Raw genomic sequence first — 121,896 nt, forward strand, 5'->3', positions numbered from 1 at the left:
TTTACAAATTTGTTGCACAGAACAGGTTCGAAAACATGATGAAGCGACTTCCGAAAATTACTGGAAATGTTTGACTTGTTTAAATCAAATCTATACCGTTCAGAATGAGGATCTGGATGTTTTAAATCTTCAGTTCAAATTTCCGATCAATTCAACGGTTAGATTGAAAGATATAATTTTTCCACAAAATCCGCTCAGTGCTGGGAAAAAGAAGGCAGCGGCGCCGAACACTTTTTGTCTCTCCTTGACTTCTTAACACACGCTCCAAGCACTCAAATCAGATTCAAATCTTTGCCAACTATAAATAGAGGCCATCCAAGTTCATTTGGAGACATCCCAACTCATCTCTTCTCTCCTTTGCAAGCAATTTCTCACTATCAAAGTGTTTGTGTGATATATTTGAGAGTGTTTGTAAAAATAGTTTGTGAGTTGGTTGTGCTATTGTTGTAAACACTTGAGTGTGAAGCCAAGTGTGTTGTGCTATCGGTTTTGTAAACACTTGTGTGTGAAGCCAAGTGTATTTTACGAGTGTTGAGGCTATCCTTGGAGCCCTTAAGGCCAAGAGTGTTGAGTTATATCGGCGCGATGATCGTGTCAAGTTGTAAGGCTATCCTTGGAGCCATCAAGGCCAAGACGTTCGAAGTGATAGTGGATCCTTGGTTAATCAACTTAACCAAGAAGGGGAGACGTAGACGATTTATCGTCGAACTTCCATAAACATCTCTTATCCCTTTTACTGCTTTATTTACATTACGCATTTATTTACCGCACTTATTATTTGATTGATTAAGTCTTCCGCTTGCGTACTTGCATAATCGCTTTAAATTGCTAAAGTTGCCAATAGAACCTAATCCCCCCCCCCCCATTAGGTTCTAACAGCAGACGTAAATCTCGGATCTCTGTCTGATACTATCGATACTGGTATGCCATGCAGTCTAACAATCTCCTTGATGTAAAGCTCTGCATACTGTGTCAACGAGTAAGTAGTCCTCACCGGCAAGAAATGAGCTGACTTGGTGAGTCTATCCACGATCACCCAGATAGCTGTGCACCCTCTGATACTCCTCGGAAGGCCAACTACGAAATCCATCGTGATGTTCTCCCACTTCCATACCGAAATGGGTAGAGGATTAAGCAGCCCTGCTGGACGCTGATGCTCTTCCTTGACCTGCTGACAAGTCAAGCACTCAGATACGAATCGTGCGATAACACTCTTCATGCCGGGCCACCAATAAAAAGTCTGCAAATCCTTATACATCTTCGTACTTCTTGGATGAATGGAATACGGAGATGTGTGAGCCTCTGTCAGGATCTCAGTCCTCAGTTGATCAAGGTTCGGGACACACAAACGACCACTGTACTGAATAATGCCATCACTGACAGTAAAAAGAAGATTGCCCTTAGCCTCATCCCTCTGCACCAACCGCTGTAACTCCTCATCTGTAGGTTGTCCATCCCTGATCCGATCTCGTAGAACTGGCTGCACCGTCAACACTGACAAGCTCGGCGCATGACCACTCGAGTAAAACTCCAAATCAAACCTCTGAATCTCGCTCTGCAGTGGTAACTGCACTGTCAAACACGATACCACTGTCGACTTCCGACTCAAAGCATCGGCCAATACATTAGCCTTACCTGGATGGTAGCTAATGTCGCAGTCGTAATCCTTCACTAACTCCAACCATCTCCCTTGCCTCATGTTTAACTCCTCTGAGTGAAGAAGTACTTGAGGGTCTTATGATCCGTGAAAATCTTGCACTTCTCGCCATACAGATAGTGCCTACAGATTTTCAAAGCGAAGACCACTGCTGCTAACTCCAAATCATGTGTCGGGTAGTTCTGCTCGTGAATCTTCAACTGCCTCGACGCAAAAGCAATAACCTTACCACACTGCATAAGTACTGCGCCTAAACCTAGCTTAGATGCGTCGGTGTACACCACTAACTCCTCGTGTGGTATTGCCATCGCCCAAACCGGTGCGGTAGTGAGTGCTTCCTTCAGCTGATCGAAGCTCCTCTGACAGTCTGGACTCCAAATAAACTTCGCATTATTCTTGGTTAAGAAAGTCAAGGGTACTGCAATAGAGGAAAAACCCTTGATGAACTTCCTATAATATCCTGCCAAACCCAAGAAACTGCGAATCTTCGAAGCATTCCTCGGAATACCCTATTTCTGCACTGCCTCAACCTTCGATTGATCCACTGCAATCCCATCTCTCGAAATAATGTGGCCTAGAAATGCCACCTGCTCGAGCCAAAACTCGCATTTGCTGAACTTGGCATACAAACGATGCTCCCTCAAAGTCTGCAAGGCGGTCTGTAGATGCTGCCTATGCTCCTCAATGCTCCTAGAGTAGATCAAGATATCATCAATGAAGACTATGATGAACTGATCAAGATACGGCTGAAATACCCGGTTCATGAGATCCATGAAAACCGCTGGAGCATTGGTCATCCCAAATGGCATCACTAAGAACTCGTAATGCCCATAACGTGTCCGGAAAGTAGTCTTGGACACGTCTGCATCTCTAACTCGCAGCTGATGATAACCAGATCGCAGATCGATCTTGGAGAACACTGAAGCTCCCTGCAACTGATCAAATAAGTCCTCTATCCTCGGCAGTGGGTACTTATTCTTCACCGTGACTCTGTTGAGCTCTCGATAATCGATGCACAGTCTCATACTGTCATCCTTCTTCTTCACAAATAACACTGGAGCTCCCCATGGAGAAAAGCTAGGACGAACAAAGTCTTTCTCTAATAACTCCTGAATCTGCTCCTTCAACTCTTTCATCTCGGTAGGAGAAAGTCTGTATGGTGCCTTTGAGATAGGCACGGTGTCTGGCACTAAGTCGATACTGAACTCCACATCTCTCACTGGTGGAATTCCTGCAACATCCTCCGGAAAGACGTCTGGAAAATCACGAACCACTTCTATCTCTGATAATGATCTGCTAGATGGTTCTGAGGCTGTGACAATACTCGCTAGAAAACCTCGGCAACCCCGTCTCAACAGCTTCCTCGTCTGAATATAAGATATCACCTGATGAATATCACTGCTCTGAGATGCATGGAAAGTAAACGGGTCGCCTTCCGACGGTTTCACTGACACTGTTCTCCGACGAAAATCAATCGAAGCTCCATTGACTGTCAACCAGTCCATACCCAATATCAAATCAAATCCGCTCAACGGCAAAACCACAACATCTGCACGAATGGAGTGCCCCTGCAGCTCCAAATCCAGCTCTCGGATAACACTAGAGGTAGTAATAATCTGTCCTGACGGCATAGTGACATCATAACCATTGTCGGCAATCTCATGGGTAATGCATATCCGTCTGATAAACTTCAGGGAGATAAACGAATGCGTAGCCCCTGAATCTAGCAACGCAAACGTGAAGTTGCCTCCAACAAGAATTCTCCCGGTGATCAAGAAGGTATCTGGGTCTGCCTCCTCAGCCTGCATCACGAACAGTCTCCCTGTAGTGTTCTTCTTTCTCGGGCAATTGGCCATCTGGTGCCCTGGCTCTTTACAATGAAAACAGACGCCTGCTCCTAGAAGACAGCTGCTCCCTCTGGATCTCTCTCCTACCCTCCTCAGAACGCAATGCTCTACTTACTACAGCCTCATAAGTAGGGACGTCCGCCATGCAAACGTCATGCTTGATTTCTGCCCTGAGCCCCTCAATAAACTGTCTCATCTTCTCAGGTGCACTGTCAGCAATCAATGGAACCAGGTGACAGCCCCTCTCGAACTGTCGGATGTACTACACAACGGTCTTGTCCCCCTGTCGGAGACTCATAAACTCTCGGATCATGCGGCTGCGCACGTCCTCAGTGAAATACTTGGAGTAAAACATCCTCCGAAAGTCTGCCCAAAGCATAGTAGTCAGATTCACTCCTCGTGATGCACTCTCCCACCATAAGTCTGCATCACCCTTCAGCATGTACACTGCGCACCTCACCTTGTCCGCATCAGTCAACCCCATATAAGCAAAGATACTCTCCAAAGAACGGATCCACCCCTCAGCAACGAGTGGATCTGTGGAACCTGTGAACTCCTTCGGTCCCTTCTTCTGGAACCTCTCAGCCACGTCCTCATCATGGGAAAGTCTCGGACGCTCCGCCTGCTGCTCCAACAGAGCATTAATCCCAGCCATCATGTTTGCATTGGCTTGCTCCAATGCTGAAAGAGGGTTCTGCGGTGGTGGGGATCCCTCACGCCTGTTAACTGGTCTCGGAGGCATTCTGCACCACCACATATTTCTTTACGTAAATCGACATGCATAACTAAGTACTTAAAGATTTTCTGCTAACATAAATACTTAGGTTTTAAACATGCTACTACTAAATCATACTAAAAGCAATTAAAACTTATAGACCGGTAGCGTGGATTTCTGAGCTCGCATAGCAGTGATAACCCCACCAAGAACGCGTCTCTGATACCAATTGAAACGACCAAATTTTTTAAAATAACATATGCGGAAATTTTTTTTTTTTTTTTAATATCTTAAGTGAAATAAATATACATACATTCCCATAAATATATGCACAACAATAAACATATTTAAAAATAAATAAAATGCAACATTTTATACTTAAATATCTGAGTCAAACTTAAATAAAATACTGTCAAAACAATTAACTTAAAAGTTTGCATGCAATAAATTACTTAATAAAAATAGTGTTAAAATATGCCACTGAAAAGACTTAAAAGAAATTAATAAATAACAGAGTTTAAAATTCTTAAAAATATTCATAATGACTCAAACGACGGCTGCGGGGGATCACTGCCTGTCCGCTCATACGTCCTCGCCGCCGGTAGGTACTACATCTTCCTCTACGTACTCACCTGCAGCATATAAATGTAGTGAGCCTAGAGGCCCAACATGCTAACATAACAAGGATTAAAAATAACTTAAATCACTGAAGTACTAATACATAACATATACATGAATGAGCATGCTTAAAAATTGTGAATCATAACTTAAAATCTTTCTTAAACTTGATCTTAAATATAATCATATAATACATACATAAACATTGTTGAGCATACCGTTTTTCTAACATCGCATGGTCATATCCATAGTGTAACCTTAAACTTAAATGGTTCGACTGATCAGTCTCTTAAAACCAACGTACGCGATGGTGACGAATCACCTCTTGCTGGTAGTAAACTATCCTTAAATTGACAGTAAACTGCCCTTAACATGTGGGGGCTTGCCCCCTTTAAATTGTCACACTACTTCAACTTCCAACATAAAATTATTTTTTAGCTCAACCTTAAACGATAAATCATGCCATAAAATTATTTCATGAATGCATGCACTGAAAATATGTCCGTAATATATATTTAATTAATTTTTCATAATATAATATACTTATACTTAAAATAGACTTTATGCATAAAAATAATTAAATATATATCCCGGACTTATTTATTTTTCATGGGTTGGTCCAGACTGCTGGTCACTCATCTAGGCCCAATAATCTTAAATAAAAGCCCAATCATTTTATTCAACTTAAATGGGCCTAAAGAAAATATTTAAGCCCATTAACTTAAACAAGCCCAATAAGACTCTAGACAGACCCAAAAATATTCTGACTGGCCCAAAAATTCCTATGGGCCCACGAGCCCATAAAAATTATTGAGTTAGCTTAAAAATAATTTAAACCCAAATAAAATTATTTGGAGGCCCAAATAATTTTCTAACTAATTTTAAAAGCCCAAAATACACTTGAACTATTAAATACTTAAAAATTAAAATACCCGAGTCCGGCCCACCTAATGTAGTGACCCTGCATGGTATCACCTACTAACTGGCAACTAATAGCATGCATTAAACTTAATACATCAAAATAACTTAACAGAGTAAAACATGCGGAAACAAAACCATAAGTTACATATCAGCTTAGTAACATAATTCAGGCTTAAATCTGTAGTGATACAACCAAATCGAAATCTTAAACAGTAAACATTATACAGCTATATCGAATCCTGCTGTATAGTAAAATCCTCAAGGCTCCTGCTCCCTAGTCCTGCCTTGAACTACCAGCTCCATCCATCCTGCGACCTGCCCCATGGAATAAGGTGTCCAAGATAACAACTAGGACGTGAGCGCTAACACCCAGTACATAGACATGAGTAAACATATGTATATAATGCATGCAACATGATGACTGGTACAGGGTCATCTGAAAAGTCATGCTCAGAACCGGCGCCACATGAGTGCTGCCACCGCACGGATCAACCTCTGGGTGCAACCACACTCGTCCAGTACACCAGAGTAGACAGACATAAATGCCCCCGCCGTCGCAGTACTCTCAGTGACAGACTATCGAGTATAGATCTGGGCGGCTCTATAGTCAGGTATAACAAGGTATAGGCTCAACGTGTATATGCACATGACATATGAGTATAGAAGACAAGCATACATCATGCCATATAATAATACCAAATAAATGCAACATATAAACATGTATACTCGCTGGCAATCTCAGTCAATGTGTACGTACCTCTAGGCTAGTTCAAGTAAAGTAGGATCCTAGTTTCCAAGCCAATATTCAAAAGTTCACCGTATCACTACATAAATTCTATAAGCCTTAACTAAGCTAATAAGTACTCCCAAAACTTAAATAGATTCCCGAACCATACCTTCGTCCGTAGTTAGCCCTTTGGAGTCGCTAGTCCCGGATGACTATAACCACACCTTGGTTATTCCAGAACATCTATTATAACCGATAGGACCCTCAAGTGTATATCTCACACTATATAACTGTAGAAGGAAACTCGGGAATTCGTATTCCAAAATGAAATCGAACGAGCCCTATTTATAGGCAAAATTCCCGGCCAGGATCGAAACTTCCGATTTCAGGATCGGAGCTTTCGATCCAGCTCATTGCATGCATGCAGGACACGCCAGGATCGAAACTTCCGATCCGACGATCGGAGCTTCCGATCTCACCCCCGATCAACACCTGTCAAAACTTGCGGCTGAGTCATCGAGCAATGCTGGCAGCTGGAGATCGGAACGTCCGTTCCAGGATCGGAGCTTCCGATCTATGTGCTTTCGATGAGCTTCCGAAGTGGCTAGGATCGGAACTTCCGATCTGGGTTCGGAGCTTCCGATCCGGCCCAAACTCAAAAGCCCATATTCTCTTCCGAAGTTCAATAACACTCCAAAATTACTAACCCTTAATCATGTTTAACATATTATTATCTTAAAATAGAATCTGGGTTACTACATTCTCCCCACCTTTAGATATTTCGTCCGTGAAATAACATCTAAAGACAAAATCAAGATAACAATATGAAACATTAAACCATGTTTTATTACAACAACTGTAATTACATCTTACATGGTAAATCAAAAATACAAAGCAAATAACTCAGGATATTTCGCTTGCATACGACTTTCAGTTTTCCAAGTTGCTTCTTCAACGCCTCGGCGTTGCCACTGTACCATCACAAGTGGTATAGTCTTGATCCGAAGAACTTTCTCCTTCCTGTCTAGGATACGGATTGGTCGTTCAACAAAAGACAGATCTGGCTCTAGCTGAATATCAGTAGATTGAATCACATGAGATTCATCAGCTATATACTGTCGAAGCAACGACACATGAAAAACATTATGTATACTGGAAAGATTTGGCGGTAAAGCCAAACGATATGCAACATCTCCGATCTTCTCCAGTATCTGGAAAGGCCCAATGAAACGAGGAGACAACTTGCCTTTCACGCCGAATCTCATCACCTTTCTGAAAGGTGATACTCGGAGAAATACATATTCACCAGGCTCAAACTGAAGTGGCCTGCGGCGAATATTAGCATAACTGGCTTGTCTATCTTGAGCAACTTTGATCCTATGCTTGATCAAATCTACCTTGTCTACAATCTGCTGCACCAATTCAGGACCCTCGACTTGTCGTTCCCCGACTTCATCCCAGAATAACGGAGTACGACACCGTCGACCGTACAATGCCTCGAAAGGTGTCATATCAATACTACGATGATAACTGTTATTGTAGGCAAATTCGATCAAGGATAACTGGTCCTGCTAAGATAAGCCAAAATTCATGACAAAAGAACGTAGCATATCCTCCAGCGTACGAATCGTTCGCTCTGACTGCCCATCAGTCTTCGGATGATATGCAGTGCTCAAACTCAGAGTGGTACCCAACGCCTCCTGAAAACTACCCCAAAATCGTGAGGTAAATCGCGGGTCTCTATCACTGACTATGCTCATTGGAATCCCACGTAATCGCACTATTTCCTGGATATATAAACGTGTCATGCAATCATAAGAATATTCTCGGTTATAAGGAATAAAGTGTGCTGATTTTGTCAAATGGTCAACGACAACCCAGATAGCATCACACTGACGTGACGTCATAGGCAAGTGGATAACAAAGTCCATAGTCACGTGCTCCCACTTCCATTCGGGAATCTCAAGATTCTGCAGTAACCCACCTGGTCTTCGATGTTCAGCCTTGACCTGTTGACAAACCAAACATCTCGAAACAAATTGATACACACTCCTCTTCATCCCTTTCCACCAGAATCTAGTTCGCAAATCCTTATACATTTTCATGCTTCCAGGATGGACTGATAATCGACTCCTGTGAGCTTGAGAAAGAATATCGTTCCTGAGCTCCGCATCATTAGGTACAACCACTCGATTAGATAGGCACAATAAACCATCTGCCTGAAAATGGAATCCAGATGTATTAACTCCATTGGCTAGACGTGCCAAACGCTGAGTCTTAACATCAGATATCTGAGCATCTCTGATCCGAGAATACAATGCTGGCTCAGATAGAATAGTATACAAACGAATCTCATTCCTCCCTTTCTTGTGCTTGAGCGTAAAACTTAATGAACAACACTCTTGAATCATATGAGATATTTCACTAGTCTGAAGTGCAGAAAGTCTCACCTGCCGACTCAAGGCATCAGCAGTCAGATTAACAGAACCTGGATGATATTTGATTTCACAATCATAATCCTTTAGAAGATCCATCCAACGTCTCTGTCTCATATTCAACTCCTCCTGAGTGAATAAATACTTCAAACTCTTATGATCCGTGAATATCTCAAATTTCTCGCCATAAAGATAATGCCTCCAAATCTTGAGCGCAAATACAATGGCAGCTAACTCGAGATCATGCACTGGATAATTACTCTCATGCGTCTTCAACTGTCGAGAAGCATAGGCAATAACATGTCCATGTTGTGTCAAAACACATCCTAACCCCTGACCAGAGGCATCAGTATAGACAACATAACCTCCTGATCCAGAAGGTAGAGCTAGCACAGGTGCAGTAGTAAGACGTCTACGCAGCTCGTGAAATGACTCCTCACAATCCGAGGACCAAATGAAGGCAACATCTTTCCGTGTAAGCTGAGTCAAAGGCCTTGCCAATTGTGCAAAATTCTCGATGAACCGACGGTAATATCCAGCTAGACCCAAGAAACTATGAATCTCAGCAACCGTCGTCGGTCGAGACCAGTTCAGCACTGCCTCTATCTTACTAGGATCAACACATATCCCTTCATTAGAAATCACATGACCAAGAAACACTACTCGATCAAGCCAAAATTCACACTTGCTCAATTTCGCATACAGCTGCTTATCTCGTAACGTCTGTAAAATAATCCTTAGATGTTGTGCATGCTCATCCTTGTCATGAGAATAGACAAGAATATCATCAATGAAGACAATGACAAATCTATCCAGATACTCTCGAAATATCTGATTCATCAGATTCATAAAGACTGCCAGTGCATTCGTCAAACCGAATGGCATCACCAGAAATTCATAATGCTCGTATCTGGTCCTAAAAGCAGTCGTAGATATATCTGAGTCTCGTACCCGCATTTGATGGTATCCAGATCTCAGATCTATCTTTGAATAAACAGAAGTACCCTGTAGTTGATCGAACAGATCATAAATCCGCGGCAAAGGATACTTATTCTTGATGGTGACACGATTCAATTGCCTGTAATCAATACACAATCGCATTGATTCATCCCTCTTCTTGACAAATAAAACAGGTGCTCCCCACGGAGAAACACTCGGACGAATATATCCCTTATCAAGCAGATCCTGTAACTGCTGTTTCAATTCCCTCATCTCGGACGGTGCCAGACGATAAGGTGCTCAGGATATAGGCATAGTTCCTGGTACTAAATCAATACCAAATTCAACCTCTCGTACCGGAGGAAAACCAGGAATCTCATCAGGAAATACATCAGGAAACTCGCTGACAACCGGTAACTGATCAATACCTGTACTACTCGTGGACATATCAACTGCATAGATGAGGTAGCCCTCCCCACCTGAATCCAAGACATGACATGCCTTCAGAGCCGAAACAAGTGGCATCGGAGGTCGCGCACCCTCACCATAAAAATACCAGCTATCACCCTCATCCGGATGAAACTGTACCAGACACTGATAACAATCCACAGTAGCGTGATACAAAGTCAGCATATCTATTCCCAAGATACAGTCAAAATCTGCCATCGCTAATATCATCAAATTAGCCGATAACGTATTACCCTCAAACTCCAGAAGGCAACCCATCACTAGACGCTTAGTTACTATCTCTTGCTCCAACGGAGTAGATACAACTAAATCCATATCTAATGATACATAAGGTAATCTATGTCTCTTAACAAATAGACTAGAAATAAAAGAATGCGATGCTCCAGTATCAATTAATACAAGTGCAGGAATACCACATAACAAAAAGGTACCTGCCAACATGCGATCGCTTCCCTCTGTAGCCTGCTCCTGAGACAGAGCAAACACCTGCCCTTGAGTCTGTGGACGATAACCAGAAGAACTCTGTGGTGCTGGCTGCTGACATGGAACAAGAAGCCTGAGATCCAACCTGTGATCCCGATCCACTAGCAAAACCCATGCGCTGAGGACAATCTCTCCGCAGGTGTCCCTGCTGACCGCAAATATAACAAGCACCAGCAGCTCTCCGACATGAAGCTGCAGGATGCTTCCCTCCACAATGGCTACAAAACTCCTTCTTCTTCTTTTTCTTTCCAAAACGGAACATACCTCGTGAACCACGAGATCCAGATGAAGTAGTAGGAGTAGAAGAAGACGTAGGTCCAGATTGCACAACAGATTGAGCTCGAGGCTCAAAAGATCCACTAGGCTGTGCTGGCATCATCAACTGTGCTCGTCTGTTGCTGGTCTCCACAAGACGGCAACGGTTCACTAAAGTCTCAAAAGATACCGGGTCATCACAGACGACAACCTCAGAGTAGATATCTTGGTTCAAACCTTGTAGAAAGATATCATATTTCGACGCATCACTCTCATTGATATGGGGACTGAAAGGTAGCAGATCAAGAAATCGTTGCTGATATTGATCAATAGTCATTGATCCTTGTCTCAGAGTAAGCAACTCCATCGATCGTGCTTGGCGAACAGCCGGAGAAAAATACAATTTCTGAAACTCCCGACAGAAATCCCCCCAAGTCACCTGTCCTCTCTCAGTACGTGCCTGAGCAGCTTTGGCATCCCACCAAAAACGTGCTCGATCCTCTAGAACGAATTCTAGAACTTCCAATTTCTGATCCTCAGTACAATCGAAAGCACGAAAAGTACTCTCGAGTTTAGACATCCAACTCCTCGCCTGTTCAGGATTCTCGCCTCCCACCAAAGGTTTCGGTCCTACTTGCATGAACTTATTGATAGAGTAGCGACGTCTACCCTTATTATGATGATGTTGATCATCATGATGGCGATGATGACGATGATGATGACCACCTCCCTGGCCAACACTACCATGACTCTCGTCAGCCATATCCTGAAAAGAATTGCACATTAAAATCCCAAATGCGCAAGAATTACTCAAGACTAAACTAAATTCCAAGTACTAATCCCAAAATCTAAGCATGCTCTAATACCAAAAATTTAGTGACCCTGCATGGTATCACCTACTAACTGGCAATTAATAGCATGCATTAAACTTAATACAGCAAAATAACTTAACAGAGTAAAACATGCGGAAACAAAACCATAAGTTACATATCAGCTTAGTAACATAATTCAGGCTTAAATCTGTAGTGATACAACCAAATCGAAATCTTAAACAGTAAACATTATACAGCTATATCGAATCCTGCTGTATAGTAAAATCCTCAAGGCTCCTGCTCCCTAGTCCTGCCTTGAACAACCAGCTCCGTCCATCCTGCGACCTGCCCCATGGAATAGGGTGTCCAAGATAACAACTAGGACGTGAGCGCTAACGCGCCAGTACATAGACATGAGTAAACATATGTATATAATGCATGCAACATGATGACTGGTACAGGGTCATCTGAAAAGTCATGCTCAGAACCGGCACCACATGAGTGCTTCCACCGCACGGATCAACCTCTGGGTGCAACCACACTCGTCCAGTACACCAGAGTAGACAGACATAAATGCCCCCGCCGTCACGGTACTCTCAGTGACAGAATATCGAGTATAGAGCTGAGTGGCTCTATAGTCAGGTATAACAAGGTATAGGCTCAACGTGTATATGCACATGACATATGAGTATAGAAGACGATAAAGCATACATCATGCCATATAATAATACCAAATAAATGCAACATATAAACATGTATACTCGCTGGCAATCTCAGTCAATGTGTACGTACCTCTAGGCTAGTTCAAGTAAAGTAGGATCCTAGGTTCCAAGCCTATATTCAAAAGTTTACCGTATCACTACATAAATTCTATAAGCCTTAACTAAGCTAATAAGTACTCCCAAAACTTAAATAGATTCCCGAACCATACCTTCATCCGTAGTTAGCCCTTTGGAATCGCTAGTTCCGGATGACTATAACCACACATTGGTTATTCCAGAACCTCTATTATAACCGATAGGGCCCTCAAGTGTATATCTCACACTATATAACTATAGAAGGAAACTCGGGAATTCGTATTTCAAAATAAAATCGAACGAGCCCTATTTATAGGCAAAATTCCCGGCCAGGATCGGAACTTCCGATTTCAGGATCGGAGCTTCCGATCCAGCTCATTGCGTGCATGCAGGACACGCCAGGATCGGAACTTCCGATCCGACGATCGGAGCTTCCGATCTCACCCCCGATCAACACTTGTCAAAACTTGCGGCTGAGTCATCGAGCATTGCTGGCAGCTGGAGATCGGAACGTTCGTTCCAGGATCGGAGCTTCCGATCTCTGTGCTTCCGATGAGCTTCCGAAGTGGCTAGGATCGGAACTTCCGATCTGGGTTTGGAGCTTCCGATTCGGGTTTGGAGCTTCCGATCCGGCCCAAACTCAAAAGCCCATATTTTCTTCCGAAGTCCAATAACACTCCGAAATTACTAACCCTTAATCATGTTTAACATATTATTATCTTAAAATGGAATCTGGGTTACTACACCTAACCCGGACCCGAACCCTACTGACCCGACCCATGACCTACCATACCCGACCCGGACCCCAAGACCCGGCCCAAACCCAGCCCCAGCCCAAAACCCGATCCCCTCCTTTCCCAGCCCTCCTCGGCCGCGAGCAGCAGGCCTTCTAGAGAAGGGCTGCTGCCACCCTGCTCCGGCCGTCCCTGGCCGGAGCTCCGCTGCCCAGACGTGGCCCACGTCTAGGTGGTCCTAACCTGCACCAGCCCCCATCCCCATGCAGCCTGAACCACCATAACCGAAGCCCCTTCCACTAGCCCTAAACCTGCGCCGATCCGCACCAAAGTTGGTGCAGTCAAGTCCAGCCCTTTCCTAGCCCTCTCCAGCCTTAACCACCAAGACATACCTAGCCTAGGGACCCTGAAGAACCTTGACCAGCATTCATACAAGCCATGGCTAGGAAAAAACGTGAATATGATCAACAAAATACAAGAACCATGCGCAAACATCCAGAAACCGATTTGATCTTCTGAAAATTTCAATGAAAAGTCTGATGCCTACACACACACACGCATAATAACTGATATGGCACGAAAAATAGAGAAAGAATCATGCCTTGCACCGTTGAATGGAAAGAAAGAGATGTAGATGATGATTCCGGGACAACGGGGCGATGATCAACCACCTTGGAGCTTGAAAAATCGATCAACAATGGAGTCCTTGAGGCTTTTTGGTCGTTGAATGGGGAAGGAGAAGAGTGGAGAAGGCGGCTAGGTTGAAGAGAAAGGGATTGAGCGTGAGTTTTGGGGTAGACTTAAGATTTAATTTGGGTAGATAGGATTTTTATAACTAATATAGGGAGATAATAACATAAATAAGATAATCCTAACTTTTAAAAATTCTAACTAACATAACAATTAATTAAAATCCCGAAATATTTATTTTAGGAAATTTTAAAAGTAATTAAAAGTCAATATTTTGGCTAAATTTGGATAAAACGGACTCCTAAAAATATATATAATTAATTACTGATAATTTTGAGGAGATAAAACTCAAAATAATATTTTTGGGCTCTTAAAAAGACTCATAAAAATAATTTGGGTAGAATGCTTAAAATAATTAAATTTCCATAAATCGTGAAAATCACTAATTATGGGTTAAATGCTTAAAAATAACTTAAAACATGCACAAATAATTTCACATAATTATTTAACCCATAATCTAAAATTCTAAATAAATAAAATCCCTAATTATGCATGCGAATTTACGTGCTAAAAATATTGGGTGTTACAATATAACAATATGAAAAAAGATAAAGAAAATGCCATTAATGAATATAAATTATATTAAACAAAGATTGTTTATACATAGAGTCATAAAAGCCCTTTAGCCACAAGTTGGCTAACCAGGCACCCACTCTTTCAATCTCCCACTTGCCCTAAAGCCAACTAGTCATACTACGTAATCACATTGCTTCGCGATGTTTGTCAAACAATGGTCCTGGCAAGGGCTTAGTAAGTGGATCAGCGATATTGTCTGTAGAGGCCACTCTTTCGACAGTGATGTCTCCTCTTTCCACGATCTCCCGGATGATGTGGTATTTTCTCAGTACGTGTTTGGACTTCTGATGAGACCTTGGTTCCTTTGCCTGAGCAACGGCACCCGTGTTGTCACAGTACACCGGGACTGGACCAACAGCTTCAGGAATTACACCCAACTCTTGGATGAATTTCCTTATCCAAACCGCCTCTTTAGCCGCAGCTGATGCTGCAATGTATTCTGCCTCAGTGGTGAAATCCGCTGTGGTGTCCTGCTTGGAACTTTTCCAAGAGACAGCACCGTCATTGAGCACGAATACAAATCCAGAGGTTGACTTCGAGTCATCCACGTCACATTGGAAGCTAGAGTCAGTATAGCCTTCCAACTTCAATTCTCTCCCTCCATAAACCATGAATAAATTCTTAGTCCTTCGCAAGTACTTAAGAATATCCTTCACGGCTTTCCAATGCATTTGACCGGGATTGGCTTGATATCTGCTCGTGACGCTCAGAGCATAGGCCACATCCGGTCTTGTAGATATCATCCCATACATGATACTACCTATGGCTGACGCATATGGTATGTGTGTCATCTTCTCTATCTCTTCATCAGTCTTGGGACACATAGACTTGGATAGAGAAACTCCATGACACATAGGTAGATGTCCTCTCTTGGACCCATCCATTGAAAACCTTTTCAATATGGTGTCGATGTAGGTTGATTGAGTGAGTCCTATTATTCTTTTAGATCTATCTCTATAGATCTGTATTCCTAGAATATAGGATGCCTCACCTAAGTCCTTCATCGAGAATCTACCTGATAACCATATCTTTGTTGACTGCAACATCCCTACATCATTTCCAATTAGTAGGATGTCATCAACATAAAGTACTAAGAATGTTACCGCATCCTTAACTACTTTCTTGTACACGCATGGTTCCTCCGGGTTCTTGATGAAACCAAAATTCTTTATTGTTTCATCAAATTTCTGGTTCCAACTTCTTGATGCTTGTTTGAGACCATAGATTGATCTCTGAAGCTTGCATACCTTATGCTCGCTTCCTATGGATGTGTATCACTCAGGCTGCATCATATAAATCTCTTCCTTAATATTTCTATTAAGAAATGCAGTCTTTACATCCATTTGCCATATCTCATAGTCATACCAAGCTGCTATGGCAATAAGGATTCTTATGGACTTGAACATTGCGACTGGTGAAAAGGTTTCATCATAGTCAACTCCTTGTCTTTGAGTATAACCTTTTGCCACCAATCGTGCCTTGTAGGTCAATACCTTATCGTCAGGCCCAAGTTTTCTCTTGTAGATCCATTTACACCCAATTGGAACAATTCCATCGGGAGGATCTACTAAAGACCAAACTTGGTTCGAATGCATCGAATCTATTTCCGACTGCATAGCTTCAAGCCATAAATTAGAATCCGCATCAGAAATTGCTTCCTTGAAGTTTCTTGGATCACATCCAATGTCGGGTTCACTTTGATCCCCTTCAAGAAGAAGACCATATCGAATAGGAGGTCTAGAAGTCCTCTCGGATCTCCTAGATATAGGCGTGTCAATCAATGGTTCCTGAGGTGTAGGATCGTTATTTTGTATCTCGGGTTCTTCTCGAATTTATTCGAGTTCCATCATCTTGCCTTTCTTATCTAATATGAACTCCTTCTCCATGAAGGTGGCATTCCTTGAAACAAACACTTTTGTTTCAGTAGGATGATAGAAATAATATCCGATTGAATTCTTCGGATATCCTACAAAATAACATAAGGTGGATCGACTATCCAACTTATCTCCCACTGTCTTCTTCACGTAAGCAGGACATCCCCAAATCCTTAAGTACGAATACTTAGGAGCTTTGCCATTCCATAACTCGTATGGAGTTTTATGTACTGCTTTAGTGTGGACATTGTTCAACAACAATACCGCCGTTTCAAGCGCATAGCCCCAAAACGAAGGTGGGAGCTCAGTGAAGCTCATCATAGATCGAACCATGTCCAACAAAGTTCGATTACGACGCTCCGAGACACCATTCAGCTGAGGTGTCATAGGAGGAGTCCACTGAGAGAGAATCTCATTCTCTTTTAGATAGCTCAAAAACTCGGTACTTAAGTATTCTCCACCTCGATCCGATCGAAGTGCTTTAATACTTCTACCTTGTTTGTTTTCTACTTCAGCCTTGAATTCTTTGAACTTTTCAAATGATTCAGACTTATATTTCATTAAATATAAATACCCATACCTCGAATAATCATCAGTAAAGGTAATGAAGTAGGTGTGACCAAATTTAGTACCGATACTAAATGGTCCGCAAACATCTGTATGGATCAAATCCAACAGATTTTGACTACGTTCAGGCTTCCCTTTGAAAGGAGATTTAATCATTTTTCCTTTTAGGTAGGACTCACAAGTAGGTAGAGAGTTAATATCAGACATATCAAACATGCCCTCTCCCACTAGCTTGTTCATCCTCCTTGAGGAAATAAGACCTAGCCTAGCATGCCAAAGGTTTGCCGGATTTTGACTATCGTTTTTCCCTTTATTTGTTGTTACCGGTTTATCAACATAATTAATTGGAACGTCTTTTAATTTTAAGTTATATAGATCGTTTTCAAGTTGTCCATTTCCAATCAAACATTCATTCTTGCAAATATTGCAAATCCCATTCACAAAATTACAAGAAAAACCATCTCTATCAAGCATAGAAACAGAAATAATGTTTTTAACTAAATCTGGCACAAATAAAACATCTCTCAAAAATAACTTAAAATTGTTCTGCAAAACTAAATAAACGTCTCCCACTGCTTTGGCTTCAACTCTGGAACCATTTCCGAGCCTCAGCTGGGTCTCAACCATCCTAAGCTTACGACTTCTTGTCATCACCTGCAAATCATTGCAAATGTGAGATCCAAATCCGGTATCCAATACCCAAGAAGTAGTATTAAGTGAAACATTTATTTCAATGTAAAACATACCCTTTGCAGTTCGCAACTGCTCGAGGTATTCCTTGCAGTTACGTTTCCAATGACCGGATTTCTTGCAGTGATGGCAAACATCTCCGGATATGTTCACGTTTGAAGCTTTTGTCTTGGCCTTCTTTTGTGGTACAATTTTCTTGGGTGGGGCAGAATGTTTCTTACCCTTTCCACTTGGCCCCTTCTTGGAGTAAGAAGAGGAGCCAACCAAGAGTACCGGTTTATCCTTCTTTAATGTGGCCTCATAAGACACAAGCATATTGACCATCTCTTCAAGGGTGGCCTCTATCTTGTTCATATTGAAGTTCACCACAAATCCGTCAAACGACGAAGGAAGTGAAAGAAGTAACAAGTCCGCGTTTAGCTCATGCTCCAATGTCAAATCGAGTGTTACCAACTTTTCAATGAGCCCAATCATGTGTACCCCATGCTCACGGACCGAAGTCCCATCTCGCATGTGGCATGTCATGAGCTCTTTGACGGTGGCATACCTCTCCGACCTTGACTGAGCTCCAAAAAGTTCCTTGAGGTGCATGTGTATGTCAGCAGCATTCACGGCATCCTCAAATCACCTCTGGAGTTCATCAGACATTGAAGCTTGCATATAGCATTTAGCCTTGATATCATGATCCCACCATTGATCAAGTTTTGCCAATTCTTCTGGACTTATATTAGTCGGTGCTTCCTTTGGAGGATTCTTTTCTAACACATAGAAAATTTTCTCCGAGTTTAGAACAATCTTTAATTTACGGAACCATTCCGTATAGTTTGCGCCAGTAAATTTATTTTGTTCAAGAATTGAGTATAGTGGATTTCGCGAATTCATTGTAATGAAATACTGAAAAGAAACAGACAATAATCAGTGATTGTTTAATTAATTTACTAAGACATAAAATATGGCAAAATTTAATTTTATGAATTTCACTCCCACTATTTTAACGATTTCACTACCCTCTAGTGAAAATGGGAATCTCCTTTCCTTAGTGGGAACATGGAGTCCAATTGACAAATCATAGTCCCGAATAATATCATCCAACCATAATTTTCAAAAGGTAGAGCCCAATTACTTCCAAAGTAACCCCCATGTTTTTACCTCATGTCCAATAAGGGCCCAATAATATGACGCTGTTTATTGTGACATGTCAAGATAACCCATCAATATTAAGTTGTGATGGACGGTCGCCATGTGGATCCCAAATAATATGAGCCAATCTCATGGGAGTTCCACCCAACTTACAACATGTGTCGATCCAATGTACAACTTTTCGACGAACGGGCCCCCCCAATAATATGAGCCGGACCGTATCCGTGGGTAGCATCTCATACATTGATCGTTGATGGAAGGTAGGAATATTTAAACAATATTTAAATTCCCTTTTTATTAATCTTGATATCAATTTTAAATCATATTTAAAATGAGGGATTTTAATTTTGAAAATTTGTCTCATCATGCAATTTATGTATGCTTGCGGGATTCATACAATTTAGTCTAAACATGCATACATCAATACTATCATATATTATTTAAGTATGATCGATCTCATTAACTAATCGACATGTGGTTGCCAATCACAAGTCTAAGTCCAATCCTAGGTGATATGCAAGTATGCAATGCAATCCTATTACATTGAGCTTCCAATTTACATTTCTTCGGTCTTCATTGTCTGCTAGGCCCACCTTGTCTTCTAATCTTTGTCTCCCACTAAGTCTCATAAATTTACAATAAATTTCGATGACAAATATGGGATACATTTTTAGGGGTGGGAATGGGCCATAAACCAGACCCACTTTTTATTACAAATGACAATCATATTGGGCTATAAACCAAGCCCATTAATAAAATCCAACAACAATAAGACAAATGTAAATTACCTAACATACACCTAAAACATTGGTCATGGCAATCGATCATCCTTTATCCAAAAATTAATTCAATAATTAAATAATTGGATAAGCATGCAAAGGCATCATAATTTAAAAGATAAAATCATATTTTATCTTATCCATCCATAAGATCATATCTTATCATCAATTGTACCAAAATAATTAATTTTATAAAATTTAATTTAACGGATAAAATTTATAAATTTTCCAAAAATTTAAATTTATCCAAAAATCAATTTTAAAATTTTCGGACTCGAACAATTCGATCCGATGCCTCGTGAACCAATCTAAAAAAATTTTCGATCGAATCAAAAACTAGAATTTCAAAATATTAAAATTTTAATTAAAAAATTAAAAGTTAATTTTTTCGGGCTGCCCGGGACAATCCCAGGCAGCCCGCGCCCCAAAAGGGGGCCCGGGCAGGGCAGCCCGTCGCTGCCCCTCGCTGCCCTGGGCAGCGCCCAACGCTGCCCCGGGCAGCGACGATCGCTGTCCGATTTGCCCATTAAATTTTAATTTTAAAAATTTGTTTTGTTTCAAAAACCGAGGCTTAAAAATTTTGTACAATCGATCAATTTAATCGTTTGATCTGAGCAACCTGGCTATGATACCACTATTGGAAAACGTGTTCAGATCAATCAAGAATTGATACCCGGTGCAGCGGAAGTTTAAAAATTTTATTTTATTATATGGAACGATTCCATATCAAGGGTATCAAAACTTTTACGATTAAATATGTGTAAGTAAAAAAAATAATCGCAATTAAATATTTTACCTTAAAATCTCGAAGCGAGATTATGGACACCAACAGAACTTAATCTGCTCTTCTTGTAAATCCCGGGAACCGATGGCGTCACGATCAATCACCGGAATTAGGTCTACGAACGAAAAACAGAAACCCTCTGATTGACTGCACTAGAAATCAATCAGAAGTTTTACGTAGAGAATAAACAAATTTGATCTGTTAATTCGGATTGCAATTTTTCACAAAAATCACAGTCCGAATTTTCTCAAAAGGGACAGAGGAATTTTTCGAAAATCCTCTTGAATAATTTGATGCAGTATTTTCGAAAATTCAAGAATGAACTGTATGAAATTTTCGAACACTGCTGCCTATTTATAGATAATTTCTAGACTAGATTAAGTTATAATTGTATTAGGACTCTAACTCCTTAAAGCCCACAATCCATAACTTAAGCCCAACAAGGCAATCCCGTTGTTCTAGAAATTAATATAAAATTCATCGTGACTCCGATTGATAAATTGATTTCACCAATGTGCACATAAACCATTTCTGCATCTTTTAGAGTCAAGATAATTTTTCTGAATCCAAATTCAGTGATTTCCAAAAATGTCCATCCCTATGTCATTTTAGGAAATCTCACTCCCTTTAGTTAAGAAGTCCAACTTCTTTTTCATTAAATTTAACTCTTTAAATTTAACTATCTCTACGGGGTTTTAGTAATCCATTACTTGTGTAACCCTCAATGGTTCAGGGATACATCTAGCCGTGGGCTCACAACTCCTTGTGACTCGAAACAACAATTTCCGACTTATCCGTCGAATCATGGTAAGAGCATCTAGCAACATCGCCCCATGATTTCCTAGGTATCACTGATAGTGCTTGCAAGAACCAGTAGATTTTGGTTAGCATACAGTACAGTCCCTTCATCCAAATATCCCGATCGAATCAACAACCATTGGTACATCGAGAGTTGTTCGAGATTCGATAACTATGCAATGCATCTTGAAGATCAAATAGTGACATCGCATGTGCTACTAGGAAACCAAGTAACCTAAATCACATCGAGTACTCTGGCCAGAGATTTGTCACACTAATATCTCCTCAGATCGCATAGGATACCCACACTCGCAAGTATGTGGTGAATCCTTGACAACAAAGCATCGACTCCTTTATGTGTCGTAACTGTACCCAGTCCCGACACCTGATGACCCCAATAGAGTCGGTAAATGAGTCAAAGTACAGTACTAGCATATAAAGTCTCAATGATATTTCAAGTAATAAGGACTAATGGTGTACAACCAAAACCGCGGACTTTATCCACTCGATAAGTGATAACCACTTGGAAAGTTCGAATAGGGTAGTTCGATCATTCATCATATGAATATCCATTTGCATGCTTTGAACATCTCCATGTTCATTACCAATGAAACGTGGTACTTGGCATCACAAATGCTAGTCTCAATCTCGAGCGATCCTTATCCTTATTTGCGGACGGCTCAATTGACTAGGAACTGTTTAGAATATACAATGACTATAAGATGTGTTTCATAATAGTGATCTCTCTTTATTCACTATCTCATCTTACTTACACTATATTATATTCAAGGTCTTTATCAAAACAGCAATAGTATATCACAATATAACAATATGAAGAAAGATAAAGAAAATGTCATTAATGAATATAAATTATATTAAACAAAGATTGTTTATACATAGAGTCATAAAAGCCCTTTAGCCACAAGTTGACTAACCGGGCACCCACTCTTTCACATCGCCTGTCTGAGGCTCAAGATATCGAATGATTGATGGATTATCATAACCGATATAAATACCGATTTTTCTTTGAGGACCCATTTTTTATCGTTGAGGTGGTGCAATAGGCACATACACCATACAACCAAAAATTCTTAGATGAGAAATATTTGGTTCTTTACCAAATGCAAGCTGCAATGGGGAGAATTTATGATATGCACTTGGTCTGATGCGAATTAATGCCGCAGCATGTAAAATTGCATGTTCCCATATAGAAATAGGGAGTTTTGTTCTCATAATCATTGGTCTAGCAATCAGTTGTAGACGTTTAATCAATGATTCAGTTAATCCATTCTGTGTATGAACATGATCAACAGGATGTTCAACAGTAATTCACATTGACATACAATAGTCATTGAAAGTTTAGGAAGTAAATTCTCCAGCATTATCAAGTCTTATTTTCTTGATTGTATAATCGGAAAATTGATTCCGCAATTTTATTATTTGAGTCATTAATCTTGCAAATACCACATTCCGAGTTGACAATAAGCATACATGTGACCATCTGCTAGAAGCATCGATCAATACCATAAAATATCGAAATGGTCCACATGGTGGATGAATTGGCCCACAAATATCACCCTGAATGCGTTCAAGAAATATGGGTTATTATGTTTGAATTTTAGCTGGCGATGGTCTTATAATAAGTTTTCCAAGAGAACATGCTTTACATTGAAATTTATTATTCTGAAAGATCTACTGGTCTTTCAATGGATGACCATGCGTATTTTTAATAATTCTTCGCATCATTATTGAACCAAGATGTTCCAATCGATCATGCCAATTGGTTAATATTGAAGAACTATTAACCACCATATTTGATTCGATTGACCTTATATGTGTATAATGCAATTCAGTAGGGAGCATTGATAATTTTTCAACCACATATTTTTTTCCTGATTTATATGTGGTAAGATACATATATTTCTGATTTCCATCAGTTATCGTCTCAGTATCATACCCATGAGAATATATGTCATTAAAACTCAACAAATTTCTTTTTGATCCTGGTGAATATAAAGCATCATTTATAAAAAAAAAATTGTACCATTAGGTAACAAAAAATGTGTTTTTCCACAACCTTCAATCAAGTCTACAGGACCTGATATTGTATTCACCATTGTATTTGTTGGTTTTAATTCCAAGAAATATCTTTTATCTCGGAGAATGGTGTGCGTTGTACCACTATCGGGTATGCAAACTTCCATGGGTTTATTTTTGCTCATAGCATTTTCCATACTTAAAAAATGCAATAAATAAAATCAATGATAATATATATATGCAAAATATAGCATGTTTCATAAGAATGCATGAAAAATATAGCATGTTACATTTCAGTCTCATCAATATATTAATCAATGTTCTCGAAATCATTTGAAAAAATCGGCAGCATTGAAATAAGTTGAACCATTTAAATGGTTACTGTTTTCAACAAAATTGGTCTCTTTTTCTTTTCCCTTTATCGATACTTTAAAGAGCTTACATAAATGCTCAGGGGTACATGACCAATGTCTTGGAGTGCCACATTTATAACAAACACTCTCATATCTTTTTGAGTGATTTTTATTTTCACTCATATTTTCATGCTGCCTTTTTGGGTGGTTCGTGACGTTCTTTTGAGATTAGTTATTGAAGTAACTATCTCGATTATTTTCATATTCACGGCCATAACCACGACCACGATCATTTTTACGTCCACGTTCATGACCACATCCTCGACCTCAACCAAAATCTAGTTTATGCCTTTGATTTTGATTTTCATTTTTACTTACGATATTTGCTTCTGGAAATGCCGTAGATACATTGAGTCGGGATTGATGATTTCTCATTAACATTTCTTTGCTCTTTTCTAGTGATATCGAGAGCAACGAATTTAAACTTTGCCAAATTTGACATAGTGGTACTAGAAAAATAACAATGCATTTTATAAGTTAATTTCCATTAATATGACAATACAAAATAATGGATAAACGATGAGTACAAGTACGTGTACAAATAAAGAAAAAGTATGTGGTGGAAAATCGTTGGTGAGTACAAGACTCGTGAGCATGATGATCATAGTCGTTATGAAAAATATCCTTATAAATGTCATCATCTTCATCTTCGAAAAAAACCGAGGAGAAAATTTTTTTTTGAGAGAAAGAGTGAATTTGGTGTGATTGAAAATGAGTTTGAGTGAACATATTTATAGACCAAAAACTAGTCGTTTGTTACCGTTTGTGACCGTTGGGGGTAAGGAATAAAATCGAGTATGTGTTGAATAAAAAATCGTGATAATCATGTGATGCATATAATGATAATCATAATTAAATAATTATGTATATCATATCACTTTATTATAAGGTCGGTGCCGTAGACATTCTTTTATATAATATTGTGAAATTATACCAATATAGTTAGTATAAAGTCAGGTATAGTATATCATATCACATTATTATAAGATCGGTGTAGTAGACAGCCTTTTATATAATATTGTGAAATTATACCAATATATTTAGTATAAAGTCAGGTATAGTATATCATATCACATTATTATAAGATCGGTGTCGTAGACAACCTTTTATATAATAACATGAAATTATACAAATATGATTATATTGTTTAAGAACCTTAGAGGCTTTTATACTTGTCGTATCCCTTACCGGAAGTGTGGGATGTCGTCTTAACATCCTCCCAGGATTTATAACAAGTTTTGAAAAAAAACTTATTTTTTTTTCATAACATGATATCATATATTAATATATACATAATAAAAATATATAAACAGTAAAATAAAAATTCTTACTTGTTGAATATTTTTGACTTCTTCTTGTATTTTGGAGCGTCGAAAATTATAGAGAACCTTCGAGCGATTGTGCTGATAACGTGTTGTGAAAAAGTAAAAATTTACGGTAAAAAGTAAATACTACAAAACTCAAAATATATCAAACTCTACACTTTATAATATTTTTCTCTCAACTCAATTGTATTTTTCATCACAAATGAAGACCTATTTATAGATCCACATTTGAGATTAGTCCAAAAATAAATGCATCATTATCTACATCATCACACACTAATTTTTCACATTTTGTAACTCAATATTCAACATTCAACATTCAGTATTCAACATAATATTAATAATAATAATATTTTTCAACAAATTCAACATTTAGATATAATAAGTTATTGATTTTTAGTTACATATATTATATTATCAAATGTATAAACTACTAGCGATGGGGTCTGATGTAAAACAATGATTTAGTTTGTTTTTTTCCTAAATTGTCGTGGAATGAAACTTTAGAGTACCTTTTAATTAGGTAGATGGATGTGATCCAGGGATTGGAGACAATAATAGTTGTGTAGTGGTGTCACTGTTGCAAGCCTAAGTCTCAGATTTTTCTTATGAGTAGAATTATATTGATTTTGTGATCGAAATATTTGCATGCAGTAAGTGTTTACAATAGCTTATTTTAAGTGTTTTTATGTTTTTAGTCAATTGAAAATTATATGTTAAATTGAGAAATATTTAAAATAAGTTTTTACAAATAACTTACACCTGAACGACTATATTTATAATTTTGATAATACCATGACAATCAAAGATTAATAAATATCCTTATTACCTTTCTGATGACAATAATTATGAGAATAGATTATCATATTATGACAATCAACATAATAATACATAGTTAATATAGCAATATTCTAGTCTTCAACTTTTAAAAAAATAATTATTATAATATATCAGTTATCACACCAGTCTCGAATGAATCCACCGAGAAAAACAAAGCCACTGAGGATCCAAATTGTCTTTATATTACATAATATATTTCTGTAAGATGTTTTCTGAACAGTACCTAAATCATATGTCATACCATTTGTACTGGTAGAGAATTTAGGACTGCTTCGGACGTGGTCCTTTTTTCATATACTATATATTTTTTTCTTTAAAAAAATCGTACAATTTTTTATTATTTATTAAAAAAAAAAATTAGCATATACAAACTACAAAGATCACCTACCAACTGTTTTTTTTAAAAAAAAATTATTACTTAGCATTTTGTACTAAAAATTTAACTGAGAGTTTATAATATCTTTAATTTGATTGATAGATTAAATATTGCTACTAATTAAGTACTAAATATTAATAAGTGAGGAAATACGTTGTACGGCATGGTATTAAAATTTAAAGCTGTTGTTTATATTTGCTAGCAAACATAATCTATAATTTTTTGATTCGTCATTTTATTTTATTTTTTTCTAATAACGATGTAATATTTTAAACTATATTAAATTAAATTTATTTAAAACGTAATACGCTAGAAAATATTTTTAAAATGATGCGGGAATTTTAGAGGGTGCAACCGATAATGGAATATTTATATTTTCTACTTCTTGTTTTTGCTTTTTGTTTCGTCGTATCATAGAAACAACACTGGTAATTTTCAGCTCCTTTAAAAATGCTGAATAATAATGTTTAAGATTAATTTTGGTTTCACTCTAGTACTTTTCTTTAATTGCCTAATTTTATTACCAAATTACTCGTGCTACGAGAAATGCCGACCAAAGAATGAGGAAGATAACTATTTCAGAAAAAAAGATGAATTAATTACTTTGTCTATTTATTTATTTATTTAAGTGTGGACAAGGTAGTTCAATTATATTTTTTCTTTTTTTAAAAAAAAAATAGTTCGATACCGATTCCAAAAATATTCCAAAAATACGAAGAACTTGAATCCGGACTCAAAATATTTTCGAAATTAACCCTAACTCACTCATCCCAAATTTTCCATATTGTCATCATCAATGTGTGCCTCTTGTGTATTTAAGTAACGAGTAATCTGCATTCACCTTTCTCGTTTTTTTATTTTTGACATTCGCCTCTCTTGCGTGTTATAATTTTTATTATAATTTTTACATTTGATAAAATAAGTCAGTGTCAAATACCTAAAAATTATAGAAAGGTGAATGCAAATCATGACTTTAAAATAAAATGTTTAAAGATCGACGTTTAGCTATAAAACAATGAATGTTTCTGAATTTTAAATTATAAACTAGAGGCACATAATGTATTATATATTTTAATCGTTTGTTATTCTTATTATTCTTATTATTATCATTATTATTATAGTGTTGTGTGTGTATCTACCGGCGTGCAAGATGATTGCCTCATTCCCAGAAAACATGCCGGCCGTTAAATTAAATTAAACTTTCGTGTTGTTTCAACCACTTTGACGGCGCCAACATTTCTTTTTACCTCCACGTATATGTAATAAATTCGAACTCCAAGCTTTTATATATATTATATTATATATATTTGACCCGACAAAATTATTACAAGGATGCGTTTATACTGCACTATATTTTTGTGAGCAAAATACATTATGTTATAAAGATATAAATACATGTGAATTTTATTTTGTGTGAGGTTTTTATAGTTTTTGATTGTGAGTTACATATTCCATGCCTTAATAATTGATTTCAAGTTGGGGAGATATGGTTTGAAAAGATAACTATAGAGCTGCGGGCATTTTTCATCATTTTTTACACTTTCACATCATTCATTTCCTAATAAATAAAGTATAGAGCTGCGGGCGTTGTACTGCGATAGGATGAAAATTATGGTTGAAAGTGTATGAATGATCTTGTAGTTTTATTTAATTCACTCAGTCAAAACATATGCAGTCAAATGCATATTAACGATATTATTATTATTATTATTATTATTATTATTATTTGAGTCGAGGAGGCCGGAGGGATTCACATCCGTTACATATGAGCATGAGATTTTGGTGTGGATGAGTTAAACGATTTTGACGGAATTTTAAACATAAAATATAAACGAGGTTGTCACCCAATTTAATCTATTTATACATCCTTGTTTTCTCTATTAAAATTTCAACAAAAAACCATTCCTCGAAACATAATAGTGAATGCATTAGATTTTGCAAATCGAGCGTGTTAATTGAAGAACGAAGGCAAAAATTAATGGGGGAAGCTTGATCTTGAATCTTTCTATATAATTTTGACTTGTGAGATTTCCCTGTCAAATTAAACTAATAGCAAATATTAATTAAACTAAGAAAGATTCCCATCACAAAAATAAATTAATTTTGGGAAGATGATTCCTTTAATGGGGCCATTGATGTGATTGAACGCTCCATAGATGGTGCACTCTGTTATTTATTTATTTTTTTAACATGAGCACTCTGTTAATTTGAAATTGGTGAAATTTGTATTTTTTTTTTTCGAACCCATCATCTTCATTATAGACGTCACCCCTTTATTTCCAACAAAAGGCCTTTTCTTCCCCCCACTTTAATGGCATATATTATACACACATTGGCTAATGTACATCAAAATTTAAAATAGTTGGTGCTGCTCTAGATAAGATCCATCGATTTTTCTAAACCACCCAATCAAAATATTAGAACAACTCTGCATTTTAATAATAATAATAATAATAATAATAATTGTGAAATTTCGGATGAAATGTTGTAGTTTGAATGGTTTAATTGTTATTGGGAATGAAATAAAATAAATCACTCGTCTAAAATTAAATAAAAAAACAAATGGTGACAAAGGTGGCAATTATGAATTTATATATAAATATATAGTTACATCATAATTATGGTTAAAAAAAATAAATAGAAAATTATCTCATATGGAGCGGACGGTGGAGACGGGTTAAGCCGGACGAGCCGGCAAAGATGATGTTACATGGCTCGTGACAGGGTCATATAAAATTTAACAACTATTATTAATTAATTCAACATTTAGACTAGTCAACACCTATATATGATTTATTATAACCATTAAGCCATATCATGGCATACCTATGAATTAATAAAAATATGTATATAGTGGTTCCTTTAAGAAAAAAGTATTTAATTATGATATCATGTATCTTCGAATTAGTGGAGTATGTGAATTTTATTAATTTTTTTTATCGTAGCTCACTTTGTTTAGAAATTATCAAAATCGCTAGTTTCTAGGAACTATTAAAAAATTATAAAAATAATTGTCTAAGGTATACTCTCATTTTTCTTATTCGAGTTCTCCTATTGGTGGATTGTTTTTTGACCTTAGCATCGGAGTATTTACATCGAAAATCTCCAATGCTATTAACGTGCGCTGCTTGTGATGTAGGTGACGATCCATTACCTTTTACTTATCGTTGAGTTACATCTACGTATCTAGATACAATATCTCATATCTCTTGAATTTGTTGGTTTATTTGGCTACGTTCAACTTTCTAAAATGAGCTTGTTGTATATAGTGTGTCTAATGCGATTTACTTGATTAACATGAGAATTAACATAATGTTTATTGAAAGATAGATGTTCCAGGTTGCATAAATTATTTTGCATAATTTTTTCAAACTTATCAACTTAAAACACCACCACTAAATTACTCCAAATCAATCGAAATCCTCCAATCTACCAACTTGTTCTATAATGAGAAAACTCGTTCGTAACAGACATTAGTATAAATACTTAATTATACCTTTTTTCATTTAACAATGGAGTTTTCACTTAGATGATTTCAAAGCAAATACGATGCCGCTAGTTCTCAGATATTTAGCCTTTATAATTTGAAATTTTTGGACTTTGCATGATTGCATGTATGTTGGATTAATTATTGATGTGTTTTATGCAAGCTGGTCGGAATGTAAAGGACTAAATTTTTTTTATTTGGGCACGCAAGTTAATGAAGACATCCAAAAGGAATAATATAAGACGGCGAAATTTCTAATCAATTAATATAATTAACCATATTTTAAAGTATAGCCTACAAGCACTATCGATTTCTTTAAAATATGTCGGGAAATGAGAATAATACCCAACTCCTATGTCACCCATTTTTTTATTTTTTTTCCCCATTAATTGCTCCACTAATTATAATCAAAATTATAAACTATAATAAATTAAAGACTAGAAATTATATTTTATCACAATCCAAATATATAATTTCATTTCACACTATTGATATCATGTTTTTGTACTCTATACTGCGAATGTGCATCAATAATTTGTTACATTTATTTATTACGATTTTAAATATTGAATGCCACTTTTAATTGAAAATGACCCTTCATACACTCTTGTATATATATAATTAATGCACCAATGTTAAATCATTTCCAACATACACTGTCTCTAGCATCATCTCTTTCCTCTATTCATTCCCTTTTTATACATAACAACGTTGCCTTAAACCAAGCTCTCAGATTATATATTGTAAAATTTTCTCCATTCGAGAAGCTCTGAATTTTCATATTCACTAAGTAAAATTTTAATTTCTTAGACATGGCTATGCTTATGGATTTCGATTTCACAAATTTTGGTTATAGTGCCACGACCACGACTACAACCACCAGCACCACCGCCACGGCCTCTGCCTCGACGGATGATGGGTGCAATTGGAATGCATGGTCGCCGGTTGTTGATTGGGAGGCGCTATCCGGCGGCCAGGAAGATTTCCACAACCTCGTTGATTCTATGATGGATGAAAGTGACTTGCAACAAAATTTGAATGTTAGGCCTAACATAGACGAGGAGTGCCACGATATATACTCCCCCGAGTACTATGCCACGACGACTGATGACGAATCCAATAGCACCGAGGATTTCAAGGGGATGAGGCTCATCCACCTTCTCATGGCCGCGGCTGAGGCGCTGGATGGGACGAATAAGTGTCGCGAATTGGCTCGGGTGATATTGGTTCGGCTCAAGGAGTTGGTGTCTCCGAAAGAAGGCACCAACATGGAGCGACTAGCCGCGTATTTCACCGAGGCCTTGCAAGGTTTGCTAGACGGGGTGGCTAACGGCGGTGTGAACGGGAAGTGCGGCGGCAATAACCACTACAAGCCGGAGCACCACCCGACGGATGTCCTTGCGGCGTTTCAATTGTTACAAGATGTGTCACCTTATGTCAAATTTGGGCATTTTACGGCCAACCAGGCGATTTTAGATGCTGTGACACATGACAAGCGGGTCCACATTGTGGACTATGATATAATGGAGGGGATCCAATGGGCCTCGTTGATGCAGGCCTTGGTTTCGAGAAAAGATGGGCCCCCAACTCCACACCTAAGAATTACAGCCTTGACGAGGGGCGGCGGAGGGCGTCGATCGTTCGGCACCGTCCATGAAACCGGCCGACGATTAACGGCTTTCGCAGCTTCGATAGGCCAACCATTTTCTTTCCACCAGTGTAGGTTGGATCCGGACGAAACATTTAAACCGTCCAATGTAAAACTAGTTAGAGGAGAAGCCCTTATCCTAAATTGTATGTTACACTTGCCACATTTTAGTTATCGGGCCCCCAATTCCATAGCTTCGTTTATGGCTGGGGCCAAAACCCTATCCCCCCGGCTTATAACCCTAGTAGAGGAAGAAATGGGCCCGACAGAAGACGAAGGGTTCGTGGGCCGGTTCATGGACACACTACACCATTACTCAGCCATGTATGACTCACTGGAAGCCGGGTTTCCAATGCAAGGCCGGGCACGAGCATTGGTGGAGCGGGTCTTCTTGGGTCCACGAATATCCGGGTCATTGGCCCGCATATATCGTGGTCGTGGCGAGGACGATTCTTGGGAACGACGGCTAGTCGCAGACGGATTTTTTTGTCCTATAGATATAAGTTTTGCAAATCATTGTCAAGCTAAATTGTTAATAGGATTATATAATGATGGTTATAGGGTGGAGGAATTGAGTACGAATAAACTTGTACTAGGATGGAAAACGAGAAGACTACTCTCGGTTTCAATTTGGAGTTCAAAAGATAATGATTTGTGCTGATTTGCAAGTGCATCTAGTCTCCTCAATATTCTATTCGTACTTGTCAATTACAATCCACAAAAATTTATGGGCGAAATATCTCCTATTCAACTACTCATTAAAAAAATATTGATTTTTATGTTAAAAATATTATTTTTTATTATAAATATGGACCGATTCAATCCGTTTCAAAAATATAAATATCCAAACTTATTCAATACAATAACCCTTATTTGTATTTGTTCCAATTCTAAATTTTGCCTAGAGAGATGGCAATAATGCCTTCAAAACAGGCCAAACAATGTACCTCTACATACTTTCAAAGTGTACAAAATTTAACTAAGCTTCTTTGTCATAATCAAATATAAGTTCAAAAGTAAGAGTTACGAAATAATATTGTATCTTTATCCTTTGACTAGCCTCATTTTTCCTTCGAGTTGTTGAAACATCCCTCTCCATCTGGCAATATTTTTTCTCTTTTCAAGAGCGTATTCATGGGAAGATTCATTGAATGTGCTCTCGTACAACATAATCGAACGCCATGTTGATGATATCACAACTTTTCAAACAAATTAAATATGCACATAATACAACTAAGGATTAAAGAGGCTAAAAATATATTTACTTTTTAAACCAAAATTATTCATAAATCCAAACATTTTTCGAAATAAAATTTTTAAATCGAATAAACCGCGACAAATAACCAAATCCACATGGTTTGACGCACACCCTTTTTGTAAAACTTTTTATTTGAGAGGAGCTAGTTTTCCGTTGCCTCTAGAATTCGATATAATAATGAGAAAGGATTATGACGTTGTGTCCTACGATGCATGACATAGAAAAAAAATAAATATTGAAATAGTTCAACCCGTGCATCGACCTTTTTGTTCTTACGTCACTCGCGACATCTTGTCCCATTATTTGTTAGTTTAGTGCATACCCAACTGTTCAAACTCATTACTTACATGCCTAATTTTTGTTGTACATGCGTCATACTGTTCCTCAAATTCATTCTTAATAGTTTCGATACAATATAATTAAGGCTAAGCATGTAACTAAATAGTAGGCTTTGGATTATTCAAAAAATAAAAAAAATATACATATAGAAAAAAACAGGCTTTGACATTTTAATTCCCACTTTTAAAGTCCTTTGTCTTATTTTATTTTTTGTCATGTCGTAATCTAAGAAGAATTGAACTACGGATATACCACAGTCCCCAACCCCACCTTGCTAGTTGCTTCTATTCATTATTTTAAAGATTTTTGTACATTAATTAGACATGATGATTCGAATATGTGTGTGGAAGATTAGCGATTCATCTTTCAGCGACTTTTTTATTTTTATTTTTAGTGGTTGATTATATTATCAACAAAAATAAAGCATACAATTTATTAGTTGATATTATATATTTGATAGGACAATGCATTTTGATGGGTTTGTACTTTGTTCGATTTGAAATTTATCTAATATAATATAAATTCATTAAATCAATCGAACCGATTTGATCTCAATGTAGCCTCAACCTCATGATTTTGTACGGTTTTATGAAATTATATGTTAATTCAATTCCAATTACATTTATAGTTTAAAATAAATTTAGACAATGAAGTTTTGAAAATATACAAATAGATGTGCATCTCTAAATAGGCTATGAATGCATCATTTGCACAGTAGTGGTAACATCTCAAGGAAGCAGCTTGCCAAGTGATCTTCCTCTTATACAGCGGGAGCCTTATACATTTGAGAGGCTCTTTGTTAGATCAAAGAGTTTCGTCCCTCAAATATCATAATCGAATCCGACGCACTTTTGGTTGGAAATGCTTTGAACAATCAAGTTAATGTCTCATCTAGTTTAGGTTTTATTTTTTATGATTATAAAAACATGCTTTGTGTATTCCGTCATTTTTTTTTTGTTTTTTTACTCGATCAGCGAATCAAATTGCTCATACGCCAACACTTGGATCGGACTGTTGAAACCTAAGGGGTAAATTTTGGGCTCAATCTAGTGTATGATAAACACTCCATCAATCCACGACTAACCATGTTAACCATTAATACTGGGCCTTCTTTAATTTGGGTTCAGTCTAATAACCAGTGAAGCTCTAACCTGACGGTTGGAATTTTCTTATCCGGAGGCCCTTATCAAAAGAAAAGGCCTTTTCATCAGTTACAGGCTTACAGCCCACCTCTACAATATTTTTGTAGTAGCACAAAGTGAATTACTTGTGAAAGGGCCCTTATCGAAAGAATAAGGCTTTTCAAGAGTTACAGCCCACGTATAAAATGTTTTCCTATTAGCCCATTTTGAATCGGGCTTCTGATACGAAATAATCGAAACGTTTGAGCTTGGAAATAAAGGTTTACCGTTGATGTGACAGTAGAGATATACGTTCGGATGGGAGAGCCCTCCAAAGTCCAAACACCACCACATTTTCAATTATTTTTTAGAAAATTATTTCGATGGATAAGTGTCATAGAGAATGTTTAATAAGGGCAAAAAATATAAAATTTAAAAATATTATTCTCAGGATTCTGTTTTACTATTTATAACTTTTAGAAATTGATTGATATAATATCTTAACATAATAACTGAATTTCTTTTTTAAAAAATATACATATGCACAGAAACTTATATAACGACGTATCACTGATAAATTTTGTGAGGCGAATTTTTTAATTGAATCAATTATAAAAAAAATTATTTTTTTTATTGTAAGTGTTGAAAATCTCATGGATAACTATAAACTAGTATTTCACCCGTGCGATGCACGGACTATATATCATGTATAATATGGTTAAATTGGATAATATAAAAATTTTGAATATGAAATTAAAATATAAAAAAATTTAATTCTACAATAAGTAATAATAATAATGTTAAAAAATACTTTTAAAAACTTTAAAAAAAATCTTTAAAAAATGTGTCGTGCGATGCACATGATGTTATTTTATACAATTAATGATAAAAAAATAGTAAGATTAAACATTTGAACGAACATAGATATAACATAAAAATAAATCAAAAAAATTTATGTATACATCAACATCTTAAAATATGGTTTTATCGTCTGAGATCTAGTAGATCTTAACAACATACTAACTGTGTTTCAACGATCAATGCTAGTCTGAAGAGTATAGTTCACGAATAACATTAAGCAAATGTGTTATTTGGTTTGCAATTGATTGGTGACTGTTTTATTGAAGTAGTTGATCATGTTAAATAATATTTTTTGCACATAAATATATTTATACATTAAGTTTATTCAAACCAATATTGGAAATGCTCGGTCAGTTTTGTTAAATTTTAAAATTTTTAATTGTGTGCAGAAAAATCTAGGGATGCGATATCGAACCAAAATATCGACTTTTCGAGATACCGTACCAAAATTTTTTCGATATATAAACATTTTTTTAATATATCAAATTTTTTTCGTTATCTCTACGGTATTAGTATGGATTTTTTTCATACCAAAATTTTAGAATTTCGATATCTGTACCGGTATGAATTTTTTTATACAAATATTTTTATACGATATACCGAAACTGCACCCCTAGAAAAATCATGATTGTTTTTTTAAAAAAAAAATAGAGGTGGAATTTTCAATTTTTTGGAAAGAAAATATTGTATGTGCATATAAATATATGAATGTATTAAATGTGATTTTTTTTGAATCTTAAACTATGATTTTAATTTTTTTAAAAAAGAAATCAATTATCGTATACGGAATGCTGAAATCTTGGTTAAGATGTATACATATATGATAAATAAACAACATTGTGTAATCTATATATACATGTATATTTAATATTTATCGGGTATTTTAAATGTTTTATTGATATTATGATATATATTTTATATATAAATATATTTATACATATATGATAAATATGAAACATTCTGTATTTCTTAGTATTGTTTTTTCACATTAGAATCATTATCTAATCCATATATTCATGTATATTTAACATTTATCTGGTATTTTAAATGTTTATTGATATTATGATACATATGTTTATAAATATATTCACACATACATGGTAAATTAGCAATATTATGTAATATATATTTTAAAAGTGCACTTTAATTGTAATTATAAGTGTTTTCAAATTGAAATATTATATATTTATTAGAAATGTGGAATTGTAATTGTTTGTAAATATTTTTCGTATTTAAAATGAATATATATGTATATAAATAAATGTCAATATTACAAATTTTTAATTTTATACATGAATATTGTGATTAGATGAAGAATTGTTGATGTTTTAGAAAGCAAATATTACGGGATGATATTTATGTATATTAATTTATGCAAATATTAAGAAATTACATTTATATTTAATAATAACATTTATAGATCTTAAAGGTATATGTATATAAATTATATTACCGAATTCTGTGTGTGTATATATATATATATATATCTATATATATGTCTATGTATAAATTTATATTAAATATTTTTCGAATCTTATGTTGGATTTTTAAAAAAATTTAATTGATGAATTTTATATATTTTGGAAAGTAAATATTATGAATGAAATGTTGAAATAATGAAATATTTTAAATATTTCTGTGTAATTTAAATGAATATATATGTATATAAATATATGTAAATATTATAAAATTTTTAATTACATGAATAATACGATTCAATTTAGAAAAATAATAGTTTGTAAATATTTTTCCGTAATCCAAATATGCCAAATATGAAGAATTATAATTTGAAAATATATAATTTTTTAAAATAATTTATTTTCCGATTTTCACAAAATTTTTGTTTAGAAACCAAGTTTTGGCGGGATTTTACTAAAAATGACAAAAAGAAAATTAAATAAATATTAGAAAGGGAATGCTGAAATCAAAGAATAATGAAAATAATCATGTGTAATTTTACATGTATATATATATATGTATATAAATAGTTGCAAATGTTATGGAATTTTTAATTACATGAATATTGCAATTTAATTATGAAATTTTTTATTTTCGTTTTTAGCAACACATTTTTGTCAGAATTTTGCCAAAATGACAAAAATTCTACTTATATTTATGTATGTTTAATTATATGAATATTTTGATTTAATTTCGTAATCAAGATATGAAATGCTTTATATTTTTGTTAAACCTAAGTTATTCTATATTTTTCTTAATTTTTAGATTTTGTTGTATTTAAGAATGATCGAAAAGTTAGTAGTGATTTTTTATAGTTTTAATTAAGGTAATGATTTTGTATGCTTCTAATTCGCAATTATAGATAGTGATTTTTTATAGTTTTAATTATAGTTATGATTTTGTATAGTTTTTTTATACAAAATTAAAAATTAAAATATTATGCAATTTTTCATTACGTAATATTTTGATTAAGCTTGAAATTTAAATTTTTGAAAATCCTCCATAATCAAAATATGCCAAATATAGAATAATTGATTTAATATAATTTTAAAAAGTATGATTTTTTAAAACTATTTTTTCCTATTTTTGTTCTGAAAATTTTTATTTCCGAATCTTATGTTGGATTTTATTTTAAATATTTATTTTTTATTTTTAAATTTTTTTAAAAGAAAATATTATAAAAAAGAATGCTGAAATTAGGGAATAATGTAAATAATGTTGTGTAATTTTAATTGGATATATATATAGATGCAAATATTATGGAATGTTTAGTTATATTAATATTGTGATTTAATTTAGTAATTAAAATCTGAAATTTTTTCTATTTTTTACGGGTTTAGAAATAATTAGTGATTTTTTTATAGTTTTTATTTTATTTACAAATTATATATATAGACAAAGATTATGTAAATATACATAAATATTGTTTGGAAAAAAAATATTGTAAATATATGTATATGTATATAAAAGATGCAAAGATTATGGAAGTTTTAATTTATATATATGTATATATAAATATGCAAAGATTATGAAATTTTTAATTAACTTAATATTGCAATTTAAGTATGAAATTTTTTATTTCCGTTTTTGGCAATATAGTTTTGGCGGAAATTTGCTAAAAATGACAAAAACTCAGTTATTATATATATATAGATTAAGGAGAAAAAAAGAAAAAAAGAAAGAAAGAAAAGCCACATCATCAATTTGTTTTAAAATAGCAATAACGCGTATAATAAAATTGTTGGCATATTAAATTTAAGTGGAAATGTGGAATCCAATAAATTTGATCCAAAATGGGAAATGCAGACAATGCAGTGGAAGAATTGGAGTATGAATGCCACTAAATTAAAACTTGCCTAATAATATACAAAGTTTGAACTTTGGATGTGCCACCCCTCCTTATAGCAACTCTTTTTTTGACTCCATTTAATAACACGAAAATTCCACTCATTTTCATACAATCATATTATAAAAATAAAAGAACTTCGATTTAGTCACTAAATTTCATATTTAGTAAAATATAGGTCCCATACGTGCCAATATTCTGAACGATTTTTTTTTTTTAGAGTTATTCTGAACGATTTTATCTATGAAAAAATGGAATTTATTTGCATTCAAATTCTTTGGTACTTTTTTTTCCCATAAATTTTTATTGTTTTAAATTTATGAACTAAATCGAAATGAAAGGACGATCGGACGACCATATATTCCCGCCAACACGGTGATCTCTGGATCCAACGGACAAGAAAGCGCACAAAATATCAACCGTAGATGTTTCTGCACGGGTCTACATCAAGGACAGGTGGGGCCCAATCAATCTCCAGATATAAATTATTCACCCTTCCATGCTCAACTATTCCAAAACGACTCCTTCTCCTCTAAACTGTATCCTGCGGGCTGCGCCCTTGCGTCGCTGCTTATCCTGCGCACCACCGGAGATGAAACCTGCGTCCGAGTACTTGATAAGAATATCTAGGTACAGGGTCCGCGGCTGATATTGGATTAGGGGACATTAGATTTCACATGGACGGTCAGATGAGCCTGGCGAATCTTACTAGGACCAATTCTTCACTCCTCCGGTCCTCCCCCACCGTCAGATCTTCGATTCAGAGTTTATCTTCGGTTAACGAGATAATATCTGATCAGGAAGAAGATACGGTAGACCTCGAGGAGCAGAAGCCGCACAAGAGAAGCGGTGCGATGGTTCGATCCGGTTTTCCGCGTTCGGGGCCGGTTCTCTCGATTCTTTTGCTCTCTGTTTGCACCCTTTTCGCCTTTTTCCATAGGGGTGACGTACCCACTTCGGAGAATTTACTTTTTGCCTTGATTTTCGTGGCCGTTTTACTGTTCTTTGTCTCCAGAAACAGAGCATTAGTTAACAAAAAACTCAACTTTTGCAAGCAGTTGTGCGACGAATGTGCTCAAAGATACGGATTTTCCTGCTTTTCCTTCAAGAATCAGGCAAAACCGGTGCAATGGTTCATCGGGGACTCGAACATTAGCCAATTTAACAGGAAGAAGCTTAGCAAAAACAAAAATCAGGGTAGTATTGGAAAGATTGTGAGAGAAGGGGTGGAGTTTTACAGTAATGGAGATTTTTACGAAGGGGAGTTTCACAAGGGCAGGTGCAATGGGAGTGGAGTGTATAATTACTTTGTGAATGGTCGGTATGAAGGGGATTGGATTGATGGAAAGTATGATGGTTACGGGATAGAGAGTTGGGCAAGAGGGAGTAGATTTAGAGGGCAGTACAGGCAAGGATTAAGGAATGGGTATGGGGCTTACAAATTCTACACTGGGGATACATATTCTGGAGAGTGGTGTAATGGGCAGAGTCATGGGGTAGGAGTGCAGACTTGTGCTGATGGGAGCTGTTTTATTGGGGAATTTAAGTGCGGAGTTAAACATGGCCTTGGTTGTTACCATTTCAGGTGATTATTAGATTTTTCTTGGATTCATTAATGTCTTTGTGTCTCTGTGTGTGGTGGGGTTTGGATATCAGGATTTGATCTATTGTGTTTCTTGAATTTGGGTACTATGAGATCAAGATGGAATCTTTTATTAATTTGAAAATTGTTCTTCATTAAGATCCTAGAAGTTATGATCAAATTTTTTTGTATCTATTCATGTTAAGGATCGTATGATGGTTCGGAATTGTCGTTGGATGGCTTTCTTTTTTGTGTTACAAAGTTCACCTTTGTAGGAATGTTGTATCATAGCTTAGGATCAACGATCTTCGATGCATCGATTAAGGAATTGCATCTCTTGTCCGGTCGCTAGATGAGTTGGGCAAATATCATCTCACAACAATTTGATTGTGCTGTAGGAATGAAGATAGATATGCTGGTGAGTATTTTGGAGACAAAGTTCATGGTTTTGGCGTATATAACTTTGCAAATGGTCACTGTTACGAGGGATCTTGGCACGAGGGGCGTAAGCAAGGTTATGGCATGTATACTTTTCGAAATGGAGACACCAAGTGCGGTGAATGGGACAATGGCAATCTTACAAGGCCTCTTCCCCATATAAACCACTCAGTTCTTCGAGCCGTTGAGGTAACATCATCGACATATATACCTTGAAAAATCGAACTCACTGTCATCAACCCTTTAAAAGAACACTCCAAATCTTGGTAGTCCTCTCATTTCTGCTGGTGCATATTTTGCAGGCTGCAAGAAAAACAGCAAGAAATGCGATTCACATACATCGAGTAGACGAACAAGTAAACAAGGCCGTGATAGCTGCGAACCGTGCTGCCACAGCCGCGAGGGTTGCTGCCGTGAAAGCCGTCCAGAATAGGATCCATGGAAAATTTTGCGATACTAGCTAGCTAACACTTAAAACTGGAATTGTAGGCAACTGTAAATGTACTAATTCCCAGAAACAAATGAAGCAAACTGATGCTTGAGCCCAGCTTAACCATGCTGTAACCTGTACATAGATCTATGTATACATTAATGGAAGATCATAAACTTTCAGCAGGCAAACATCTTTTTGTTCCAGTACATTTCTTTAACATGCATGTTTTTTTAAAAAAAAAAAATCCTGGGGGCATTGAATCGATGGATTCAATTATTATGTTATGTACTTTACTATATAATCAGCATCTTCTTATCTTGATTTTAGTGCTATGATCTGGTCAATATCATACGCTTCGAGAAGCAGCAAACATTTTATAATGGGCATTAGGTGATGGCGTGACTCAAAATTAACAAATTTAGAAAAACATACATGTTCTTCATAAATTTAATTCTTTTGATGAAATAAAGATAAGTATGGTGCTCGTTTTTTTCGGCGTAATCGTGTCTACAACTTCTAAAAAAATACTGATTATAGATTTTTTCTTCGCGTATCAATAACAATATCAATTTAAATTGCTACAATCTCCTGCCTATTCGTTTTCCTTGGAAAACAAATAAATATGTTGTGGTTGTGTGTTCCCTCATACACGATGTTGTGTTAGATAGATTTGTCATACGTGCAACTTGGGAGATCCTCACTATACAACTTGCTCCATACCCACCCCACTATATACATATGTAACAAATTTGAGTAAAAATAAGTTATTTTTTTGAGATAATATTATAGTAATAGTCATAAATATATAATTAACTAGCAAATTCGTATGCATTTCAATTGGGGTCTATTTAATTCAAAAGCCTTAAATGAACGAAACTCATCCCATGATTGACGAGTACAAATGTACGTGACCAGTCGAAATGAATTTTCAAGCAATATAGTACAGTCATGTGGCATTTAATCTTAAATTTGGATGATAAATAATTAACCATGCATTTTTTTTCTTTTTTTTTTGTGGAGGCACAAGTTGTGTTGGTGGTGGGGTTTCTTGGTGAAATATCTGCAACATGCATGCTATTTTTTTATCCACCATTAATATTCACGAAAACACGTAATGCATATGTAAAACATATTTAATTACATCATATATTCATATCTATGCTTCAATTTTAATAACGCCTCTTTCTTTCCACGTTTTACTACTTAATTTAATAAGTAAATATATTTTTAAAAAAACAATTCAAACTTGAGGGGAAGATTTTTGAAGGGGGGAAAGTAATTAGTCGCGAAAAAAGGCAAAAACTTTTGCTTCTTTCAAATTTTATAATCAAAGCCTGTAGAGATTCTTGTTCCTTTCTTTCGTTTTGCTTTTCATGTACATCCAACTACTCCCACATGACATCCATCTTCATTCCTAGCTAGCCATTATTAAAGCCTTGGTTAATGAGATTTTATTGATATTTTTTTATTTACAGAATTAATTATGTTCTTTTGTTTGATTACTAATGGATCTATTTGGCTAAAAAGCTTGTTTAGTCAAAAGCATGAAAGTGTTATTTGTATCGATTATCGCAAAAGGTCAAGGATTTCAAAATGCATATATGTCACGCTTTCGAATAGAATAGAATGAATGTAAAAATAATATACCAAATTCACTCTAAATTTCATATAATTTGGTTACTTGTCACATGATTAACGTATAACAGTGGGATGTGGTAGCACGATCATAATTAATGATGAAACAATTAAAAATTCACTCAAAATAATTAATTTTTTTATACTTATTTGAGTCCCCTACTTACCTAATAAGTAAACCGATAAAGTTAAACACTCAGATCCAGCAAAGGATCACAGTGTAGCATGTAAATTATACAGATTGCAGTGGCAAAAATTAGTTCATTATATAACTTTCGAATGTCTTGTAGCTAGCATGTTTTTATTTATTTTTTGTTCTGGTGAATAGGGGTGCTTTAATTTCTATTTTATATTTCTGGGATTCTGTAAAAATTTTTGATTCTCTAATCTAGTCTATATATCTAAAGATAGCTCTTGATGTCTCTCTTTATTTCTTGATTAATATATTTACACACATAATTATACGACTCAAGTTCTCAAGAAAACTATATGTGGTGAGAATTATTGGACGTAAATGGCGTTTAATTCAAAAAAAATTAAAAAAAATTAGTAACATTTTCCTGCAGTGGCGAGAAGGTTATAGAAACTCCTATCATTAATTAATTCATAAATAAATAAAATCAATGTCAAAGATAATATTGCATGGATCCGTTCTTCAAATCTTTTACATTAAATTGTGTGTATGATTGTGGGGGAAGACATAATCAATGCGATATGGATTGAATATTTGTTATGGAATATGAAATTGGCGGTTCCACCCTTCACCACCAGTCATTTATCGGCGAAATCAAGATTCAAGAAACATATATTGTTCAAAGAATATTATTTACAACTACTTATTTATTATTTCATGGCAGTCTCATATTGCAATTTGAAAATGTTATACTAAATTTTTGAATAAGTCAGCAATGATGTCATTTTCTTTTCTTTTTTTAAAATTTTTTTTTTTGGCTCAAATGGGTTATATATATCTTGTCATTTTATTTATTGGAACAAAATTTTAAATAAAACTAAAAGCGAGAATGCGTGTATTTTTCTTTTATTCCCAAAACAACAGTACCTATTGGTTATATATATCTTGTCATTTTATTTATTGGAACAAAATTTTAAATAAAACTAAAAGCGAGAATGCGTGTATTTTTCTTTTATTCCCAAAACAACAGTACCTATTAACAACAATAACAATAAAAAACGAAAAAATATAATATTTGAATTGTTGTATGATTTAAATAATTTGAATTATACAATTATACGGGATTATATATAACGTGTGATAAAACGAAAAGTTAAGGTGTTGAATTATGAACGTGGTAAGTCACCTAATTCAGTCTAATTCGTTGACTTTGGTTGCCAGTGTCGTTCTAATGGAGAGTTATTAATATAAAGAAATGGTCGCACAATCGCCTTCCTAAGTTCTTCCCACCTTCCTACATAAATCACAAAATCATTTTAGTCTATACAATCATGTTCTTTTGAATATCTGCTTTGACTTTCTACATAGCTTTTGTGGTCACCTATTTGATGGATCTCGTGAAGAAAATTTATACACAATTTTGTTTAAGATATGGGTTTGATTCCATCAAATTACACTCAATCATTTACATATAATTTTAAATTAATTTGCGTTTGAATTTGAGATAATATTCGAAATAATGACTTGAAATGACTCAATGTTGGAATGAATTTGAAACTCACTAGAATGACTGGAAAACAAATCATTATGTTAAAATACATTTAGAACCAAATACAACTTTAAGTTTAATATCTTGTTATCAAATTGAGAAATCATCCAAGGAAGTTATGTATTTGGAATTCAATCTATGTTAATGTAGTGTTTGAAAGAGCTTTTGAGAAGCACTTCTCAGATTTTATTTTCTCACAAAATTTCACGAAATTTTAACATTTTATGAAGGAAAAGCCGATAAATGCTTTCTAAAAGCTCTCTTAAACACTACATAAATCAATTTGAAATTGAAACCACACCTCCAATCCGAAATTTTGAAATAGGTGCTTATTAATTAAAACCAGCCACCCTAGCTAGTTGTTACAATGTAAATGGCCTAAAAATTGAATGGGATTTAGGGCAGTTGAGTAGAGTTTCAAAATGTGATAAAATTTTCAAACCATTTGGTGAAAATTATTAAAGGGCTATAACATACATCTTCTAACTGCACAACCATATGAATGTCATGGTCCTATGGATCCATATAATAATTGACTTTGAATATCATCCATTTAACTTCCTATGTTGCGATGCCATAATATACATCATTGACCAAATCTTTTTTTCATTATGTTATTCTACTTTTTATGTCTGTTTGGATCTATGGATTCGTGTTCAAACTTGAAAGGGATGAATTTCGAATGATCTATTTCGAGTGTATCCAAAATCCATTATAATACTAGATATTCATACATATAATAGTTGTAGAAAATTTAGGAATTCAACTTACAGTTCAATCCAAACTTCATCATAGTTAGAACTCTTTTTTTTGGAAATAAATAAAAAAATGAAAGCTCTCACACAAAAATTATCGTATTCATAGTTATTTAGGTAATTTTCTGTAAAGAAAGCCCAACACAATATCTTAACTGGGCCATGAAACCAAGAAATTTTTTTGTTTTCGAATGAAGCCCATAAACATGAAACCATTTAAATTATCGGTGTCAGCGGAGCTACAACTTAAAAAGTAATTGAATATTAGTTGATATTTATATCAATTATTACTACGTGCTATTATACATGTTAATTACATTAATGGGAGTTGGTTTAAACATACGTAGGAAAAATATGTGCACGTAAAAAGATGTCAAGTGTTTCAAAATAAATAAAAGGAAATAAATATTGATGAGGGTGGCATTCAGTCTAATTTTAGTGGATTTTTTTTTAAGGAAAAATGATTTTTCTGGTCCACTAAATTTTTAAAATTTGGTATTGATATGTTAATTTTTTTATTTTTGATTATTTTGATCAAATTTCTTATTTAACATCCGTAAATACAGATATGGCATCGAAAATTATTGCTTGTTAATAACGTTAGCAATTACACAAAAAAACTAACCGAAAATTGAAAGTTAGTGTATCAACACCAAATTTCGACAACTTAATGAACCAATACCAAAATTTGAACAAGTTGATGAACCAAAACATTTATTTTTTTAATATGAAAGTAATTATACATGATATAATTTATATATATATTAAAAAAAAGTGTGTAAAAATTTGAAATTAATATACCGGTGCAAAACGCCATGTTCACTGAATTGATGGGCCAAAATCTTGTGTAGGTCCAGTAATAAATTGGGTGCAGCCCGGTATTTTTCTTGTATTGTTTGGACAAAATTCGACTAGCATTTAATAAGGAAATAATTTAATATCCGCAACTCGTGGGCATGCCCCACAGTTTTTGTTTTGAAAAGACCATGTACAATGTAGCAAAAGCTCTTTATATTTAGTTCAAAGTTTTCGACAATTCTAGAAAAAAAAAATATTATCATATAATAGTTTAATCTATTATATTGTAAAATTTTCAAAATATCTTAAACATCTAACATTCATATTTATCAAATAAAAATTTGCATCATCCGACACACGATAAAATAAAATAATATTAATGATGCAATTTTATCTCCCAGAATCGTTTTCTTTTAAAAAAATTTCAAAATGTTATTTTTTTTCCATAGAAGAAAAATGAAACCGAGCATCGTCTTTTTTTTAAAAAAATGACTACTAAATAAAGCTTGATTTAATGAAGCCACCTCTCGAATTGCTAAGTAATCAAACACGAGTATGGCGTAATACTTAATTGGAAGATATTTCAAAAATACGATAAGCAAGCCCAAATAAGATAAGAAAGCCTATAATCGCTAATAGTTTTGTGGAAAATTAGCTTATTTATAGCTGAATATTTTAAAATGTAGTCTATTTCACTAAAAAATGATCGTACGTAATTAATACTTTCTAATTTTTTCTCCATCTGCTAGATGGATTTTACAGATTAATGAGTTGATAAGAATGATTTGATAGGATGGATATTTAACGATATTCAATCAATGTTTTATTACAATATTCCGCATTAAAATTATTCATAAAGTACACCCTGAATACGTGTGAGGTGAAAAAAACCATAAAACCAAAAACAAAAAATTTTGAGTATGAAAAGGGAAAGTAATAAAGTTTCGGATAATTCATTACAAATATACTTATTCTTTTTTTTTTCTTATATATTTTTTTTTATCATTAGAGAAATACAAAACAAATATACTCGCGTTCATATATAGTTACGTTTTTTAGTTCGATCGAAGTAGAAGATTGTTGCAATTGGGCCTGAAACTCAAACCTTGTCTCATGATTGAGACCTTGGCAAGTACTAATAAACTACATGTCATCCACGAGTGTTCATTGATGTTCAACTATTGTTAAAAAACAAAAACTAATAAGTATAGAATAAATATTTTTCCCCGTACTAAATGATACGCGTACATAATAATGGGAATAATTCACATGGTAGGGAGGCAAAAATATTATGTTTCCCTCAAGTGAAACCCTACGAATTATACTACAAAACAACTTGCTCAAAAAAAAAAACACATAAAATTGTTATTATCAATGACTCAATATTGTCAGTTGTGTCTTCAAGAAATAAATCGAAGACCACCAAAAAAAATAAATAATATTATCACGATATATATAATATTTATAAATATAAATAAAATGGAAATGAAGAATTAGCTTGAAATGTGATCACATATAGCTCCACAAACGGATATCGCTATCCTCGTAAGTATCTTCCGCCATCATGAAAGGATCAAAGAAGACCCCATTTATCATGTCATTGTACTTTGGAGAATCAAAGTTATACCACGACGCCATATTATAATCACCAACATGGGAATCATCCATTGAAATATGATCATCTTCGTCCATAATCTGAAGCTCGCAATAATTAGGAGAATGTGAAAGAGATGGCGATGAATTCGAAGCAAACGACCACGAATTACTACTAGTAGTAGTAGCAGCAGTAACAGTAGTATCAGACGAAAAGCTTAGATTTCTCGGGTTTTCTAGGAACATGGTGTCGTGTGATGCTTTTGGTGGTTTAGGGACGGCGTCGTTCGCGGCGGCGGCGGCGGCGGCGACTCGTTGGATGGATTTGGGAGACATGATTACGTTATCGGGGTTGAGATTTTGTTGGTATAAATGTTTTGAGAGTGGGAAATTGAGATTGGCTGAGGAGCCCTTGAGGCATAAAAGTGCAGCATCATAAGCTCTGGCGGCGGCCTCCGGCGTCGAATAAGAGCCTAACCAGATTCTTGTCTTTTGATTCGGAGCCCTTATCTCCGAGACAAATGATCCCCAACTCCTCATTCTCACTCCTTTGTACCTCTTCTTGCATTGGGATTTCGGGGCAGCATGATTTGTTGATGGGATCTTGTTTTCTGTCTTCACCATTCTTGGGATATATGTGTCGAAAAACCTTAGTTTTTGCGAAGGGGATTGCAAAATGCCAATGGGGAGTGAGTTTACATGGGAAGGGTTATCTGATATTTATAGGGTCGATGTTAATTCGGAGTACGAATTTTTTTTTCTTCAGCTAATAATTAATTTATTATTTGAGTGAAACTTTTTTAATAATACTATATTATTTATTCGGTATTGTATAAAAAGTAGAGTGTTTGAAATATGTATTCGAAGATAGGAATATCCTTTTGTCAAAATATGGAAATAACATGCAATGTTGGTTGACAGACAGATATTTTCCAGTAATTTGTACGTGATGAGAATCAGATGTCTCTTACTTCACACGACAATGACTTTTCTACCCTCCATTGGTAATTTATTCCATTTTTTGGGTTGTTTTGAATTGACTGTAATTCACCCGTTTTTAATGTTATTATTTTTTTTTTTCCAAAAAAAATAATAACATTACAAACGGGTGAATTACAGTCAATTCAAAACAACAATAATACAAAATATTTTATTTAGCAATAATTCAAAACATTTTAACAATGATATAAAAATTAAAGAAACTTAAAAGGGTCCTTCCAAGAAGGGGAAATTTATTAATCAACTTGATCAGAGATGAAAATATAGAATAACATTAATATATATATATATATATATATATATTAATTATTGCTTCTCCGTTCAGATTCATTATAATGTTGTAAATACATAATTAATAGGAAAAATGATTCCACATTTTTTAACACAAACAAAACATTAATTAAGATGTACTTTACTTTATATATATATATATATAAAGAAAACTATACATACTAATTACTTGTACTTGACTTTGTGACATATTAATTTAACATGTAATATAAATACTTGAAAAAATTAATATCAAGTATTGAAAATATTGATCATTATAATTAAGTGTGAGGTCATTAATTAATTAATTAATGTGATCTGTTACCCACACAGTATTCAATTCTCGGAAATAATTTATCTATATAGGTAATGTTTGAGAATGCTTTTAGAAAGCACTTCTTAGCTTTTCGTCAACAAAATTTCATAAAATTTTAAAATTTGTTAAAAAATCTGAAAAATGCTTCTTAGAAGATCTCTCAAACACTACCATAATCGATTTAATTTACTAGGTTAAATTCAACGACAACTATTGTTTATTAAAAAAAACGAGTTGTGTGAGGTCAAACATAACCTTATAACATATTCGGGCTAAACTAATTCTTATTCGTTACTATTTAGCTAGCAGTCGAAAATCTTTGGGTAAATCGAATAAAATACTTTTTTTTTTTGAATCAATAAATACCATTTTTCAATACATCGTTTCTCTTATTCGACGCTAGCTAGCTAGCAGTCGAAAGTCTATGGGAAGACTCGTTCAAACATGCTTGTGATTATTAGCCTTCATGTGGCAACGGGCAGTAGTTGTTAAGTTTAGGGGTGGGTCGGTACGGTATATCGTACCGAAAATCGGATATTGTATACTGTATCGAAAAAATCGGTATAAAATTGTTTCATACATATACTGTACCGTATATCGAATATACCGAATTTTCGGTATACCAAACTTTCGATATGGCGAAAATCTATACCGTGTACCGATACCGAATTAAAAAAAAATGGGTATATCGAAAAATTATCGGTATACCGAAAATTTTCATATATATATTTTTTAAAAAAAATTATTTTTCGGTATTTCGGTATATACCGATATACCGAAAAAAAAAATTACCATATCGATACCGATACCGAAATGATACCGTACCTAAATTTTCGGTATACCGATTTTTTCGGTAATTTTGGTAATTTTTTCGGTACAGTTTTCCGATATTTCGGTATTTCGGTATTTTTTTTTCCACCCCTAGTTAAGTTAGTATGCTTAGAAAAAGGCAATGTAAGTAAATATGGTTAATTAGAGATAGACTTAGAAGCATCATAAGAACATTTAAATATAAATCCTATAATTAGTAATAATTACATAAGAATATTATCAAATTAATTGGTCGTCCTTGTAGAAATGAAAAATATAATATATATATTTTTTGACTAATGAAAAGAGAAAACCACGTATTTAATATTGCACGATTATTGTATGAGTAACATGCTGGGTGCAGAGGAGAGATTTCCAATTTTTCAAAGGAGGCATTAATCAAAATTTTGCGCATTAATTTTTCAAGACTGAACTTGACTCAAACCCTAGAAATAACTTGGGAATAAGAATTTTAAAACAAAAATTATAATAATAATATGTTCGCACAGTAAAATTTTGAAATTGCAACTAAGTCATTTTAGTCACATGGGGTAGCTTAGAATTAATTATAGAATTAACCTACCGTATCTTAGACTAATTAATTATAATAATCATTTACCACTATAATTCATGAGTTGCATAAAGTCCTACGAGTCCGTACTCGCAAATTAAAAATTAACTCCTAATCCTATACGCTATGTACTCTTTTGTAAGATATAACATTCGAATAGTAAAGTTTTTGTTATTTAATATATGCAAACTCAAAATGCGAATATTACAGAAACAATATACTAAGAACGAAGTAAGATCGTATAACAATTCAATAGTATATTGAGCATGTAAATACTGTAAAGTATAAACAGAATGAGTAAGGAAACAGATCAGCAAACCGAGGCCTGTAACTAGTACAGTTTTCTTAAAACAGATTCGGCCCCTCCTGAGTGTGCTTTGAGGATTACACGGACGTCTGTCTCCCAGGATACAACGGAGAAACCATGTAGAAACCTAGCACGAAGGCACTACACCAGCGAACTGAGAATGTACCTGAACAGTATCACGACAGAGGAGGAATGCAAGAGCAGCAGCGTAGCAGAGTGCAGGAATTGCAGAGAATATGAGGGCTCGAAATTCTGCGTGTTCTGAAGGACTACATACTGCCTCTATTTATAGGGGCACACTGTCTAGGCGGACAGTCACAGGCTGGGCAGATGGAAGGCCAAAGGTTGGCAGATGAAACACCAAAAGTCTGGCATCTGAAGCATCAACAGACATCCAGCTGAAGGGTCTCATCCAGAATCTTCTCAGGGCATGTGGAAGGTTAAAAATCGAAAATAAAATAGCAAAAAGTGGCCAACACTGGGTAGGCGATTTTTCCTTGATCAGTCCGACATTCGACGCACCCAGGTCGCGCTCGTACGCTTGCACACAAGTCAAGTCTTTTCCAGTGCAAATCGGGCCCTTGATTTGCACCCCCTCCCCACCTGCGCAGGCGCGTGTGAGAGAGAGCCTCTTGACCAATCATTCTTACACCTTCATAAAATGTAACACCATATAAACACACCTATGCCAAGTTATTTTTCCAATGTGGGATACTCATATTCCACTCTTAACCATCCACTTTAACAAGCCCAAAGTTTAACCAATTTTTCATTCACATAATGAAAGTCCATTTAGGCATAAAGCCTAATCTAGTCCAACAATCCCCCACATGAATGAAAATTGAAAGATAAACGAAGATAGTCGTGATAAAGGTCAACAGTTGAATCCTGCATAGGATAGGTAAGCATTAACTTTTGAACCTTCCCTTGTGAAAGTATAATAATTCACTGGTTGACAGTAGACGCGATGTCTTTGAACTGTACATCCGTTCGTGTAAATTGAGCTATACTTCACACAGGACTCTCCCTGATACAATTCAGTTCTCATGATTGTGTTCGTTTTGGCCATGAACACACGCCTGGTTCTGTAAGAGGGTCTAGAATTGAGCCTTGCAATTTCTTCAAAGCGGCCCCACTTCTCTCTCACATAGGTGATTCTATGTTGAATTTCATCAGAATAATTAAAAGCAATAAGCTTATCCTCAATATTCACTGTTTGCAATAGGAATAGACTAGGGATAACCCCCACAGTGATCTACCAAACCAGTGCGATTAGGTTGTCCCATTGAACCTAGTTCTTGGGATCTCCAGTCAGCATAGGTTGGGTTTTCCTTCGCACCGATTTATTCCATTGGCTTCAGTCCCATTCCTTTTGAAGATTTTTCAACTAACTCTTTGTTTAACCCTTTGGTTAACGGATCCGCTATATTATCATTTGACTTTACATAGTCAATAGAGATAACTCCAGTTGAGAGTAGTTGTCTAATGGTGTTGTGTCTACGACGTATATGTCTAGACTTTCCATTATACATCTTGCTTTGTGCCCTTCCGATCGCAAATTGACTATCACAATGAATGCAAATAGCCGGTACAGGTTTCACCCATCCTGGAATATCTTCTAAAAATAGACGCAACCATTCAGCTTCCTCAGTACACTTATCAAGTGCAATAAACTCAGATTCCATCGTGGATCTGGCTATTACAGTTTGTTTAGAAGATTTCCAAGCTATTGCTGCACCTTCTAAAGTAAATACAAATCCACTTGTAGATTTTGAGTCTTTCATATCAAATATCCAGTTTGCATCACTGTATCCTTCAATAACAGCAGGATATCTAGTATAGTGCAGCCCATGATCACGAGTGTATCTTAAATACCTTAGCAATCTGATAATTGCTTTCCAGTGTTCAGTTCTTGGATTACTCGTGAATCTACTCAATTTGCTTATTGCATAGGCTATGTCTGGTCATGTATAACTCATTAAGTACATTAGACTACCAATGACTCGAGCGTATTCTAGTTGGGAGATACTCTCACCCCGATTCTTCGATAGATGTTGACTTAGATTTATCGGGGTTCTAGCCAATGCAGAGTCATCCTTATTGAATTTCTCAAGTATTTTTTCCACATAATGTGATTGACTTAGAACCATCTATTCTGATGTTCTATGGATTTTAATTCCAAGGATGACATCGGCTAATCCCAAATCCTTCATGTCGAATTTTGAGTTCAGCAGTTTCTTAGTGGATTTGATCATTTTATCATTGCTTCCGATGATAAGCATGTCATCTACGTAAAGACACAAAATGACGTAGCCACTTTCAGTGTTCTTTACGTATACACATTTGTCACACTCATTGACTTTAAATCCACTTTCTAGCATGGCTTTGTCAAATTTTTCGTGCCATTGTTTTGGTGCTTGGTTTAAACCATACAAAGACTTCACCAATTTACAAACCTTATTTTCTTGCCCAGGTGCAGAAAATCTCTCAGGTTGTTCCATGTAAATTTCTTCTTCTAAATATCCATTTAGAAAATCAGTCTTTACATCCATTTGGTGTACTTCAAGATTCCGCGAAGCGGCAATTGCAAGTATCACTCGAATTGAAGTTATTCTCGTTACTGAAGAATAAGTGTCAAAGTAATCAAGCCCTTCACGTTGACGGTAACCCTTGATTACCAATCTGGCTTTATACTTATCTATTGTTTCATCTGATTTTATTTTTCGTTTAATAATCCATTTATAACCTAGTGGTTTGCTTCCCGGAGGAAGGTCCACTAGTTTCCACGTATGATTTTGCCAAATGGATTCTATTTCGGAATTTATAGCCTCTTTCCATTGAGGTCATTCAGATGAATTCACAGCTTCCTTGAAGCTTTGAGGTTCACTTTCCATCATGAAAGTGATGAAATCCGGACCAAATGATTTCTCAGTTCTAGCTCTTTTGCTACATCTAGGTTCAACCTCGTAGTTAACCTCTTGTTCTTTTTCCATTGTCTCATGTAATCTTTTGGATGAACTTGGTTCTTCCGTAGATTTGCAAGGGAACACATGTTCAAAGAACGAAACATTTCTTGATTCCATTATTGTATTCTTATGAATGGTAGGAATTTGAGATTCATACACAAGGAATCGATAGGCGCTACTATTGTGTGCATATCCTATGAAAATGCAATCAACGGTTTTTGGTCCAATTTTTACCTTTTTCGGATTAGGTACGGCTATCTTGGCAAGACACCCCCACACTCGCAAGTATTGGTAGGAAGGTGTTCTTCCTTTCCATAATTCATATGGACTTTTATCTTGTTTCTTCTGGGGTATCTTATTTAAAAGGTAATTAGCTGTCAGAATAGCTTCCCCCCACATGTTCTGTGATAAACCAGAACTCAGTAACAGTGCATTCATCATTTCTTTCAAAAGTGCGATTCTTTCGCTCTGCGACACCATTTTGCTGAGGAGAATAAGGTGCAGTTCTTTCGTGTCTGATACCATGTTGAGCACAAAACTCAGCAAATGGTGATTCATACTCACCTCCACGATCGCTTCTTAGCACCTTAATTTTCTTGCTAACTTGGTTTTCAACTTCACTTTTGTAATGGACAAACTTTTCAATAGCTTCATCTTTACTTTTAAGAAGATACACATAACAATATTTTGTGCTATCGTCAATAAAAGTAATGAAGTATTTGTTTCCACCACGTGTTTGTACTCCTTTTAAATCGCATAGATCAGAGTGTATCAAATCAAGGGGTTCACTTTTCCTTTCAACTGTTTGAAAAGATGATTTTGTTAGTTTTGCCTCAACACAAGTTTCACATTTGTGTTGTGTATCAATTTTGAATGTAGGAATATTTTTCAAGTTAATTAATCTACGAATCGTATCATAATTAACATGTCCTATTCTATCATGCCACAAATTGGAAGACTCAAGTAAGTAAGCAGAAGATTTCATCTTATTGATCACAGGCTTAATAGCCATTACATTGAGTTTGAACAACTCATTGCTTACATAGCCTTTCCCAACAAACATTCCATTCTTAGACAAAACAACTTTATCTGACTCAAACACAATGCAAAACCCATGCTTGTTAAGCAGCGATCCAGACACCAAGTTCTTACGGATGTCTGGCACATACAACACATGGTTCAAAGTCAGCTCTTTTCCAGAGGTCATCTTCAAAATCACTTTTCCTTGTCCCTTGATTTCAGAAGTTGCAGAATTCCCCATGAACAGCATTTCCCCGTTCTCGGATTCCTCAAGATTTGCAAACATCTCTTTGTCAGAGCAAACATGGCGAGTGGAACCAGTGTCAATCCACCACTCCCTTGGGTTTGAACCAACCAAATTTACTTCAGAAATGACAGCACAGAGGTTCGTGTTTGAAATCTCATGGGATATGTTCTCCACCATATTCACCTCTCGGTTTTTCTTTGGCTTCTTGCACTCAGAGGCCTTGTGACCAATACCATCACAGTTGAAGCATTTTTCGGAGAAATTCTTCTTCGTAATGCCTCCTTTTGGTCCCATCTTAATCATTTTGTTCGAAGGATTAAAGTTCTTCTTTTTCGAGCTTTGTCCATGCTCGACAACATTTGCTTTAGCAGCAACCGGAGAAAACAGTCGTCTTTCAGAACTCTTGTTGTCTTCCTCGATACGAAGTCGAACAATGAGTTCTTCAACATTCATCTCCTTTCGCTTGTGTTTCAAGTAGTTCTTGAAATCCTTCCATGCCGGTGGTAGCTTCTCAACAATGGCCGCCACTTGGAAGGATTTGCTCAACGTCATCCCCTCAGAGTGAATCTCATGAAGAATCACTTGGATCTCTTGAACTTGGCTGATAACTGGCTTGGAATCCACCATCTTAAAATCCAGAAAGCGGCCTACAAGAAACTCTTGGCCCCCGCATCCTCGGTTTTGTACTTTCTGTCAAGGGATTCCCACAGCTCTTTGGCCGTTTTCTTTTCGCAATACACATTGTAGAGCGAATCTGCCAATCCGTTCAGTACGTAATTTCGGCATAGGAAATCAGAATGATTCCATGCCTCCAAAGCACTGACGGATTCAACATCTCCCTCACCCTCCTTGAGCTTAGGAGCATCCTCCGAGAGGAATCTGGCCAGGTTCAACGTCATCAAGTAGAAGAGCATTTTCTGCTGCCACCTCTTGAAGTCCGCACCAGTGAACTTCTCAGGCTTTTCTCCGTGACTGTTAGGAACAGGAACGACAGCACCACGTGGGGAAACAGGAGGAACGACACGATTTGGAACCGTGACAATAGGGGCAACCGGAGTAGTCTCACTTGAAGCAGAAGCCATTTCTGAAATAAATCACGTAATGGGTACTAGAATCTATTTTAAGATTGTTATTCAAGATATGTAAACTCAAAATGCGAATATTACAGAAACAATATACTAAGAACGAATTAAGATCGTATAACAATTCAGTAGTATATTGAGCATGTAAATACTGTAAAGTATGAACAGAATGAGTAAGAAAACAGATAAGCAAACCGAGGCCTGTAACAAGTACAGTTTCCTTAAAATAGATTCGGCCCCTCCTGAGTGTGCTTTGAGGATTACACGGACGTCTGTCTCCTAGGATACAACGAAGAAACCTTGTAGAAACCTAGAAATTCTGTGTGTTCTGAAGGAACACTGGGTGGGTAGGCGACATCCAGGTCGCGCTCGTAACGCTTGCACACTAGTCAAGCCTTTTCTAGTGCAAATCGGGCCCTTGATTTGCACCCCCCTGCGCAAGCGTGCGTGAGAGAGAGCCTCTTGACCAATCATTCTTACACCTTCATAAAATGTAACACCATATAAGCACACCTATGCCAAGTTATTTTTTCAATGTGGGATACTCATATTCCAATCTTAACCATCCACTTTAACAAGCCCAAAGCTTAACCAATTTTTCATTCACATAATGAAAGCCCATTTAGGCATAAAGCCTAATCTAGTCCAACAGCTTCAATTGTGCCGATCAATATTTTGTTTTTTTTTAAAAAAATAAATTTTATGAATAATGATGCGTATATTATGTAAAATATCCTAATTAATTAATGTAATCATGCGTTGGTAGATACTGAAACAATAGCTAGGATTCTGTCATATGCAGGTTCCTGGATTTTGCGAGAAGCTTGTGGGAGTGTGCTTGCTTTCATTATATCAAGAAAATTTCCATGGCATCTTCTCATTTAATTTTATGAAACGAATATTTAATCCGATCCGATTAATGAAAAAAATATTATTTTTATGTCAAAAATATCGATTTTTATCGTAGATGTGGATAAGGTGATTTGTCCATATGTGTGGGTATATATATATATAATTATATACATATATATATATATATAAAATCATACATTATTAAATTTTAGAGAAGAAAAAAATATGAAATAATTAATTAATGTACATTTAAAGAAGAAAACAGCTAGCTGGTGCTGCTCTGTCATGCATGGAGACTAAAAACGCGTTATCTCACCACTTCATGTTTCTCGTTGTTTTCTTGGGTCTTTCAGAAATCAAGGCAAACAGAAACGTCATTAATAAACTAAAACCAATTTTAATCATATGCTCCATTGAATAATTAATCTCATTGAAAAATAATAAAGGAATACATTTTTAGATTATATATATAGGTGTTTTATTTCAAGGGTAACGGGCTTAAAGCATGCCTGAATCGGCTAGTTTCATATTTACTTTAATTTTTTTTGGGTATTATTTGACTTTATTTATATATATATATGTATCAATGTGATTAATCGATTATCTAGGATTTTGGAAAAGCAAGTTTCAAATTACATGATAATGGGCTTTTTCCATGTGGGGTCAGGTTTCACACTTGGGAAAATGGTATGACAAAGAAAACAAGACTAATTATGTTAAAAGGTCACATGTGACGAGATTTGACAATAAGTACTTTTATAATACCAAAAAAAAACATTAAAAAAGTTTATTTATCAAAAAAGGGTGATAAATTTAATAATATAATAACAAAATATTATGATAAATTTAATACAAAATATAATAATATAAGGATAAATGATTTAAAAATTCCTACCAACCCTTCAAACTTTATCTTAACTCCCTAACCACAATTTTCTTTATTTCAACTACCTATTGGTCCCCATTTTTGAATTAAATATTATTTAGCAACTAATCCTTTGTACGTGGCATTGTTAATCTATCGAACCAGTCCCGGCCATGCAAGACTATCAGTTACGCAAGGTTTTCAGTCGATATACTCTGAATTAGGGTCCAACATGCTTCCATAAGATGAAATAAATTTAAATACCTCTTTGACCAAAATGTCGTCGGGTCATACCTGCCGAGTTTTACGAAGTGCTCCTCACACTCCAACCACGCAGTCGCAACAGATGGTTTCTGCACAAGCTCCTTCAACGACACCCAGCACAGCTTTAATTCGTTTTCTACCTTAAGGCGTATGGTATGTAAATTTAATTATAAAATATGAGCATGAAAGAACAAGAGGCTTTAAAGAAATTATTCAGACATGATATTATTACATAAATCAACTACTTTGAAGATGAGAAGACAACTTGTTTAGCTACTCATAGTAGCCTTGTTCTTGTAATACATAAAAAAAACTTAATACAATAGAGAGAGAAATATTACAACAATTTATTTGTAAGAAAACTGAAGGGAATGATCGATATCTTCAGCTTCCTTGAACGCTTGTATTTATAGCTGAGGTTCCACTCGTTTTACCGAGAAACTTCAGGAAATCTTACAGCTATCTTTTATTTCTTTATGTCATTATTGATGACATCTTTTACTAGTGGAGGAGGCAGCTGTCTTGTATTTTTTATGCCATTATTGATGACATCTTTTACTAGTGGAGGAATCACATGCCTGCCACTTTCTTTTGGCTTTATTCTCCTCACATGCCTGCTTTATTATTGTCGGGACATCTTTTGCTTTTGAAGTAGGCCCCTGTGAAAACGCATCTTTGGTGGTCCTTGTCCACCTTTGCTTGTCTCGAAAAAATCTTTTCGATCCGTTCGGGGTCTGAAGTTTTTTTCGAATTCTGGCTCCTTCTGGTTGGGACACTCTGGGCAGATGTTCTCTGACCATCTTTCGATATGAGCCATGTTACAAAATTTTCGGCGAGTCTCTTTACTCCCCGGCAGCTTGTTGTTTCATAAAAAGTTTCTCTTCTTTTCGAAGAGTTCTTCCGCAAAAGCCGTAGTTTTTCCTGTCATTGTGTTTAACATAAATGATCCGTTCACAGAATTCTGATAGAATTTGAACAAAAACTTGACCTTGTCCATCTCGGTGAGACAAACCCAAATACCTCATGCCCTTCTGGTTGAGATTTCATTTTCTTCAAAAGTGGACACTAATGATATTTCCTCAGGAATAGGGTCCTTAATGAATCTTTGATTATTCATGTCAGGTCTCCTTAGCTTGATGAAATGAAAGAGTTCGTATGATCCTTTTCCTGTTGGTTCTGGAGCTGCACTAAAGAAATATAATTCAAGCACATCTCCTCTGGACAAATGGTCGTTATTTGCCCATGTTTCTTGGACTGCTTCCTGAATCCATTTGGGTAACTGTGATATCTCCGGAAAGATTGGTGACGTTGTATAAACTGAGGCCAAGGCTCCAAATTCATACCAAAGCTTTACATCCTTAGGATTGACATTATTTTTTAGCCATACCTTGGATATATCCCTGCAACATCAACGCTGCAAGTGTTAGAGTTAATTTCACTTCTTGTACTTAATTTCTCCCACCTCTGTTGATAAACCTGAAATGGAGAAATAATAGCTGGATTAGTATCGATCTTAGATTTGCCCTTGTCAGTGTTGGGCCTAAGATTGATCTCTTCCTCTTTTACCCCAGAGGCGGAGGGTTGACTTGATGAGGAATCCTCATCAATTGTTGCTTCATCTAGATCATCAAAAGTTGATGATAGATTAGCACTTGTTTCTTGAGTTTTAGCTTCCTCAACATCTTGTTTTCCAACCGGTGGATGTATTTCTTATTTTTGTAAAACCAATGGTTTTAGCATATCTTTTTTACGAGAAACCAATGGTTTCTCTATGGCTTTCACAATTGGCCCTTGAATAGCTTCCCATAGTTGTGTTTGAGCTTGCATACACCCTGTAATTCTATTAGATACTTTGATCCGATCAGCTTGTTGTAACCTGCCGGCCATTTCAGCATTAATGGCTAACTGGTTGAACTCGGTTTGAAACAACCCAAGGTGTTCCCTGAGATGCCTCTGCATTTTCATGATGGAATCCACGTCACTGCCTTCCATCTCTTGTTAAGAAATCTGCAAGAATATTTTCATGAGATTTAATAATAACAATATCAAAAATATAATTTTGACATAATGCTTGCCATCTTAATAACCTAGCTTTCTCAGGTTTAGATTCAATCTTATTTTCTAAGAAAGCTTTTACCTGGGTGTTATCAACCTTTAGCGTGAATTTTTTAGCAAGTAAAAATAATGGCCATTTTTCGAAAGCCCTTTTAACTGCATAAAATTCCTTTTCGTTGATATGCCATCTGATGGCATCTGATTCTGAAAAAAGACCGCTACAGTATCTGCATGGTATTTCTCCATCCGGAGAGATCTTGGTAAGGACTGCTGCCCACCAATCGTCACTAGCATCCGTAAATAAAACCAGATCATCTTCATCTTCGGGTATAGCCATTTTTGGGAGATTCTTACATATCTCTTTTAATTGGTTTACCCCTTGAGTATGGTCTTCGGTCCATATAAACCTAGCATCCTTTTTTAACAAAGGACTGAACACCTTTCTGTACATTGCTAGGTTGTTAATGAACATCCCTGTGAAATTAACTACTCCAAGAAAACTCTGGAGTTGTTTTATGTCTTTGAGTTTATCTGGAAAATTCTTTACCTTTTCCACAATATGGGGTTGTAGAATTATTCCAGTTTCATCAATCTCAATATCAAGGAATTCAATTTTTCTTGTTGCTATGACTGTTTCTTTTCAGATAAGACCAGTCTTTCTTGTTTACAAATTTTAGAGAAAATCTCTAAGTGTTTAACGTGTTCGTCTATATTTTTTGATGCTATAAGAATATCATCAATATAAACAAACATAAAGTTGAAATAATCTTTAAAAAGGTTATCCATCTTTCTTTGAAATATCTGGGGTGCATTAGCCAATCTCATAGGCATAACTTTCCAAATATAGTGTCCTTGTGGAGTAGAGAAGGCTATGAATTTCTTACTGCCTTCTTCCATTCGAATCTGGTAAAATCCAGACTTACAATCAAATTTTGAGAACACTCTAGCATTTCGTACACAGCTAATTAGGTGTTCTCTACTCGATATGAAGTACCCATCAAACTCCAGGATTTTATTAATACCTTTGTAGTTAATAACTAACCTAGGTTTTCCTCTTTTTTACTTCTGCTTTTAATTTCTGTAATTTCTCTCGAATTTCTTCAAAGGGAATCAACTGCATCTCAATTTGATTACTGGTTAATTCCATAGGAATCGCCATTTCCCTTCTGGATACCTTATAAATCAAATTATGTCTTCTTTGTCTTAGCCCTAGGTTTCCTAAAACTCTTTCAACTTGTCCTGCCGAAAATCCTTGGTACTTCTGTAGTGTTGGATTTTCTCTCATAATCTTTTGAACCATATTATGAGATATCGTGGTTTGACTAAAGAATCCAGCCAAACTTTCATGTGTTTCATGTCGAAACACCTCCTCTTTACTCTGATTCTGATTCTGATTCATCCTCAGAAACTTCTTGACAAAATAATATCTCTTCTTCGTATATGCTTTCATCTGAGGGGATATCCTCAAATTGATATACTTAGACTAGATCTTGAAAGAAAACCGCATCATCCATATCTGGTGTTGCTTCAAAGAGTTTGACTCCTTTTTTCTCGTTTTCTGGACAATTTGTAGATATATGTCCTTTTGCTCCACATGTCTAGCAGTTGCAATTCTTAAAACTTTCACTTGCCCTTGTATGAGTTCTTCTGAAAGTTCTTCTTGATGGTGTTCTTCCCCTGCTTTGTGATGAGCCTGTTGATGGGGACGTTCTTGTAGGTCCACTTCTTCTACCTGATCTATAGGATCTGTTTTTTGTTTGGACCAAAATGTTCTTGGTTTTCAAGAATTCTTCATTCTTTTATTATAGGGATTATTTCTGAATTTTTTCCTTTTAAATCCCTGTGTTATGTTTCCAATGATCGTTGGAAGATAATTTTCTCTACAACACAAAGGTGTACGCTTATCTATATTCCTTATTTTCTTGTAGTTCTTTTGTAATGCTGCCATATGGCACCATTCTGCCAATTTTCCTTTCAAAAAGGACGCGCGTCTTGCCAATGTATCAAGATTACCTGGAACGTATTCTTTAATCAGCATTTCTCTCCAGGGACTTGGCATTTTTGCAAAAAATAGCTGAATAGCTACATTTTACTCGACTTGCGAATTCCATCTGTATTTAGTGAATAACATAATGTATTCATCAACTAAACAGATATCATGTAACTCGAGGCTATACAGAGCTTGAGTATATCTTCTCTTTTTCTCTGTATCTTGATTATTGAAATAGTCTACCCCTATGAATTGTGCTTTAAATAGGGTGGCCATTCTTTCTCCAATCTCACTGAGGGATTCTCCTGCTAAGATTGATTCCTTCGTATCTGACATAGTCATCTCCCATGCGATCTTGACAGATCCCATTAGACTCATTTCTAAAAGTTTAATGAATACTTCTTTATTGAGATCTAATGTCCCTGCTGCAATTCTCATAACTGACGTCCAATCATCTATAAAATCTTCTCTGTTTTTAAAGTCCAAAACATCAAGGTTTAACATAACCCCATAAGGATGTATCGGGTCTAAAATAGTTTTTCCATAAGGAGTTTGATGTAGTGGTATTTTACTCCTTCTTGATCTGGTTTCTGCTGGATGTGAATTTTCTCCCACATGGAACTCACTATGTGGTTCTTCTGTTTTTACCACATATCTTGGGGGATTTCCCATGGGTTGTTCACCCTCATAGAAATTCATTTTTAGATCTACAACTTTGAGATTTGCAAAAGAATCCGCAAGATCTTGTAAATCCTCGAGATTTAATCTTTCTAAAGTAGTCATCAGATAGTGTTTTTCTCTGATACTGCTTTTATAAGATTAATCATCATTTCATCATTAGTTAAAGATTTTTGAACCATTTTGGTTTTACCTTTCTGATGTAACAAAGGTTCGGTACCAAACGAAAGTGGTAACCTTCCTCCTGTATTTCCTTTTCTAGAACCAGAAGTATGTTCTAGGTTTAGGATTTTATTTTGAAGATCCTTTAGAGTTTCAAGAATTTCTTCTTGTTTCTTAAGGATTTTTTCAATTTGCCGAGGTATTTCATGCAACTGATTGCTGTAATATTGTACCGTCTTTTGAATTTTTCTAAGATCTCCGGAGAGTCTAGAGGAATCTGGGGTAATCTCTAAAAATTTAGAGTTAGAAATCATTTTTCTTTATCTCTTCAAATTTGAAAGCATTAGTTGCAACCTGTTGTAAGTAATCTATTGTTAATAGATTAACTTGTTTATAGGATTTCGTATGAATAAAATCCTCTTGATTCAAACCTTCGTTTGAAGTCATCTTTTTGTAAAATCTTTTCCTCAACAAAGAAAAATATGAATTAACGAATAATATTATGTCTGAATAATTAACCTAAAGCTCTGATACCATTTTTCCGCATAATTCTTTATATTGCAAATGAGCACAAAATCTCCAGATTCAAGCATAAAACTTTTACAAGTTAAGCATATGACCTATAGATTTTAAGCATAAATTAGCATAAATCCAACACAAAAATTAAATATTAAAATATTCAAGTTTGGTGGTCGTAGGGAGTTATAGTAAAGAATCTTTTGCCTAGGGAGTTCTAATAAAGTTAGGAAGGGTATTAGGGATTTTAGGACAATTCACTCATAATATAATAAGAAATCTCACCATATAATTATTTGTACATAACTATGTATACTATATATATTTATTGTATCTTTTCTTTTGGCATAAGAAATTATTCTTATGTTAATATTCTGGACTCAATTATCGGTACTTGGTTGGTATATAATCACTTTCCGCTGCTGTGACTATGTAAGAAAATATATCTTCTATCCAGTTAAGTTATTGTAATATATCCAAACGAATTCAAAATTTTCTTAAAAAACATTACGTTGGTAAGTATTTTTAAAAAATATATATTTTACCATTTTTACATTTTTTTGGGTTTTTCTTTATAAAAAACAGACTATGCTTACACTCAATGTGTACTGATAATGGATGTCTCGGTGATATAGTGCGATTTTGCGGTTTTTTTTAAACAAATTCAAACCGAATTGTCATATGCGGTCGGTTAATTTTAGAAAACAATCGCGTACATATAAAATTAGTTTTACGATTATGAGCGGTTTCGGACTGTTTGTGGTTTTTTAAATGCAAAATATTAAAAAAATATATTCAAATTGATTTTTTTTTAAAAAAACAACATAGTGTATTTCAAATATAAAATATGGCTTAAATCGCAACAAAAATGATATTTACACTATATTATATTTTTTAACTTTTAAACTTCAAACAAAATATTAGTAGTAAAAGAATAGATACTTTAAGACTAATTTGAAGAATATTTAAGAAGAGAATGAGTTGTTTTTGTAGGATGAGTAATTTTGAAGAGAGTTGAGATATAGTGACGACTTCTTTAAATGAATGTGTTGATTTCAATTATTATAACTTTATGTCAAATACTATAACAAGTGGTTTGGAGCAATTTTTGAAAAAAAAAGAATATAACCACACTATGTGCGGTTTACGATAAATAATTTTAATTCCTATTTTTGAAAAAAATTGGAAAAACGGTGCAGTACAATTCAGTTCGAGTGGTTAGAGCCGTTTATAAAAAAAATTGATCACCCCCTAATTCAGTAAAAGTGTTTCTAGTTTTTATTCAAGGTTTAAAATTAGTGGTATATCTATGATTCGGTTAATAAATTCAATCATGGCCACGAATTAAGAACATGATTTTGTGTCCTTTTTTAAAGTTTTTCGTTCACACTCAATTAAATTTGTTTATCTGTACATAATTTTGGTTCTGTTGAAGAATTTTTTTTTTATTATTATTAGAGTATTAAATTACGTTACAAGTTTTAAATGGAAACATATTGTATATGTTATTTTAGCATATCATCCTAGTCGTGAAGCAAATGCATCAGCCACTAGTTTTCATCCAAATGTTAGCTATTTTAATTTAGATCGTTAAAAAAATAAAAATAAAATATTTGTGCAATATTGTTTTCTTATTGATTATAATCTTTTATCGGTCACCTAAAACAATATTTAATGGTAAAAAAATATTATTCATAAGACAGCGACAGCAGGATGGAGAGTTTTCGCGTCGTTTGAATCGATCGAGTGGGAGTGAAATATTTATTGCAGTAGTCTGCATTTCAAAAATTATAAGGTTACGTTCAATGAATGTACAAAGTTAAACATGTCTTCTTTATCCAGTCCAAATGAAATAAATTCACTTTTTATTAAATAATTTTTTTTTACATTTTCATTCAAGTAATTCATATTTTATGTAAATAATCACGTAAGTATCTAATAAGTTCTTTATATTTTCTACTTCGAAATATTCACCTCACCTGTGCAGGAAGCTAGCCAAAATTTCGGACTTCAATTTTAAACCAGTGAAATTCTTATGATTGGTGCATATGCATGATTTGTATTTTTTTTTATTATTTTTTTTATTTGTGTGGAAAAAAATTAAACCAAATAAACATATATATTTGAGACGGATAAGGAAATGAAATTAAATATATCGATACTGAATATTTTTAGCACCAGTCGATATACTTCTTGCATCGAGTATATTGATATGATCTGATATATATATATATATATATATATATATATATATATATATATATATATTCTTTAAGACATGCATTTGGTTGAACTTGGAATGATCGATGGGATGAACAATCAAATGTTGCTCATCTAGGGGTAATTGACCAGTTATTTCGGTATGAATAAATTTTACTGGCAAGCGAACCAGGTCAATTTATAATAAAGTGGACAAAGGTCCAGATGTCGAACCCACAGGGACTGTAAAAATATGATTACCAAAATCTATTTATTTCTACTTAATCTAGCTAGACTAATGAAAAGGGATGATTTCAGATTTTAAACTAATGAATAAAATTGCAAATAAAATTAAATTAAATAAAAACGCAGCAGAAAACTTTGGATTACTTAAAATTTGGAAAAAGTTCGATCAAAGACACACGTAGGTACCAGACAATTCATGCAACAAGCAATCGATCTAAGATATTAGACTTAATCTTAATTTACGGGAATTTTCCTAATTTATTCGAAGGTCTATTTCTAGAACAATCAAACCTATTCAAATATCGATGAACTAATCTTTCGTAATTCTAATCAAATTTGAATGCATAAATTGCTGTGAAAATTCAGTAAAAACCTAAACCGCATAATGAAACCAAATTCTATTTCTAGTCAGTTTTACACTATGTTGATTATCGAAGTGATCAAAATCGAGACCTCCTCTGTCGACTTGGAATCGATTAACAAGCAAACAAATAACTGGCCAAAAAATTTGTAAGACAAATATAAATTCGATAATTAATAAAATCAAATCAAGTCTAAAAATCTCAAATAAACAAACGAGTTTTCTACATAAATTGTCTGGCCCAATCACGTGGCCTTGATCGAAAAAAAAAACTACTCAATAAATAAAATCATGATTAAACAAGGTTTTTAATCATCAAAAGTAAAAATAAAATAAAAGAAAAGAAGAAGAAATCTTCTCCCAAGCCTGGTAGCAGTAGCCGCCTCCTCTTCTCCGTTGAAATTCTGGAACCCTTAAAATTAATTAAGATTTTCTATTTATAGTGCCCGAATCCCGTAATAATTAAATTCCTTGCAAAATAATATTTTTTCTCGGAAATTTTGCTCTTTGCGACACGTGCGCGCGCCTGAAAAAGACCTCGCGCGCGCGCAGCTTTAGAAACCAGTGGCCTCACGTCTCTCGCGCTCGCGCACGGTGTCATCGCGCTCGCGCGCGTCTTCATCAAATTTTCTGAAATTTTGTACTGCGCTCACGCGCGCGTCTTCTAATTCCTGAATCTGCGCGATAGCGCAACATACTTGCGCTAATTTCTTCCCAGCTTGCGCGATTGCGCCTTGTCAAGCTTTGAACTCATCTCTTTAGCGCCAAACACAATCCTTGATGCGCGATTGCGCCTTCTCCATGTTTGTTTGCGCCTATTGTTGTGCAAACGCGCAACAACTCTCACCATCAGTGCAACCTTCAACCTGCTCCGAGCGACGATTTTGAAAAATTCATATCTTGAGTTCTAGCCGTCGGATTGACCTGAAATTTGGACTAAAGCTTCAAATCACCTTGAAATTCATTCTGAATGGTGGTGATCGGATTTGGATGTATCTAAAATTAAATATGATTTTTAGATCAAGGCTACTCTGTAATTAACTCTTCAAAAATCCATTTTCCTACAAAATTAAGCGGAGGAGTGAAATACACACACATGAACTAAAACACATAAAAACACATAAAAACAATATGAATGCACACAAAATTATATATAAAAATATCATAAACTAATGCATACAAAATGCACTTATCAACACCCCCATACTTAACTCTTGCTCGCCCTCGAGCAAGACATGCAAAAACAAAATGCAAACAAAAACATAAGTAAGGATGATTCATGAGAGTGCACAGCCTCCGAGAAGTTCTATCACAAAACAAAAAACACAGACATGCTCCCAACTTTTCATAATACACTTTCGGTTTAACGTGAACGTGTGTGTGAAAAATGTCATTCCAGTTTCATGCAACTTAGACCGAATTCGTCTCAAATTTGCTTAGCGACCTATGACAAATCAGTGCAAGTTTCACTCTTCAAGTGCCCATTCCTTCCAACGACCTCTAGAAATACCCACCTCCCTTGAGATAATAAATTACACACCTCCGGATTTTGCATCCGGTATTGCTTTAGCCCCAATAATTACCCGTTGACTTAGCTATAACTGGCTAGGATACGAAAAATCATTCTATTTTTTTCTTTCTAATCCCCTCGTCTATAGCCCGGATGGAGCATCAATCCCATTTAACCCGCATACTTAGCCTTAAATTTATTCTTTTATAGGATTTTAATCCTTTCAAGGCCCGGATGGAATTGTAAATTTTTTTTTTTCTAGGTGCGCCCAAGATCATAAGTGTAAACTAGAGCCTCATCAAAATTTATAGAACAAAATCAAGATCCACAAACCACATATTGTCGTGCAATGGTCAAACAAACAGAAACTTCATCAAATCTTTCGCTACAATTCACTGGTCTAACATTAGTGCTTAAAAATATTCACGGTTCAACCTACAGTTTCTTATGTCCAGTAAAGAGCAAAAATTTTCAAAAAACCTTTTTTTTTTTTTCAAAAAAAAACTTCATCATCATTAGCTATTATGACTCATCCAACTCATGCAAGACAACAAAAACAAACAATATGAAAACAAACACGAAACATGACAGAAGAAACACAAACACATAGATAATGCAATACTAGTCTACCCCCCCATACTTATCCAAAGCATTGCCCTCAATGCTTCAGAACAATGAACAAAATGCAAACAAACACACAATGCAATGAAAAACAAAAACACAAAGAAAACAAAAATAACACTCCCCTAGTTTTCGATTCATTCTCTTCCTTCTTGACAGAATCCTTCGGGACGGTATCATCATTCTAGAGTACGGCAGGCACGACCAACTGGCATGGGAAAGAAACAAAAATCAAATAAAAACAAAACAAAAACCGTAAACAAAATAAAAAGCAAAAGCAAAAACACTGGGTTGCCTCCCAGTCAGCGCTAAATTTATAGTCTATAGCCCGACTATATTCTTCTCTTGAGTGGCGAAATTCAAGGTGGTTTATCCACCGTCTGTGAAAAACTCAAATCAGTCCGGCACTTGCATGCTACACCATTAAAGAATTTGTGCACTTGACCAATTCCTGCAGACAACTGCACCTGCTGACATGCATCACCAACAACATCAATCATATCAATAAAACGAATAGCAGAACAAGCTTTCATAATTGGGCTCTCAGTAGCCGACTTAGACATAGTAAAAACTACTTGTTCATCAGTCAGTCTCAACACCAACTCTCCTCTCTCAACATCAATCAATGCCCTACTAGCAGCAAGAAAATGACGTCCTAAAATCAGAGGCACCTCTAAATCCTCCTCCATGTCAAGAATAACAAAATCTACAGGATAAATAAATTGATCTATCTTGACTAAGACATTCTCCACTATCCCCCTCGGGTATTTAATAGATCCATCAGCAAATTTAAGGGAGATAGAAGCAGGTTCTATATTTTCAACACCTAGTTTTCGAGCAATAAAATATGGTATTAAATTTATACTCGATCCTAGATCACACAACACATTATCAAAAGACAGACTTCCAATATGACAGGGTATAGAAAAACTCCCTGGATCATGAAATTTTGTTGGAAGCTTCTTTTTCAACACCGCCGAGCACTCCTCCTTCATTGTGACTTGCGTAAGATCAGTTAATTTCTTCTTATTTTTCAGCAAGTCCTTCAAAAATTTAGCATATCTCGGCATCTGAACTAAAGCGTCTACAAAAGGAATGTTAATATGCAGTTTTTTGAAAATTTCAAGAAACTTTTTAAATTGAGAATCAAATAACAGTTGCTTAGCTCTAAGGGGGAAAGGTAAAGCAGATATATCAACATTTTCATTAACTTCAAATTTCGAAGTCTTACCTTTCTTACCTGCCTTGGAGGACTTTTCAACACGCACATCCTCCATAACTTCTGCATTTTTCGGCCCCTCCATGGTCTCTTCTTCGTCCATATGCTTTTCTGACTGTTCAGATTGTGATCTCGTCACTACCATAATTGCATTCACGCTTTTGGGATTGAGCTCAGTGTTGCTCGGTAGAGATCCAGTAGGACAATTTGACAATTGGGAAGCAATTTGACCCATCTGACTTTCCAACCTCTGCATCATAGCTTCTTGATTTTGTAAGCGAGCCTCAGTACCCGCCACATATTTCATCATTATTTCCTCGAAGCTCGGCTTTTTCTCCTCTTGCTTGGGCTGCCAGTTCTGATTATAATTGTTGTTGTAGGAGTTGTACGGCTGTCGTCCTTGATTTCCCATAAAATTTACAGCATCAACTTCAAACAACTGCTGATCTTCTTTCAGATTCCCTTGTGATGACGCTGTTTTCATGAGTGCCACTTGATGTGTTAGAGCGTCGATCTTAGCATTCAGGGCCATCAAAGCATCGACCTCTAGAACTCCGGCCTTCTTTTCCTTCTTTACATCCGGCCATCCAATGTTACTCTCCGCCATATTTCCAATGATCTCCCAGGCTTCAGCTGGCGTCTTCCTGAATAAGCATCCATTAGCAGCAGCATCCAGCATAGATCGAACCGACTGATCGGTTCCGTTGTAGAATGTCTGGGTCTGCTGGCTTTGAGTAAGATTATGCTGAGGACATGTCCTCAACATCTTTTTGAACCTGGTCCATGCCGCATGTAGATATTCTCCCTCCTTTTGCTTGAAAGATATAATATCAGAGAATAACTTAGCCATATTCGTAAGAGGGAAGTATTTCTTTAGGAATTCTTGGACAAGACCCGTCCAAGTAGTAATACAACCAGTCGGCAGATCATCGAGCCACTCCAAGGCTTCGCACTGTAGAGAGAATGGGAATAACCGCAGTCTCACTGCATCAGAGGTTACCCCATTGAACTTTAATGTGTCGCAGATCGACAAGAATCGCTCCAGATGAGCGTAAGGATCCTCAGTAAAAGTGCCTCCAAACTGTGCTTGAAGTTGGATCATCTGAATAGTGGAGGGTTTAAGCTCAAAGCTGTTCGCCTCAACAGCGGGGCGAACGATGCTGGATCCATAACCTTCAACCGGAGGCCTAATAAGATCTCAAACAGTGCGGTTGTCAACTTTTTCTGTCATCTCTTCCTCAAACTCAGAACTAAGTTCCAGATTAAGATCTCTCTTAGCACAACGAATTTTTCTGAGTGTGCGTTCTATCTCCAAGTCGAGTGGTAGGAGATTTTTAAAAAATCTAGATCGACGCATGCACTAGCAGACGAGTACCTGACAAACAAAAAGAAAATAAAAAAATTCAAAATTTTATTAAATAAAAAAAACAGTCTAATCTCAAGAGAAATAAAAATTCTGATATCATAAACAGTCCCAGGCAACGGCGCCAAAAACTTGACCGGTTATTTCGGTATGAATAAATTCTACTGGCAAGCGAACCAGATCAAATTATAATAAAGTGGACAAAGGTCCAGTTGTCGAACCCACAGGGACTGTAAAAATATGATTACCAAAATCTATTTATTTCTACTTAATCTAGCTGACTAATGAAAAAGGATGATTTCAGATTTTAAACTAATGAATAAAATTGCAAATAAAATTAAATTAAATAAAAACGCAGCAGAAAACTTTGGATTACTTAAAATTTGGGAAAAGTTCGATCAAAAACACACGTAGGTACCAGATAATTCATGCAACAAGCAATCGATCTAAGATATCAGACTTAATCTTAATTTACGGGAATTTTTCTAATTTATTCGAAGGTTTATTTCTAGAACAATCAAACCTATTCGAATATTGATGAACTAATCTTTCGTAATTCTAATCAAATTTGAATGCATAAATTGCTGTGAAAATTCAGTAAAAACCTAAACCGCATAATGAAACCAAATTCTATTTTTAGTCAGTTTTACACTATGTTGATTATCGAAGTGATCAAAATCGAGACCCCTCTGTCGACTTGGAATCGATTAACAAGCAAACAAATAACTGGCCAAGAAATTTGTAAGACAAATATAAATTCGATAATTAATAAAATCAAATCAAGTCTAAAAATCTCAAATAAACAAACGAATTTTCTACATAAATTGTCTGGCCCAATCACGTGGCCTTGATCGAAAAAAAAAACTACTCAATAAATAAAATCATGATTAAACAAGGTTTTTAATCATTAAAAGTAAAAATAAAATAAAAGAAAAGAAGAAGAAATCTTCTCCCAAGCCTGGTAGCAGTAGCCGCCTCCTCTTCTCCGTTGAAATTCTGGAACCCTTAAAATTAATTAAGATTTTCTATTTATAGTGCCCGAATCCCGTAATAATTAAATTCCTTGCAAAATAATATTTTTTCCCGGAAATTTTGCTCTTTGTGACACGCGCGCGAGCCTGAAAAAGACCTCGCGCGCGCGCAGCTTTAGAAACCAGTGGCCTCACGTCTCTCGCGCTCGCGCACGGTGTCATCGCGCTCGCGTGCGTCTTCATCAAATTTTCTGAAATTTTGTACTGCGCTCGCGCGCGCGCGTCTTCTAATTCCTGAATCTGCGCGATAGCGCAACATACTTGCGCTAATTTATTCCCAGCTTGCGCGATTGCGCCTTGTCAAGCGCTGAACTCATCTCTTTAGCGCCAAACACAATCCTTGATGCGCGATTGCGCCTTCTCCATGTTTGTTTGCGCCTATTGTTGTGCAAACGCGCAACAACTCTCACCATCAGCGCAACCTTCAACCTGCTCCGAGCGACGATTTGGAAAAATTCATATCTTAAGTTCTAGCCGTCGGATTGACCTGAAATTTGGACTTCAGCTTCAAAACACCTTGAACTTCATTCTGAACGGTGGAGATCGGATTTGATCTCTCTAAAATTAAATATGATTTTTAGATCAAGGCTGCTCCGTAATTAACTCTTCAAAAATCCATTTTCCTACAAAATTAAGCGGAGGATTGAAATACACACACATGAACTAAAACACATAAAAACACATAAAAATAATATGAATGCACACAAAATTATATATAAAAATGTCACAAACTAATGCATACAAAATGCACTTATCAGTAATCCTTACTGTATTTGAATTGCATAATAGTGTGATGACTTAATTAAATAACAATAATTTGTATTAATTTAATGTTGCATAAATAAGCTTATAAATACAATAATATGGTATAATCATATTTTTATGGACTTTAATTACTTTTATTATTGTTGTTGTTATTATCGTACGTACTGTCGTCCACTCCCGATCTGTACTAATCTCCTTCCTGGTAGGATCCTATTTATATATTTAAACCTAAGCATAGTTTGGTTTGAGTGATAGGATAAGTAATTCATAGATAAGCAATATAATGTAAATTAAAAATAAATAAGAAAAAATAGTTAATACATTATTTGATTTGATGGATAGATTATAATTTATTTGATTTAATTGATGTAAAATTATTAATTAATAAATAGATAAATAATATGATAAAAATAAAGCAAAATTGATTGAAATAAGTTATACATAAATTAATAATATATCAAACCAAACGTCGGTTAAATTAGTACTAATTATAACCCAGCATCCCAATCGTGAGACCAGCAGCTGTCGCCGCCTCCTTCCACCTTTCAAATGTTTTGTACTAGTATTTTAAATTAAATTTTCAAAACGTAGTGATATCAATGCAATTTGTTGTCATATAATCAAGTTAATGCTATTATTATTTCACTTTCTATATATTAATTATCTCATTTATATATGTTTTTCCGGGATTATTTTATATATGATATATTTAGAGAATTTCTTCCTATATGATGTACTCAAATATTAGTACTTAGATCATAACATATATGTCAACTTTCATAAAAATATGAGAGACTCGACTCACATGATCTAATAGTATTGAAATAAGCGAAGAAATATTCTCTGTGTATCCTACACCAACCCTTCACCATGTTTACATTTCACAAAAAATGTCATGAGATCCTGTGAGTCAAATTTATGAAGCATATTTTATCCGATCTAACACATGAAAAATTGTACTGTATATGTCAAACATATTATTATTCACTTTAGATATGAATAAGATCAACATGTCTCGCAGATGAAAGATACAACTTCTGATATCATCTCTTAGAGACTTACTCTTTACGTTTATAATTTATACAAATGATCAAGTAAAAATCCAATGAAATGCACGATCTAAAGTTGGATTTGTATTAGGTTAAAGAATATATATTTTTATAATATTTACGTGTGAACTCGTGGGGAGGACCTTCCGTACGTACCCCAGCTAGCTAGCATCGATTTGCGCAAAGGACATTGTACTGTCATTAGTAGGGCAATCCAGCTAATGGTGCGTGGACTATGCTTGTTAGGTAAAAAAGGGCAAATAAGTGTACATGGTTTCATAAATGTTCCATTTGTTTTAGGATAAAAATTAAGATGAGGTTGGGAAGGAAGAAAGAAACATTGAATCTTGGAGGTTGTTGGACCATGAAAACTCATTCAGGAAACCATACGTGCAGGAGGCCCGAATTCCATGTTTACGACAAAATTAACTCCGTGAACGAGATGAATTTAACACACTTTAGTCTAGTTAATTATGAGACGAGAATCTGAAAATGTTATTTTTTAGGTATCTTTTGGTTCAAAACACATGTATATATATCAAATTTGTGTGTGCGTGGATGACATAATGTTTTGTCACTTAAAATTCGACCTAAAATTAAGTCTTACTAGTTTAAAGTCAAATCAGATGGGATCTACTTTTAAAGAACCTTTCATGTGCTTCTCTCTCAATTAAGAAAACAAAAGCATCTTTTGCATTTTTGTCTAATACATTCTAATTGATACGGGCCACCACAAAATTCAAAGAGTAGTGGAGAGAATTTTGGACCCAAATTGCATAATTTGAAACGAGCCAATTCATAATCTGGGCTTCTGGGGGAAGAGCCCAAAAGAAGTTGCAAGCTGTCGCTTGGCCTTGTCCGAATTGGGATCTCCAGCCAATGACATGGCGACTTTTGATTGGTTCAAAGGAACTGCAAAACTCGTCGCGCCAAGAATCCTCACTTGTAAAACCCCACGCGCCTCCCCACCACTTTGGTCAAACCTGACATCTAGCTACAAAGCGCGTGCATTCCACTCTCGCGAACCCGTCGAATCCATCAAACATCCAACCAAGAACAGTGGCATTTTACGTGTAATTTCAGCATATGTATTTAAATAAGTACAAAATGAAGTTGGTGGAGGCGGCGATATTGCTGGTGGTGATGATCCCGGCGGCGCGTGGGTTATGGCTGAACTTGCCGAGCTCGGGGACTAAGTGCGTGTCGGAGGAATTGCACAACAACGTTGTCGTTCTGGGTGATTACAGTTCTTTCTTCGGCGAACAAGATGATTTGAATAATACTGCCGCAGCACCCACCGTATCGGTTAAGGTTAGGCTTCAAATTTCGATTTAGTTGATTGATAAACTTGCTCCGACCCAGCAAAAGCTTTCGATCCAGAAAATCAAGTTGTTTATTTGATACTTTTGGGCAAATTCGAGCAACTAACTGATATAAGTACGAATCATCTGTCTCTTGTCCTAGTTGATGGGATCAGCACAAATCCGAGGTTGTATGAATATAAAGTTGACTTCTTTTGTCTACATTTAACCATTGGTTTGCTGAATCATATACGCATCTTGGATTCTTGGTAAATGTGTTATTGTCTCAGTTTTTCATCAGAAGCTGCGTTGATTTAGACCCTCGATCGCATGAGCTATAACTAGTTTGAAGATGTTCTCATAACGTTGCCATCTGTTCTAAAGTCGTGTATATTCACGAACTTAATCACAGGAGCCAGCAGCTGAGCTAGCTTATAAAATTTGCATTCATATATCATCAAGTTCTTTTTTTTTTTTCTAAAATGTATGTTAATGATGCTAAAAAATGGGACCAAGTCCCCAAAATTCATGATCCACCACTGCTTGATCATGTACGAGAATGTGTGTTACAAGCACCTGCCCAATTCATGGTCTTGGCTATATTGTCCCAATTTGTTTGTTTTGTTGGTTTATCTTTCTCTTCTCAATGAGCTAATTGGCAGCGTTGAATTTATAATTCTGAATTTCTAATTCTTGTTCAATTCAATTCGAAGTCTAACAATAATGTTAGAAAAGCGACTCCTTTCCTTGTATGTAGGAGGTGAAATACCCTTTATGACAAGCACAAATCTTAGTAATATTCTCATACAAATGTTTATGGCGATCTTGAAATCAGAATTTATCACAATCACGACCAAGTATCGAATCTGATTGTCTTTTACTGAACATATGAAACCAACAAAATGCTTATCATTTCAAGAGTTCTGGATTCTTCAACTCTGTTTTTTGCTCTTTTGATTGTTATGCTTTCACCACTTTATAGATTTAAAAATGGAAGCTCATTTAGACGTATTATCTTTATTAGGTTACTTCGCCATATGGATCCGAGCTTTATCACCAGGAAAAAGTTTCCAATGGACAGTTCGCATTTACAGCGTCTGAAACTGGTAGCTACATGGCCTGCTTCACTGTGGATGGTGATCACCATGGAGGCAAAATTGTGACGGTTGGTATCGACTGGAAAACTGGGATTGCTGCAAAAGATTGGGATTCAGTAGCAAGGAAAGAAAAAATCGAGGCAAGTGCATGCACTTTTCATCTGATGATAATCGACTCTCTCTCTTCGTTCCCTCTGTTGCTTAAAATTTTGTAGTTATCTTGTTGTTTAATCATGGGATGTCAATTCAATTTGCTTGTAGGGTCTCGAGCTTGAGTTGACAAAGCTTGAAGGAATTGTGCAAGCAATTCATGAGAATTTAAATTACCTGATTTCTAGGTAAATTCCAAGGTCACACCCCATTTTACCTTCCCTGCTATGCAGCCAAGTTTGTGCGTCTTTTTCTTGCAAGTTTTTTGTTTCGAAACTACCTTATTTTTCTTCTTCTCATAATGAAGGTATTTACTAACTTTCTAGTCTATCTCTTCTCCGATGGTTCGGTATTTTTTTCGTGGCAACGATGAATTTCATTACAATGATAAAGATGCTGCTTATTTAAAAATCAAAGCTAATTTCAATGGATTGATTATTTTCTGCGACCTAGGGGCAACGGTTTATTTGTTAATAACTATTTTGATGGAATGAAACTATGGTCTACATGTAAGAAGTATTATTTGACAGATTTATGACTTGTTCTAGATTAAAAAAATATATATATATATTGTTCTCGTGTTATGTTAGACCAATTTATTTATTTATATTTATTTTTTGCAGGGAAGTAGCTATGAGGGAAGTGAGCGAGAAAACAAATGCTAGAGTTGTGTGGTATAGCATTGTGGCATTTGGTGTGTGCATTGTTGCTGCCATATTCCAATTGTGGTATCTGAGGCGCTACTTCCAGAAGAAAAAGCTTATTTAGAGACAACAAAATTAGTCTCTTTTTCCTTTTTCTTTTTTTCTTTTTTTTTTGCCTCCTTATAGAGATGTACTCTGAATCGCTTAACAATTTTTGGAGAATAATTTTTTTGGCCTATGGGATTAACTTGTGGTCCGAATGTGGTAAAAAAAATGTACAATCTGAAATTTTTTATGGAAAGAATTGTAATTTCACCAGCAAAACATATTTGATGATTTCAGCAACGGAGATATTCCAAAATAAGATTTGATGTCTAAATAGTAAATAATATACGTTTTGGTGATCAAGTGTGCACACAAGGTAACTGCCCATCTTGAATCATCTATGAACTAAATGCAGCGGCTATCTTTTTTTGAACAAGTTCGACTCCAAGGCGAGGCGATAATCTTGGAAGCACCTCCTGCAATAGATGTCGGAGTCTGAGATTTTCAAATTTGGAAAACAATCTTATAAACAAGATTCATTAAACAAAACGAATACAACTAATTCTCACAACTTGTGCGAAAATATCTAACATTTCATCTCCGAGATTGGGCGGAAACAGCGGAGGAACTAGATTTTTATAAAATCTAAAATGTTATTATCGACTTCGAGGAATCTAACTCGAGGAAAATTCATGCATATATTCACAAATTCCGAAATTCGAAAACACAGATTTCGTCTAATTGATTCATATACGAGGATTCATATTAAGTGTAAAGCAGTGTGTCTATCAATGTTTGGGCTAAGCACCTTGGGCTTAGTATTTGATTGGGCCTCTGTCATGCTATTGGACTTGAAAACTCAATGCACAAAGTCCAGCTCGGTAGTCAGTTGCCAGTTGGTTAAAACGGTTGAGGAGAAACAAATAACAGCTTACGGGATCAGTTGGAGGTCGACACAACTGAAACTGAGAGATTCCAGATAGCAGAGAGAAGTGAGCTCAAAATCTGAAGCTCGAAGAACACTGGGAAGAGAAGTGATCTGGTGAAATAAAGAAGATAGAAGAAGTTCTAGAGTTGCATGAGATTGGATATAACTCAAGGATAGAAACTTGAGCTGTAATCTGTAATTCTTCTTTCTTGGCTTTGATTGTAATCGGATCATCATTGAAGCTTTGTTAATAAAGTGGTGGCTGGTTTCCCGTGGATGTAGTCTGATCTCTCTAAGGGATCGAACCACGTAATTGTATTGTGTTCTTGATTGAAGTTTGTGCTGTGTTGTTGGCTTATTGATTGTTGCTGTTGCTACTCGTGTGATCAAAGTCAGATTGGTAGATTGTAATTGATTTGTTTTCTTGTTTATTACTCAACATTAAGCTACCACTCCACTCCATCAAGGTTACCTCTCAGACCATATGAATAGTATGTACTGATGTCTATTCCTACTTTACGCTCATTCTTGCTAGCTATGGTGTTTGTATATGTCTAACATTTAACAAGTGGGGATATTTATTCAACGTATGAACATGTAAAATCGCATCACTTCAATAAAAAGATGCGAAGAAAGCTATGCACCATTTCTCCAAGAATCAATTGACATTGATAAATTAAAATCGCAAACCTCGGTGCCATCTTCTCGGACCCTGGCCAACACAGGTATCTCATACTGGTAAAGTTTCTCCCACTCGGGATTACTCGTGATATCCCTTATCTGCAAAGCACAAATCCGTTTTTCGTATGAATGGACTTTGAACTTGAAAATCTTTTCAAAAGCAATACATTTTAAATGCTAACTATATAGAGGCAGAGGCGGACATATCAGCCTAGTTGAACGGGAGCAATTTTGTGTTCTAAAGTTGCAACCGAAATAAATTTAGAATCTTTTAATGGGGCGATTGCATGAAAATGTTTCCCCTGCTCATCATCCTTTATATTTTCATCTATTCAATTTCCAAGAAACTGCCTTTTGTTTCAAAATAAGGATTCAAAATCCTTCAATTTAGAATTAAATGCATCCACGGACTTAAAACAGAGTGAAAAGAGATTATTAGGATATGAATTTCGAACCTGCAGCTGGACATTATTGATAGAATGTGGCCCAGAAAGACAGAATGCAGCATCGAGTTTTTCTTTGAGGCCATCGCACAAACAGCATCCGGGCTTCGAGTAAAGTATGAGCTTTCTAGGCTCCGAAGCAGACAAACCTGATGCAGTGAATAACGCCTTCTGGGCATTAAGGATGGTGGGACTAAATCCAAATCTCGAATTCTTGCAGAGTAATGGTCTGGCAGCCACATTTCCAATCGGAATCCAACTCGCCATTTTCGTTTCAGGTCCCCTCTGCTTGATGCTTCCTGTTCCAAAATCGGGTCAAGAAACCGATAGAAAGACTGAAAATGCGACTTTATCTTAGAGGGAAGAGTCGTTAAGTCTTATTCAAGGCCATGGCTAAACAACATTGGTTTTTCTTCCCCCTTGTCCTAACGCCCGCTAACGGAACCGAAGATGAATCGAACTCGTTATTTCGTTTCAAATTTATGGTTTATATTTTAGACGAGATGTAAGTATCGGTTAATCGACCTGTTGAGCAGATAAAAAAATATAACTTACTCTTTAAATTTTGGAATGTTGTACATTAATTTGGAGTGAGTATTCGATCATATAAAGAATAAATAATTGGTGTCAGTTTTTTTTTTTTAAATAAGAATGGCATCCGTGTTATTAATCTATAGAAATATAAATGATTAATTCAATTTTTTAAAATAATAAATCAAACTCACGTATGCGCATGTGTATTATAAACTATCTCAAAAAGTATAAATAATGTATATGAGTGGAAATCACGTATTGTATTTTTTTAAAAAAATATTTATTAAAAAAGGGACAAGTAATGTAAGTATTTGATTTGACATAGAGAAAGTAAGCTGAGGTATGCGAAAGATATTTTGATCTATTACTAAAATGGATGATGAATGTAAATATTCTCTATAATTTCACTTTAAAGTTGAAAAAAAGTAAGGTTTGTGTTGGATAATATTGAGTCCGAGTGGGTTTCCATTCATATGGAACACGATTCTAATTCCACATGCATAATTTTACTTGAGGACACTGATTGTGAGAACAAAAGGGTTGTGACGTATTATACACAACTTTGAGTGTGTTTGATTACCGATGTCAATCAAAGAAAATCACTTATTTTTTTAAAAAAATATTTTCTTAAATACTTAGGTGTTTGGTTACAACAACGGTGTTTGATTACAACAACAGTTTTTTAAAAAAACACTTATTTAAGTCAAACTAAGTGTTTTTTTTTACTTCTGTTTCTGTTTTAATTTAAAAAAATAATTTTTTCAAAATTTATCCAAACGTTAAAACCGTTTTTTTAATAATAAAAACACTTTAAAAATTTAAACTTATTAAATTGATTTTTTAAGACAATGGTTTTTGTATCCAACTGACCCAAATTGTCTCATTAAAATATCTATAATTGTTTCACGTCAAGTGAATCATGCATGTTTTATGAATACAAAAAAACTCTAGTACCAACCTGACGTCGTTAATTTTGTAAGATATATTTCTTTTTCGATCCGACTTATGGGAAAATATACTTTTATTTGAAATTTACTTAAAATAATAACGTATCAAAAAGAATATTATCGTGGATGTCGTGTTGGTTTATGATTTGCATGACTATAGAAATATGAGCAAAAAGTATAAATAAAAAATACGGGTAAGAGGTTATATTAAACGATAAAATTGAAATATTGGATAGAAATGTTTAGTACTAGCTAGCTGATTTCTTGTGTTTTGATATTATTCAATTATGTTCGTATATAATTGTATCCATTTATTTTCATATATGGGATTCATTGAAAAATCATAATATCCACATATAAATAAATATGAATTATTGGAGAGAAATAATATATATGATATAATATACTCAGGTGAGTAGGCAGAATTCAATCTTAAAATTGTGTGATAGACACTAAACATTGTTGTCTTGTTAAATGTTAATATGCACTAGATTCCATGGTAGGTGCCTAATTTGAAAACTTGCAGTTTGTCCGTAACTATCATATCATAACATCTGCAAAAAAAAATAAAAATAAATAAATAATAATAATAATAATAATAATAATAATAATAATAATAATAATAATAATAATAATAATAATAATAAAATCATATCTAATTTTATAAATCTTTAAAACTATTCAAATATTTATTTATCTTTATTTACGTTTTTGAATTTTTGCATAAAAATTTCCTATAAAAATAATAAATTTGAAAATAATGAAAATTTATCTAACAATTTTTTTTGCAATTTCATTCATTTTTCATAAAGAGTACTAACGTCATGTTTGTACAATTATAGTACCACATGCTACTACATCAACGTCACGTCAAAAATTTATAAATGTGCAAAAAATAATTAAAAAAAAATGGATGGCTAAATTTGAAAGGGTAAATTTACTTTAAATATTTCCTAAACTTAAAATTAAATTTGTTTTAGTCCCTGTCAGAAAAAATATAAGTCCCTAATTTACACAAAAATATTTATGCACTCTCTGGGCCCACATGTATTTTGCGGGTGAAATTTGGTACAAAACATCAAAAATATTGTACTACTATATGATATTCGAGCACTGAGTGGTTTAGATCTGGTACAAAATCAAAGATTTTGAGTATAAAATCTGGACATCTTTATTAACATCAATACTTGGAACATATGTTTAAGTACTCAAAAAACATATATTTGTATCAGATGTAACACATTTGATATTCAAATATTATATACCAATATCATATTTTCAATGTTTTGTACCAATTTTCATCCAAAGAAGACAAACGTGTCATTAATATCAATACTTGATTAATTGCATGTTTGAGTACTCAAAAAGCATACATTAATACCAAATTTGAAACAATTGATACTCAAATATCATGTAATTATAACATATTTTCAATGTTTTGTATCAACTTTTATTCGAGGAAAACAAGTCCAAATAGTGCAAAAAAAATTTGTGTGGATCGGGGATTATAAACACTTTTCTTTTCTGACAAAGACTGTTCACAAACTTGAATTTGAGTCTAGGGATTTAAAGTACATTTCCTTAAAAATTTATAATATAATGAATTAAAATTGCAAAAAGTCATGATATGAAAAAAAAAGTACATAATAATATGCTTCTTCCCCATGTGTGAAGTGGGAATCCCACCAAAATTCGGCATTGGAATCTTATTACGAAAAGCACCCATTTCCTTTTCCATTTGATTGCGTATATCTCATGTGCATGATTTCTAGCCGTGTTTGTATTTTTTGATAGAGTTATTTGCACCAAACATCCCTGTGAAATATTGAAAATACACACTTTTTCCCTGTGAAATTTTAATAGGCATCTTCAACCCTAGCCTTTTAAAAAATTAGCACACTCGCCCCTTCAGATGAGTGATTGTTGCGCACGCGCCCCTCATGCGACTGGGCAAAGATTTTGATATTTTTTTTTGCACCAAATACCCCTGTGAAATATAAAAAAATGCATATTTGACCCTTGTGAAAATAATTTTTAAATCTATTCAACCCATAATACACAATTTTTATTAAAATCTAATTATAAAAAATTTAGCAAACACTTTTTGTTTTATTAATTTTATTTTTAATTTTAATTTTATTATGATTATATAATTATTTTTTAAAAAATATTATTATTTTATCTTCTTATCATTATTTTATTAAACTTTCCTCTTGTTATCAACTTTTTCATTAAACATGCATTCATAAACAATTATTTAAATAATTTCAAGTACCAAAATATTGAACTAAACCGATAAGTTTAAACATATTGCTTTTTCGATTTAGAACTATATATTATTGAACCAAAATTTAAATTTTTCGAGAATATGCATTGCACAATTTGTAATAAATAATAAAAAAATAACATGCTTATATAATTATAAATCGAAAAGGTAACATTCATGAACTTATCATTTGGTTCAATATTTGTATTTTTAGATATTTAAATCCTTATTTATGAATCATGTTTAATGAAAAAATTGAAAACACGAAGTGATTTGATAAAATAATGATAACGAGATAAAATAATAATTTTTTTAGAAATAAATTATTTAAAAATTATAAATTTAAATTAAAAATTAAAAATAAATAAAATTAAAAATGTTTTAAAAAATTTTTATAATTAGATCTTAATAAATATTGTGTATTATTATTTAATGCAAATTCTGCAATGCATTTTAAAAAATTTAGATTTTGATTCAAAAATCTATAATCCTAAATTGAAAAGTAATATGCATGAAATTATCATTTTGATTTAATATTTTGATACTTTTAGGTATTTAAATCTCGTTTATGAATGCATTTTTAATTGAAAAGTTGGAAACAAGAAGAAATTTTAATAAAATATTGATAAAAAAATAAAATAATAATATTATTTAAAAAATAAATATATAATCATAATAAATTTAAAATTAAAATTAAAATTAAAAATAAAATTAATAAAACGAAAAGTGTTTGCTAAATATTTTATAATTAGATTTTAATAAAAATTGTGTATTATGAGTTGAATAGATTTAAAAATTATTTTCACAGGGGTCAAATATGCATTTTTAATATTTCACAGGGGTATTTGGTGCAAAAAAAATATCAAAATCTTTGTCCAGTCGCATGAGGGGCGCGTGCGCAACAATCACTCATCTGAAGGGCGAGTGTGCTAATTTTTTAAAAGGTTAGGGTTGAAGATGCCTATTAAAATTTCACAGGGATAAAGTGTGATTTTTCAATATTTCACAGGGGTGTTTGGTGCAAATAACTTTTTTTTTATATCACATCAGAATTTTAGTAAAATGAAATCATCAATAAAATACAAAATTATATAACTAAAACACAACTTTGAAAAATTAGACAATAAAAAAACAAGGATAACAATCTAGTTTATTTTTCCTCCTAATTAATTATTACGACGGACAATGGTCAAGGGAATTTAAACTTCAATAAAAATTCACATGATTCAGTGACCAGAGTAATCGATCAGACGCAAAATTAAAATATTTTATATTAATACTATAAGATGTTCCCTTCGATAGTTCGATGCACCTTATGAAGTTGAATGTGCTGAAATTCTTCATTGTCCTAGATCTGCTAACACCGTGGCTCATGGGTTGGCACATATATGTTTATCAACCGCTTGTGATTTTGGTTTTATGGATGATGTTCCTTTGTGTTTAAGGAAGTTTGTAACTCATGATATGTTGACAACTTGACATGTTGAATGAAATCTTATTTTTATGCTAAAAAAAAAAAGTTTGTCAATCAACGAGACCGGCAATTCATGTTTCATTTTTTTTTTCAATCTTTATTCTCAATACACTTAACAAGAAAATTAAAATTTCGTTATATTTGGATAGTATATATAACTATATAGGATCTAAATTATCCTTTTTTGAATGTGGATCATCAATATTGACTCCCAACAACTATCCATGCACGTGTCAAGAAAAGGATAATTTCGATCCTATATAGTTATATATACTATCCAAATATAACGAAATTGATCATCAATATTGACTCTTAACAACTATCCACGTGTCACAAACTCGCAATTATATATATATATATATATATATATATATATATATATATAGATATTTATATATATATATATATAGATATTAAAAAACCACACGACCGTGTGTTTGAATCTCTAAAAAATAAAATTTAGAATTGAAACTGGAATTATATTTTAAATCCATGAAATTAAAATTCTATTTTAGTGTTTGAAAAAAAGTTAAAATATATTTTAGAATTTGATTTATAAATTTTGGATAAATGATATTTTGTAAAAAATTATAAGAAAAACTTAAAATTTATAATCAAAGCATATAAATTTATTATTAAAAATATTTTTATTGTTTTATAAACTCAAATCCGGTGAAATTCGATCGATTTTGTCAAGATTTCACTTAACTGAGTGAAATCTTATAAAATCCCATCAAATACCAATGTTGAAAGCTAATCTTGCCAAACACTAAAACAGTATTTTCAATTCCAAATCCCTCTAAATCTTGTTTAATTCTACTGATCCAAAAACATAATTAAGGTTTATCATTAGGGTTAGAAATGGATGTTTGTAATTACGTATCAAATGTTACAATAAATTAATGATAGTAATGCAATTGAAATATTTTGTATCGAGATAAGATAGTAGATAAACACCATATTTCAAGAATGTACAATTATGGATAATTGCTGCCCAAATCACCATATTTACATCATTAATGATATGAATTGTGAGACGAATATCTGTGAGATAGATCAATCTATCTAATTTTTGCATTAGAAACATATAAAATAATACTTTTGACATAAAAAATAATATTTTTTAATGGTTTATCCAAATAAGATATTTATCTCATAAAATTGATCCGTGAAACAGATTAATCCAAATAGGAAACATGTCTCAAAGAATTGATTCGTGAAACCGTCTAACAGAAATTTTTTTTTGTGTAATGATATAGTGGCCATCTTAATTTCAAGCACTAATTAATTCAAAGTCGAGATTCTAAGAACAAAACTTGAATATTATGTATGCCATTTTGAGAAAAGTGTCCACTCATCATCCACGATGTAGAAACAATGAGCCCTACGTTACAATCACTTAACCACTAAACCCTAACAAGATTTGTTGGTCAATCAACTTCCAAATAATACAACATAAAATATCATCCGAGCCAAGTTTCCGGGAATCAAATCTCTACCATAATTAACAAAAGGAGCTATCAAATTGATTAAAAATATAATAAATGATATTGGAATGGAGACCCTTGTTTTGGACGTCGTATAATCATGGAGATCCATGTTCTTTAATGGTTTTTTTTAAAGAGTATTTAATTAGCGGTATTTTTGGTTGATGAAGAATATTTTAAATTGATTCTCTATTACTTCTTGGCATTTAATGCATCAATATATGTATATAAAATTTTGATATGAAGAAAACCTCTTGTTGGTATCTCATAAGCATCCGGGAGATTTTTTCGTAAAAATAAAATTTAAATCTAAAGTGAAGTTTCAGAAGATATTCATTCACACAAATATCTTACGACGTCCATGCACGATTGTTTACCTAGCTAGTACTAGTAGTACCCAAGATAATATTAGTTATTTGGAGGTACCCGATCCTAAATTTAGCAACACGTACGGTATTGATAATATGGGTGGGCTATATAGTATATATGGCTCTACCAATTATTTTGTTTTATACTTCATATAAAAATCAAAATTTCAGTATCTATATTATGTTATTAGGTTTGAGACACCTAAATAACTAAATTTAATGTCAAATATAATCCAAAAATACTTTTTTTCTCAAATTAAAAAAAATTTATTTTATAAAAAATGTCAATAAGATGCATATATATATATTTTAGTAAATTATATTCTAACAAAATCTTTCTATCTTTACCTGTATTCTGAATTTTTAAGTTAAATAATCATACAACTCATAACATAAAAAATGTTTTTGATGTTTAAAATTTTAATATAATCTCTCACAGTTTTGCTATGCTGCCCACCTCCCGTGCCCACCTTCATGCCCACCTATGAGGTGGCAATCATCCAATGGATGAGATGAATCATATACAAATATTGGTTCATCCAATGGATGATTGCCACCTCATAGGTGGGCATGGAGGTGGGCAGCATAGCAAAACTCAATCTCTCAGATTTTTGCTATGTTGCTCACCTCCATGCCCACCTATGAGGTGGCAATCATCCAATGGATGAGATGAATCATATACTAATGGTTCATCCAATGGATGATTGCCACCTCATAGGTGGGCATGGAGGTGAGCACGGGAGATGGACAACATAGCAAAACTCTAATCTCTCAAATTCCAAAAATATTATTTAACACACTTTTTTTTTTTACAATATATGCATGCATCACGTGCGAAGAGACACTAGTTATTTATTAAGTTCGAATGATAATAGTCATATTTAAAATATTCTGTAATTAAGTAAATAATTAAAACGTGGTTCTTTTAATAAACTGGAATAGTGGACAATATCAAAGGGCCAGAAGAAATCTTCAAAAATGTCATCGCTTAATAAATGGTACAAGTATTTAAAAGATTAATTAGTGCGGGTACGTAAAAAATGTTTATACTATATATCTAGCTATCTATGGATAATATATATACTTTAACAAACAAACAAGTTTAATTAAACTGTTGCGGGTACGTAAAAAATGTTTAGTTTTAGATCACATCGCTACCAAATTTAATTCCTAATCTATAGATCAATATACAGAAGCTTACCGCAAACCAATTGAGTAAATTAAACAACTTCTTTAATATTTAGAGGCCACGGGGGCATAGATTTAAAAACTTGGAGTTAATTTAAACAAAGTGCGCATGAAATTTATCCTTTTTTTCCCAAAAAAGAAAAGAAAAATGAATCTAATTAAGAATATATAGAGTTGATGATATTCACGCCCACAGTGATGGGTTCCAGGTTCACAAATGACGTTATATTTTGGGATAAATAAAGTTGAGTTTAAAGTTGTATTTTATGCTTTAATTTGCTTTTGTGGGTATAAAAGGGCAACACATTTATGCAACCATGGAATTCCATGCATTAGGATTGTTGTTCAAGAGTAATTTAATAACAAAGAGAGAAATTAATAATGGGTTGCCTAAATTCGCCTTTTGTCAACAAGTTGAAGCCTTATCTGGCCATGGTTTCGCTGCAATTCGGCTACTCCGGAATGTACATAATCGCCCTCGTTGCGTTGAAGGGTGGATTCAGTCACTGGATCTTGGTCGTCTATCGTCATGCAATTGCCACCCTAGTTTTTGCCCCATTCGCATGTTTTTTTGAAAGGTATGTATGTGCATATATTACTTCGAATGTTATATAATGATATTATATATATTTTATTAGTTGGGTTTAATTTTAAGCAAGTATTTGTTTTTAGAGTCTCTGAGATTATGATATTTAGTGTGCTGTTATTTTTATTTTTATTTTTTGCAGAAAAACAAGGCCAAGAATGACAAAATCAATATTCTTGAAGATAGCTGTGCTTGCTTTCCTAGAGTAATGTCCTCCGACTTCTCATATGTTTTATCTAATAGTAGCTTGCGACAACAGTACACCTTTATATATTCTTTAATTTATTAAACAAGCATGATGACTTGCATAGACAATATTAAATTTTGCCTATAATATTTGTTTTAAGGAAAATAAATATTTTTACACTCTAATATGTCTCATTTTAAGTTTTTCAATTGTTAACGTGATATCGAATATGTCGGTATATATTTTTCGATATTATGTCAATAATTTTTCTACACCAACATTTCGAACACTACATTAGTATTTTTCAGTGTAACATTACCACATTAACAATCCCAAAAATAGGATTAAAAGCTTTAAAAAAAATCAAATATATATTTAAGTTATTTGATATAATACAAACAAACTTTGAACACGTAATAGACCAAAATAAAATGTACCACAAGGTGGTGGAAACAATTATTTTCCACTATTAAATAATTTATTAATCATATATACGCGCAGATTAATGACACTTTCAATTTAATAATTTATTGACAGATAGTACTGTTTAACGTCGTTTGATGAGTGCCATTAAATTAAAGTAATTTTTTTGTAACTTGGCTGAACTGGGTTCATCGACTAAACGAAAAAAGGAAGAAAAAACACATACTTTTTCATTTATAATTTATTCTAAAAAATACATAGAGAAAAACAAATTAGACTCGTTGTTTAATTTGTCTTCCGGTTCCATGTAATTTAATTCAAATATATTCCTTAGTTCGATGTATCATTCATTAATTTTCCGTTTATCGTTCTTACACTATATATTATATACTTGCAATATTATAATAATTAAATTAATTATTTTACTAAGCCTTGTGAATAATTAATTAATAGGCCCGTGCTGGACCAAAACTTGTATTATATGGGAATGCAGTATACGTCTGCTACATTTGCATCTGCCATTGTTAATGTTCTTCCTGCCTTCACTTTCATTCTGGCAGTAATCTTCAGGTACATATATCTCACCATTAACTTTAATGTAAACTGATATATCAATCTTGGTTACATAATGCTCAAATGATCATCAGATCATAAGCATTTAATGTTAATTTCTTTAATTATATGTTGTTTTTCAAATAATTGATTAATCTTGGTCACATAAGGCAAAGTTTTTGGTACTTTTCCTCAGGTTGGAGAAAATCAGCCTCAAGAAAACATACAGCTTAGCTAAAGTGATTGGTACATTGGCGACAGTCGCGGGAGCAATGATAATGACACTCTACAAAGGCCCCATCGTCGACATTTTGTGGTACTCTCACGGCGGGAGCCACCATAAAGCCGCCGCCGCCGCCGTCTCTTCCGATCAGCATTGGATCACTGGCACTATTATGGTGCTCTCGTGCATAATTGGCTGGTCTATATTCTTTATTTTGCAAGTGAGTTTTTTTTTTAATTATTTGTATGTTACTCTATATTTTATGATTTTTTTTCTTGAAATTTAATGTAAATTTTATTTTTTCTAACAGAATAAAACATTGAAAGAATACCCAGCAGAACTATCTCTCGCATCTTTGATATGTTTAATGGGGACAGTGGAAGGTGGAATAGTTGGTGCAATAATGGAACCACACAGGAGTGCTTGGGTTATTGGATTTGATTTAAGGCTTCTGGCGGCTACATATGCGGTGAGTTTCTTTTTATTTTACTTCGAGGTAGTGTTTGAGAGAACTTTTGGAAAACACTTCTCAGTTTTTTCTTAACAAAACTTCAAGTGCTTCCTAAAAGTTCTCCCAAACACTATCTGAATATCATTAATTTCCATAATATTTCTTATAACATTATTGCATTGGGACTTATTTTTGGACAAGAATTGAAGTCTCTGGATTGAGTGATAACACTATTGCATTGGGGCTTATTTAGTATTTATTTTGTTGACAAAAGGGCATAGTTTGCTCTGGAATCGCATACTACCTGCAAAGTGTAGTGAACAAAGCAAGGGGTCCGGTGTTCGTGACTGCATTTAGCCCTTTGAGCATGATCATCACCGCTGTCTTGGGAGCCATTATTTTGTCCGAGCAAGTTCACCTTGGAAGGTAAATGTAAACGATATTAAGATAGTATTTGCAACTTTTAAAAATAAATGATTACTAATTTTTTTCTTAACAAATAGTGTAAGAAAAAATCCATAATCAATGCGAGTTTTTTGACAATTAAGGCTAGTGAAGTGATTGATTAAATTTGGGTTTCATTCGTTTGAAAATGTAGCTTAATTGGAGCAGTTGTTATAGTATTTGGGCTTTACTCCGTGATATGGGGCAAAAGCAAAGAGAATGCAGCTTCCAAGGGATTAACGAGTGATATGGCCAAAGACCATGAACTGCCTGCGGGTGTTGACAACAAAAATCCAGTGATTCTGGATAAAGATATTGAAACTGGTGCAAATTCAAAGATTTTCTCGCTCCAAGATCCATGAAAAAAAATAAAGATAATTTTGACATATTTTGTAACATATTACAATTTTTATTCAATAATCACGTCACTTTCTCAAGTTGTACCATACCACTTTTGAGATGTTTATGTATATTATAATGTAGAAGAATCAAGTTATTATTGTTTTTTGAATGATAAGAACAATTAGACATCGGCATATGCATACCTCATATTAATCATAGAAAATAAATAAACTAATTAATTTAATTAAAAATATGTATCACATACTAAATAATTTTCAATTAATTTAGTAACACTTGTAACATAAAAATTAATCAACATGAAAAAAGTTATGTATATGCAAGCATTAGTTCCAACGAGCATTAGTTGTTATAATATGGGCCATTGTGACTGAAATGGATCCAATCCAAATATTACAAATTGGGCCTGGCCGCCATATCCAAACGCTAGATAACCCGCTAACGCTTCCATCGGTCGGTTACAGGATCCTCCCATTCTGGCTAATTGCTTTTGACTCCCTGTGTCAGGGGTGAAAATGTAATTCAGTTTTTAAGTACTCGTGGCTCACCATTTCTCTGTGGAATCGGAATTCCCCTTCTCCGCCGACATAATCGAGCGAGAGGTCAGTCCCATCCAACCCAACTTGTGCTATGGAGGGCATGGGATTCAGACGGCGAATGGTTCAATCCACGCTCTTTCCTCACAAAGAGAGCTCAGTCAAGGAAGCTGAGAATTGCGGTTTGATCCAATTCGAGGTTGGAAACGGGAATAAAGAAGAGGAGGTGAAGGAAGAGGCGGAGAAGGAGGAGCGTGGCCGCAGAGATAAACCGTGGAAAACTAAGAAGAAGCCTAATCCTGAAACAAAAATGACGCCGCCGGGTTCTTCCATAAAGGTTTGTGGTGTACCTCGTACTTCAGTAATCGTTCGACTTGATCGGCACTTTTTTCTTGTTTTGATTTTTATGAAGAGCTTCTTGTTGTTACCCCGACGCGTTTAGGACGAAAGAATAATTCACTGTGAAGATCAGGGAAGACAGTGGATCGAACCTTTCTTTTCCCTTTCAAAAAAGTCAATATCTTGGACTTGCGGATTAATAAGAAATAGGTTGCTGTAATCTTCTCATTAGGTTTTAAAGTGTTGAACCTGTGGCTGACGAAGCAAGAACTAAATGCGAATAACTAAGTAAAATGTTATAGGATCCGTTTATTTTCGCAGCATCAAGAATGTGGGTACTTGATGGTTTCGACCTCTATCTTTTCAAAAAATTATGATTTTTTTGTGCTGCTGCTCCTGGTAAATAATTTTTTGCTCAGCACGTGTACCAGGCTTGGTATTTTTGAGTTTGTGAACTTAGTAGACACTGTATCGAGTTAATTGTTGCTTGGAGTGCTTGTTTAGTCTTCTTAGTACTGCCGTTACTGGAATTCTGTCTCTGGCACTCACTGAATTGATGTTTTGCTAACAGTATTTGTGTTTGAACAAGTTATATTAAAATGCTGATTCAGTAATTAAAGAATCCAGAAATGATTGTAAATACAGCCAACTATAGAATTAGCATAAGCAAGTATTTGGCATCTGTTTTGCAAAATTTTTACCTGAATATATGGTGATAAATAAAATTAGTTGAAAAATTACACATAACTCAAGCAGTCTTGTTTCATCTTGCTCCCCTGTGCTTTGTGTTCAGGTTAAAAATATTAGTCAGGAGTCTTCAAGCAAACAGGTGGACTTTGATGATTCACCAATTACTATTAGTAAGTGAACACTTGTCAATCACATCTTACCATTTGTTTGATGATTGATCCTTGTCAAGCAATGGCCGGAATTATGTTACTTTTTTTGCTTCTCAATTTTTAATGTTACGGGATATTTAATTGGTGAAGAAACATGGATTAACTGGTATATGACACAATTGCCTTCTAAATTTCTTGTAGGGTCAAGTTTTTTTGTGAAGGCATCTGAACAGGGGCAGAACAGGAAGCAACGAAACCAGCTGGTCCATGTTGATTCACCTGACCAAAAGGATGAATTATATCCGCGTTCAAGCTCATTTGCCAGTATGTTTTCTTAGCTCAGATTTTAACTTTGCAATGACATGTCAAAATGTGGTCTTGAAGAGGAATTGTCAAAGAAAATCTTCTGAGAGGTTGCTCGATCAAGTAATGGTGATGATTATCCATTCTACTATGAGTAGCCATTGATGATATTAAGTTTTTGAATACAATGGATTAGAGGGTCTGTCTAATTGAATTGCTCTATGCTTTTCACTTCCTCTGTGTAAGGGACTGATTGCGGGCTGCACAGTTTTATGTGGGCCCTAAAATATGATATTATCATATTGTTTTTGGTCAAATGAATAAATTTAGGAATGATCTAGCTTATATGATTTCTAGAAGATCCAAGACAAAATATTTGCTTTCTGGTAATTTGATTTTTCCCTTTTGAATGGGTTTTTGGATAAGTAGATCTTTTTTGAAAATTTCTTCTGCTTCGGTTGTAATGGTCCTTTCAAAATATTAGTTTACTGGGATTTGATCTCGAGCTTTTTCGAATTTGAAACTAGTGTTTTTCGATATGAGATTTCTTGAATTATGGGGAGTTAAATGATTCGAGTCAATCTAATTGGAGACACGGCTATTGTTTCTTGCCATTGATCACTTGCTACTGTTCTTACTTCGGATTAGGAAGTTAATATTCAAAAAATGCACCTGGTTCCGTATTTACACAGAACAGAGTTCTCCTTGTATCTGGACACGTGGTACATTTTCTCCCTCAATCACTTAGTTAGCTCTGATGGTTTCTATTACTTGTGGATTTTGATGCAGCTTGTAGTTCTGCAAGTGAGATATTAGTTGACGAGTCAACTTTACCGGGAGGCATCTCATCTAATCAGCAGGCTTCATCCAGGAATCAAGTACTGCTGGCTGATGATAACTTTGTTGGCAGCTCAATTCCCACATTGCATTTGAATGAAGAAACTGCAAATGGGAATATTCAGAATCAGCCCTTGATTTCACATGATTTAAACAAATCCATAATTTCAAAATCCGTCCCCGAGGGTTCTGTAAACGAGGAGACCGATGGACTTGTTTTGATACCCCGTCGTGTCAATTCTCATGCTCAGCCAAAGTATTTTCCTCCATATTTGTCTGCAGAAGCTGTTAGTAAAGCGATGGAGGCAAGTGTAAATCCAGGACATGTAGATATTTTATTATATTTGATTTGATTTGGTTGCAATATTCTCATTTTCTGTCATAATATTATTGCTTTTTCGATATGCAGAAAGGTGAATTATTGAAAGCTTTATTTCGTGTCAATGCTCATAACAAACTTGAGGTGGGATCTCATAGCTTTTTTCTTTTCTTTTCACCCCCCCTTTTTTTTGTGCTTCTATGTATTTGATTGTTAGTGGTAAGTACTAAACTCATTTTCTTTTAGGCCTACTGCAAGGTTGATGGAGTACCAACTGATGTTCTCATCAGTGGAGTGGTGGCTCAGAATAGAGCTGTAGGTGTTCTCTTGTTTGTTAACTGATTTTTCTGGATGCTTACTACATGCTTGCATTTATTTTCTTCCATAAGTTTTGCACTTTTAATCATCCATTTGATTTGGTGAATTTTGATTCTTGTAGTTTGAAGGCGACATTGTAGCTATTGTCATTGATCCTCCTTCCTTGTGGCAAAAAATGAAAGGTTCAAATGAAACTCTCAATGAGAATGTTTGTCGAGCAAGTTGTTTGGAGCAAAGTGAAGCCCTCATGCTTTGTCGAGGTAGTTCGAAAGGAAAAAACAAATTAGAACAGGATTTTGAACACGTGTGTTCTAGTGATTACTTAGGTTTTTCCGAAGATGGTACTCGTTACGAGACTGGTTCTTCTTCTACAACAATGGCTGATAGTTGGTATGCGAATGGAGTGTTGGATAATGGCTATCAGCCATCTATGCATGATTCTACCAAACCATACTACTTTGATGATGACAGCCTTGTGAATATTTGTGAGAAGTTGTGCTACTTGGTGAGTTTATTTCCGTCAAGGCGGCCCACTGGTAGAGTTGTTGCCATCGTTGCAGGGTCTTCTCGACGGGATAGGATTGTTGGTTTTTTGAGTGTAAAGCAGTGGCTCTACAGCCGAGACATGAAAAGAAGGGACTCTAAGAAGTCCAGACATCAGTTTAATCTGAATCAAGGATATATTCTTCTGACACCAAACGATCCCAAATTTACCAAAATGACCGTCCCTGTTGTAAATTTGCCTGTAAGCATCAAGAAACGATTGGAAGTGGGTGATTTGACAGTGGAGAATGACATAGTTGCAGCCAAAGTTGTTGATTGGGCTGAAGACCGTTATATTCCAGAAGCCTGTGTGATACAAAACTTTGGAAGGGGTAGTGATGTAGAAGCATTGATTGACGCAATTTTATTTGAAAATGCAGTCATTGCTTCTGAATTTTCCCCCAAAACACTTAAATGTCTTCCACATCTTCCTTTGGAGCTGCCCCCCAAAGAATTACAAAATAGAAGAGACTTGAGAAATTTGTGTATTTTCACCATAGACCCAGATATGGCAAGTGATCTTGATGATGCACTATCCGTTGAAAGTTTGTCAAACGGTGATTTTAGGGTCGGGGTCCACATAGCCGATGTTTCGAATTTTGTTCTACCCGATACATCTTTAGACATTGATGCTCAAATCCAATCTACTAGTGTTTACTTGTTGCAACATAAAATACCAATGCTTCCCCCAGTGCTTTCAGATAATTTAGCATCCCTGAAACCTGGAGTGGATAGGTATGCATTCTCTATTTTTTGGCGCATTAATTCAATGGGTGAAGTTCTGGACCACTGGATCGATCGCACAATTATACGGTCTTGTTGCAAGCTCTCTTACGAGCATGCTCAGGAAATCATTGACGACACCTTTGATGTTCAGGATTATAGTCACCACAGAAATCATTGGCCTGAATTGTACGGTCAATTCGAATGGTGTGATGTAAATAAATCTGTAAAAATCCTTAATGACCTTGCAAATACGTTGAAATTTAATAGGTTTAAGGGCGGGGCTCTGTCATTGGAAAGCCCAAAAATAATTTTCTTGTTCGATGGAGAAGGCATGCCATATGATACTGTGCTCTCAGGGAGAAAGGACTCAAATTTTCTGGTGGAAGAGTTCATGTTGTTGGCCAATTCAACAGCTGCGGAAGTGATAACTAGAGCTTATCCATCTCATGCTTTACTTAGAAGGCATCCAGAACCTAACACGCGGAAACTTCAAGATTTTGAATCCTTTTGTTACAAACATGGTTTCACGTTGAATATTTCATCCTCTGTGGACCTTCATAGGTCGTTAGAGCATATAAGGCTGGAACTTAAGAATGACCGTGACTTGTTTAATATTTTGATTTCTTATGCCGCAAGGCCAATGCAGTTAGCTGAGTACTTTTGTACTGGAGATCCGAGATACTCTGTAACTCAATGGGGTCACTATGCGCTGGCTGTTCCGCGCTACACTCATTTCACTTCGCCATTGCGTCGATATCCTGATATTGTGGTACATCGTATGCTGGCTGCAATTGTAGAGGCTGAAAGTATCTATTTGGAGGGTAAAAGAACGTTTGAAGACCCAGTTAGAAATGAAGTGTTAAGTCGATGCTTTACTGGTTTGTGCTTCAACGAACATGAAATTAGATCGGTTAAAGCTCAGGAAGCTCTATCCATTTCAGCCTCGAAGTTAAAACTTCCTTGTGCTGAAGCCCTTGCTGATGTGGCTGCTCATTGCAATGAGAGGAAGCTGGCTGCTAGACACGTGAAAGATGCAATGAATAAGCTCTATATGTGGTTATTTCTGAAAAAGAAAGAGGTCCGTACTTTTACTTTTTGGTTTTGGTTTATTAATTTTGTACTTGGTTCGGGCCGAGTAGTTTAGCACTTTTCTTTCTTTCTTTCTTGAAAAGATGCTTGGTGAACTCTACGATTAAGTGTTTAAATTTTCAAAATTGACCTTTTAGATTTACCAACACTTTTTTACAATCTCTTTTGATGATCTTATGATGTTATGTTCTACTAAATTTCTGATCTGCTCACTAACCAGTCATAAAATCCTCTTGTGGAGGCTTATTCAGTTAATTGGTTTGTAGTGTACTAGTGTATGCCTTAGATGATCTATTTATCTAGCCTTTGTCCCAAAACTTGGAGCATTTTTAGCATAATTTGGATATTCCCTTTCTGCAGATATTATATTCGGAGGCTAGAGTTTTGGGTCTTGGACCAAGGTTTATGTCTATATATATTTCCAAACTAGCAGTAAGTGTTTATTCTTGACTTGTTCCCCTTCTGAAATTATCAAATTTCTACGTTAAATAAAATATAAATTATCAAATTTCTACAACATGAGCATACAATTTTTGCTGACTGTCTGTTTTGATGCAGATTGAACGCCGCATATATTATGATGAAACCGAAGGTCTGACAGTAGAGTGGCTGGAATCAACCTCAACCTTGATACTCAGTCATTCCTTGCATAAACGTTCAAACAGAAAAACTAGTCCAGGCAAGTGCAAGGTGCTTGAAGAAGTTGCTTTGCTGATAAATCCAACTGATTTGAAGCTGGAGTTGGATTTTCTGGGACATCGGGGGGAAGAGCACGAAGACTCACAGGAAAATGAGTTAATTGGTCGCAATGTCCGACACGAGCCTGCTGTTTTTCCACTCACAGTGAATCTCCTTTCAAAAGTCCCCGTTGCTCTGCATGGTGTAGGTGGGGACGCTGGGCCCATCAATATCGTTGCTAGGCTGTATATAAGCTCATACTTCCATTTGTAGTTGCATGACTTTAAATATGTCTTGGACAGTAGAAGATGGTACTACTACTGCATCCACGGTTACAAAGGAGCTCAAGTAGAAGCTTTAGGACGTTAAGAAATGAGATATTGCCGATATTGGAGGCAATTTCATGAATGAGGGATGGTGTAAATGTGGGGGTTGTGTTTTGTTATAGCCGCATTGGTCACGGGGATGATGGGTTTATTTTTATTGGCCGCTTCATCCAGTTTAACTTCTGTCTGCATCTCATTTCTGATCACAGCTTCTAGGTTCTAATCAGGTTTGATTACCCTGGCTGTAATAATTTGACATTAACAACTTTTTTTGTCTCTCTTTGAAGTGTACAGTCAATCACTTTCTTGATCATCTTATCTTTTTACTGCCTTGGTTGGAGCATACGAACGCCAACTTTGAGCAAGTATGGTTAACCACTGGATATTATGGCGTTCTTCGTTTAGGTTGTGTTGGATTGGATGAATTTGACTTGTTTGGATTGTCAAATTCAAGTGAACTTTATTATTATTATTTTTTAATTTTGTAACAGTTATCGCAAGTTCTATGATAATTGTGGTAGATTTCTAATACACAGAAGATGGACGCTGTTTGAAATCTGGAACGTGTTTGTTATTGCATATGATTTGATCATCATGATGTTGCTTGATTTACATTTGTTTGATAATATTATATATATATATATATATATATATATATATATATATAATTATTATTATTATTATTATTAAATGTATAGTCTTAGTAGTGTTTGGTAGACCTGGCCAAGGGCCTGGTTGGGCCCAGACCCGGCCCGTGGTCCCGGTTTTCCCTTTGAAAAACCGCCGACCCGCCGGGTTGAACGGTTCAACCCGGCGGGTCCGACCCTCCGGGTTCGTCGGGTTGACCCATCGGGTTTATCTTTTTAAAATATTATTTTAATTTTAAAGAATAATTTAAATAATATATATTTGATACCCATACATGGGTGAGATTTGAACCCAAAACCAAATGAGTTTGGGATCTCATTCTTGCCACTAGGCCAAGTGTTGATTTGTTAATTGAATATATTTAAATAATATATATTTGATACCCACACATGGTTGAGATTTGAACCAAAAATCAAATGAGTTTGGGATCTAATTCTTGCCACTAAGCCAAGTGTTGATTAGTTAATTGAATGTGATTGAATATAAATAAATGTAATAACATTTTTTATACAAGATATTTAAATTTGAAATGTAATATATTTTTTATTGAGATAAATAGAGTTTTTAATTGAGATAGATAGAGTTTTTAATATAAGATGTTGAAATATAATATATATTTTTATTGAATAAATATAATAATTTTTTTATTGATATATATATAATTTTTAATGTAAGATGTGAAAAGTTGAAATGTAATATATTTTTTATTTAATAAATATAATATTTTTTTTTATTGAACTAGATAGAGTTTGTAATATACAACATTGAAAGTTGAAATGTCATATATTTTTTATTATAAATGTAATATTATAAGATGTTAAAAGTTGAAATATAATATATTTTTATTTAATACATATAATAGTTTTTTTATTGAGATAATTAAATATTTGATAGACTTTTTAAAGTTCAATTGTACAAATTTTTTTTTTTTTTTAAATAAAGGTCGACCCGAAACCGGAACCGCCGGTTAACCGGACCCGGACCCGGACCGGCGGTTCCGAGACCCGAACCGAAACCGGCCACGGGCGGGCCGGTTAAGGGTCGGCCTATTGCCGACCCGGACCGGACCCGGCCCGTGGCCAGGTCTAGTGTTTGGTTCAATTGATAGGATTATTAAATGATTATTAAATGAATAATAAAAGAAATGATAAATAAATATTAGTAATTTGTGATGAAAATAGTATTGTGTTTGGTTTGATTTTTAGGAATAAGATTTTGAACTAGATTTTTAGGAATAAGATTAAATGATGGTTTATTTATTTTATTTTTTTTTTGCTAAAAATATTATTTATATTTTATTGGATGTGTGATTTTTTAGGTTGGAGGAAAAGGGTAATTATGAAATTTATGCGTAGGATAAAAACAAGGATAAATAATATTAGGGTGGGGACCTACTATAACACAACTTTATCTTTTTCTAGGTTAGATTAGTTTGTTTTAATAAAAAAAACCTACCATACAATGGATTACATAAAAAATCACACACAAACCTATTTTATCCATTGTACCAAACACTGCCTTAGAGATAGAATATGATCTAAAACACTGGTTTTGTTTTTGTTTTCCTCCTGAATTGTCATCGAATGAAACATTTAGACATTTTAATTAAGTAGATGTGGTCTCATTGATAGTAGCTAGGCATTGGAGAATAATAGTTCTGCACTGCTGTCACTACCATAAGCTTAATCGCAAAATCTACTTCCGTTTAGAATTACATTAATTTCGTGATTGCCGAATTTGCACTAAACAGTGTTCGGACGGTGGTCCTTTCTTCGCATAATTGTTTTTCTTTTTAATTAGGTACAATTTTTTGTTTTTTAAAACGTAGTCATCATCATCAGTATCATTTGAAGTCATTTACAGTGTGTTTGGATGTCTAAAAAATAGAATTTTGAATTGGATTTGGATTTGGAATTGGATTTGGATTTGGATTTTAAAATCCATGGAATTGAAATTCCATTTTGTGTTTGACAAAAAGTTAAAATTTATAAGTAAAGTATATGAATTTATTATTAAAAATAATTTTATTGCTTTATAAACTCAAATCCCGTGAAATCCCGTGAAATCCGACCAATTTTGTCAAGATTTCACTTAACTAATTGAAATCCTATGAAATTTCATCAAATACCAATCCCGTTTTAAAATTCCAAGTTTCCAAACACTAAAACGGTATTTTCAATTCCAAATCCTATAAAATCCCGTCCAATTCCCGTGATCCAAACACAGTGTTAAGATCTTGATGTGGATGAACTATATAGTAATTTCGTAGGAGGATTTTGACATAATTTGAAACATAAAAATACAAAATCTACATTTTTTATTATTTTAAAAGGAATGAGATTGTCACTCGGTTAATGTAACATCCTTATTTTCTCTATTAAAGTGCAAAAGTAAATCATTCCTTGAAACATAATAGTGAATGTATTGGAAATAGCAAATTGAAATAATAATAATAATAATAATAATAATAATAATAATAATAATAATAATAATAATAATAATAATTCCATAAAGATGCCGATTAACGAGTGATATGGCCAAAGGCCCAAAGCCCATGAGGCCATGAACTGCCTCCTAGCGTCGACAACAAAAATCCAGTGATTCTTAAATCATAAGGGTGCAAATTCAAAGAGACTCTCACTCCAACACCCATGAAAAAAAATCAAAATAACCTATAGTTTTTATATATTTTGCAACATATTACCATTTTATGCAATAACGCACAATTTTATCAAGATTTTGAGATATTTATATATGTATATTATATGTGTTGAACTTAAAATATAATGTAGAAGAATAAATAAATATTGTACAAAAGCTTGCCATTCATTCGAGCTGTAAAGGTTAAATATGTCTTTCAGAATCCTATTGGATTAGGTATCGAGTTCTGGACCAATGGTGGTACCTAATAATTATAATATTGCCCATTGTTAAATAGATCCAGTCCAAATTAAAAATTGGGCCGGGCCCATGATAGACGAGAACTTGCTCCAGTAATACAAGCGCGGGAAATATAAAACAGCGCCAGAACAGCGCGGGAAATCCAAACGATAGATAACCCGCCAACGCTTCCACCGGTTGCAGGATCCTCCTATTTTCTTTATTTACATTCAACTCCCTGTTTCAGGGGTGAAATTGCAATTCCGTTTCCTAGCACCTCTGGCTCACCAATTCTCTCTGGAATCGCAAGTCCCCTTCTCCCCCGACATAATCGAGCGAGAGATCAGCCAAATCCAACCTAAACTGCTATGGAGGGGATGGGATTCAGGCGGCGAATGGTTCAATCCACGCTCTTTCCTCACAAAGAGAGCTCAGTCAAGGAAACTGAGAATTGCGGTCTGATCCAAATCGAGGTAGGAAACGGGAATAAAGAAGAGGAGGTGAAGGAAGAGGCGGAGGAGGAGGAGCGTGGCCGCGGAGAGAAACGGAGGAAAACTAAGAGGAAGCCTAATTCTGAAACAAAAACGACACCGCCAGGTTCTTCTACAAAGGTTTGTGGTGTACCTCGTTCTTTAATAATTGCTCGTCTTGATCGGCACCTTTTTCTTGTTTTGAATCAAGTGCTTGTTGTCCTTACCTCAATGCGTTAAGGACACAAGAACAATTCACTGGGAAGATTGGGGAAAACAGTGGATCGAACCTTTCTTTTCCCTTTAAAAAAAAGTCAATATTTTGGACTTGCGGATTAATTAAAAATAGGTTGCTGTAATTTTTCGTTAGGTTTTAAATTATTGAACCTGTGGCTGACGAAGCAAGAACTAAGTAAAATGTTACAGGATCCATTTATTTTCGCAGCATTAAGAATGCGGGTACTAGATGGTTTTAACCTCAAATATTTTCCAAAAGTTTATGATTTTTTTGTGCTGCTGCCTTCTGGTAATTAATTTTTTTCCCAGCACGTATACCAGGCTTGGTATTTCTGAGTTTGTGAACTTAGTAGTATCAAGTTAACTGTTGCCTGGAGTGCTTGTTTAGTCTTCTTGATGGTCTTGAGACTGCTGTTACTGTAATTCTGTCTCTGGCACTCACTGTATTGATGTTTTTCTAACAGTAATTGTGTTTAGTCTGAACAAGTTATGTTGAAATTCTGATTCAGTAATTAAAGAATCCAGAAAATTATGAATGATTGTAAATACAGCTAACTATACTGCTGACATAAGCAAGCATTTGGCATCTGTTTGCAAGGTTTTTACCTGAATATATGGTGATAAATAAAATTTAGTGGAAAAATGACACATAACCCAAGCAGCCTTGTTTCCTCTTGCTCCCTTGTGCTTTGCGTTCAGGTTAAAAATATTAGCCAGGAGACTTCAAGCAAACAAGTGGCCTCTGATGATTCGCCAATTACTATTAGTAAGTGAACACTTGTCAGTTTCATCTTACCATTTGTTTTATCCTTGTCAAGCAACAGTAGGAATTATGTTATTGTTTGGCTTCTCAATTTATAATGTTACGGGATATTTCATGGGTGAAGAAACATGGATTAACTTGTATATGACACGTTTGCTTTTTAAATTTCTTGTAGAGTCAAGTTTTTTTGTGAAGGCCTCTGAACGGGGGCAAAACAGGAACCAGCGAAACCAGCTGGTCCATGTTGATTCACCTGAAAAAAATGATGAATTATGTTCGCCTTCAAGCTCGGTTGCCAGTATGTTTTCTTAGCTCAGATTTTAATTTTTCCGTGGCATGTCAAAATGTGGTCTTAAAGAGGATTTGTCAAAGAAAATCTTTTTGAGAGGTTGCGCAGTCAAGTAATGGTGATGATTATCTATTCTACAATGAGCAGCCATTGATTGTTGATACTATGAAGTTTTAAAAGCCCTTGTGATTGAACACACACATGTTTTTCGTAGTTTTAAAAGCCCTTGTGATTGAACACACACATGTTTTTCGTTTATACTTCTTGGACTCTTTATTTGCAATCTGTGAGTTAAACGCACGTTTGAAGGTTTTTGGTTCTTCTTTGTCTGTGTTATATAAGAGAAAGAAAGGCAGCAATTAGCACAAATACATCTTCTTTAGTTCTATGCACAATTTATCTAAAAATTAACTTTTGATTTTAGTACGCTAACACTTGAATAAGGAAGAATTTAACACTTGAAAAAAGGTAGAATTAGAGAGATCACTATTTTTGTGATTAGATATCCTCGGATCTTTGGAAAATTCTTGGAACTGTCAAATAACTCCAAAATTTACCCCCTATTTCATGAGGTGGGGAGGAAATCTATACAACATCTAAATTTAAATGTACAAGTCAGCTTCTTTTTCTTCGTTCTTAGTAAGATCCATCTCTATTTGTAAATAATAATTTATTCAAATACTTTTTCCTCTCGATGATTGGATCATATCACCTGCACATAAATTTCCTTAATTTATCCTTCTAAAATTTTATGTCAATATCTACCACTCTATATGACGATGTTGTGATATGAATCAGATGATATATGTAAGACATTGGACATTGGACAAGTGAAGAACTCTGTATTTTTTTATTTTTCTATTCTGCCTGCCTGAATTTTTGTTAACTATGACTCGGTTAGATGGCAAAAGTACCCCTCAGAAGCCAAAAAGACAGCATAACACTACTCCAAAAGAGGAAAAAACGAACTCAACGCCAAGCAAAAAGACCAAAAATGGTTCCAGAAAGCTGTGTTCAACTGAAATTCCATTTGACCTTACACTGGATGAACAGCAGTTGCCAGCAATCCCTAATCTAAGATTGGAGGCAAAATTGACCGCCGAGGTAGTTAATATAAATGGGATGTTTTTCACTTTCTCTGGCTCAACACCTTCTGCCTTGTAAATGTGTTCAAGAACTCTTGCATGTAGATGTAGTAATTGTTGGTTTTGAGGTTTTTCTACGCTTTTTAGGAAAATTCTCGTATATTTGCTGGAAAACAAGTACATCCATTTTTCACATCACGGAAATCAGGGAAAGGCAACCAAGACTTGACTGGCTCAGACAGCAAGTTGTCATTTTTTGAGAAAAAGGAGAAAGACATTATTTTCAACCCAATCCATGTATTTGAAAATGTTGAGGTATTTATTCCAATTTTTGTTTATCCAAATCAGTGTTTGGGATGTCATTTTTCGTTATTTTTTTTTCTGTGCAAACATTTTAATAAAAAATTATTGACTGTTTATGATCTGCACACCCAGGAGGACCACATGAAGCTTGATTGGGGACACTGGAGATTTCCTGAAACAAGTGTCGTTGATACTCTTGACTATCAATGCTCTCCAGTTTATGAAGGATCGGTTGAGTCTTTGAATTTTGATAACTATTTGGGTGGCTCTCGTTTCACACGAACCTCATTACACACAAATTCTCATCAGAGCTCTATTCAACTGAAAGAGGTTTTAATGTTGTCAATTGATCAACCTGAATGTTTACATCCTATTACGTCCTCACTATTGGCTGATAATAGAGTACTATGTGATGCATACCTGAAGGATGTGGATGTGCCACAATACAACAAAGAAGAGATACTTGCTTCATCAGTTCAAATTGCAGTGGTAATATTCACTTCTAGTGTTGCACTCATGATTTCAAAATTGGAATGTTTTGCATGGCACCCATCTCACTGGACGTTAGGTTCTATTGAGCTCCTTTATAGAATTTTTCTAATGCACTTGAAAATTTACTGGAATTATTGATAATTCTTCTTCTTTTGTTTCTTTAAAAAATTATGTCTGGTCTATCATGGAAAATCAATGTGAATATGGCCAGAGATCATTACTTTCATCATTGGCAGGATCGTATACTTGAAAGCAACGATTTATTTGTTGGAAATTCTAGCTGCGGAAACTTGGATTCCAAGCTTCAGGAAAGGTAACATCTTACTTTTTCCATGGCGATGTCATTCGTGTTTATTTGTGACTTTTTTCATCTGCATTTCTCCCTGCTGCCAATCCAGGATTATGTCTAATTACAATACCAGTCATAATCAGCCTGAAAATTGCCTATGGACTGATAAATACCGACCTCAGAATGCCAAGCAGGTTTAGTTTCCTTTACGCAATGTTGGACTGATTTTCTTGGCAATTATATGAATTATTTCTGTAAGATGTGTTAGTGATAAATTTATTTTCGGCTGAGGATAACAATTTTCTGAAGGGACCAATTATGCAGGTTATTTTTCAGTTGATGCACATTATCAAGTAGTTTGCGTTTCTGCTTCTCCATTTTAGTATAGCATTTACGCATTTTTTAATTGTCCCAAGTGAAGCTTTCTCTGTTAATAACAATTTCTGGGCTGCTGTCTCTCAAATTCAACAGCATTAGAGGGTTCTTGTTGAAAGTGTATTAAAAGTTTTTCTAGCGTAGATCAACCTTTTGCTTATAATTTCGTGCTTCAGTGGTAGTAATTTGAAATCCAGATAGAGTTTTGGGTTAACTTACTTGTTGGCTTTTCTAGCTTATTTGTGTGGAACTTTGGTCCGCTTTTTGTAATTAATTATCACACCCTTTATTTATATAATATAATATAATATAATATTATCGTTTCTGATAAAAAAAAATTGAAATCCAGACAGAGGTCACTTCGAGGAACCTAGATTATATGTTTTAAAGCCAATAGAGTTTAATTGAGCATAGCTTTGATGGGATGATTGACGGTTTCTTTCCGGCACTATTTTTAGTTTCCTGTACTCTATGCTAGTCTACAATTCATTCACTTTATTTAGAATTATTTTGGTGCCTCAGGCAAACTCCTCCTAAGCGAAGCACGTTGTTTTCAATTTCATTGTTATCAATATATGTCTTATTGAGCTGCTCTGTGGAAGCAGCATGTTACACATTCTTTCTGTGATCGAGAACTAGACAAGCAATCATCCCTCAATCATCCCTCACCTGCTTGGAATCCACTAAGATTCCTCGTTGACGTTGTTAGTGTGCTTATTGTTTAAGCTGAGCACTATTTTCTGCTGCCCATTTTGGATGAGTTACTATAGTCGATGGGAACATGATCAATGTTTTCCTGTTAATCAGATGTATAAGCTCTTAAATTTCCTTTCCTTCGAAATTCTTGATCTTTTTGTCTCTTTGTTAATACAGTTATATGAATTTCGTGGCAGATATGTGGTAATGGTGAATCAGTGAATTTTTTAAGTGAATGGCTTCAACTCTGGCAGAAGAAGGGTTCTCCAGCAAGTAGGGGTTGCATTGATGAAGATACATGCCTCACCGAAGATGTTGGTTGTTACGGTCTGCAAAGTGACTGTGACTCAGATACTACAGATGGCGATGACAGCTTGAAGAATGTTCTCTTAGTTACTGGACCGGTTGGGGTATGTAGCAGATTTCATCAGTTTCCTGCTTTCCCGTTTGTAAAGTTTAATTTTGTCCACAAAGTGATTGTAATTAATTTGCTGGACATTGGAAAAACAGCTAAAAAATAAATTGATCCAGTATATTCCACCTTTGCATCTTTTCATTACCTTTTTAATATCTGATGAGCAATCAGCTTAAAGTTCCATCTCTTTCATAAGTTATGGTATTTTCTGATCTTAGTTCCTTCTCGGAACATACTATATCAAATGCACAAATTTCCTTTTTCAATAGTTCGACTTTAGAAGCTTATGTAATGTTTGGTGTCTGAATGAGTTGGCTTTTGCAGAGTGGGAAGTCTGCTGCTATCTATGCTTGTGCAAGAGAACATGGATTTCAGATAATTGAGGTACTTCTTATCCTGGAACGACTTTGCTTAAAGTTCATGTTATGCAACTCTGGTATACATCAGTCACAAATACCGTTTATCGTCGTGCCACCTTTGAAAATGATTTGTGAGCATGCAGTTCACGTGGCAGAATGTAAAACTGAATTGTGCATAGTTAGGAGCTTATCTGTTATGGCATTGTTGAATTCCCATTGTTCATTCCTCCCGCTGTGTTTAACCCCAAAATCGATTATGTTTACGATGGTTCATGTGTAACTGTGTAAGTCAGATCCAAGATCTGTTGATTGATAGTTAGGATCAAATGTTCGACGACAGTGAAGAAATTGAATAAGTTGCAGACTGCACTCGTGGAATGAACTTTAGCTTGTTTATTAGCTACCTCTGCTTTATCTTGGAAGTAGTTCAGTAACTCTATTTCTCTCTATGACTTTGCCATTTAGTTTAGCTGAATAAAAGCTGTGATGACACAAGACATCTAATTTATGTTTTTGGTCTGTCTAGATTAATGCATCAGATTGGAGAAATGGAGCTCTTGTAAAGCAAAAATTTGGCGAGGCTGTGGAATCTCATTGGCTTCAACGGTTTGTCTCAAACTCTCCTACATTTGACAGCCAAAGTGTTTACACAAGCAAGTGTCTGGTTTTTCTCTTGCTAGCAGAAACACATTCCTGTACTAATTTTTATTGTTAATATGGCTAAATATATATACGTGATTGCTTAGTGAAAACTGAGAACCGAAGTGAGATAAAGTTTGAAGAAAGTAGAAGGACTCCACATGATAACTCTATCCAGTGTTTGTACAATAGTGGGTTTCCAGAAGAGAAGGCAGATGGGGAGGGACAAAAAAGGGGTTAAAGGTATTGTGTAGGTGATAGTACCTATTGGATGGAATGAGTGCACAAGCTAAAGCAACTAAAAAAATTCTGATAAAAGCCACTTTGGAAATGAATCTCATTTTGAAGGCTAGTTGGTAACTTTTGCCTGGTCAATCAGGAATACACATTACTGATCTTTGAGGCTCCAATGATTCAATGTTGAACGTTCAGTCTCGCTAAAATGGAGGCAGAATCATACTTACATGGGTGTTGTGCTAACATATTGGATAGCTCATCCGCCATTGATTTCTGGCCTGCTCATAGCCAGTCTTCATACAATTATCTATCGTATTTACTTGAATTTATAATATTAGCAGATAGAGATGGGCCAATGTGGGGGAGTCTGAAGCAGTGTTTTTTCTATGAATTTTACCTCAAGAGATTTGATTTCATTATCTATGTATGAATTGCTATTAGTACTCTATACAACCTTCTAAGAAAACTGTATTTCATCTGGTAAATTGCTTAATACGAGGAAGTTGTAGTATGCTAACATGTGTATTCTTTTCTCGCGTTCAATCATTCAAAATCCGTGACATGAAAATACGGGTGTTTATTATTCTTACAACATGAATTTAGAGCATGTTGTAGTATCAAAACTAACCATTTGTTACTTTCAAATGCTTACAATTTTGAAAAATGAATGTGGAAGCATATCTGGTGCAATTTTATTTTATTTTTTATTTGTTTTGTTTTTAAATTTTAAACTAATCTTGGAAGTCTAAAGAGGAACCAGATCTTTGTAGGAAAACAAGCTCATAATTTTTTATCGCCTGGTTTCCTGTCAGAACATCAGGGAACTCTATATATTCGGACAAGTCTCTTTCAAAGTTCTTTTCGCCTGTCAATACCAAGACTCATTGCCCCGACATGGAAGTTTTGGAGATGGCACCCTTATTGGATAAGGAAGATTCACAAAATGCTGATGCATTGTCGGACAAAATAATCTCAGGAGAGAACCTTACTGATAACCGTCAAAATGGGATTAAGACATTAATTCTTTTCGAGGATGTGGACGCTACTCTATGTGAAGATCATGGTTTTATATCGACTATACAACAACTAGCAGAGACTGCAAAGCGGCCCATGATATTAACTAGCAACAGTAAGAAGTTTCATCCGTCACACTTGCCCCCTTATTTTCCTTGCCAGTTGATGGTAAATTAATTGTCTTTCTTTCTCTATTTTATGCAGGTAATAGCCCTGTCCTCCCGAAGAATTTGGACAGGTCAGAGTTAAGCTTTTCTCTGCCATCATTGAGAAATCTTCTTGGACATGTTGGTGTGGTATGCATTCCTAGTGAATTGTGTAATCAAAATACCGTCTGAGTATTTTCCATACAGACTACATTATCATACCCTTTCAGATTTGTGCTGCAGAAAACATCAAAATCCACCCTTTCTTGGTGGAAAGATTTGTCGATCATTGTCAAAAAGACATTCGTAAAACGATCATGCTTCTTCAGTTTTGGTGCCGTGGACGAAGTGCCAAGAGAGGTTATAATCATTGACTAATACTGCAGTTTCCAGTTCTCTCTGTTGATAAAGTTGTGATGCATCTTTATGGTTTTACTAGGCATAGAGAGTTCTTGGGTTTCTTCTGTTGAAAATTAATCATTTATATTTTTCCTTAGATAGATGTGTCTGCCCAGTGCCCAATAAGATAACAGATGCTTTCTGGCTTCTTGGGACCATGAGTAAAGTTTACTGTCGTAAAATTCAGGAATGACATTCAATCGACTGCTTCAGGCCTCATTCACATTCATGTACTTTGAAATGGGGACTTGGAAATTTATTCACAAGCTTAAATCCAAGAAATCAACTTTGTTATATTTCCATAATTCATCTGCACCAGTGCTCTGCGTGTTTTTCTGTGAATTGATGGAACCAAATTCTCTCTAGTTTTTCCACCAGGTTCCATGATTCGCATTCAAGTACATGCATAAATATGTAAAAAGTATGGGCTTGCTTAATTCATGTTATTATTCTTGTTGAACTTGCCTTGCCATCTTGATTTCATTTATACCTAACGTATTGTTTGTCCAGGTAATAAACTTTATGCAACATATAATCCGGTTCCTTTTGATCTTGATGCTGGGCACCACATCCTACCTAAAATGATCCCATGGGGATACCCTTCGCAGCTTTCCGAGTTTGTGTTTAAGGAGATTGTTAATTCTTTAGTTTTGAAAGAAGAAATCCCAATTAACGGCGAGGAACTAAATAACAGCATAGCAGAAATTACCCATCCACAAAATGATGAACTAGATCCATTTGTGGCGAAAAAGGAAGCAATGCTAAGCTTGCACACATCGGATCAGGATGAAGTTGAATATACAGCTTTTGATGTCAACCTTGAGCTTTTCGATTCTTCTTGCTCCCCTGTTGCATTTGGTCGGCAACGTCGCCAGAGAAAAACCAACACAGTTCTTTCTTCAGATTCTGAAGATGAGGTTTTGGGTGGCAGCAGTCGGCAACGTCGCCAGAGAAAAACCAACACAGTTCTTTCTTCAGATTCTGAAGATGAGGTTTTGGGTGGCAGTACTCTCATAGATTTGGACGGATTACTAGATGTCGATGTCAAAGTGCTAGCTTCCCATTGCTTAACAACTCAAATAGGCCCCCTTCCAACTGAGTTAATCTATAGTTCTGCTGTAGACAAGTTGGAAGAACACTGTTTTCAGCTCTCTGAAGGAGTTGATAATTCATGTATGGATTACATATGCAAATCACCAGACATGTCCTGTGTGCCAGAATCATCATTTGTTCCCGAGACAGAACTTATCAATGATACAGATTTATACTCAACAACAGTATCTTATGGTCATTTTGCAAATGCATCTGCCGCTAATTCATTTGTCCAAGATTCATTACCTGTCCTGGAACCCACAGTTGGTGCCAACTACGATGAATCATCCCATGCGATTCCCACTGACCAGGAAATGTTAGGAAATCATTCTGAGACTGGTGTAGCTTTTGTCTATCAAGAGGAGGTTGGAGAGTCTCTGTCAAAATGTGAGGCAGACGTCCCAAGAGAGTATCAAGTGTTGGACGAGTGTAGTTGTGTGGATTTTCTAAACAGATTGAAACCCTTTGACAACCAACACAAAACTGACAATGTGTTTGATTCTGTGCAAGAATCCTGGAATGGGTTGCGTAGGCAATGCAAGGACTTGAGGAATTATGTCACTACAGAGGAGAAAAGTTATTGCCAAATCCTGAAATTTGCACATGGAATAACTGATATAATTTCAAACACTGATCTCTTACTCAATGATTGTCACACTCTACTCTATGTGAGTACTCGATTCCATATTGATACCACTTTCTGCATATGATTCTGATGAGCATAATTAATTATTGTTATATTGCAGGATTCTTTGCGACCATCAATGAGTCCATGTGAAAAAACTCATTCATATAGTTTTCATGATGACCAATTGGATATGTCATCTGTTCTTGCTCAACATGGGATGTGTTTTTATACCAAGGAAATTGCGTCTTTAGGGTCGATCACAGGATCTGCAATCAGCTTGGATCTGAACACAGAAATGCTATCATCCTCAGTAAGCTCGATTGCACTTGGGAAAATGGCTAATCTGGAGCGCAAAATGGTTGAGATATCAGATACAAAAACACCCAAAAGCTCCGATCTCTTAACGTGGTATGACGTTTTTAACTCACCCTCTATATTTGGTTGCACTTGCCATGCTGCTTTTACTCTTCATATTTTTATATTTTAATGAAAGTGAATCGCATAACGGCCTAAGTCATTGACATATGGGTAGCTTTTGGTGATATGCAACTACTTATTATAATGCTATTTTTTGCAATTTTTTTCTGCAATGCAGCAAATCAGATCCACATATTTGCAATATATTCGAATCTGTAGTTCCATTGAGGTCATACCTAGCGGTGAGGGGTGAACCATTTCATGAATACCTTTCAACATTAAGCCAGATTTCAAGATTTGAAACCTCCCGTATATCGGAAAGCATTGGCAATAATAAACGAAGAAGGTATATTATGTATGTCAGAGTACGAGTCCAGCAATCATATAATTAGTTTATTTGTAGAATCTATATCGACAATTGATTTGCTAATGATATTTTTCTGATCTACTAGAGCCCGTGTACCTCGCCATTATTTGACTTCTGGCCCATCAACAATGTCATCAGAAGAAATATCTTTCCTGGAGAAATACAATGCCTACAAATTGGATGCTTCTCTTAGCTATAAAAAATTCAGATGAAAGGTCTCAAATAACGAAAGCTAATCATGTTGATGACGGCTAGCCCAGTTAAATGCCAGCTACTATGGTTCAGCTGGTTCGATGAACCTTCGGAGTACACAGGATTTACAATATGAGTTACGTCCCAAAAGTGAATGGAGCACAAGATTATGTTGATCGTTGATTATATGTGCAGCTACTTTGCTATCATTTTTGCCTCAACTTGGCAATTTAAAAGTTCTTTGGTAGCCTGATTAGGATGTTGGAAGCTGATTGGTACAGTTTTTTCTCCTTCCAATTAACATAACCCCCCTTCGATAGTGTATTTGAATATTGGAATCTTACATTGGAAAATAGTCACAGAAGATTACATTAGTTTTCCAAAGGAAAAAAAAAAAAGGAAAAGAAAGAAGAACACGTTGATTTTCTTTTTTAACATGATTATTTTTGTGGTTGTCTGATCAAAGTAAATTCACTTTCACAATTGCATTTCTTCTATTTTGCCACGCCCACGCAAAATCCCAATTAAAGAATCGAGAAGCTTTCATGCTTTTGATCTTGTTCTCCATTGTTTGGATTAACTTGCGTTTTAACCTTACATTTCTTATATAACTATTGATAACACATCTGCTGAACGTTATGCTGACATTTTTATAAGGTGTAAGTAAGATCTTATTTATACATATACTGTCTCGTTATACATTTAAAGGCTGACAAGACACAATTGCCCAAAATGTCCGGACAAAAAATATAGCAAAGAAAAACATTTACAAGGACAGGAAAATATGACTCAATGCAAAGATTTAAGGTTTGTGAACAGAATAATATTATAGTATACATACAATAAATAATAATATTTGTTTTTTGTTGGGAAAATAATTGAGACAATTATTATTATTATTATTATTATTATTGAAAGGATCAAGGGAAGCTGCGGTGGAACGCTAAATCGTCCATTATTCAATGATATGATGCATCAAAGTTTGCGATGTGGAATCTTTGCATTTGTCTCTTTCTTTGATTAGACCCATACCATACCCGTGAAAAATCAAATTAATCGGAATCGGACGCTGCGGAACGGGGACCTTATTTTATTTTATTTTTTTAAAAAACGGGGACCCTATTTCTATCCACCTCTATCCAAAACATTCTAGATTTGTTTAGTAGGAGAAATCAATATTTTAAAAATATTTTTTCAAAAATATAAATTTCTTGAAAAATATATTGTTTCGTTATAAACACATTGCAAAAAGAAAAAAAAAAACACTTAGTATTATTATCTCAATGCTATTAAAATTAAAAATAGCATATCCTACACTTTATTATTTTTTATAAATTTTAAAACACAAACTCTTGTAAGACGATTTCACACGTAAATTTTATGAGACTGGTCTCATAATTGGATCCTCGTGATATTGTATTAATTTTGAAGTCAAATTATAGCTTTTTATTGTAAAAAAATTATGAGTGATTTTGATCCGTCTACCAACTCATTTTAAAATATAGATAAATATAGAAAGATATTTTACAAATTTGAAAATTGGAAAAATGGAATATGGCAGTACTACTAATAGGTTGGTTATAAATCATTAAATTAGATTTCTATGGTATTTTTATTATATTAAAATAGATTATTTTCTTCCGTTTGTTTAAAATGACTAAAATATTATATTTAAGAGTATGATCTTAATAATATAACAATTATTGCTTCAATGTGATGCATATTGTGATGCATTTAATTTAATTTAATTGCATACACTTGATATTCACGATTCACCAACTTATGCTTCGAGTGAGTTGATTGTTAATTTGTTATTGCCTTAGTCAACAATCATTTGTTCCATGCTTAAAATCTTGTGCGATAACATAAGGTCGAGCATTAAAAATTTGACCAAGTGATTAATTTATGTTATTATTATTATTATAACATATAAAATTAATTAATTAATCTACTCGTCAACAACAAACACCACATAATTCATATCCGACACATGGGTTCCAATATTTCTTTCTAATTCGAAAAAAAAATATTGACTTTTAAAGGAGCCGAATTTCAAAATTGCCTACTGTTTTTTAGGTCTACAGCCAAAATATATGGATATTTAAATTCAACTTTTTCCCCCGAAATTTGAAACATACTATTTATAATTTCACAATATATTTCGTCATCTTCCTTAAAATTTTGAAAATCTGTCTCACAATATTACTAATAATAAAAAAAAAAGGCAGATATTCACGTGGAGCCATTTATTAAAGTACAATAATACTACTCTGATTATATGTAGCATTTAAAAACATGAACTTTTCATCACACCCCCACCACCTCCTCCCCTGTGATAGCCTTAAACATTGTGCCCATGCATTGATTCATAGTTGAAGAAATCTCAAAGATTAGAGCAGATAACAAAATGCCAAGTTCAGATTCATTTCTACGGCAGCTAAGTAGCAAAGAAGGATATTGGAAGTCAAGTTCCAAGAGATGGGGCGGGGTGGGGTACTGTGGGGGTAATGTGTATGAAAATGGGATGTTTCTTATGAAGAAAAGAGTGATGGTTTTGGTGGATCAATCTTCAAATTCGAAGCACGCAATGATGTGGGCTCTTACTCATGTTGCCAATAAGGGAGATATACTCACTCTGCTCCACATTCTCCCTTCTTCTTCTTCTTCGTCTCCTAATTCTCTTGCTCCCACACTTGCCTCACTCTGTAAAGCGTCTAAGCCCGAGGTTAGTATACAAACTTATGATCTATGTGGTGAAATGTCTGCTGGAAGTGTGTAGTTTACCGTGGGATTTGGAAGATTTTAGCTTTACCATTATCACTGAATCGATGTTAAGTCAAGGTTTTATGTTTGTTTGCTATGTTGCAAGTTTCCAGGGAGAGAATTAGATGCGTTCTGTGTACCTTTTTTGGGGGGTTTGTGTAGATTTTGCAGTACTTTGTTTTTTTTTACTTTTCTTGGGTGGTGGATTTTAGCACTTTCTTGTTCTTATTAAGGGAGATCTGCAGCTATTATGTTTACTTCAATGTTTTGGGCACTTTATTATCATTTGCGCCCATCATTCTTTCCAGTCAAAAAGAGAAGAAAGTTATTGTCACAAATATTTGTTTTCTATTTTCTTTAACAGAATATGGAGGTGGGGGGTTTTTTTTTTTAAAAAAAATAATGTTCTTTTTGTTTTATGGGATTTGGTGTGATAAGGTCGAAGTAGAAGTGCTGGTAATGGAAGGACCAAAGATGGCTACTGTGAAGAGCCAGGTGAAGAAGCTTGAAGTTTCTGTTCTGGTTTTAGGACAGAAGAAGCTCTCCCCATTTCTCCAATGGTTAGCTCATTGTAGCTACTTCAATTTCTTGTACATGAAATATTGTTTGGTTTTATATGTATTAATTCTTATTAGTGTTGTCTGGAATTTGGGCAGCCTTTGTTTGAAAAGCGGGACAGAGGAATTTGTGGAGCAATGCATCAATAAGATGGAGTGCTTGACAATTGGAGTTCAAAAGCAGAGCAAAGGAGTGAGTGGGTATCTTATCAGCACCAGATGGCACAAGAACTTCTGGCTCTTGGCTTAGATATTAATAATGGTTTGTAGAGTTTTTCCAATTATATATATGTATTCAATTTCATAAAACTTAGTCTCTACTTTCACCTTAACTATTATTTATACAAGTTCTATGTATATATGGTTGGTTGGTTATATTTCTTGGTAGTTGGTAGGTTAAGTAAGATTGTTTTGGGTTGTTTTCGCTTTTCGATAGTGAGATGCGCTGTTTGGTAAGCATTGCATAAATTTCTTCTCCAATTATATGTGGAAGTGAGCGAAAACTAAACAGGGGACAAGGCTTGTGCGACAAGCCGCGGCCGATTCTAGCACCATCTCCCGAAAGGAATGAAACTAAGGGACGGCGACCATAGAGCACGGGGATAATTTCATCAGCATTATCTAAATGATGTATAAAGATGAATATTTGAAAAATCTCAATCTTAAAATCTGCATTGAGACAATGCGTGCCTGGACATATAAGATGTCACTTACCGCTTCGGGGCTCAAAGGCAGAGTCCGTAGGACGAACTCCCCATTAGGTCAGAGCTAACCCTTCCCTATGATCCAGGACATGCTCATTTACTCCGTTCGCTCTCGTTCACTTCCACTTCACGTGTTCAATGTTGCATCTACCGAGTTTTCACTTAGCTTGACGTTTTCCAGAATGTATATTTCCCCAGATGACTATAAAATTTTGTTAAGAAAAGTGCTTAATAACTTTTTTTAAGCATTTACAAACGTTAGTTAAACTGATTTTCTATCGTCGTTAGTATTTCATTATTCAATTTCGAAAAATCATGATACAATAACAATCTACTCACAATATAGATATAATTATATTACTTCAAAATTCCTAGATCCGATTTTTTTAAATTCATTTAAAATTTTAATAAACTTGGAATGTACTTATCGAGTTGAAAAACAAATTTCAACTTTGGCAGAAAGAATCGTCCATTTCTTGCAACGAGGCTGTTTAATTTGTAAATGGGTTTTGCCATACATAGCTCCTCAGGCTCGAAATGAGACCAAGATAGACAAGGCCCAAACATTTGGCAAGGACATGTATGGTGTAGATTTTGTGGGCTTTCCTAATCCAATACCAAATGGATTAGAATTTTGCCCTAATTTGGGCCTTGTGTAAATATCACAAGGCCTAATTACAAGGGCGCGTATGGTGTAGATCTAGGCTTGATCCAACGCCAATCATTTTGAAATGGATTAGAATTCTGCCCTAATTTGGTTCTCGTGAAAATATTAAAATAATTACCCTTTTCGTTCACTTGGATGTTGAAAAAACGATAAAATCCTAAATTATGTGCCTTGTTTTCCAAAACTTAAAAAGTTTTGTTTCTTAATAATATTACATTCTTGGATTTTCTCTATTGATAAAGAGAGGAAAACTAGCCTACATGAATCCAACCAAAAATTTTTAGAACTTATTTAGTGAGTTTCAAAATTTAACGGATTAGTATAAAAAATAAGTTTTAATTTTTTTTGAAAAAGATTATCCACTTGATTTCAATCAGTGTTATTTTCACTAATTTTGATTTTTGGAGCAATGAATGTTTTTATTGAAAAGGGAAACTACATTTTATTTTTTAAAAAAAAGGGGCAATACAAAGAGATCAATATTGTATATTAAATAATAAGGAAATGACGAAGATCACACTAGTATTAGGGTCCGTTTGAAGTTTGAGATAAGATAAATAATATAAAGATAAGTAATATATTGTAATAAAAAATAAATAAGAAATGATAGTTAATATAAAATTTGATTTGATTGATAGATTATGGTTTGTTTGATTTGATTGATTATATATTATATGAAAATAGTAAATAACTATTTTATCCTTGTAATAATTAATAAAAATATAAATAGTATTATTTATAAAGGGTAATATAGTAATTTAAATTCAATGATTTGATTGATGTAAGATAAATAATTTATGATTTGATTGATGTGAGATAAATAATTGAAAGATGGATAAATAATATGACCAAAAAAAAACATGAGATAGATAAAATAATTTATAGGCAGACTAATAATCTACCACTTCAAACACACTCTAAGTATTACCGTATATTTAGGAATTTCGAAAATTATTATCTACTTTTTTCAGGTAAGTGGACTCCTCAAAATGAAAAGACCTTCGCATTTTTCATTCCTTTTGACATATTCCACACTCTTTAATTTCTTTACGCAAAATATAAACTCTTACCAATAAAAATATGTAACACGCCAACACTTTATATCATTATTAGTGTTTCTTGCTTGTACAGTTAGGATAATTATTTAACATGATAATTTTTGTTATTTTCAAATTAATGAATTTCAACACTATATTTTTTTATTTATTAAGAGTGATATAACAAGTAAAATTTAGAAGTATAGATATGAATTAAAAAATACTTAAATAATTTAAAAAAATTTGAAAGTGGATAATGCACCAACAAATCAAAATTAAGTGTCTAATGAGATGCTTTATAAACAGATTCGTTCAAAAAATATTGATAATTACTAGTCAAATGCTCATTGTATAAAATGTGTATTTTAGTCGGTTAATTATATCCCTGCTACTTGAAAGACTAACTAATTTGATGTGATTTGGTTACATCAAATTTAAACCATGCATGCACGTTTAAAACTCGATCTACCAATTAATTTGGCTATCAATTGACCTTACAAAAAACCTAACCCAAAAAAGAAAAAAAAAAAAAAAAAAAAAAGGACAAAAGGAGAAAACCCTTCTCATCTCCTCCACCTCCTACTGCATCTCCAACAAATTAAAAAGCCTTATTCACATCACTTCCATGTGATGACAGTCTCAATTTCCACCATACTTGGACGTTATCGGTCGGATTATCTAGCTCCCGCCGTGAGACCGACCATCGGGTTAATTCTTTCCTGGAGGATGATCGATGGCACATAGAAAAACTCGTCCAAATATAGACACCGAATGGAAAATGTGGGTCTCTATTTTAGAGACTGAAATTCTAATATCGATCACTAATTTAAAGGCCGGTTATTGTTATTAGTCTCTCACAATTAGCGACCAAGGATATTGATACGGTCAAATCTATCTCTAATCGGTCTCTAATTATAAATAGAGACCACCTAGAGATTGTCTGAGTTTTTTTTTTTTTTTTTTGTAGTGAGTGTTATTAGTCCAAATTCTACATTTAATAGCGGATAAATTTCCACGAGCCATTATGTACAATTCTCAGACTATTTACAAAGAATCTAGAGTACTCTTGCACACTATTTATACAATCAAAACATTATACGCCCATAATATGATGTCGGTTACTCCTAATCATGAAAAGGACTAATTCCTAATGCATATCGAATTAATTAATTAATTAGTAAACTCCAAAAGAGAGATGTCAATTTTATGCAGTCAATGACATGGGCTTGGTCCAACCTGTCAAACATGTCCTTCAATGTGAAAGTGGATGGCTATTTAAACACCAACTAAATAGTGTACATCTATATAAATTGGTGGGCCTTTCTTTACTCTCAAACCCTTTTACTACTTGAGAAATAAAGCATGGAAGAATAAGAATTTGAATATAGGTACTAAAATGTTATTTCTTGAACAAATACTACATATATATGTGGTTAAAAGTGGATTTTTCCTGCCACGCCTCTGATTTTGAAAACAAGGTTAAATTTTCAAACTCATATAAAGAATGTGACACACACACACACACACACATATATATATCTTGATTCTTGAAAAATTACATATATAACTTTCTGTTTCTTTTCTTTTCTTTTTTTTTGGAATTATTTATAAAGGATGATTATAATCTATTCGATTTTGATCTTCTCTAGCTAGATGTCGAATGAGACGTGCACATGATATGAAATGAATATATATATATATATATATATATATATATATATAAGGATATATATATTTGATTCACATGCGTATGCTATTTTTTCTCTTGGTTACTTTGTTTTAGACACCCTATATTCCCACTCACCTAGACATGTACACACCCTTTTCAAGCCCTTTATTCTTGCCTCACAGCCAGTACCATATCACATAATGCCTTCAAATTAAAATTAAACTCTCTTTTGGTGCTCTCATTTCCATCTAACTAGTTTCTTTTCGACATCCCTTTTTCACCCCCCACAAAAAAAAAAAAAAAAAAAAAAAAAAAGCACAAGAAGCGAAAAAAATGAACGATTACTATAGAGATGACAGGATCAAATGCTGCAATCTTCATCCCAAAATGCTGGTAGTAGGAGTTTGTGCCTTGTGCTTGAATGAAAGGCTCTTGATTCTAGCTTCCAAACAAGCCCATCTTCACAGAAAAAGTAGTTGTTCGACTGTGGCGCCTAAACGGCCCTCCAAGGCCTTGCCAAAGATTTTCGCTCTCGCAAATTTGCTCAATCGTTTGGATATTAAACATCAGAAAACTGAGGTTTTTTGCACTTCATCTACCAGTCAAGAAGGTAAGGTTTTCACTTTTTTTTTTGTCCTTTCATTGTTTAATTATTATCATTTTAATTTGCTTTTTTAGAGAAGGAATCAAGAAAAGATTAATCAAGAGAAAAATCAGAAAAGTGTTTGAATGAAGATTAAAAGATCTTATTGTTTCATAATTAGATCCGTGTGATCGATCTCTAGCTCGTTTCGATCTTTTTACATTACGAAGGCATATATTATATATGATACATCGATGAAATTCACTGTGCTGCTGAATTTTTGTTGGGGGATGACGATTTTACATCAATGATTGTAAAGCTTTTAATTAAAAAGTGACAAATTAAATAGCTTGCATTAGAAATTATTAACGTAATCATATATGTTATAATTATAAACGAACCAACTTTTGAGAGGAATTTATTAATTAATTACTAAACGAACCTTCACTAGATATATTATAGAGAATATTGGTACGAGAATTGAACGAGATCCAAAGGGACCCCTATTGGTCTTCTCATGTTGTTAAAATTTCTCAGTTCCTGTTTCCAAATGATACATACATTCTAAAAATGGACACAATGAGGAAAATAATTCACAGACTCTAAAAGTAACTTGCGTATGTGTGACTGAGACAGCTTATTATATACATACATACACATATATATATATATATGATGATCATGATCAAATATATATACATTGGCCGGCCGGCTGGATTATAAGTTAATTATAGTCTTCAGAATTATATATATACATATGAACTTTGACGATATTCCCCTTCGAGCTATTTTTGAAGTTGAGTCAAACTCAAGCCCATAATCTTAACATTAATGATGATGCATATATATATGTCGATAATCTGCGATCCCCTTTTGCTCAATAAAATTTACCATATTAAGTAACACATTATGAGATTTTCATGCCTTTGCTTTGGACTTGGGTGAGACAGACTCCTTCATATCAATCAAGTTTGAAGAAAATGGTGTCGCTTCGTGGGACAATAATGGCAAAAACTCTAAAGTGCCCTTGAATGATACTAACATGCACAAGGACAAGGAGATCAAGAGTGTGGTAGAGCATGTGAAGCCACGCACGACGCTGAGGTGGCGAAGGCGGATTGGCCATCTCTTCCAAGTCCTCAGGTGGAAGAGGTTTAGCAAAGGTAATATGTGCCATGTGGGCACAAAGCTTGAAGGAGCAAAGGTTAAATATGGGTGGATAAGGACTCTCACAAAGAGGAGGACTTGAAAATATAAATAAATAAAGGATTTGTGTAGAAGGCGACACTTGAGCAGCTTTTCTATCAATGCTCCAAAATTCTACGAGAAGTATTCTTGATATGAATTGCAAGTGATTATAGAATCTACGGTATATATATGATTATTGAAATGATATCATAATAATTTGAGGTTGCTTCGTTTTGTTAAATCCCACCAATAATGGAGTGTGCTATTATTATTTGTATATATTTGTACCTTTAATTTGTTTCACACAAAAGAATGTCATAATGAGTTCTCGTAAACATATATAATTTAATCGTCATCGTTATCTAACTTAAATCTAGTTAGAATAGATTATATACACATATTGATCCATATATCTATATTGAATCGACGCCCATCAATTCTATTGTTTATATAATCAACTCCCACCAATTATGTGTTCCTAATAATTTGTACATGCACGAGTATATATCGATCGTAAATCAAATAATTGCCACTGTCGTTTTATCCGTAGAGGGAATGGACAAACAAATATTGTTAGGTGCTCCACTCAAGTGAACATATGTAGTAGTGTAAGGGCCACACGATTTCTGCCATATCTTGTCTAGCTAGCCTTCAAGAAAAAATTATATTGATTAGTTTTTCAACAAAAGTAAGCTAAAATATGATTATAAAACATGCTTCGTGTCCTTATAAAATTTTGGTGTTTATTCCCCCAAAATTTGTAATAGTAAAATTTGCCCTTTTTTCCCCACAAGTGCAAATTGTAAAGAATGTGCATAGAACTTAGGTGTCTTTTGTTTAATTATTTAATTATAGCATCGAATGGTCTAATATAAAGAAGATATATAGTAGGGTAGTGTGTCCCTTTTGTTAGGTCTAACATATCCATTGCACAATCAATGCTTTAGTGTTAGGAAATAAAGATCCTTTGAGCAAAATTAATTAAAATGACAACTCAAGTCAACTAAATCTCGGTTGCTTCAGCCGATGACTTGCAATC

General features: G+C 34.6%; 10 protein-coding genes across 14 annotated transcripts; 8 read left to right on the forward strand and 2 right to left on the reverse strand.

Moving 5' to 3' along the window:
• The first annotated feature begins 30,573 nt into the window (after window positions 1-30,573).
• Window positions 30,574-32,153, forward strand: LOC140861850 (protein NODULATION SIGNALING PATHWAY 2-like). The gene has a single exon (XM_073264849.1). It carries the CDS (start codon window positions 30,657-30,659, stop codon window positions 32,151-32,153), a length of 1,497 nt encoding a protein of 498 aa, XP_073120950.1. The 5' UTR covers window positions 30,574-30,656.
• Window positions 32,154-38,908: 6,755 nt separating this feature from the next.
• On the forward strand, window positions 38,909-41,032 carry LOC140865723 (uncharacterized). Its single transcript, XM_073270455.1, has 3 exons — window positions 38,909-39,960; window positions 40,356-40,584; window positions 40,698-41,032. Exons 1-3 carry the CDS (start codon window positions 39,053-39,055, stop codon window positions 40,857-40,859), a joined length of 1,299 nt encoding a protein of 432 aa, XP_073126556.1. The 5' UTR covers window positions 38,909-39,052; the 3' UTR covers window positions 40,860-41,032.
• Window positions 41,033-47,207: 6,175 nt separating this feature from the next.
• Window positions 47,208-47,915, reverse strand: LOC140861851 (ethylene-responsive transcription factor ERF014). Its single transcript, XM_073264850.1, has one exon. The coding sequence runs from the start codon at window positions 47,913-47,915 to the stop codon at window positions 47,208-47,210; it is 708 nt and encodes a 235-aa protein (XP_073120951.1).
• Window positions 47,916-74,608: 26,693 nt separating this feature from the next.
• LOC140863592 (transmembrane emp24 domain-containing protein p24delta4-like) lies at window positions 74,609-77,089 on the forward strand. The gene is made up of 4 exons (XM_073267125.1): window positions 74,609-74,936; window positions 75,951-76,163; window positions 76,285-76,361; window positions 76,797-77,089. The coding sequence occupies exons 1-4, from the start codon at window positions 74,712-74,714 to the stop codon at window positions 76,939-76,941; spliced, it is 660 nt and encodes a 219-aa protein (XP_073123226.1). The 5' UTR covers window positions 74,609-74,711; the 3' UTR covers window positions 76,942-77,089.
• A 111-nt stretch (window positions 77,090-77,200) lies between these two features.
• On the reverse strand, window positions 77,201-79,538 carry LOC140863593 (uncharacterized). Of its 2 annotated transcripts, XM_073267127.1 has the most exons (4): window positions 79,470-79,538; window positions 78,927-79,213; window positions 78,481-78,570; window positions 77,201-77,338 (listed from the first exon to the last, which is right to left on the reverse strand). In XM_073267127.1, exons 2-4 carry the CDS (start codon window positions 79,179-79,181, stop codon window positions 77,261-77,263), a joined length of 423 nt encoding a protein of 140 aa, XP_073123228.1. In that variant the 5' UTR covers window positions 79,182-79,213; window positions 79,470-79,538; the 3' UTR covers window positions 77,201-77,260. The 2 variants fall into 2 exon arrangements, with proteins under 2 accessions (XP_073123228.1, XP_073123227.1); XM_073267126.1 differs by lacking the exon at window positions 79,470-79,538 and having other exon boundaries at window positions 78,927-79,389.
• A 7,979-nt stretch (window positions 79,539-87,517) lies between these two features.
• LOC140864423 (WAT1-related protein At1g21890-like) lies at window positions 87,518-90,567 on the forward strand. Its single transcript, XM_073268599.1, has 7 exons — window positions 87,518-87,756; window positions 87,907-87,969; window positions 88,828-88,944; window positions 89,123-89,369; window positions 89,460-89,618; window positions 89,875-90,026; window positions 90,199-90,567. Exons 1-7 carry the CDS (start codon window positions 87,560-87,562, stop codon window positions 90,404-90,406), a joined length of 1,143 nt encoding a protein of 380 aa, XP_073124700.1. The 5' UTR covers window positions 87,518-87,559; the 3' UTR covers window positions 90,407-90,567.
• Window positions 90,568-90,921: 354 nt separating this feature from the next.
• On the forward strand, window positions 90,922-97,788 carry LOC140864403 (DIS3-like exonuclease 2). The gene is made up of 9 exons (XM_073268573.1): window positions 90,922-91,277; window positions 92,073-92,139; window positions 92,320-92,442; window positions 93,211-93,567; window positions 93,672-93,721; window positions 93,824-93,892; window positions 94,017-96,242; window positions 96,614-96,685; window positions 96,812-97,788. Exons 1-9 carry the CDS (start codon window positions 91,035-91,037, stop codon window positions 97,202-97,204), a joined length of 3,600 nt encoding a protein of 1,199 aa, XP_073124674.1. The 5' UTR covers window positions 90,922-91,034; the 3' UTR covers window positions 97,205-97,788.
• Window positions 97,789-100,985: 3,197 nt separating this feature from the next.
• Window positions 100,986-112,098, forward strand: LOC140864402 (uncharacterized). 4 transcript variants are annotated; one of them, XM_073268570.1, is made up of 19 exons: window positions 100,986-101,396; window positions 102,192-102,258; window positions 102,431-102,553; window positions 103,446-103,648; window positions 103,777-103,944; window positions 104,065-104,421; window positions 104,661-104,737; window positions 104,823-104,907; window positions 105,982-106,194; window positions 106,524-106,583; window positions 107,085-107,164; window positions 108,247-108,563; window positions 108,653-108,744; window positions 108,825-108,954; window positions 109,504-109,910; window positions 109,986-110,753; window positions 110,832-111,121; window positions 111,309-111,476; window positions 111,583-112,098. In XM_073268570.1, the coding sequence occupies exons 1-19, from the start codon at window positions 101,154-101,156 to the stop codon at window positions 111,707-111,709; spliced, it is 3,975 nt and encodes a 1,324-aa protein (XP_073124671.1). In that variant the 5' UTR covers window positions 100,986-101,153; the 3' UTR covers window positions 111,710-112,098. The 4 variants fall into 4 exon arrangements, with proteins under 4 accessions (XP_073124671.1, XP_073124673.1, XP_073124672.1 ...); XM_073268571.1 differs by having other exon boundaries at window positions 100,987-101,396; window positions 104,065-104,262; window positions 104,359-104,421; window positions 109,504-110,753; XM_073268569.1 differs by having other exon boundaries at window positions 100,987-101,396; window positions 109,504-110,753.
• Window positions 112,099-113,996: 1,898 nt separating this feature from the next.
• On the forward strand, window positions 113,997-115,384 carry LOC140864404 (uncharacterized). Its single transcript, XM_073268574.1, has 3 exons — window positions 113,997-114,414; window positions 114,891-115,012; window positions 115,109-115,384. Exons 1-3 carry the CDS (start codon window positions 114,097-114,099, stop codon window positions 115,257-115,259), a joined length of 591 nt encoding a protein of 196 aa, XP_073124675.1. The 5' UTR covers window positions 113,997-114,096; the 3' UTR covers window positions 115,260-115,384.
• A 3,854-nt stretch (window positions 115,385-119,238) lies between these two features.
• On the forward strand, window positions 119,239-121,134 carry LOC140866560 (uncharacterized). Its single transcript, XM_073271576.1, has 2 exons — window positions 119,239-119,696; window positions 120,620-121,134. Exons 1-2 carry the CDS (start codon window positions 119,420-119,422, stop codon window positions 120,916-120,918), a joined length of 576 nt encoding a protein of 191 aa, XP_073127677.1. The 5' UTR covers window positions 119,239-119,419; the 3' UTR covers window positions 120,919-121,134.
• The last annotated feature ends 762 nt before the right edge of the window (window positions 121,135-121,896 follow it).

Source organism: Henckelia pumila, chromosome 4 (assembly GCF_033568475.1).
Source record: "Henckelia pumila isolate YLH828 chromosome 4, ASM3356847v2, whole genome shotgun sequence".
Taxonomy (NCBI): domain Eukaryota; kingdom Viridiplantae; phylum Streptophyta; class Magnoliopsida; order Lamiales; family Gesneriaceae; genus Henckelia; species Henckelia pumila.

What these genes read in the sequence shown, in the direction of transcription:
- LOC140863593 (XM_073267127.1), bottom strand. Translation starts at nt 79,181, where the DNA reads ATGGCGAGTTGGATTCCGATTGGAAATGTGGCTGCCAGACCATTACTC. An exon ending in TCAATAATGTCCAGCTGCAG is followed by an intron (nt 78,571 to 78,926) that starts GTTCGAAATTCA and finishes TGTGCTTTGCAG; the next exon opens with ATAAGGGATATCACGAGTAA. An exon ending in TCCGAGAAGATGGCACCGAG is followed by an intron (nt 77,339 to 78,480) that starts GTTTGCGATTTT and finishes CATCTATTGCAG; the next exon opens with GAGGTGCTTCCAAGATTATC.
- LOC140865723 (XM_073270455.1), top strand. Translation starts at nt 39,053, where the DNA reads ATGGACGGTCAGATGAGCCTGGCGAATCTTACTAGGACCAATTCTTCA. An exon ending in CTTGGTTGTTACCATTTCAG is followed by an intron (nt 39,961 to 40,355) that starts GTGATTATTAGA and finishes ATTGTGCTGTAG; the next exon opens with GAATGAAGATAGATATGCTG. An exon ending in CAGTTCTTCGAGCCGTTGAG is followed by an intron (nt 40,585 to 40,697) that starts GTAACATCATCG and finishes CATATTTTGCAG; the next exon opens with GCTGCAAGAAAAACAGCAAG.
- LOC140864404 (XM_073268574.1), top strand. Translation starts at nt 114,097, where the DNA reads ATGCCAAGTTCAGATTCATTTCTACGGCAGCTAAGTAGCAAAGAAGGA. An exon ending in GTAAAGCGTCTAAGCCCGAG is followed by an intron (nt 114,415 to 114,890) that starts GTTAGTATACAA and finishes TGGTGTGATAAG; the next exon opens with GTCGAAGTAGAAGTGCTGGT. An exon ending in CTCTCCCCATTTCTCCAATG is followed by an intron (nt 115,013 to 115,108) that starts GTTAGCTCATTG and finishes GAATTTGGGCAG; the next exon opens with CCTTTGTTTGAAAAGCGGGA.
- LOC140864403 (XM_073268573.1), top strand. Translation starts at nt 91,035, where the DNA reads ATGGAGGGCATGGGATTCAGACGGCGAATGGTTCAATCCACGCTCTTT. An exon ending in ATGCTCATAACAAACTTGAG is followed by an intron (nt 93,722 to 93,823) that starts GTGGGATCTCAT and finishes ATTTTCTTTTAG; the next exon opens with GCCTACTGCAAGGTTGATGG. An exon ending in TATATATTTCCAAACTAGCA is followed by an intron (nt 96,686 to 96,811) that starts GTAAGTGTTTAT and finishes GTTTTGATGCAG; the next exon opens with ATTGAACGCCGCATATATTA.
- LOC140861850 (XM_073264849.1), top strand. Translation starts at nt 30,657, where the DNA reads ATGGCTATGCTTATGGATTTCGATTTCACAAATTTTGGTTATAGTGCC.
- LOC140864423 (XM_073268599.1), top strand. Translation starts at nt 87,560, where the DNA reads ATGGGTTGCCTAAATTCGCCTTTTGTCAACAAGTTGAAGCCTTATCTG. An exon ending in CTATATTCTTTATTTTGCAA is followed by an intron (nt 89,370 to 89,459) that starts GTGAGTTTTTTT and finishes TTTTTCTAACAG; the next exon opens with AATAAAACATTGAAAGAATA. An exon ending in GAGCAAGTTCACCTTGGAAG is followed by an intron (nt 90,027 to 90,198) that starts GTAAATGTAAAC and finishes TTGAAAATGTAG; the next exon opens with CTTAATTGGAGCAGTTGTTA.
- LOC140864402 (XM_073268569.1), top strand. Translation starts at nt 101,154, where the DNA reads ATGGAGGGGATGGGATTCAGGCGGCGAATGGTTCAATCCACGCTCTTT. An exon ending in ATGGATTTCAGATAATTGAG is followed by an intron (nt 106,584 to 107,084) that starts GTACTTCTTATC and finishes TGGTCTGTCTAG; the next exon opens with ATTAATGCATCAGATTGGAG. An exon ending in ATTGTCACACTCTACTCTAT is followed by an intron (nt 110,754 to 110,831) that starts GTGAGTACTCGA and finishes GTTATATTGCAG; the next exon opens with GATTCTTTGCGACCATCAAT.
- LOC140866560 (XM_073271576.1), top strand. Translation starts at nt 119,420, where the DNA reads ATGAACGATTACTATAGAGATGACAGGATCAAATGCTGCAATCTTCAT. An exon ending in TTCATCTACCAGTCAAGAAG is followed by an intron (nt 119,697 to 120,619) that starts GTAAGGTTTTCA and finishes TGGGTGAGACAG; the next exon opens with ACTCCTTCATATCAATCAAG.
- LOC140863592 (XM_073267125.1), top strand. Translation starts at nt 74,712, where the DNA reads ATGTATTTAAATAAGTACAAAATGAAGTTGGTGGAGGCGGCGATATTG. An exon ending in CACCCACCGTATCGGTTAAG is followed by an intron (nt 74,937 to 75,950) that starts GTTAGGCTTCAA and finishes TATCTTTATTAG; the next exon opens with GTTACTTCGCCATATGGATC. An exon ending in TTAAATTACCTGATTTCTAG is followed by an intron (nt 76,362 to 76,796) that starts GTAAATTCCAAG and finishes TATTTTTTGCAG; the next exon opens with GGAAGTAGCTATGAGGGAAG.
- LOC140861851 (XM_073264850.1), bottom strand. Translation starts at nt 47,915, where the DNA reads ATGGTGAAGACAGAAAACAAGATCCCATCAACAAATCATGCTGCCCCG.